At 50.1% G+C, this 123,646-nt stretch overlaps 3 protein-coding genes across 9 annotated transcripts; 2 read left to right on the top strand and 1 right to left on the bottom strand.

Moving 5' to 3' along the window:
* Positions 1-25,426: 25,426 nt before the first annotated feature.
* On the top strand, positions 25,427-26,668 carry ID1 (inhibitor of DNA binding 1, HLH protein). Its single transcript, XM_011223744.3, has 2 exons — positions 25,427-25,961; positions 26,208-26,668. Exons 1-2 carry the CDS (start codon positions 25,539-25,541, stop codon positions 26,247-26,249), a joined length of 465 nt encoding a protein of 154 aa, XP_011222046.2. The 5' UTR covers positions 25,427-25,538; the 3' UTR covers positions 26,250-26,668.
* A 23,398-nt stretch (positions 26,669-50,066) lies between these two features.
* On the top strand, positions 50,067-56,545 carry LOC100470176. The gene is made up of 5 exons (XM_019798638.2): positions 50,067-50,186; positions 51,271-51,354; positions 52,700-52,864; positions 54,085-54,216; positions 56,307-56,545. Exons 2-5 carry the CDS (start codon positions 51,273-51,275, stop codon positions 56,441-56,443), a joined length of 516 nt encoding a protein of 171 aa, XP_019654197.1. The 5' UTR covers positions 50,067-50,186; positions 51,271-51,272; the 3' UTR covers positions 56,444-56,545.
* A 14,958-nt stretch (positions 56,546-71,503) lies between these two features.
* On the bottom strand, positions 71,504-121,896 carry BCL2L1 (BCL2 like 1). 7 transcript variants are annotated; one of them, XM_034639735.1, is made up of 3 exons: positions 121,760-121,896; positions 119,536-120,229; positions 71,504-73,699 (listed from the first exon to the last, which is right to left on the bottom strand). In XM_034639735.1, exons 2-3 carry the CDS (start codon positions 120,097-120,099, stop codon positions 73,562-73,564), a joined length of 702 nt encoding a protein of 233 aa, XP_034495626.1. In that variant the 5' UTR covers positions 120,100-120,229; positions 121,760-121,896; the 3' UTR covers positions 71,504-73,561. The 7 variants fall into 7 exon arrangements, with proteins under 7 accessions (XP_034495626.1, XP_034495628.1, XP_034495625.1 ...); XM_034639737.1 differs by having other exon boundaries at positions 119,536-120,211; positions 121,760-121,835; XM_034639734.1 differs by having other exon boundaries at positions 121,646-121,784.
* Between the last annotated feature and the right edge of the window lie 1,750 nt (positions 121,897-123,646).

Genomic DNA, 123,646 nt, shown 5'->3' with positions numbered 1-123,646 from the left:
GGTATTAAATTGTTCCCAAGCACCTCTATAGAGGATTTCACCTCACTTCAGTCTTCGGCTCCAGTGCTAGTATGAGCCCCATTGTGCAGATGAGGCAATTGAGGTGGGTTGCCACAGGTGTGGATTTGACCTCAAGCAATCCACGTTGAATTCCCAAGTTACGAAGGACTGTGCAGCTCCCTTCTAGACCCCTGGGCCTGAGTCACTGGCTGGTGTTCTGGACACCTTTGAGATAACCACCCAACTTCTCTGGGCCTATAGAGAAGGAAAGGAAGGGTAGGAAATCTCAAAGGTTTCTCCCAGCCAGGGGGTCCCTTTCAGGGGCTTCTCGGATCTCCGCTGACTGCCGCCTCCGGAGGGGAGGCCGTGTGGTCCTGGAACAAGGCCCCTCTGAGGGCAGCAGATGGGGCAGGCAGCCCAGGCACACAGCATGGTTGGCTCTGCGGCCCAGGGCCCACAAAGGCCTCATTGAGTCACCGCCGGCCCCCGGCGGAGGCTGAGGTGGCAGTGGCGCCGGGCGCCTGCCACCTAATGACCGTCCTGGCCCGGCCAGATGTTCCACAGACCTCGGCAGCGGCCATCCAGGGCCCGCCCGGCCAGCCGGCACCACAGAGGCCACTCTAATTCCAATTAACCAGCTTCAGCTGAGCAAACAGCGGGCAGCGGTGGCCCAGCCCGGGCGGTAGGCCCGGCCCGCAGAGCCTCGGAGTCTAGACTCCAGATGTGAACCGCCACCGCCAGAGTCCCATGGAAAAATGGCACCAGGCCGGGCACGGATTGGGCCTGCACGCTGGAGAGGTGGGGGTGGGTGACTGGGCAGGGCTCTGGGTGGGCCTAGTGCCAGCCTCACCCCGGGGTGGGGGTGGATTCTTGGGAAACTGCTCCAGATTCCCAAGTTCTGCCCCTGATTTGTTAGGTGTTCCTCTCTGGGCTCACTCTCCCCAGACTACAGGAGGTGGAAGGGGGCTCCAAGGGGGAAGACCAGCCGCGGAGAGCCCTAATACTATTTCATCTGTATTTAACATGTTTTGAGCAATATGTATTTTAGAAATATTTATTTAGTCGTTGTAACCACCCCATAAGGTAGTACCATCGTTTTTATAGATAAAAGAAACTGCAGCAGAGAGAATTAAGTGCCCAGGGGGGGATTTGAACCCAGGATGCCTGGCTTCCAAGACCGTGCTGTTCACCGTAGGTGCTGTTTGACATAAATCAGGCTGCTGGATTCTGGGTTCCCTTTCTTGGGAGCAGCGCTGGAGAAGAGGGTCAGCGTCTGGCGGAGCAGGGCTGGCTTGCCACACTGGAGAGGCCTGCCCACTCTGTCCTGTTTCCTCAGCTGTGAAATGGGTAAGACCCTCCCAGCGCGGCTCCAACTTCCGGGGGTAAAGCCTCCAGGTACCCTTTCAGGCCTCAACACCAGGAATGGGTTGGGCACCAGTCAAGTCGCTGGGCACAGCAGGGGGCACAGCAGGGAACACAGGTCAAGCAACCTCTCCCGAGCTGAAACAGTGAGGGGGAAAGACTTGAAATGGCTGAGTAAGTGAAAAATGTCAACACTTGGGGCAGGAGTGGTGCCTCCGGTTTCCACAATCTTGTCTGGGGTCCCCGAGAGGCAAGGCCAAAGCTTGCGAGATCCAGGAGGTCAGACCTCATCTGTCCTTGTACAAATGGGAAGACTGAGCACCCCCCCCCAAAAAAAAAAGGGCGAGCCTTGCCCGGGGTCCCAAAAGGAGTGGATACCCGGGACTGCTCCGACCCATCAGGCTTTCCCACCGCTGGGATTCCCTCCGCGACTCCAGGCCGGGTCTTGGGAGGCGGAGGCTGCATCCTGCCCGGGTGCGTCAGGAAGGGCCGAGCGGGAAGGAAGGCACCACCCCCACCCCCGCCGCGGCCACACCTGGGCTCTCCGGGCGGGCGGGGGGCGCGGGCCGGCGCCTGGCTCCAGCGAGTCTGGGCCGCCTCCCCGCGCCGCCCCGTGGGGGCCGCCAGATGGGCCGGCCGCCCGCCCAGCGACGCAGGCAGGAAACGGCCGCCGGGGCTGCCAGGGACGCGGCCGCGAGCTCCGGGGGCGGGGACCGCCCTGGGACCACCCCCTGAAGGGAGGGGCCAAGCCGAGCCTGCGAGGACGTCCAGCCTGCGAGAGCCCTGACTCCCAGATCCGCTCCCGCTAGCTGGGTTCCCTTGGGCAAGGCCCTCCCCTTCTCTATGCCCCAGCTTCCCCACCAGTGAAACGGGTGTGCTTATCCTGGCTCTTTTTGTTTTTTAAGACATTTATTTTAGAGTGAGCAGGGAGAGGGGCAGAGGGAGACTAGCAGACTCCCCAGTGGGCAGGGAACCCATATGGGGCTCCATCCCAGGACTCTAAGATCATGACCTGAGCCAAAACTAAGAGTCACATGCCTAACTTACTGAGCCAAGCAGACACCCCTCCTACGTTCTTACCACCCTGTGACTCTGAGCAGTTTCTTGCCCTTCTGTTCCTTGGTTTCCTTAGCCAGCAAGTGGGGTGACAGTGACGAGCCATCTCCACGCAAATACCAGCTCTTGGAGGGCTGAGCCGTCCTCCCCACTGTGGTAACCCAGCATCTGGCCCAGTGACCAAAAGATGAGGGCACTCAGTATTTGTTGACTGCCTCAGGTCTGGGACAATCCTGGCGCCTGCCATATAGCAGGCACTTCATAGACGGACACACATCTTGAGTCTACAGCTCACAAGAGGTGTAGCTTCCGGCAAGTGTCTTCTTGTCTCTGAGCCTGTTTCCCGTCCACCTCGTGGGTGGCTGTGAGGGTTAAGTGAAATAATCATGGGAAGCACACATAGCAGGGCCTCAATAGATGATATTTACTGAAGCATCTACCAGATGTGTAAAAATAGATACTATTTGGGTAAATTTGAGGGCAAGAAAGGTAAAAAGGAATCAGCTTGGGAGGAAATTTCTGTTGTATATGTATTCTTTTGTATATTTTATATATTTTTTAAGATTTTATTTATTTGACAGAGAGAGCATAAGCAGGGGAAGAGGGAAAGGGAGAAGCAGGCTCCCCGATGAGCAGGGAGCCCGACAAAGGACTCAATCCCAGGACCCTGGGATCATGACCTGAGCCAGAAGCAGACACTTAATGGACTGAGCCACCCAGGCACCCCTGTATGTTTTGTATTTTTAAAACTTTGAGCCAGGTAAACATATTTTTCAAAAACAAATACAATTGAAATAATGCAGATACAACTGAGAATAAAAAGAAATCTAGCCCCAGCAGAAAAAAATACTATTACTTCCATGTGGCAAAGGAGGCATCTAAAACTCAGAGAGGGTCTGAAACTGCACAGGGTTGCAAAGAGCTAAGAAATGGCAAAGATGCAAATAAATGGCAATTTGTTGGACTCCAAATTAAAAACACAGAGGAGGGATCCCTGCTTCCAGGAGGGCTCCTAGGCTGAGTAGAGGGTAAAAGCCAGCAGAGTGAGAAAGAGAGACAGAAGAGGAAAGGTGAGCAGGTCCAACAGGCCAGGCCAAGGAGTGTAGGCTTTATCTTGGAGGTGGTGGGGAGCCAAGGAAGGATTCTAAGCACGGTGACATAGTCCTTTCTAAACATTAGAAATGGAAGTCAGGAAGCCAGGAGTGGAGCTACAAGGCCCTAGATGGTGATGTTCTGAGTGATAAAAGGGCAAGGGCTGTGGACGTGAATGGACAAGAGAGACTGGGAACTCAGAGCCAGCCAGAGACAGACTCATGGCCATCCAGATATCCCTCTGCAGCATGGCACGGCCGCAACCCCAGGTGTCCCAACTCTCCTTATCAATGTCCTTTTCCCTGGAGGTTATTCAACCCACACCAGTCTCTCACCCTTAAAAATGTCCTAAGACCCTTGAAGGAGCCCTGGGCCTGGTGAGGTGCCAGGAAAATCCTAGGTTTCTAGGCACCTGGGTGGCTCAGTCAGTTAAGCGTCTGCCTTCAGCTCAGGTTGTGATCCCAGGGTCCTGGGATCGAGGCCCATGTGGCCTCGTGTGAGGCCCATGTCGGCCTCAGCGAGGAGTCTGCTTCTCCCTCTGCTCCTCCTCCCACTCATTCTCTCAATCTCTCTCTGTCCCTTGCTCTCAAATGATAAATAAATAAAATCATTTTTTAAAAAATGCCTAGATTTCCAGCAGCTTTGAGCTGAAGGGACCCAGGACCAGAGTGCTGGGCAGGGTGGAGAGCTGAGATGGTGTCAGCATCTCCCACCAAGAGGCCCTGGGTTAAAGGCCTGGCCCCTGTTTGCATGAGCCTGTGCATGGAGCTGATGCTCCATGCTTTGGAGGGACCTTTATGCCAGTGAACCTGCACGTGTGGTCAGCCTAGGGGACCCGGGCACACCCTGCCCTGCAGGCACCCAGGAGGTGGCCAGTCCCTACTGGGCAGTGGGACAGAAGCCTGCACTGGAAGAAGAGCAGCTACCTTGGCGCCCCTGGGTGGCTCAGTGGGTTAAGTGTCTGCTTGGGCTCAGGTCACGATCCTGGAGTCCTGGGATGAAGCCCCCAGTTGGGCTCCCAGCTCAGCGAGGAGCCTGCTTCTCCCTCTCCCTCTGCCCCTCTGCTGCTCATGCTCCTGCTCTCTCAGATAAATAAATAAAATCTTTAAAAAAAAAGGGGGGGGAAGGCAGCTACCTTTGTTGAGCTCTTACTGTGTGCCAGGCACCCCCCAAGTGTTTACATGCATTACACCCCTAAAGCTCACGTCACCTTCCACGGAGCAATTCTCCATTATGCGGATGAGGGAATAAAGGCCCAGAGGAGAAGGGACCTGCTCACCCAGCCATCGAGAACCTGCCCAAGCTCCGGACTTACCTGAGGCAGCCACCCCCTTGTCGTTTTTTATGTCATTAAATAATCATTTACAAAAACCTTTTATTATCCAGAAGCTGTAGCCATGCCTTGGAGAAAATCAGAATATGTGTAAAAAAAAAAAAAAAAGAAAGAAAAATGGGAAAATAAAGCAGCATCTTCCCGCCACCCAGAGATTATTGCTGTTGACGCTTTAACATGGATTTCAGATTTTTTTAAATGCTTATTATGTCTTTTTTTGTAACGCAAATTATATCTACTGCGCATCTATTTTGACATCTATTTTGTTTCCACAGTTAACAACCTTCCCCTTCCCATTTTGGTCAGTGGTCCTCTCATCTAATACCCTGCCTGCCTCCCACCTTTTTGTCATTTAAAGGCGGACCAGGTGAGACAAACAGGCGATCTGCATGTGAAGGCAGAGCCCCGCGCGGCGGATGAGGCCCGCTGCGCTCTGCGGAGAGCCCTTCCTCCCCTCTGCGCAGAGCCCTTCCTCCCCTCTGCGCAGAGCCCTTCCTCCCCTCTGCGCCCTGCCCGCCCCGGAGCTGTGGAGTGGGGGGCCCGACCCTGTGCCCGCCTGGGAGCAGCCCTGCGGGGTGTGGGGGGGAAGGGGGCCCAGAGAAGCACGAGCCCCTGGGCTCTGCATTCAAGGCCTCCACGCGCCTGTCCCTCGCAGGCAAGGTGCCCACCCTTGCTGCTAAGAGCTGGGTGTCCACGGCTTCTCCGGCTCCCCCAGGGTCCAGCGAGGGCCCTGGAATGGGGGAGGGGAGGTGGAGGCACACGAGACACTCGCGTCAGATGTTGGGGGGGGAGGAGAAAACCCCGGGGGCCAAGGCTGGGAAGCCACCTGCCAAAGTGTGGAGTTGGGGGAGGGGCCGAGCCCCTGTCTGCTTGACCTGGATCGTTTCTGCTGGAGAGCTCCTCTGAGCTTCTCTGTGCTTCTATGGGTGTGTGCGCTCGAGGGAGAAGCAGAATGTGTTCTTCGGAGAATGTGTGCCCGGGTGTGGACAACTGTGCAGGAAGCGTGACAGTGCTGACATCTTCTGTGGGACAGTGTTGTGGATGTGCCTGTGCCTGGCTGCGTGGACGTGTACTTTTGTGTTTAAGAGTGTGTGTCTGTGAGGACATCTGTGAGCAAATGACTACATTGGTGTGAGTGTGAGAGAGAGAGAGCAAGATCGTGCGTGACTGGGACAGTGGGCTTGTAAAAGGGTTTGGGGAAGGGCTCCGCGCGGAGGAGCTGCTACAAACATCTCCCTGCCCACGCATGTGTGTGTCCGTGTTCCAGGTCTCATTCCCTGTCCCTGCTCCCATCTGCGCGGGTCACTCTGCAGCCTCGGTTCTCATCCGTGAGATGCGGATACGTCATCACTGGACATCGTTTTGTTCTGATCACCCCTTCTCTGGCCACCGCCTGCCTCCTTTCCAAACACTGGCCAGTCCTTTCTGCTCTGGCCAAACTGATGACATCTTTGTTTCTTACGCCTAAAACCTGCTTTCCCCAATTTGCTCACTGGCTATTGGCTGATGCCCCTGGATTTACCTAGATGAGATTTTACAGGAATGAAAGAGCCATTCAGGGAACAGCCTGGAAACCGCCCTCACAGAGCTGCTGACCGGTGCCTTGCACCTTGCAAGGCTTGGACTTCAACCGTTCAGGCCCAAATGTGCACGCAATCCACTGAGAGAAGGAAAAAGGGGGCTTTTTGTCCTTTAAAAAAAAATCTTTTTGTTTTCAGTCTGTGTCTCTCAAGCCCCACAGGATGGGGGTGCACCTTGTCCTAAAATAAGAAATTAAACGAGAGGAAATCCCATTATCTAGGTTTTTTTAATGGGTCCCTTAGGATTCCACGGGGACCCCCTTCCCAGCTGCTGTGTGGTCCAGGCCTGAGAACGCCAAGCCCCCCGCCCTGGGGCCCACGCCCACCCACCACCCAGCCCCTGGCAGCAGTTTCCCAGGATTCACATGGTAATGAAGGCATCCATCTTCTCCCAGACACACACTGGGCCCTCCGACCCTCCCAGGCCCCCCCGCACAATGGCCCCCAGCGCCTCGGCCTGCCACCTGTTGGACTTTCCCAGGGAAGGGAGGGAGAGGGTGGAGGAGAAGAGCCCCTTCCTCCCAGCTTCCAGGTCCATTTGCCCCTGGTCCGGGGAGTCAGATAGGGAGCACGCCCATGTCCTCGACTGCCCATCCCGCTCAGCAGTCTACACTCTGTTTCCTCATCTGCAAAACGGAGGTGATGATACCTGAGTCCCAGTGTGGCTGGAAGGATTCTCTGGGGAATGGCACTAAGAGCCAAGCTCCAGGAAGCATGGACTGCGGACAACGGAGAGCCCAGTGGATGACAAACTATCAGTAATCACGGCACCCTTGTCACGGTGTGCCCCACCACAGCCCTTCGGAGTGGCACCGTTCAGATCCCATTTGCAGAAGACACAGAGGCCCAGGGAAGATGGACAGAGGGCCGCAAGCACCACAGTCCCCCAAAGCAGCAGAGCCACGACTGGAATTCACTTTTGCCTCACCCCAGAGCCTGATGTCTTAACCACATGAGATCAGCACCATCATTATTACCATCACAATTACTGAGTTAGATAATGATCTTGGAAAAGGTCACAGAAAGTCCTTACTTAAAGAAGCTGGGCAGGGAAGCAGTCCTACCTGTTACTCGTCTCTGTCTCCACCGGACTTGGCCAGAGAGCCTGGCACACAGTAGGTGCCTAATAACTGAGGACTGAACGGGGGAGGTCACTGAGAAATGAAAGGCACGTCTTTATTCTCCGCGTAGTGGAGTCGGCTTCCTCATCTCTAACGCTCTGCCGAGCATCGAGTGCGGGCCCTGCGCCCTGCCTGCTTCCCAACTCTCTCGGCCTCGCTTACTCTTTGAGCGAGGCTGGCGGTGTTGTCCCTATTTGGTTCACACCCCCCAGGAACCCCAATGTTCCTGAATAAATGATTCCCCAAATGGATGCATAGTTCGGTCTTGCGACAAGTAACAGGGACGAGGGTGGCAGTGCAGGGGGAGATCATTCCCAGCAGGTCTCGGGGAGGAGGGACAGTTTACTAGTTACAGCAAGCAACAGAAAATCAAAATCACTGCCTCTTTACCTGGAGTCTTGGGGGCCCCTGGCTGGCTCAGGGGCCCTGGATCTCTGGATCCTGAGTTCAAGCCCCACATTGGGCATAGAGCTGACTTTAAAAAAATTAATACATAAAGGTATTACCTATTCAAATACATAAATAATAAATAAACGGAGCCTTGGAAATCGACAGATTCTGCCCCCACCACCCCTGCTGCTCCCTGGCGCAGAAAGTGCCTTCCTACAACTTGCCCAGATCCGGCAGCCCACGCACACATTTGAATATTCAGAGGTTTTCTTTCTGCATTTATGGGTGCAGGGATAGGATTAAGGATGATTTTAATTTTGTTTAGAGTTGATCTATATTTCCAAATTCTCTATAAGGAGTATATGCTATCATTTTAATCAGCTTCTATACAAAGAATACATTGTTATGAGAAAGGAGACCATACAGAAGTACATACAATGAAAAGGGAAGGTCCACCTTCAATTTGAGTCCCCTGCTTATATGAAGTATCCAGAATGGGCAAACCTAGAGACAGAAGGTAGATACTTGTAGGTTAGTGGCTGCCAGGGGCTGAGAGGTCGGGACAGATGGAGCGTGATTGTTAATACGAGTAGTATTTCTTTTTCTTTAGAACATTTTGATGAAAATGTCCTACAGTTAATTGTCATGAAGGCTGTACAAGTCCACGATGGACTGAGAACCACCGAGTTGTCCACTTTATTTATTTATTTATCAAAGATTTTATTTACTTTACTTGAGAGAACAAAAGTGAGAGAGATGACAGAGGGAGAGGGAGAAGCAGGCTCCCCACTAAGCCTGATGTGGGGCTCGATCCCAGCACCCTGAGATCAGGACCCGGGCCGAAGTCAGACGCTTAACCAACTGAGGCACCCAGGCGCCCCGAGTTGTACACTTTAAATGGGTGCATTGTATGATATGTGAATTGTAACTCGATAAAGCTGTTAAAGAAAAAAAAAAAAGGAAATTCTAGAGAGGCCCTTGTCTCTGAGCCTCTAGCCTAGAGACGGGGCGGGGCGTTCACCACCTCCAAATGCCACCCCCTTCTGGGTCCCACCTCCAGGTGGTTCTGATTCTCAAGTGCAAGTGTGTTTCTCAGACTCATCGTTCACAGGTGTCTCCAAACCACACAGTCCCTCCTGGGATACAGCACTCTGCCTTCATCTTGTCTGGGTCTAGACCTCTCCCCTTGACATTTTCATTTCAGTTTTGAATAGATAATACATGGTCACAGTACAGCATTTTGAAAGTGTAAACATCTCCCTTTTCCTCCTCAGAGGCAGAGCCGATCGGTCTTGAAGGGAGATACAAGCAAATGCAAAACACGTATGTGATCTTGTTTCTTTTCTTTTTCTTCTTTCAATTTTTAATTTTTTTATTTATTTTTTTAAAGATTTTATTTATTTATTTGAGAGAGAGAGCTCGCACAGGAGCAGGGGGAGGGGCAGAGGAAGAGGGAGAAGCAGGCTCCCCACCAAGCAAGGAGCCCAATGTGATCCCAGCCCCCCCACCGCACCCCCACCGCCGGGGTCATGACCTGAGCCGAAGGCAGACGCTTAACTAACCGACTGAGCCACCCAGGTGCCCTTTTAATTTAAAATTTTTTTAATTTTTAAAATATAAATGGTGGCAGTCTATGCATACTACTGTCAACTCATTTCATTTGGGGTTTATTTCCACGTAATAATGAACCTTGGAGATCTTCGCAGATCCGGAGAGCAGGCAGCGGCCTCCTCCTTTTACAGCTGCTTGTATTCCATTATATGGAGAGAACATCCTTAATTAAGCAGCCCCCTAGCGATGAACATATGGGTTTTTTCCAGTTGCCTGTTCTTCCTGCACATACATCATTTCCCACATCGGAGTGTGTCCTTAGTATAAATTCCTGAAAGTGGAAGTGCTGTCTCATGATTTCCCAGGGCCACATGGCATTTCATAGTTTATTTAACCATTCTCTTTTTGATGAACACTCAGATTGTTTCCAATTGGTTGCTCTTATGAACAAATCTGCTATGAACACTTTATGCATCCCTCCCAGACCCCTTTGGCAATGTGTTAGAAGCTGTGGGTCCTTCCCTGCTACTGAAAAAAAAATGCATTAAATTCACCCAACTTTGAAGCCTACCCAGAAGCATCAGAGTGAAGAAACTCTGATCTAAACCGTGGGCTGTCGTCGTTCAAATGGAGAAACACAAGGCCCCGGGTGGGCAGTTGCTGAAGCTGAGATTTAGCACAGAGTGAGGTCAAAGTCCTCTCTGCTCAAAACCTTCCCGTGGCTCCTGCCTCACCCAGCATAAAAGCCGGAGTCCTCGCACGGCCTACAGATGCAGCTCTGCCCTCCACCCACTCCCACACTTCTCCCCGACCTCACTTCGTAGCACGCACTTCCTTGCTCGTTCAGCTGAAGTCACACTGGTTTCTTGAGCACAGCAGGCACACTTCTTACTGTTAGCCTCAGGACCTTTGCACTGGTTGTGGCTTCTGCCTGGAACGTTTTTCCTCTGATAGCTGAAGGATGTGAGAGAACAAGTTCCTTACTGAAATATCTCCTTCTCAGAGAGGACTTTGCCGACACCCCCCCCCAAATCCCAGCCTTCCCGATCCCCTCCTTTCCTGACTTATTTTTCTCCATAATATTTATCACCAGATAAGCTCATATATATTGCACTGACCCTGTCCACTGTGTGCCTCCCTCTCCCAAATACAAACTCCACAGGACAGGGACTTCTGTCTGTTGTGTTCACGACAATGTCCCTGCGCTGGCTTAGAGCCAAGCATGCAGTAGGTGCCCTGCAGATACTGGTCTATTCAGTGAAAGAAGGAGGTTCCTAAAGCACTGAGCCCAGGAGAAGAGAAGAGAGGTGTGGTATCCAGGAACCCACATGCTCTGAGAATCCTGAACTCACACCCTAGCCAGGCCACAGAATTGCTGTGCCCTTCCACAAGTCACTTATCCCCAAGTCCATATTCATCCTCCCTCAGCTGGAAGCGATAGTTAGCGCAACTTCTGCACAGGTGGGGGGGGAGGCTGTGACATCTTAAGTAAGGAAATTATTTAAAGCCCGATAAATGCTGAATAAATGTCCGCCAGCATTGCTGTTATGATGACGGAGGGGGCGGCGGCGGTGGTGGCGCAGCCCCGGGGGTGCGCCCTGACACCTCCACCCGTCCACCTGCAGGCTGCCGCAGGAATACCGGAGGCTGGCGGGGGGAGAGCGGAGGGGCAGGGCGCTTAGCTCGGATTCCTCTCTGGCCCTTTACAGCCGGACAGTGGGACGGCGGGGGGCGGAGCTAGAAGTAAACTACTTGCCCCAGAGAAGCCCTCAGACCGCACCCCGTCTCCCCCCTTCCCGGTCGCTCCCGGCAGTGGACACCGCAGCCGCACCTTGCTCGCGGCACGCCCTCGGCCGCCGCAGGAGGAAGGCGGCAGGAGAGCAAGTTGGGTTTTCCCAGGCTCCCCCCCTCCCGCGAACATCTGGACGCGAACATCTGCCCCGAGCCTTTGTCGTCCGGCCCCAGGCCGGCCTCGCACCCATCTGCCGGCGCCCGCGGCCCCCGCCCCATCTGCACGCGCCCCCCCCGCCGGGGCGGTTCCCGGCGCCCTCGCCCCCGCCCTCCAGGCTTGGTTCCCACGGGTCGAGCGCGGGAAGCCGGACGGCCCATCTGTCCGGCGCGGCGGGTCCAGCCGCCAGGCGTCCCCAAGGGGCGGGGCGCCGTGCCCAGGAATGCCTTTCAGGAGGGTGCGCGCCCCGAACAAAGCCCGGGGCGCGGGACCTCTCCTGCCGGGCTGGGCCCGCAGTCCCCGCCCCAGGCTGCCCGGCCAAAGGGCGGCCGGCGCTCCTCCCCGCCTCCTGCCCTTCCCGCCCCGCCCATTTGCCAACCTGCCAGCCGGCCGCCCCCACCACCTCTCCCGCCCGCACCTGACCGCCCGTGTGCCCCTGCACGCCCCTCCGTCTCCAGCTCCCAGACCCGTAACTGCGGGGCCCGCTGCCAGGAGATGCCCAGGTCTCTCATTGCTCATCTAACTCGTTTTGTGTGTGTTACCGACACCATGTTCCCAGCACCCAGAGCTGGCGACTGTGGGCCCTTCGCTGTATTTGTTCCCCTTTCGTCTTCTTTACAAAATAAAACTTTACAGATCGTGCTGACCGTGTAACCAGGGCCCCTACCCTTCTCTCCGAGACATTTTGCCACCTCCTCCCCAGCTAGCACCATGACTGGGCATGTTTCCTTATACTTTGACTACACATAAATGTGTTAGTGTTGCGTGTGTGTGTTTCTGTGTTTATGCTCGTTAAAGAATCATTCTGCGTGTTCCCTAAGCAACATCAGATTTGGGGGCTCATTCATTTCCACGCACTGCTGTGGACGGTGCCGCCGCCGTTTTATTTGCCCATTCTTGGTGGGACACGTAGGGAGTCTACCGTTTGCCTCGGTTCTAGACACACCTGCCAAGTTCTTGCCCGTGTCTTTGGTGTCTTGTACGCAGGATTTGGAGGGGAATGCACGTGGGAGTGAATTGCTGGGTCATAGGGTGTTCCAGTGTTCACTTTTACTCAATATTGCCAAACTGAGCTCCGACGTGATCATACCAGTTTACACACTCATGAGATGGGGATGAGAGTAGTTTTCCCACATCCTCACCACATTTTATATGATCAGACTCCAAAGCTTTTGCAGTTGGACGAGGCAGCTGTGTCCCTTGCACATCCCAGATGTGCAAATGCTGGGACTCAGGGCCATCCACCTGGACCTTCCTCCCCTTTTTTCTTCTCAGCCGGGATAGGGATACTGCCTCCTTCTCCAAGAAGGCCCTCCCTGACCTCCCTCGGCCGGCGAACTGAGGTCTCTCCCCGGCCAGGCTTCCCCAGCCCCTTGTGCGTCCCCATCACAGCACTGGAAATTGGCAAGTGACCGTCTCCCCCACCAGACTGGGCGCTCTCCTGGCAGGCCCAGGGTTGCAGGGCCCCTGCGCAGGCTGCGTGCGAGAAGCACGAAGGAGCTACAGAGAGCGCCCTCAGGAAGGCTTCATCTGCTCCAAATAAAGGGCTTCTCTTTGTAATTCCTACAAAGTGCCCCCTCGGGATGGTAGCAGCCCACGTTCCGGCGTCATCCGCGTCCCCAGCATGTGGACACAGAAGCCAGGAACCAACCACCTGGCCAGTGCTGTTTATTTTCACTGGGTCACTCCCAGCCGAACACAGCTCCCTGAAAAGCATGAACCCACATCTTGTTCTCTCACTGCCGGGCCTCGCACGAGTAGTGTGCGCTAATGGTTTATGGCATGAATGGTTGGCACTTAATGATTCTCCAGTTTTGTAATTCCGTGGTGGAGCATATATCCAATTGCTTAACAGGGGTTACCTGGAGGAGAGGTGGAAACGTCACAGCACTAATAACAGCCGGAGTCGGGCCACCTGGCGGGCACAGTCGGTGGAGCACGTGACTCTTAATCTCAGGGTCATGAGTTCAAGCCCCACACTGGGCAAGGATCCTACTTTAAAAATGGGGGGGGGGCAATAATAACAACTAGAATCTAATGAGTCTGGACTTTGCCAGGCACTGTTTAAGCTCTTTGCGTGACTTAACTCACTTAAGCCTCATAGATATGGGAGCGCATAGCACCCTCACGTTCACAGATAGGGACCCTGAGACAGGTGGGCATGACTTGGGGTCCCACAGCTCAGCAGCGGTGGGCAGGATGTCACCCCAGGCTCTCTGGCTCTCTGAGAGACCTCACACTGCAGTCTTCCAGGAAAAGTGTGCCTTTCTTCCCTTGAGTGTTTCTGAAATGTCACTTCCTTTTCACCGGGACGGTTCTGCTTTTGCATCAGCAAAAAATAAGCCTTTTTAAAGACTTATGAGATCGTCCTGAGTCATAGTATTTGAGGAGTATAGCCACTCCTGCGACCTGAGGCAAGGGTGCAGCTGGAGGTGCCACCCCCTAGTGACAGGGTACTTAGGGTTGGGGTGAGCCGGGAGGGTGGGGACTGCTCCAGGCTCTTCTGGGTGGGCAGGGAACAGGGCTGGTCGGGAGAGGTGCACCCTCTGCGGGTTCCAGGTTCCGGGCCCCCAGGCAGGAGGAGGAGCCAGGGGCGAGGAAGGCAGGTGAGTCAGGGGAGGGCTTGGCTGGGCACCAAGCAGGAGAGGTAAGAGAGGCGCTGCTTCCGGGAGGGGGGCTTCAGGGGGCCTCCTGGCCATCCCCAGAGGGCATATGGGGAAAGCCACTGAAAGCCCCTGCAGGCCTCTTGCCCAGTTTCCCCCATTCCACCCCCTAGCCCTGCACAGCCCTGCAGCAGGGGCAGTGATCTCCACCAGGCTCCGCAGAGGGCCCCGACTTGGGGCGCTTCTGGCTGGTGGTGTCAGCCTCTGGCTGCCGGGGTCAGACCCGGTCCCACACCGCTGGCCTGGGCAGGGCTCAGGCCTGCATTCCAGGCCCGAGTTCCCGGGGTCTGGGTGGGTATGCTTGAATGGTGTGTGTCCTGGGGACTTTGCAGGGTTCTGAATTGTGTATGTGTATGTGTGCGTATGGGGGTGGTGGTGACGTCTACACCCAAAAAGCCTGCGGTGGGAGGAGGCAGTGTGGGGGCTTGAGCTGGAGAGGGTGAGTGTCGGGCTGTGTGTGTGATGAAGGCACATTGCAGGGCAGGGTGTGTGCGTCTGTGTGCTGTGTGTGTTGGGGGTATTGTGGTGTGTTGCTTTAGTGTGCCTCTGTTAGGTGTGGTCATCGGGCGTTTTGATGTGTTACCCCCTTGGTCCCCATACGTTCGTCGGTGTGTTGGATGTGCACATTTTGATGCTGACTTCGAGGTCAGCGTGGGGGTTGTGCGCAGGGGTGTAGCTAGGTCGTTGGTTGTGCGCAGGGGTGTAGCTGCTCGTTGGTTGTGCGCAGGGGGTGTAGCTGCGTCATTGGTTGTGCGCAGGGGTGTAGCTGCGTCATTGGTTGTGCGCAGGGATGTAGCTGCTCGTTGGTTGTGCGCAGGGATGTAGCTAGGTCGTTGGTTGTGCGCAGGGGTGTAGCTACGTCGCTGGTTGTGCGCAGGGGTGTAGCTACGTCGTTAGTTGTGCGCAGGGGTATAGCTGCTTGTTGGTTGTGCACAGGGGTGTAGCTGCATCGTTGGTTGTGCGCAGGGGTGTAGCTAGGTCGTTGGTTGTGCGCAGGGGTGTAGCTGCTCGTTGGTTGTGCGCAGGGATGTAGCTAGGTCGTTGGTTGTGCGCAGGGATGTAGGTAGGTCGCTGGTTGTGTGCAGGGGTGTAGCTGCTTGTTGGTTGTGCGCAGGGGTGTAGCTAGGTCGTTGGTTGTGTGCAGGGGTGTAGCTGCTCATTGGTTGTGCACAGGGATGTAGGTAGGTCGCTGGTTGTGCGCAGGGGTGTAGCTGCATCGTTGGTTGTGTGCAGGGGTGTAGCTGCTCGTTGGTTGTGCACAGGGATGTAGGTAGGTCGCTGGTTGTGCACAGGGGTGTAGCTGCATCGTTGGTTTTTGCGCAGGGGTGTAGCTGCATCGTTGGTTGTGTGCAGGGGTGTAGCTGCTCATTGGTTGTGCATAGGGATGTAGGTAGGTCGCTGGTTGTGTGCAGGGGTGTAGCTGCATCGTTGGTTTTTGCGCAGGGGTGTAGCTGCATCGTTGGTTGTGCGCAGGGGTGTAGCTAGGTCGTTGGTGTGAGCAGGGGTGTAGCTAGGTCGTTGGTTGTGTGCAGGGGTGTAGCTGCTTGTTGGTTGTGTGCAGGGGTGTAGCTAAGTCATTGGTTGTGCACAGGGGTGTAGCTAGGTCGTTGGTTGTGCGCAGGGGTGTAGCTAGGTCGTTGGTTGTGCGCAGGGGTGTAGCTACCTCGTTGGTTGTGCGCAGGGGTGTAGCTACGTCGTTGGTTGTGCGCAGGGGTGTAGCTAGGTCGTTGGTTGTGTGCAGGGGTGTAGCTGCTCATTGGTTGTGCACAGGGATGTAGGTAGGTCGCTGGTTGTGCGCAGGGTTGTAGCTGCATCGTTAGTTGTGTGCAGGGGTGTAGCTGCTCGTTGGTTGTGTGCAGGGGTGTAGCTAGGTCGTTGGTTGTGCGCAGTTGTGTAGCTGCGTCGTTGGTTGTGCGCAGGGGTGTAGCTGCGTCGTTGGTTGTGCGCAGGGGTGTAGCTGCGTCGTTGGTTGTGCGCAGGGGTGTAGCTGCGTCGTTGGTTGTGCGCAGGGGTGTAGCTGCGTCGTTGGTTGTGCGCAGGGGTGTAGCTGCGTCGTTGGTTGTGCGCAGGGGTGTAGCTGCGTCGTTGGTTGTGCGCAGGGGTGTAGCTGCGTCGTTGGTTGTGCGCAGGGGTGTAGCTGCGTCGTTGGTTGTGCGCAGGGGTGTAGCTGCGTCGTTGGTTGTGCGCAGGGGTGTAGCTGCGTCGTTGGTTGTGCGCAGGGGTGTAGCTGCGTCGTTGGTTGTGCGCAGGGGTGTAGCTGCGTCGTTGGTTGTGCGCAGGGGTGTAGCTGCGTCGTTGGTTGTGCGCAGGGGTGTAGCTGCGTCGTTGGTTGTGCGCAGGGGTGTAGCTGCGTCGTTGGTTGTGCGCAGGGGTGTAGCTGCGTCGTTGGTTGTGCGCAGGGGTGTAGCTGCGTCGTTGGTTGTGCGCAGGGGTGTAGCTGCGTCGTTGGTTGTGCGCAGGGGTGTAGCTGCGTCGTTGGTTGTGCGCAGGGGTGTAGCTGCGTCGTTGGTTGTGCGCAGGGGTGTAGCTGCGTCGTTGGTTGTGCGCAGGGGTGTAGCTGCGTCGTTGGTTGTGCGCAGGGGTGTAGCTGCGTCGTTGGTTGTGCGCAGGGGTGTAGCTGCGTCGTTGGTTGTGCGCAGGGGTGTAGCTGCGTCGTTGGTTGTGCGCAGGGGTGTAGCTGCGTCGTTGGTTGTGCGCAGGGGTGTAGCTGCGTCGTTGGTTGTGCGCAGGGTTGTAGCTAGGTCGTTGGTTGTGTGCAGGGGTGTAGCTGCGTCGTTGGTTGTACGCAAGGGGTGTAGCTAGGTCGTTGGTTGTGCGCAGGGGTGTAGCTACGTCATGTGCGTTGGGAGGCTGCTCTGGTGGTTGTTTGCAGTGAGGTGTTGCTGCCGATGGACATGGCAGTTGACACACATACGCTGTGCAGGTTGTGTAGATGTGTGCCTCTCTGTCGCCCTGTGCATGTGGGTGGGGGTAGCATGTGTTTGTGCAGCCCTGCAGGTTTGGCCTGTGCTGAGTGACCTAAGATGGGAGCTCCCTGGGCCCTGACTGCCCTTCCTCTTGGCCCCTGAGACCCCAGGACAGCAGTGGTCCTTTGTCAGGCCACAGGAAGGCCCCACCTCCCTCCATCTGCAGGGGACCCAGGGAGGGGCCCAGACTGGCAGGCTCCAGCCTCCCTGTCCATTGTTCTGGGGCTTCTCTGGAAAACAGGATGAGAGGCAAAAGGTGGACCTAAGCCTGGACCCCTGTCCTCCCTGACATGTCCCAGGAGTCCAGCAAAGAACCCCTAGTGCGGAGGGTCAGCAGCAGTCCCCATATTGCAGATGGGGAAACTGAGGTCCAGCATGAGAAAGGGACTTGGCAGAAGTTTCACAGCTGTTAAGGACAGAGAACTTGAAGCCACCACACCCTCATGTGCCCATCCGTGGCCCCTGCTGGGTTTGGGGCACAGAGAAATGAAACCCCTGGAAGGACACACAACTGTGTTCTGGTTCTCATTTCTGAGCACTTACCATGTGCAGAGGATTGAGATTTCATAACTCTAGGTTAAGTTGAAATTTTGTCTGCATTTTGTACATGAGGAAACCGAAGGCCATCAGGTAACAATTCATTGATTAAACAGATATTACTCTAAATATTACTCTAAGTACCATGCTTTGTGACCTTGACATCACTGATAATTAGTGCAATTTCACAACTGTTTTTTTTTTTTTTAAGTAGTCTCTCTGCCCAACACGGGGCTCAAACTCACAACCCTGAGATCAAGAATTGCATGCTCTACCGACGGAGCCAGCCAGGTGCCCCCCCCCCCGGTGCTGTGTGACTTTGAGCAAGTCACTTACCCTCTCTGGGCCAGGCCCTATGCTTAGCTCTAGGGACATAGTGGTGACCAAGAGAGCCACGGTTCCTGCCCTCCTAGAGCTCACAAGCCAGGGAGAGCAGGGGGTGGAGGAAGATGGACAATATCCAAGAAAACAATGATCATTTCAAGTGGAGATAAATTCTATGAATAATTAAGACCAGGAGAACGTGCAAGAAAGTGAATACCCAAGGCAGGTTGTAAGAAGGCCTCTGAGGAGGTGACATTTAACCTGAGACTTGAAGAAGGGGAAGTCTTGTGAAGTTCGGGGTGAGTGTGCTAGGGAGAGGGAACAGCAAGGGCAAAGGCCCTGAGGCAGGATGTGCTCAGTAGTAGCACAGGCCCGGGAGAGAAAGGGCGGGGCAGGCAGTGAGGGCTGAGCGGTGGGCAGGGGCTGCAGGCTGGAGAGGGGTTTGGATTATATTCTCAGTGTGATGGGCAGAGAGGCAGTGTTGGCGGAGGCATGGTTCTGGGGGTAGAGTGTGTGGGGGGGTTGTCCTCTCCTGTTACAAGGGAGGGGGCGGGGACAGTCAGAGCCAAAGGTCTCTCCCCCGCAGCTCCGGCAGTCCCAGCCCAGAGGCGCCGGCCTGGCGGCTGGAAGACCATGCTGTGGGCACATCTGGGGAACAGCTGCCGGGCCAGGGCCAGAGCAGGTCACGTGGCACAGGCAGGCCCGCCCCGAAGCCTACAAGGCCAAGACTCCAGGAGGGGCAGTGGTGAACATGCCGGACATGAACCCGCGTCAGAAAGGATGTACTCTGCAGTGTAGACACACACGCACACAAGTCCCTCAGCCCCACACAGCCACTGCCTCTGGAGCCAGACTCCTTAGACTCAATGCCACATCCCAGCTGTGTGATCTGAAGCAAACCACTCAACTTCTCTAGGCCTCGTGGCCTCAGTGGTAAAGGGAGCATTAACATTACTACTTAGGTCATGGGTTGTTTTTTCTTCGTTCGACAGATATTCCCCTGGGTGCCTCCTGTGTGCCAGGCACTGCACTAAACCCTGGGGTACGGCAGGGAAGAAGACCGTGTGGTCCCTGCCCTCCTGAGCTCACTGTCTCTGGTTAAAACTTGTAACCATGCCTGATGCAGAATGAGTGCCTAAAAAATGGGAGTCCCTGAGCCCTGGAGGCCACAGGAGGCAGACAGGGAGATGCGGGGCAGAGAAATAATGTCACCTCTCGCATAGCTTATTCACTCCCCCAGCCACTGTACCAAAAGGACTAAGCATTATCTCTACTTTGCAGATGAGGAAACAGGCACAGCTTGCTCCTGGTAGAGGAGCCAGGATTTGAAGGTGTAGAGGGCCGGGGGTCCCACTTCTCTCTGGCCCCAGTATTCCCATCTGTGAAATGGCACGTGACGGAATACGACTGCTGCCTGCCCCAGGGACGAGCTGGGGAAATTAGATGGTGCCAGGAATATGCAAAGTGCTTCCACAGAGACCACTGGCACGAACCCTGGGTTGGGACCACGGGGGTTCTTTTAATGAGTCCTCCAAATTTCCTGGCCACCAAAAGAGGCGTCTATTTTCCTCAGCTGACCTGGTACATAGGACTAGGAGAGAATGCCCCCCAGGGCACACCCCCAGGGAGAGGGTGTGAAAAATGCCCATTTGGCAACCAGATAAACAGGCAGTCTTTATTTAAACTTCTTGTCAGCCCTTAAAAATGTTAAGAGATGATAACCAATGTCTGGGAGTACCGAACATTTTCTGGAAAGGAATGAAGCCAACTTTCCCCCTGAGCCTGGGGTGGGTGTGAGTATAGCAGGGCGTCACTATTTCAGTTGGGAAGTCTGAAGGGAGCACAGTGAAGAGGAACGTTTCAGGGGGTCTGGAAGCCCATTTCATAGAGCTCCTGAAAAACTGCTGGAAGTAACCAAATGGGTCCCAGCGACCTGGCCTGGAATTGGTCAGTTGCTATTCCCACCCACTGTTCAGTGAGCGTCTACTCTGTACCAAGACCACGGCAGGCACTTTACCAGCCTAACCTCAATGACTCCTCACAGTAACCTAGGGAGCTGGGAACGAACGTCCATCAGTTTGCCAGTGGGGAAGCAGAGGCTCAGAGAGGTGAAGGCTGTTCCTCCAGGTCACACAGTATAATAAGGATTTGAAGCCTGAGCTTTTGGACCCTGAGCGCCAGCCCTTTCCACTTCCCCACAGCTGGCTGTTTCTCTTCAAATTGTGAAAGTTTGTCCAGACACTAATGCCCCTACCTGTCTTCATTTGGGGCATTTCTCCTTGTGACTATCCTACATAGAATGCCCAGAGGATAAGTCACCTCCTCTAGGGAGCCTCCCTGATTTCCTCCAAGATAGAACTCTTCCTTTCTTTGTGTTTTTAAGGCACCTAGCAGGAAATTTTCATAATATAGTCTTGATGTGAGGATAATTCGTTTCTAAGGCCCTGCAGGCAGCACAGGACCTGGCAGGAGGTGGGTGTTCATGAATGTTAAGTGCACTTAAGTATCAGGGGTCCTAATTGTCCCTTAACTTTCTTTCTCTCCCGTTTGTCTGCAAAGTGTCATTGACATTGGATCTCATCCTGACCAGCAGTCAGGCCAGAGGGAGGGACACTAAACATTTGTAGCTGGCTCTTTATTACACAAGCAGTACATGGATACATTTTTGTTTAAAAATATATTCAAGAGGGGCCCCTGGGTGGCTCAGTTGGTGAAGTGTCTGCCTTTGTCTCAGGTCATGATCCCAGGGTCCTGGGATCGAGTCCGCATCGGGCTCCCTGCTCAGTGGGGAGTGTGCTTCTCCCTCTCCCTCTGACCCTGCTCATGCTTGCTCGCTCTCTCAAATAAATAAATAAAATTAAAAAATATATATGTATGTTCAAGAAATACCCGCGTGTAATGAATCATAGACTGAAATGTACAACCCAACACTATGAAACGTCTGGAAAATAAAGGAGAAAATCTTCGTGATCTCGAGTGAGGCAGCAACTTCTTAGGTAGGACAAGAAAAGCGTGATCTATAAAATAAAAAATGGATACACTGGATTTCACCAAATATAAAACTTCTGTTCTTCAAATACACTGTTAAGAGGATGCAAAGAACAGATAGAGACTGGCGAAAATAGTTGCAAATCATATGTCTGGGGATTTGTGTTCAAAATTGTAAAGAACTCTTACAAGTCAGTAAGAAAACAGACAAACAAATGAAACGGGCAAAAGATTGACAGGTCGCACGAGGGACCTGTGATGGAACTGGTCTGTCTTCATGTGGATCTGCACGTGTGATACCCACATAGAACTAAACACACACACACGCACACAGATGAGTGTGCATAGCGGGTGGAATGCAGTTGGGATGTCGTACTGTCAGATGCTACCATCAGGGAAACTGGGTGAAGGCTCTAAGGGATCTCTCTGAATTACTTCTTACGACTACATGTGAGTCCACAATTATCTAAAGTAATGTTTTTTAATGAGCAAGCGAATGACCCTTCAGCTAAGAAGATATATGGATGACGTATAAACACAGGAAAAGATGCTCAACATCTCTAGTCATTAGGAAAATGCAAATTAAAGCCACAGTGAGATACCTCAACCCATCTATTAGAATGGCTGAAAAAGACTGAGCGCACCAACTCTTAGGATGCGGAGGGACGGGACTCTCAGCGCTGCTGATAGGCATGGACGTGGAGGGACGCCTGGCTGGCTCAGTCGGTTCAGCGTCTGCCTTCTCAGGTCATGATTCCTGGGATGAGCCCCACATCAGGCTCCTTGCTCAGCGGGGAGTCTGCTTTTCCCTCCCCTTGCTTGTGCTCTCTCTCTCTTTCCCTCTTTCTTCCTGACAAATAAATAAAATCTTAAAAAAAGAAAAAGAAAAAAAAAAGGAATGTACATGGAATACCTGCTTAGGAAAACAGGTTAGCAGTTTCTTATAAAGTTACATAAATACTTTGTGACCCAGTCATTTCACTACTAAGTATTTGTCTAAGAGAAACAAAAGCATAGATTCATAGAAACACTTGTAGCAGCTTCATTTGTAGTACCCCAAACCACAAACAACCCAATGTCCAAGACAGGTGAATGGATAAGCAAATGGTGGCATATCCACATACCACTGTTGTTCAGCAATAAGAAGGAATGAACGTGGATGAATCTCAAAATAATCATGTGGAGTTAAAGAAACGAGGCTGAAAAGACTTTTTTTTTTGTAGGAAAAAGTATATATACAGTATATACTGCAATCCATATAAAATTCTAGAAAATGCAAGCTAATCTATAGAGAAAGATGAGTGGTTGCGTGGACACTGGGTGTAAGAGGGGGAGGGAGGGATTAGGAGGTAGGAAGGAAAACTTAGAGCTAAGGAAGTATGCGTTAACGTTCCTGATTGTGGTGATGGTTCATGAGTACGTACGCATGTCAAAAGCTATCAAATTGTACATCTTAAATATATGCAGTTAGCATGTGTCAATTACACTTCAATAACACTTTCAGGAAAAAATGTAAGAATGAAATACCTATGTGAAGATAAGAGTAAAGGTCCTACCTGGTATTGTTCTCCTTCCCTCAGTCTTCACAGTGGTGAGTGACATCAGGAATTTGATGTTTGTTTATCCTATTTTTTTTTTTTTGCTTTCTAATATATTTTGTTGAATGCAATTTATTTATTTATGTATTTTAATTTGTTTAAAAATACTCTCTACCCCCAATGTGGGGCTTGAATTCACAACCCCCAGATCAAGAGTCCCATGCTCCACCGACTAAGCCAGCCAGGCGCCCCTGTTGAGATACAATTTAAATACAATGAAATGTGCAAAAGTATACAGTCCAGTGTGTTTTGACTAATGCATGCACTGTGTACCACACACATCATCATCATCTAGAACATTTCCATCATTCCAGAAAGTTCCCTCATGCCCCTTCCGTGGAAACTCCCACCCTCCACTCCCAGAAGCAGCCACCATTCTCATTTCTTTCACCAAGGATTAGTTGTGCTTATTCTAGAACTTCATATAGGAGACATTACCCAGTACTGTGTTTGAAATTTTTCCCACAGCTTGATTGCCTCTCTTTTTAAAAATTCACTTCCAGGTACACTTGTCCTTGGGAGCAGTATGTTGGCTTTTTTACATGCAAGAGGTCCTACCTTGACCCCCAGTCTAACACTCGGTCTCTCCACCAACAGTAGAATCTAGATCTCTCTCGGCCCCACTTCCCACCTGCTGCATAGACATTCCACAGCATTGATGTTTCATTCGTAGTGTATATGTTTTATTCATAGTTCAGATAATGCCCCTGTTGATGGACATTTAGGTTACTTCAACTTCCCCTCTTGAAAATAGCACCTCAGTGAACATCCTTGGGCAGACATCTTTGCGTCCATGTGTGTAGGTTTCTCTGGAATTGTTGCCAGCAAGTAGAATTGCTGGGTCAATTAATAAACACTGGGTAATGAATTAATATTCTAATTTTCTCTGGCTGGTCATTGTCTTTCCAATTCTTTAGCAATTGTTTTGTACAGCAAAATGTTCTCTCCAGTCATTAGAAGATTGCTAAACAAGGCTTAGGGAGTTTGGAGAGTTTGGGGGGGGTGGTAAAGGGGATGAGGAGTCCAGTTAATTAATTAATAACGTCTCTCTCCTTTGAAGCTGGTCTCACTGATCAGTTTTCCTGGTTCCCCCATGTGGAGGCAGAGCCCGGGTTTACTGGCCCGTCCCCCAGACTTCTGTGGGAAAAGGAAACCTGCTGATACCCATGAATTAATTGCTGGGAGATGGAGAGGAGGAGGAGGGACCATAAACATAGTATCAACTCTCTCCTTGGTAGGCACAGTATTTTAGTTCTGCTAAAGCTGTGTGCCCTTGGGTGGCTATTCTAAACTTAGGTGTCCCCTGCTTGCTTCTGGCCCATCTAGGACTCAGGAGGCAGACTGCCTACCCTGGCAGGAAGGGATTGCATTACAATTCAGTGCCCCTGTTATAATAATGCAGCCATTACAATAGCTATGGCTCTTGGGAGGCTTTTTGAGCCTCAGTTTCCTCCTTTGCATAAAGAAACCAAAGAGCTACCCTCTAGAGTTGTGGCCAGGATTACAGATGAAAAAGGCGAAGGCTTCACACACAGGGAAGTATGCTATGCAGTGCCTTGCACGAACTAAGAATTCAATAAACCACTTCTGTCATTATTATCAAAATACCAGTCAAATACTGCACTGGGAACCAAAAAGGGCCGGAGACAACTAACTTCACCCAGCAGCAGAGTTGGGATCACAACTCTCCCCTGGCGGGAGGGGGAAGCTAGGGGTGCGGAGGAGGAGGTGAAGAAACGTCCCAGTCTTCTGAGGTGGGGGCCTGGCGGGGCGATTCCCAGGTGTGGAGCCTGGGAGGTAAGGTGACCCTTGCCCAGCGACCGCGCCCGCGAGGAGCACATTCCCAGCTTCCCGCCAGAGGTCCGCAGGTGACTGGCCGAGCGCGGCGCAGTGGGGGAGCGCTCTAGCCGGGTTTGCCGTCTCCATGGCGACCGCCCGCGCGGCGCCAGCCTGACAGCCCGTCCCGGTTTTATGAATGGGTGACGTCACGGGCCTGGCGTCTAACGGTCTGAGCCGCTTGTTCAGACGCTGACACAGACCCGCCCGGGAGGTGGGGGGGGGGAGACTGGAGCTCCGCAGCTGCCGCGCCGTGGGAGGGAGACCCTGATCGGAGGTCTTCGGGGGGAGGAGGGGGAGGAGGGGACAGGAAACAGCCAAAAAAGGGAGAAAAATTCTAAAATCACTAGTTGATGCAGATTTGGAGAATTTTTTGCAGGGAATGCAAATTTAGGATAGAATCAGGGGATGCAGCCCCTCTCTGGGCGCCTTCTATCCAGTTCGTGTCCCAGAGGATCCGTCCCCAGTCCCAGAGAAGGGCTTTCCCGAATTAGTTGCTCCCACCCCGAGGGGCCTGGGTAAAGCCTCCCTGGTTCCAGGAACATTAACCAACTTTCTCTGGGAATTGGGTAAGGGAGACCAGCTCTGGGGAGCAGAGTGTACAGGAGGGCCCCCTTTAAGTTTCGGCCCAAAGAGCCGGGAGGTCAGGCTCCCAGAAGCCCAGGCTCTAGTCCTGGGCTCTCTAGATAACCCAGAGCTAGCGGCTTCCCCATCCGGGCCTCAGTTTCTCTCATCTGTAAAATGGAGCTGGAGAGGTGAGAAAATGAACCTGAGAAAAGTGATTCTTGACGTCTTTTCGTTGTCGGCAGTGCCTCCTTTGCATGAAGCCCAAGGTAGCCTTCGCCTCCACTAGCCACCCCGCCCCGTGCCCTCCCACTCTCTGTTCTTGAGACTCGGGTTCCCCTTCCAAGGCCGCGAGGGTGCACTAGTAGAGCAGGAGGCGGGACCCAAAGGCACTGGAGGCCACGCCTCTAGGCCGCCCATTGGCTGCTTTTGAACCTCTGAGCCCGCCTCCGGCGGTGGGGCAGCGGGAGGCGGGGGGGGAAGCCGCGGCGTCTCTATAAGAACGGCTGCGGGGTCCGGCCCTCGTATTCTACAACCGTCTTTTTTCCGCTCCGAGGTTCTTGCTCTCGCCTAGCGTCCGCCTCCTCTGTGCACTAAGCCTCCCCCCTCTTACTCCGACTGCCAGAATTATGAAGGTCGCCAGTGGCAGTGCCGCGGCCGCCGCGGGCCCCAGCTGCGCGCTGAAGGCCGGCAAGACGGCAGGCGGTGCGGGCGAAGTGGTGCGCTGTCTGTCGGAGCAGAGCGTAGCCATCTCGCGCTGCGCGGGGGGCGCCGGGGCGCGCCTGCCGGCCCTGCTCGACGAGCAGCAGGTGAACGTGCTACTCTACGACATGAACGGCTGCTACTCGCGCCTCAAGGAGCTGGTCCCCACCCTGCCCCAAAACCGCAAGGTGAGCCGGGTGGAGATCCTCCAGCACGTCATCGACTACATCTGGGACCTGGAGTTGGAGCTGAACTCGGAATCCCAAGTCGGGACCCCCGGAGGCCGGGGGCTCCCTGCCCGGGCTCCGCTCAGCACCCTCAACGGCGAGATCAGCGCCCTGGCGGCCGAGGTGAGATCCGAACTGGAGCACGGGAGCATTTTCTTTCTACAGATGGGTAAACTAAGGCCCAGGGGGAGGTGGGGGGGTGGTAGGTATTTGGCTCTACGTCCGTCCCATCTCTTTTTCGGGCACCTGGCTGTGCAAGGGTGCCCAAGGAGATCGGAAAAAGCGCGCTCTCAAAGTATCCCCTGGGGAAGGGCTTGCAGCCTTGTCTCCTCCGACCCCCCTGTCTCACCGCTCCTCTCTCTTTCACAGGCAGCATGTGTTCCGGCGGACGATCGCATCTTGTGTCGCTGAAGTGCCTCTCTCAGGGACTGGCGGACCCCAGCCCTCCAGGGGGCGGGAAGAATTCCTGCTCTCTGATCCTGCCGAGCGCCTTGCCGGAGCTGGGGAGGAACAAGATTGAGATCAGCGACCGTGGGACTCTGGCTGGATCCAGCCCAGGGCCGGGGGACTGACACGAGGGCAGGCCGACCCTCCCTCCACACCTACCAGCCACCGAGACTTGGGGGACCCCCAGTGTGTTTCTATTTTTTGAAAAGCAGACATTTTAAAAAATGGTCACGTTTGGTGCTTCTCAGATTTCTGAGGAAATTAATTGCTTTGTATTGTATATTACAATGATCACCGAGAATATTGTTTTACAATAGTTCTGTGGGGTGGTTTGTTTTTGTTTTTGTTTTTGTTATTAAACAAACACTTTAGACTGCGGTAAAGTTGCAGTGATTTCTTGGATTGAGGGGAGGGCCTTGGGATGCGGGTGACCCCTGACCCTTTTCACAGCTGGTGCTGGGGGGGAGGGGGACTAGAAGGCCACATCTGGACTGTCGCTTTTACCGACCTGAACTGAGTGTTTTCCGGTGTCTTTAAAGTCTATTCTTTCCCCATCACTAGCCATTTCCCTGCTCCCCGGTGTCATAAAATTAAATCCCCTAGACCTCTAGGGTTTCTCGAAGTGGTCTTGGGCCATCTGGGTCACCTGGGGAGGTTGTTAAAATGCAGATCAACCTGCCAAGTCCCCCTCTCGGTTGAGCGTTCAACAGGCCATTGAAGTTGGAGAACAGGTCACTGGGCCACCTCCCATCTTTGCCAAGTTAGGGGAAGGGGAGACCTAGGGGAAAGACTTGCCCGGAGCCTGTCTGAGGCAGGACTTCTGTCGCCCCATTCCCCAGTAGGAGGTGCCTCCCCTGTTGGGCTGCCTAGCCCTGGATTGTAGCAGGCTGCCCTGGGGCTCCCGGCTTGTCCAAGTGGGTGAGCAAGTTGGCAGGGCCAGCCTGGGCACAGCTGCTGAGCCACCTGCTCTGGGTATACACTCAGCCCCCTCACTCTGGCCTGGGTATGCCAACAGCTCACACAGACCTCTCTCCCCCAGGGTTCCCGTGTGGGCTGAGGAGGAATGGGAGAGTCAGTCCCCAGCTCTTGAGCAGGAAAAAGATGTCATTGGCAAGGGGACTATCTGCCTGGACATGTGTGAGTTTGTATACAGGGGGAGTGCATATTAGCGTCTGGGCCTGTGTTTGTGACATGAGTGAACTGGTAGACCCCCCCCCCCGTGGGGCTGGGTCATCTGCTGATGTGCAGGCCTAGGGGTGCGGATGCGGATAAGCCTGGGGGTGTACGCAGCAGAAGGGCAAAGGCGAGCACATGCGTTCTGCACAGAAGTGTGCGACCTCCAGCTGTTCGGGCTTGTGTGTTCTGCCTAAATGCATTATGGGCATCTCTGCATGGGTCCCGCTGATGGATGCGTTTGTGTGTCCGGGAGCTTCAGAACCACACTGTGGGTTTCTAAGTGTGTAATTGTTCTGTAAGTTGGCTGGCATTCCCAGGTCTCTGCTGGTCTGGGTGGAGGTGGGGGCAGCTGTGTTCAGGCAAACCCTACCTCAGAAGTTCAAGGACCAACCCTCTGAGCAGTTGTTAGGCCCTAGGGACAGCACCCCTCAAGGATCCCTACCACCCCGGTTCCCACGGAGCACACAGGGAAAACCGAGCCCGGCAAGGGCAGAGGACTTACCCCGGAGAGGGCAAGGACTATTAATACATTTTGTCGATAAACAGAATAAAATAAATAGCCCCTAGCACCACCAGCCGATCCCTGCTCAACTCTACACAGGGGATCCCATGGATCCCTGTGGGGCTAAACCGGGTTCTCATCCCAGGTTTACAACAGGAAACTGAGGCTCCGAAGAGATGAACGGCATCAAGGACAGATGCAAGATCAGATCGTCCCCCGCTGAACACTAACACGGAGCCAGGTGCCACCCCGCCCCAAGCACGTTATGGACTTAAAGAACGCAGTGGAGGTAATGATGCCCTTTGCTACTCCCCACTCCACACCCCACCCCGCTGCGTTCACGGCTCCGAATTGTAGAGAATAAATACATGGACTAGAGCACTGAGCACGCAGCTTTTGATAGTTACAAATGATCATTATTAACTGTCGCCTGTGTGTCCTTGGAGTGTCCTCAGAGGCACACGTGTGCACCCACTCCCTCCCTGGGCGGCCCCCCGGCGAGCCCACCCACGGGCACCTGGGCGTGTCCCCCGCGCGTCCTCCCACACGCGCAGGGCCTCCTTCCAGCGGAATAAGGGGCTGCGGCGGGGGCCTCGGCCACTTCCCCCCCAGCCCCCTGCCGTTCAGGCGCACTCTGGCTTCCACGTTTCCCTCTTTTCCCCTTTGGCCGGGGCCCAGCCCATCTGGAGGCCGGCTCGGCGGCGGCCTGGGACCGTTTCCATCAGCTGGGCCCGAGGAATGCGGAGCTATTTAACCTGAGCATCCCCAGGTGTACGGAGGCGCCTGGCTGTCTGGGGCCCGCCGCCTTTGGCACGGCCGCGCTAGACAAACAGCGCCGCCCCCGCCCTGCCCCTCCGCCCGCAGCTGCAGCCGGGCCTGGGAACGCGCGGGCGCTGCGCTTGCATCAGGCTCGCCTCGCGGCGGGGCGGGGGGGGGGGCACCAGGGGCCGGCGTGACAGTGTGTGTGTGTACGTGCGTGTGTAGTATGCAAGACTCGCGTGTGTGCAGCACCCAGACCTCTGCTGTGTGTGCGTGTGTATATCATGCAAAGCTCAGCTCTGTGTGTGTGTGTGTAGCACACAAAACCCGGCTCTGTGGGGTGTGTGTGTGTGTGTGTGTGTGTGTGTGTGTGTGTGTGTGATGCAAAGCCCTGCTCCTTTCAGCGCTGCTTGGGAAATCATTAACTCCTTAGCCCCTCCTGGACAGGGTGCGGGCGGAGCCGGGGCAGAGACCACGGGAAACGCCCGGACAGCGTTCTTGGGTATGGATCCTGCCTGCCCAGGGCTGTGGGCCTGAAACCTGAAATACTTTATTTTATTTTATTTAACATTTATCGAGCACTTACTATGTGCCAGGTATCATACTAGGCTCTTTGAAAAATTAATTCACTTAATCCTCCTCACAGCTGTATGAGAGCGATGCTATCATGCTCATTTCAATAAAAATAACCAGAGCAACAACAGTGATCACAGGCTCACGTTTCAGTCGGGAGGCGGCCGGAGCCCAGCCCCTGGATCAGCCTTGATGCTATCACTTCACCTGTTTCTGCCTCCGTTTTCCCATCTGAGAAATGGGAGCCAGAACCGTGGCTCCAAGGATCCGTTAGTTGAATCAGCAGTACGCATAAGAAGTTTAGCACCACGGGGCGCCTCTGTGGCTCTGTGGTTGGACTTCCAGCTCTTGATTTCGGCTCAGGTCATGGTCTCCAGGTTGTGGGATCGAGCCCTGCCTCCGTCTGGCTCCATGACAAGCAGAGCCTGCTTGGGATTCTCAATCTCCCTCTCCCCTTCCCCCCAACTCTAAAAAAAAGAAAGAAAAAAAAAATAACTTCGCACCGTGACTGGCTCATAGTGAACAGTGTACGTTGGTGTAAAATGTTCTAAGCCTTAGTAAGGGGACTGACTCGTCAGGCCTGTAGGCTAGATGGGCCCAGGGCTATTTCTGCTTTTCAGCTGTTCTTCAGAGAGGTGAGGTGACCCCCCCCCCCAATGCCACACTGGGACACTGACTTTGAAGGCTTTCCAGAAATCAGTTAAGGCTTATCAGGGGCTTCAGTTTCTCCTAGAATGCCCGATGGAGCTGTTTCATCATATTTCCAATTGAAATCATACCTGGTCAGTCTATGTGTTTGTTTTAAGTGTGTAAGCTGGAGAAACACAAGACACATAATACATATCACAATTTTTGCAACCCACGTTTTGGTCTTTTTTAATTAAAAAAAAAATCAGCTGGACATGAGTCTTGAGCCGGGTAGCGACTGACCAAATGGTGGACATGTCTGCTTCTGTCCCAGAGGCCGAGGGGTCACCGGGCGCCCACTTCTCCATGCATCCCCTCCCCTCCCCTTCCCTCCCCTCCCTTCCATAGGGTTAAGGGTGCTTCACATACAACCGAACTTACACCTGCCTTTTTGAGTCACTCAGACCTCAGAGTGGGCTTAATAAGGAGGTGCCCTGGCTCCCCCCCACATTTGGTCTTCTGAGACTAAGTCTCAGCCTTATAACCTTTATCCGTGCCAGCTACTCCTACTGAGCTCCAGGAACTGCTGGCCAGATAGGGCTTTCCTCTGCCCAGGGTCACACAGAGCAAGGCTTTCCTGGGACAGGCAGGCCTATGATCCCAGCCGGGCTGCCAGAGGGAAAGGAGGTGAGTCATGGCCAGGCCAGGGTCCGGGAAAGGGAAGGGAAGGGAAGAGAGGAAACCAGAAGGCCTGGAGGCGCACATGGTTGGAGGGGGAGCCCTTATCTTCCCAGACCCGCCCTGGCTGGTGCTTCCTGCCCCAGCTCTTGCAAAATCTTTTTTCCAGTGCTGCCCCCAAGGTGGGCGCCTTGGGCTAATACAGAGTTCCATCAGGGGTTTGTGCAAGGGGCAGCTGGAGAGTGGGGGGTGGGGAGACAGTAGCTTCCCGGCCCAGTGCCACTTCTCCTTGGGCACTTGCTTCACCTTCCAGGCCCTTGGCATCCTCGGCTTTAACATGGGCGCCATAGGGGCACCTGGGTGGCACAGCGGTTAAGCGTCTGCCTTCAGCTCAGGGCGTGATCCCGGTGTTATGGGATCGAGCCCCACATCAGGCTCCTCTGCAATGAGCCTGCTTCTTCCTCTCCCACTCCCCCTGCTTGTGTTCCCTCTCTCGCTGGCTGTCTCTACCTCTGTCGAATAAATAAATAAAATCTTTAAAATAAAATAAAATGGGCGTTATAGTCACGGCTCTGAGGCTTCAATGAGATCATCCTGATCCCATCCCTCCTCAAAAGGCTCAGTCGGTTGAACGTCTGCCTTTGGCTCAGGTCATGATGGCAGGGGCCTGGGATTGGTCTAGTGTGAGGCTCCTTGCTCAGCAGGGAACCTGCGTCTCCCTCTGCCTGCAGCTCCCCCTGCTTGTGCGCTCCACACGCCCGTGCGCTCTGACAAGTAAATGAATCTTAAAAAAAAAAAAAAAAAGCCCCAGGCTTGGCCATTGTCATCTCTACCCGGGAAACTGTGCCAGCCCCAAGTGGTTTATTCAACAAATACTTACAAATCTTCTCCGATGTGCTAGGAACTAATGGGGTTGCAGGAGCTTGCAATTTAGGTAAAAATCCTTGCCCTCTTGAAACTTACATTCAAGCGGAAGAAGACAAACACTAAATAAACATGCGCACGTGTAATCATAGGCGGATTTACCCTGAAATAACTGAAGCTTAAACTTTAAGTCTTCTTGTCTGCAAGAAGTCCTAGCAACTTGTTCGTGTTTTTCTATGTGATTTTGTAAAATTTTGTAAAATTTGCAAACCGTTGCGTCCAGGTTGCAAAACTCTAGTTTCCACAAAACCTAGATTCTCCCTTATATATCCAAAGGATCCAAGCTTGAAGGCTACAGGAGGCGCAGCAGAATCAAGTCTACGGGTGTTATTCGTTTCTTCAGCCGAAACTCCAAATTCTCCGAGCGGCAGGGAAAGCTGGGTAGATTAAAGCACTCCGCGCACCGCTGAACTCGCTCAAGCACCCGCAAACGTGGGCGCCCTGGCCGCTTCGGTCTTCTTCGGGTCACTGGCGCCCTCTCCTGGAAAGAGCCAGAAGTGCGCCAGCGCGGGCGAAAAACGCAGCCAGGGGCCTGCGGGCGGCGAAAGCTGGTGCCTTGGCGCCCTCTCGCGGACTCTCTGAGAACTGCAACTGGAGCTGTGCGCGCGTTGGAAGAGCACTTCCGTGTCCTGTATGTGGATGTGTGTCTTGTGTTCTCCTACACAGCAGGCGACCAATCCAGAAATCTCCGCCCTCAGCACTTGCTCTTATCAGGGCTTTATTTATTTTTTTTAAGATTTTATTTATTTATTTGACAGAGATAGAGACAGCCAGCGAGAGAGGGAACACAAGCAGGGAGTGGGAGAGGAAGAAGCAGGCTCATAGCAGAGGAGCCTGATGTGGGGCTCGATCCCATAACACCGGGATCACGCCCTGAGCCAAAGGCAGACGCCTAACCGCCGTGCCACCCAGGTGCCCCTTATCAGGGCTTTAGCTACCCTTTCCTCCACTGTCTCATCCTCTCTTTTTCCTTGTGTGACACCCCCCTCTGAGACCTCATTACCTCATCCATAAGAGCAGGAGCTCTTAAGGACACTTGGGTGGCTCAGTTGGTTAAGCTCTGTATTTGGCTCAGGCCAGATCCCAGGGTGCCGGGATCGAGCCCCCATCGGGCTCCCTGCTTCTCCCTCAGCCTCTGCTGCTCCCCTTGCTTGTCCTCTCTCACTCTCTGTGTCAAATAAATAAAACATTTTAAAAAAAGAAAGATTAATTCTTTCGAGGTCCCTATGTGCCCCTCTGGATAAAATCCCCACCCTCCCTGCAACACATTGCCACACTCTTCAACTTTGTGATAATCCATCATTTGTTCTTTTTATCTTTTTTTTCCACATCTGTACCAGTATGCATTCTTAAATACACTATTGCTTAATTTTACCTGCTTTTGCCTTTTGTATAAATAGAATCATACTCTGTGCAATTTTCTGTCCCTTGCTTTTGCTGTGTGATATGAATTACACGACGGTCATCCATGGTGAGGTGTGTAGCCTTAGTTCACTCACTTCCACTGCTGTATCATATTCCACAACGTGATTTATTTACCCAGTCTCCCGTTGGTGAACCTTTGGGTTGTTGCACGCGTTTTGCTGTTATTGGTGGAGCCTCTCTGAATGTCCTTGTTCACGTCCCCTGGTGAATGTACCTGAGAAGGATGGGCATGCGGAGTTTAAATGTTGCCAGGTTGGACTGGAGTCTATTTTAATTAAAGTAAAAAGTCAGAACCAGGAGGTCCCTAAGGCATCCCTTTACCCAACACACTTATTGTAGAGGTAAAGAAAGGGAAACCCAGAGAGGTGAAGTGACTTGCCCAAAGTCCCACAGCCTTGGTCTCCTGGGCTAAAGTCATGCCCCAGACATGATTTGGGGGACATTTCTCTCCCATTTGGAGGATTAGCAAGATTATTGTGCATTTATTTGTTTGTTTGTTTGTTTTAAAGTTTATTTATTTAAGTAATCTCTATACCCCACATGGGACTCAAACTCATGACCCCGAGAACAAGAGTCATGTGCTCTTCTGACTGAGCCAGCCAGGCGCCCCTATTTTACCTTTAAAATTGTCCTCTAGGCTGGTTTTAGAATACTGGAGAAAGTAGAAACACAGACTGCTCCTGGAACACTGTCCCACAGACAAACACACACTCACACTCATCCAGTCTCCAAGTCCTGCCAATTTATTTTTATCTTTAAAGATTTTATTTATTCATTTGAGACAGACAGAGAGATTCAGAAAGAGACAGAGCATGAGCAGGGGGAGAGGCAGAAGGAGAGGGCAAAGCAGACTCCCAAATGAGCTGGGAGCCCAACGTGGGGCTCAAACCCAGGACCCAGAGATCATGACCCGAGCTGGAGGCAGACACCTAACCACCTGAGCCACCCAGGCGCCCCTCTTCGTGGCATTTTAAAAAATAACCACACACACACACACACACACACACACACCGCACAAATTCTTTGACACTCCCTCCCATCAAAAGTGGCTCTATATCCCCTGCCCATGAACCTGGATGGGCTTTTGTGACTGCTTGGACCAACTGATCACAGCAAAGGTAATGCTACCTGTCTTCCAAGACTAGATCATGAGAAGTCATTCAGCTTCGGCCTGGCTTTCCCCGGGGCGCTGTCTCTGGATGAGACAGTCACGCTGGCAAGGCCCTGTGTAGGCGCTCCTGGGGACACTTCTGGCCGAGACCAGCCTTCCGGCCACTGGTGTCTGAGTGAAGCCATACTGGCTCCTCCAGACTAGCCTGTTCGTCCGCGGAGTCCCACTGAGAGAGCCCAGTTGATGCTACAGGGAAGAGAAGAATCACCCCACCAACCCCGGCCAGAATTCCCAACCCACAGAATCTCTGAGATGTAATAACACGGCTGTTGTTTTAAGCCACCAAGTTCGGGGACAGTTGGTTGCAGAACAGAATATAACCAGAACAATCCTGTTTGTTTCCTTGTTTATCTGTCTCCTTTCTCGAGATCAGGTGCTCCATGAGATGCTTTGTTCTCTGCTGTATGCCCACCGTCCAGCACAGAGCCTGGCACACAGCTGGTGCTCAATAAGTACTCGTGGAATAAATGAGACAATGAGTGAATAGATGTATGCCCACCACACTCGGGTCCAGCGCCATTCACCCTGCTAGGTAGGGTTTCTGGGACAGGCCCGCAGATTCCCTGGCATTGGGAAGACTTCTAGCTTCTGCCATCCCCTGGCAGTCCCGGCCCTAGCCCTGGAAGGGGGTGCTGAGAGTGGTTTGCACGAAAGTTCACTGTGGCATCAGTGCCCCCCACGAAGCGCCACCTGCCATGGCCGCTCTTTGGTGTTCCAGCCTCCAGTCTTCACCTTGGAGGCCTCCTTTATCTGAGGTCACCTCCTCCAGAAAGCTGCTCCAGTTTGGGAACTCTCCCAGGCTCCTTCTGGCCTCTAGAAACCCCACTCCCCCTGCCCAGCTTCTCGATCGCAGACAATTGCAGGGATTCGACTAAGATGGTCCTCACCCAGGGCCTTCAGAGCTCCTCCTTGCCCCACGTTGCCACCTCCCAACCTGCGTGTAGAGGCCTCTCTCCCGCACTTCCGTCCTCCAACAGTGACAGCCCCATCCCAAGATACCTACTGTGTGTCATGCCCTGTGCTGGTTATTTTGCTGCCAGTACCCCCATCTCCACATCTCCACAGCCCAGTGGGAACAGATCCATCATTACCTCATTTTATTTATTTATTTTTTATTTTTTAAGTAATCCCTACACCCAATGCAGGGCTTGAACTCACAATCCCAAAATCAAGAATCGCAGGCTCCACTGACTGACTGAGCCAGCCAGGCACCCCAACCCCATTTTATGAATGAGAAAGCTGAGGCTCCACGAGGAAAAACTAGTTCCAGGTCATGTCATGACCGGCAGCTGCTCTTCTGGGATCCAGCTCATCTTCATCATCCTCATCATCATTATCATGACTGAAGCTTTTTTTTGGCTAAATTCTACACCCAACATGGGGCTTGAACTCACAGCCCCAAGATCAAGAGCCACGTGCTCTTCCCCTGAGCCAGCCAGGCCCACGTGACTGTAAAGAGAATGACCCACTACAGGATGCTAAATCGAAGCCGACACAGGGTATTTTCATAATTTCAAAGTACCTCCCTTAATACATTTAATAATTATAAAGAGTAAAACAGTAATTTTATAGTAGAGAAATCCAGCAGATCACACCGCAGCCAAGTGACCAAGGTGAACCTCACCCGTTAAACACATCAACCTCGCGGACCCCCAGTAGGACGCACTGAGAAAAGCATGACATCGTGTCTGTGGTATTTTCCCCAGCGGTGCATAATCTCAACTGATCATGGGAAAAACCTCAGACAAACCCAAACTGACAGACATTCTACAAAACAGCTGGCTGGTACTCTTCAAAAGTGTCAAGGTCATGAAAAAGTAGGAAAAACTAAGGAACTGTCACAGACTGAGGGAGCCTAAGGGGACACGAGGACTAAAGGTAATATGAGATCCTGGATTGAATCCCAAAACAGAAAAAGGACGCACGCTGATAAAATGCAAATTACTTTGGTGCTTTCGTTAGTAGTAATGTACCAAGGTTAATTTCTTCGTTTTGATAAGCGTTCTCTCATGTGAGACGTTGACAAGAGGAAAAGCTGGGTGAAGGGCATACAGGAAGAACTCTCGGCGACCTTACAGAAGGTAAAGTAAAAAAGTAAAGACTTTTGTAACTGCTGTAAATTTAAAAACTATCTCAAAGGGAGTGGCGTCTGGCTGGCTTGGTCGGTGGGGCACACAACCCTTGATCTCGGGGTGGTGAGTTCGAGCCCCACCTTGGGGGTAGAGATTACTTTAAAAAAATCTTTTTTTTTCTTTTTTTTTTTTAAAGATTTTATTTATTTGACAGAGATTGAGACAGCCAGCGAGAGAGGGAACACAAGCAGGGGGAGTGGGAGAGGAAGAAGCAGGCTCATAGCGGAGGAGCCTGATGTGGGGCTCGATTTCATAACGCCGGGATCACGCCCTGAGCCGAAGGCAGACGCTTAACCGCTGTGCCACCCAGGCGCCCCTAAAAAAAAAATCTTAAATAAATAAATACATACACACATACATAAATTTATCTCGAAGGGGGAAAAAGACATTAAAATTAAGAAAGAGGGGGAGATAACAAAGACGAGGCAGGAGCAAGCCTGCTACAGCCAATCTCTCCACCGATCACAGCTGAAAACTCAACAAATACAAAAAGCAGTTACTTCAAGAACTCTAAATAATAGCAGATTGGGGTGAAAGGTCAAAATGTGAAGAACAACTGGTGTGGCAACAGTGAGTTTCCTGGTAAATTTCCTTCTCGTTTCTTCTCGCTTTAACCCAGGGTGCTCTGAATCAGGAAACCGCGGTTAAGCAGGGCAGCAAAAATGCCGATAGAAAAGCCGGGAGCCGGAGGGTGAAGGGAGTCCTAGTGACGATTTGTATTTAATCTTTGTTTCCACCTGGTCTTGCCCCAGGGCAGCCCCGGTCTGCTCAGTTGACAGGAAAGGCTGGACAGAAAACCCACCCTCTAGAGGAAAGCGCAGGGAACTGGGTTCCCTGGAGCGTAAATAGCGTGGGAATCCTCCAAACCTCCTTTCTTCTCTATTTTCTCTTGCTGCTTGGCAGTGACAGCTGACCCAGGGGCTAGGAATTGGGAGACAGCTAGCAGTTACAAGTCCAAGAGAACTTCATTTTTTTTTAAAGTTTTTTTTTAAGGGGTGGGAGGGGCAGAGGGCTAGGGAGAGAGAATCTTAAGCAGGTTCCACCCCCAGTGCGGAGCCTGACGGGGACGCGGGGGGGCGGGGGGGCTTGATCCCACAACCCTCGGATCCTGACCTGAGCCAAAATTAAGACTCAGATGCTCAACCGACGAGCCACCAGGCACCCCAAAGTTTTTATTTTTAAGTAAACTCCACACCCAGCATGGGGCTCAAACTCACACCCCAAGATCAAGAGTTGTGTGTGTGCTCCACCAGCTGAATCAGCCAGGTGCCCAGGAAACTTCATATTTTTGACCAGAGGACCAGAAAAAGGGGCCCCCGGGAGCAGAGAATGTACAGAAAATCCTGGAAAGGAGAGAGTGGATAAAGGGAACCCTGTAACTCTCTGTACAAACCAACGCAAGTCCTGGGCTCAACCCCAAGCTATGCCTGTGTGGAACGTACCCCAAGAAGGATGACAAGGCTTTGAGTACTGAGCCACCATCGAAACCACTGCCCAAGTCCCAGACTAAGCCCTGCACCAGGGCTTTGAAAATAAAATGGGTATTAGAGGGCTCCTGGGTGGCTCAGTCGGTTAAGCATCTGCCTTTGGCTCAGGTCATGATCCCTGGGTCCTGGGATTGAGTCCTGCATGGGGCTCTCTGCTCAGCAGGGAGCCTGCTTCTCCCTCTGCCAGCCACTCCCCCTGCTTGTGTGTGCTCTCTCTCTCTGACAAATAAATAAATAAATAAAATCTTTAAAGAAAAGAAAATGGATATTAGAATCACTGCCCCCACAAGGTGACATAGAACATGCAGTCTGAATCTAACCAGGTTTGCCTGCTAAGAAAAAAAAAAATTCTTCAGAGGCTTTTCACAGTACCCAAAGTCACCCAAGATAATATTTAAAATATCTAAGGTACAATGCAAGGTTACTCAATAAGGAACACCCAACTGATTCTCGAAGGAAAAGATAATCCATAGATGCCAACCTTGAAGAGACCTGGATGTTGGAATTGTCAGACAAAGACATTCGTGATCATTCTCCATGAGAGAAAGATGAGTGCTTGAGAAATGAATGAAAGAACAGGCATTCTCAGCGGAGAAATAGAAATTATTTTTTAAAGGAATCAAAATATAAGGAGGCGTTGGTCAAAAGGGACAAAGTCTCAGTGATACAAGGCAAATAAGTTCTAGAAATCCAGTCCATCACACAGGGCCTGTAGTTAACATTGTAACTCAAAAACTTGCCAGGAGGGAAGATCTTATGTTATATGCTCTTACAGCAAAAGAGAAATAAATACTGAAAGAAGGATAAGGCAGGAGGAAACGTTTGGAGGTGATGGATTAATTCAGGGCCTCAACTATGGTGAGGGTTTCACAAGTGTGTACTTATTTCTAAACTCGTCAGCTTTTATACATTAAATATGTACAGCTTTTTGTATGCCTATTACACCTTAATAAAATGATTTTTAAAAAGATCACTGTTACACAGGGCAACCCTCTCGGGTCCCCTCCCTCTTTGGGAGTTTTGTATTATCACTTAATAAACTTTGCTTTGCTGCCCACTAAAAAAAAAAAAAAAAAGAGAGAGAGAGAGAGAAAGAAAGAAAAAGAAAGATCACTGTTACACTAAGAAAAAAGAACCAAATGAAGATTTTATTTTTTATTTTTTTTAGTTTTTTAAAGATTTTATTTGTTTATTTGACACAGAGAGAGAGAGAGACAGTGAGAGAGGGAACACAAGTGGGAGAGGGAGAAGCAGGCTTCCCACCAAGCAGGGAGCCTGACATGGGGCTCCATCCCAGGACCCTGGGATCCTGACTTGAGCCGAAGGCAGACGCCCAACTGACTGAGCCACCCAGGTGCCGAAGAAAAACATTTTTTTAAAGATTTTATTTATTTGTTTATCTATCTATCTATCTATTATTTATTTATTTATTTATTTTTATTTTGGGGGGCAGAGGGAGAGGGAGAGAATTTTTTTTTAATATTTTATTTATTAGAGAGCGAGCGAGAACAGTGGGGAAGGGCACAGGGAGAAGGAGAAGCAGGTTCCCCGCTAAGCAGGGAACCAGACATGAGGCTCAATCCCAGGACCCCAGGATCATGACCTGAGCCCAAGGCAGCCGCCTAACTGACTCAGCCACCCAGGTGCCCCAGGAGAGAGGGAATCTTAAGCAGGTTGCATGCCCAGTGCAGAGTCCAAGGAGGGGCTCGATTTCATGACCCTGAGATCACGACCTGAGCCAAAATTAAGAGTTGGATGCTCAACCGACTGAGCCAGCCAGGCGCCCCTAAAGATCTTAAGTAATCTCTACATCCAACATAGGGCTTGGACCCACAACCCTGAGATCAAGAGGCACGTGCTCCACGAAATGAGCCTGCCAGGTGCCCTGAAAAAAAATTTTTTTTTAAATTGAACAGAGACTGGGGTGCCTGGGTGGCTCAGTTGGTTGGGCGACTGCCTTCGGCTCAGGAGTCCCAGGATCAAGTCCCACACCTGGCTCCCCGCTCAGTGGGGAGTCTGCTTATCCCTCAGACCCTCTCCCCTCTCATGTGCTCGCTCACTCTCAATCTCTCTAATGGATGAACAAAATCTTTAAAAATAAATTGAACAGAGACTTAGGGACATATAGGACAATATCAAAAGATCTAATATTCATGTCACTGGAGACACTTATTGGTGCAGGAAACAATTATTTTTATTTTATTTTAATTTTTTAAAAGATTTTATTTTGTAAGTAATCTCTATACCCAATGTAGGACTCGAACTCACAACTGGAAGATCAAGCATCACATGCTCCACCAAAGAAGCTAGCCAGGTGCCCCCAGGGGGAAAAAAAACTTTAAATGATGACTTGAATTTTCCCAAATTTGATGAAAAATATAAATTTACAGATTGAAGAAGCTCAGCGAATTCCAAATAGGATAAGCTCAGACCACCATGCCCAGATACCCCATAACCAAACTGCTGAAAAGCAACAGAAAGGGAAAAAAAACCCTTGAAAGCAGCCGGAAAAAAAGAGAACACTTTATGGGCAGCTGGCTGGCTCAGTTGGAAGAGCATGTGATTCTTGATCTCAGGGTTGTAAGTTCGAGCCCCAAGTTGGGTATAGAGATTACTTAAAAATAAAATCTTTAGAGAGAGAGAGAGGGGGGAAAAAACCACTTTACGAATAGGTTAACAATCATTCAAATTACTATAGATTTCTCATCAGAAACCATGGAGGCCATGGGGTCTGCTCAGGTCCTGCAGGATCTCAGGGTCCTGAGATTAAACGCTGCTTCCAGCTCTGAGCCCTGTACTCTGAGCTCAGCTCAGAATATGCTTGTCCCTCTCCCTGCTCCTTCCCCCTCATGCTTGTATGTTCTCTCTCTCTCAAACAAATTAAAACAAAAAAACCTCAAAAATAAAAAAATTAAAAAAAAAAAAAGGAAGAAAGAAACCACAGAGGCCAGAAGACAGTGAAACAGCCTCTTTAAAGTGGTGAAAGGAAAAGAAGGGTCAACCCACAAGTCTACATCTGGTAAAAACATTCATTCGGGAATGAGAGCAAAATAAAGACCTTGTCAATGAAGGAAACTAAGAGAATTTATCATCAGTGAATTTTCTCTAAAAGAATGCTAAAGGAAATTCCTCAGGCCAAAAGGATATGATTTCTGAGGGAAACTTGGAACTTTAGGAATAACGAAACAAAACAAAACAAAAAGCAACAAAGACATAAAGAGACGAGTAAATATAATAGATTCTATTTCTCCTGTCAAATTCTTTCTTTCTTTCTTTTTTTAATTATTGTATTTTTAAGTAGGCTCCACACTCAGTGTGGAGCCCAGTGGGGGGCTTGAACTCAAGACCCTGAGATCAAGACCTCAGCTGAGATCAAGAGTCTGATGTTTAATTGAGACTGAGCCACCCAGGCACCCATCCTGTCAGATTCCTTAAAATATATAGGCCTTGGGGCTCCTGGGTGGCTCAGATGGTTAAGCATCTGCCTTCAGCTCAGGCCGTGATCCCAGGGTCCTAGGATTGAGCCCCGCGTAGAGTCCTGCACTGGGCTCCCTGCTGCTCCCCCTGCTTGTTCTCTCTCGCTCTCTCTGTCAAATAAATAAATAAAACCTCAAAATATATATATATATATATGACTTAAAAATATATATATATATATATGCCTTGCAAGCACAAATCAGCATTTTCTGGGGTGTTTCAGTGAATGTAGATGTAATACATATGACAGCTAAAACATGAAGGGAGACGGTAAAGGCACCCACACAGTTGTACAGCTTCTATGTTTTACTTGAAGTGGTTAATTATTAGCACTAAATAGACTGTCAAAAGTTAAGTAGGTAGGGGCGCCTGGCTGGCTCAGCCAGTGAAGTGTGGGACTTTTGATCTCGGGGTTGTGAGTTCGAGCTCCACACTGGGTGTAGAGATTACTTAAAAATAAAATCTTAAAAAAAAAAGAATAATAACCCAGCAGACCTAAATTTGCACTTCAATAATTCCATAAACATACCAATTATTACATAAGTGCACCAATTAAAAGACAGCAATCATTGGATAAAGTTAAAAAAAAAAAAAAAGCAAGACCCAACTATATTCTGCCTACACAAGGCCCACTTTAAATATAATTGTATGGGTAGATTAAAAGAAGGCTGGAGAAAATATACCATGGAACCACAAATTAAAAAAACAGTTGAAATGGCTATGTTAATAACAGACAAAGCAGAATTCAAAACAAGAAAACCACCAGGGATAAAGAGGGACATTATATAATGATTAAAGGGTTAATTTACCAAGAGGACATGACAATCCTGAGTGTGTCTGTACTCATCAACAAAACTCCTAAACATGTAAGGCAAAAACCGATAGATCTGGAAAAAGAGGGGCACCTGTGTGACTCAGTTGGTTAAGCGTCTGACTTCAGCTCAGGTCGTGATCCCGGGACCTTGGGATCAAGGGCTCCCCGCTCAGCGGGGGGTCTATTTTACCCCCCTCGCCCTCTGCCCTCCTCCCTGCTTGTGCTCTCTCTCTCTCAAATAAATAAAATCTTTTAAAAAAATCTGAAAAAGAAATAAAGTCACAGTTATACTTATGGATATCAACACTTTGTTCAGTAACTGATAAAACAGTAATTTAGCAAAAATATGAAAGATCTGAACAACACTTTCAGTGAACTCGACCTAATTGAAATTTATAGAAAACTCAACCTAATAGTAGAACAGAACACATTCTTTTCAAGTACACATGGAACATTTACCAAGATAGACCATATTCTGGGCCTTTTATTATTTTTTAAAGATTTTATTTATTTATTTGAGAGGGAGAGAGAGAGAGAACACGACAGGAGCAGGGAAGGGCAGAGGGAGAGGGAACAGCTCTGGGTCTTTTATATTGAACAAATGTTTAAAAATTTAAATGATACAAAGTATATTCTCTGATCGTAGATCAATTAAATTAGGAATCAGGAACTGAAAGATATCTGGAAAAAAACCCAAATATTTGGAAACTGAACAACACACTTCTAAGATTTTTTTTTTTTCCAACAGAGATAGAGACAGCCAGCGAGAGAGGGAACACAAGCAGGGGGAGTGGGAGAGGAAGAAGCAGGCTCATAGCAGGAGCCTGATGTGGGGGCTCGATCCCATAACGCCGGGATCACACCCTGAGCCGAAGGCAGACGCTTAACCGCTGTGCCACCCAGGTGCCCCTAATGGCCTGTCTTAGTCCAATCAGGCTGCTCTCACAAAATACCATAGATTGAATGGCTTACATACAACGGACATTTATTTCTCACAGTGCTGGAAGCTGCAAGTCCAAGATCAAGGTGCTGGCAGATACTGTATCTGATGAGCGCCAGCTTCCCTGCGCATAGAGAGGGGGCTTCTTAATTGCAACCTCACAGGGCAGAAGGGAAGAGGAAACTCTCTGGGATCTCTTTTGTAAGCGTCCTAATCCCTTTCATGAGGGCTCCACCCTCATGACTAATCACCTCCCAAAGGCTTCACCTCCAAATGCCATCACACTGGGGATAAGGTTGAACATATGAATTTGGAGGGGCCCCAAGCATTCAGTCATGGCATCACCAGATCCCACTTCATTCCCATCCTGGAAGTGGAGGGACGTGAGGCAACAGGCCTGGTGTGTAGGGCAGGCCACAAAGGCTGTGAGTTTCTGTGTATACTTTCGGGAAACAAAAAGTGCTGGGAAGAAAATAGATGGAGACTGACGAGGAAGAGCACTTTCGGTAATGTCAGGGACAGCCTCTCGGAGGTGGTGTTTGAGCTGAAACCTAGAAGATAATGGTTGGGTTTGGGGTGTCAATACTTGGCATTCTCTTTCTTGCCAAAGTTCTGAAACAACCGCATCACATGAGGCGTCAGGTACATGGAAATCAAAATAACATTCGCTTACTGTTGCATCCCTATTGCACATAAGAAACCACCTGAGGGGCGCCTGGATGGCTCAGTCAGAACAGTGTGCAACTCTTGATCTCAGGGTCGTGAGTTCCAGCCCCATGTTGGGTACGGAGATTACTTGAATAAATAAGTATTTTTATAAAACAAAAAAACCCCTGAAAACTCAGTCCGTAAAGCAGTGTCTGATGATGTTGGATCCTGTGGGCAGGAACTAGAAAGGTCACAGCAGAGATGACTTGTCTCTGTGTCACAGTGTTTGGGGCTTCAGCTGGGAAGACTTGGTGGCTGATGGAGCCCGGGATGGCGGGGGGCTGGCGTCATCTGGAGACACACATGACATAAGGCTGGCTGTGGCTTGGCACCTAAGTTGGTCTGCCAGCCAGAACACCTACCGATGACCTCTCCATATGTTCTCTCCATGTGGGCTAATTCGGCTTCTTCACAGCATGGCTGGGTCTGAAAATGGTGTCCCAAATCAGTCCATGGCACTAGATCTGATCTATCTTTGGAGGTCACAGAGCATCATTTTTACCATGTTCTATGTTTAAGGTCATTGCAAAAGTACACCCAGGCTCAAGGAATGGGGACATAGATCCCACTGTCTGACAGCAGGAGTGTCAAGGTCACATGGTAAAAAGAGCCATGTGGAACTGGAGCTGTTGTTGAGGCCACAAGTACCAACGAACTTGTTTGTGGAGCAAAGCCTAGGTCTGTGGTTGTTGGGCCAGTAAAGCTTTCCACCTGGAAACACGGGAGTGGGAATAAATGCGTCTTGTTCTTGAGAGAAGAGCATGTCGGCAGCGGAGAGAGCAGTGACAAAGGCCCTGCTGCGGGCCAGAGCAGAGTGTGTCCCAAGAGCTAAGGGGCAGCACGGCAGGGGAGAGGAGAGGTTGACAGGGGAGATGTGTTTGGAGAGCGTGGCAGGGCGACCTTGAACATCAGGCTAAGGAGCTTATTGGGAGCCCAGTGGATGCTAATGAAGGTTCAAGGAGGCCATGAGACTGTCCCCACAAATTCCTGGGCCACATCAGGGGGCCATATGGCCATGCCCATGAGCCAGCTGTGTCCCAGAGAAGACAAGGGCCCAGGTCTTGGGATTTGGCCAGGTCCCTGCCCCTGCTCTGTGCACCCTGTTTGGCCTGTGGTGCGGAAGGCGCTGGAAGACCTGGAGCAGGAGCTGCAAACCGTTCTAGGTTAGCGTGGAGCCCCAGAGCAGGATCTGCAGGGATGTGTGCCTACCCCAGGGCTGGTCGGACCGCCGAAACGCGCCGGGTCCCAGCGCCTTAGCCCTTTGCCAGGTTGGACTATTTCCGGGTGGTGGTGCTGCTGCTCTGTTCTAAGGTAGTGCCCACCCCACCCATAGCTCCATCCATAGCTTGGCTGATACGTCACTGGTGTGGGTGCCTCTGGGAGAATCCCCCCTCAGACCGTGGCATTCGCCCTCACAGCCCAACGTGACGGACCTTGTGAAGATGTGGAAACCGAGGTCCTGGAGGGTGGGGGGAGCAGGGAAGACGGACTGAAACCAACAGAGGATGGAGCTGGGACTAGAATCCTAGACGGGGGCCTTCTGGGCGCCCAGCTTCACCGCCCCTGATATCAGCTAGGGGGTCGTATGCCTGGCATTTGCATATATCTGCCCAGGTGAGGGGGCGGTGACGAGGACCCAGGCCCCGGGGTTTCATCGCGGCAGGTTCTGACGAACCCTCACCTCCTTCTCCCGCTGGCGGCGACGGGCCAGTGCCATACCCCCGCCCGGGACCGCCTCCGCCTCCTTCGGCGCGGGGCTCCGCCCTGCTTCCCTACCTACAGCCACGCAGGACCCGGAGCGGGCCGGGGGCGGGGCCCGGGCGGGGCTGGAGCGCGCAGGCCAGAGAGGTGAGAGGAGTGACGGTCGGGGCCGGCCTCGGGGGCGGGGCGAGGGGCGTGGTTGTGCCCTGCGGGCGGGGCCTCGGTGACGGACAGGGAGGGGGCGCGGCTGGGGCGTGAGACGACGAGCAGGATGACAGCCGGGGCAGGGCCAGGGAGTGGAGTCGGTCGCCGTGCGGGAGGGCACAGAAGACTGGAAGCGCAGGGCTGAGGCCAAGGCAAGGGTTTAGCGTGACTAGTGAAGGCAGAGCAGGACGCACTGACAGGGCCCGGGCGGCCCGCGGCTGAGTGGTGGAGGAGGAGCCTCTCAGGGTAGGGGCGAGGCCGGCGACCCGGTAAGCCCTGAAGGCCCGCCGCGCTGGGCGGGGCCGGCAGTGACTGGCAGGTCAGGGTCGGGCTGGAGATGGCGGCGCGCTGGGCCGCCAGGTGGAGCCCAGCCGGAAGGGGGCACAAAGATTGTCCGAGGGGCTGGGTGGGGATGACCCGCAGCTCGAGGCCGGGAAGGGAGGGAAGAGACGCGGGACGTAGGTGGCGTAGTGAGTGACAAGACAGGTGGCGAGAGCAGGAAGAAGGACCGTTTGTGGGCGGGGCGGGAGGACCGACGCCTCCGGGGCGCGGCTAAGGGGCCATGAGTGACAGGCAGAGGGGTCGGCCCCAACATCGCTCCTGCAACTCGGCAAAAAAAATTCCCCTTCCGCTGAACGCTGCGAGCGTCGCGCTTTTCGTGGGCCAGGTGGGGGACCAGTCGCCGTCGTGCTTAGCTGCCACCAGCCGGACCCCACCCTCAGCACCGCCCCCTCCTCGGGGGGCTTCGGCCCTGAGGCGGGAGCGGTGCAGAGAGGTCAGAGCCGCCTGAAGGAGGTTTCCTCCGCCTGCCAGACCCACGGTCCCTTCCCGTTCCCGCGAAATCCACGCCAGGCGTCGTTCCCAGGGTCGACATACCCGCCATTAGTGGCCTCAGTGGCAGCCCTGGTTCGGCGTTGGTTATGACCCGGCCCGCCTGCCCGCAGTTGCGGAAGCGCTTTCTGGACTGGCCCCTGGAGCTGTGGGTGTTCTCGTGACATTTCCCGAGCCTGCGCTGCCGCCTGGGCATCCTCATGCTGGCGCAGCCCGTCTCCCCGCAGGCCACAGGGTTCGGGAATCCCGGACCCTTGCACCTAGCTCGCCTTCCTGCAGGAGCCCAGGATAGGCCTCGCCCTCCAACCCTGACCATGCCTTCTCTGCTCACCCGGCCCGCCCAACCAGCCCCAACGGCTTTGTGCCTCCGTTTCCTCGCTGTTCCCGGGCCCGGTTCTTACACTGCCGTCCCCGTCCCTAAGGATAAGTCTCGCTCACCCTCGCTTTCCCCCGCCCCTCTGTCCTAGACTCCGACTACCTTACCTCTCTGGCCCCGCCCCTCCTGTCCCAGACCTCCCCTCATTCAACAGGCTCCCAGGGCTCCCGAGAGGTGGGGGTAGGGGTCCCCGACGTTTTGTCCAACACCTTTTCTACTTTCGCCTTCCGGTCCTGCGTGAGGCCTAGGTCTTCCTAAGTATTCCCTCTGGGCCGGGGGCCTGGAGGTGGATCCTGTCCGAAGCCTGAATAGGCTGGGAAGAAATGGGGGTCCAGGGTCTTACCAGCAGGATGTTGAGGCCGTGGCTCAGGTCTTTGTCTCGGCAGAATCTCGGGGGCTCCCTGGATCTGATAAAACGAGTGAGAGCTGCGTCTTTCTTGTAGCTCCCGCTGAAGGGTCAGAGCCGCGGGGCCAGTGGGAAAGGGGCAGATTCCTCTCACCTCCCATCCCTGCTGTTTACGCAACCTCAACCTGCATTCCCATGTAGGGTTCATCGCAGTAACTAGCCTGTCATGTGCCATCGGGAGCCCCTCCCTTCTAGTGCCCTCCAAGGTTCCCAGGGGAGTCTCCTGCTCCTCCGCCAGGGCCCCCTGAGTGACCTGCCTTATGGGGGAGCCTGACTGTTCCCAGGTTCAGGACTATCGCCCTGCAGGCGGCTGTGCTGCTCTGTAATCAATCTTGAGCCGCCTGAGGCCTGCCTCCACCTCCTTACGCTCAGCCCTGGGACCAGCTTCTCCTACAGATGTTCCTTATCATAGCATCACCCCGCATCCCGGGCCTAGAGTTCCGATGGGGTAGGGGGCGGGAAGTGGGGAAAGGGCGGTGGTGGGAGAGGGCAGGGCAGAACAGAGGGTCACATTCCCCAAATGCCTTGCCTTGCAAAGCCCTGAGAGGGATGGGGAAACTGAGGTCCAGAAATGGCTCAGCTTGGCCACCAGCATGGCCGCACAGAGCCTACACATCAACCAGTCGCTAACTCCAGGGCAGTCAATGCCCACCCGCCCCTGGAAAGGTCTGGCAAGACCTAGGGTGTGCTCTCTTCGGGCTGCCTGAAGGATGGGCTTCCCTTTTCCTTTGTCCTTAGGGCTACTCTTCAGGACAACCCTGGTCAGCATCCAAGAGGTAAGGTGGTCCTCCTGGGGGGTCTCCTTGGTCATGGGAAGGAGGGAGGAGCAGCTCCTGGGAGTAAGGACGGCCAGTTCCTGGGAGCTGAGGGCTTCATGTGGTGGAGATCCAGGAGACTCCCACACTGCCTTCTCATGGCTTCGCGTCTGTTGCTGCTGCAGTTCAGAGTGGAGATGTGCAGCCTGCCCACCCTAGGGTCTCTGGCACCTTTCCTGAGTGCTGCCCTCCCAGGCTCATCTACCCCCTGGGGATTAAGCCCCTCCATCCAGACACTGGCTAGAGTGGGTCCCTGTGGCCTCACTGGCTACAGGAACCCTGATGGATGGGTGGGCACTGACACATCTCATAGGCCCAGAGCTGGCAGACATAGAAAGCTCTGGACCCAGGCCACAGAAGGGACCCTCAGCCTTCACTCATCAGTCCACCATTGGTATTCTAACAATCCCACACCACATTTCCTAAACTCACGCTCTGTTCCATTTAACCATATCACGCCCGTACTTACCTCTGGTGGCCTCCCATCTTTAAAATAAAATCTAAGGGATGCTTGGGTGACTCAGTTGGTTAAGTGTCTGCCTTCAGCTCAGGTCATGGTCCTGGGGTCCTGGGATTGAGTCCCATGTTGGGCTCCTTGCTCCAGGCTCCCTCTGCCTGCCTCTCCCCCTGCTCTGACAAATTAAATAAATAAACAAATAAATAAATAAAATCCTTAAAAAAATAAATAAAATGAAATCTAAAATCCATACCATGGCCTGAGGTCTAGCCCCTCTCCAACTCTCTTCTTTGCCTATCACAGGCCAAGATGGCCTCTCTCTGTTCTTTGAACACACCTGTGTTTTTCTGCCTCTGGGCCTTTGCACAGGCCTCTCTCTGTTTGGAATTGGATTGTGAGCCTAAAAGGTCAGGGGCTGTTTTTGGTTTTGTTTGGTTCTATGTCCCCAAGCACTTAACTTGGTAAACAACAGACACTCAGTAAATGCCAGCTGTAGAAGGTCTTAATAAATAATTCTTGGGGCGCCTGGGTGGCACAGCGGTTAAGCGTCTGCCTTCAGCTCAGGGCGTGATCCCGGCGTTATGGGATCCAGTCCCACATCAGGCTCTTCCGCTATGAGCCTGCTTCTTCCTCTCTCACTCCCCTGCTTGTGTTCCCTCTCTCTCTGGCTGACTCTATCTCTGTCAAATAAATAAATAAAAAAGAAAGTACAAAATACCAATTTCCACTATTTAAAAAATAAATAAATAAATAATTCTTGAGTGAATGTGCCTGATGCTTTTCTGTTGACTTACTTAATCTTTACAACAGCTATGTCAGGTAGGTACTACCATTAGCGAGCTCCCTTTTCTACAAAATAAAACAGGAACTCAGAAGTTAGGCCATTTGGGACACCTGGGTGGCTCAGTCGGTTAAGCATCTGCCTTTGGCTCCAGTCATGATCCCAGGGTTCTGGGATAGAGTCCCGCATCTGGCTCCATGCTCAGCAGAGAGCCTGCTTCTCTCTCTGCCTGCAGCTCTCCCTGCTTGCGCTCTCCGTCTCTGACAAATAAATAAAATCTTAGAAAAGAAGGAGAAGAGGGAGAAGGAGAAGGAGAAGTAGTTAGCAGTAGTAGTAGTTAGGCTATTTGTTGAGGGCCACACAGCTAAGATTTGCAGAGGGAGGCTTTTTTCACCTCCCCTGGTATATGGAGCAAGGTGGTACACCAAAGACCCGCTCCCAGATTCTAGATGCTGGTGGGCTTCCTGGAGCAGGAGGCATTGAGCCTGGGCTGGAAAGTCGGCCACGCTTGGGTCTGCAAAGTCCCTAAGAGAGCATTGCAAGTGCAAAGAACAGCAATGGACAAAGGTGTGGCGGCAGGATGATCCAGCTCCGACTCAGAGGGCCCCACCAGACTCAGAGGGCCGGGCCGGCCCAGGACACACCGCCAGCTTCGTCCTAGGCGCTGCCGGTGCGGGTGGACCCCCGTGGGCCGAGAGATTGAGGCGGGGAGTCACTCTGCTGTGCCCCTCCCCAGGCTGCGGGCCGGGGCGCCCCCAGGGACGCGGGCTGGGCGCTCCCACGCCGGCCGAGGCAGGACGTTCCCACGCGGGGGTTGGCCTTGGGAGAGGCTGTGGGGCGGGCCCGGGGGCGGGCGCCCGGCGCTCTGGTCCCTCTGCGGCCCGTTCTCCGTTACTCGCTCTGCAGACCTAAGTTGTCCTGGGCGCTGAGCCGCGAGGTGAGTGAATGGGTGGGAGAGCCTGGCTGCCCGAGCCCGAGCCCCAGCCCGGCGGGTGAGGGATGCAGCTTAGACCAGAACATTCGTCACCGGTCGGGGCCGGTGTGGTTCCTGCCATCGAGGAGGGTGAGGGGGCTTCTGGCAGCTCAGAGTGGAGGACTCCTCGGGAATTTTCCTCTGCATGTGGGGCACCATCTCTTTCCCCAAATGTGGATTACTCTTGCCCTTTCCCTATATGTGGGGCTCCCTCACCCACTTATCACTGACAGGGAGCCCTTCCTTCCCAGATGTGGGCCCCCCCTACCACATATGGTGGTGCTCTAATGATTGAGTGCCCCTCTCTCTCCCCAGATATGGGGGGCCCTTTTCTTTCCAGAAGTGGGATACTCCCTTCCTCTCCCCAGATGTGCTCCTCTTCCTCCCTGTGACCCAGTTTGGTCCTTATCCTCCTCTAAATCCTCTCCCCACCCCCAACCCTCCTGGGATGCCAAACCCTGAGACTTCCCTGGGGGTAGGGGGTTGGGCGCAGCCTGTCCCCTTCCCCCACCAGATTGAGCAGAGCGGGCTCTGTGAGCACGTAGGCAGCCAATTAGGGGGGAAGGGGTGGGGGCCAGCTGGTCTGTGCAGAGACCTTGGCAGATGGCCCTGTGAGCAAGAGAGGTAGCCCTGGGACCTGCTCCCTCCCTGCCTGGACTCCCACCCAGCTTCCTCTGGGAGGGGAGTAAACGGAGGGTTTGAGGGAAGGTCCCCAGCTTGGCCTGGCTGAGCTGGGGCTGGAACAGAACCCAGGCCCCAGCCCCAAACTGTTGAGACTCTGCCTCAGGAGCTAGGCCTCCTCCCACTTCTCAGAAGGTTAATTGAAGTCCCAGGAGGGGGGCTCCACATGTCTAGGACCCCCATCCACCTCCATTGGGATAGCAGACAAGAGTAGAAGCGGCAGGGGGATGAGGGTGACCTTGAAATCCTGGGACCCCACCAGCATAGCCCCTGTGAAAAAGGGTTTCTCTGGGCTCCGTGGGTAGGGGCAGAGGGCAAGTGGGGGCATGACTCTCTCTTACACACACACACACACACACACACACAGAGATGTTCTTCAGAGCTGCCTGGAGCTTGGTGCTGAGGAAAACAGGACCTGGGATTCGGGGGATGCACAGCCCAGGAAGCGCCGGTAAGACCTGCTCGCCTCACCCCTGCCCTACTCCAAGTCTAGGGGTGGGCTCCTGCCCGAAGGTGGCCCTGGGCCTGCCCCAGACCATTTCCCACAATCCTACTCCTTGGTCCTGGGCCACAGGCCTCCAGGACATGGAGCGTGCGTTTGCCAGTACCCCTTCCATTCCAAGCTTCCTCAGGGCCTGACCCCCAAACCTCAGGCCCCGAAGGCCTTTGTGTCCTGAAGTGGAGGGTGCCGACGGAACCTTGCACCTCCTTTCCAGACCCTAGTCAGGAGAAAGAGGCCTAAAGCGGGAGAGACTTCAGCCACAGAGCGGAAGGGCCTTCTGGACCCTCGGGAGAATAACAGATAACATTTCTTGAGCCCTTACTAGGTACCCCACGCTGCGACAACATTTCACGCAGATTAACACATTCAGTCTTCACGATGGCCACGTGAGGTAGAGGCTGGGCTATTATCTCCATTTCTCAGATGAACACACGGAGGCCTGGAGACCTAGATATTGAAAGGGTCAAAGCAGTCCCGTGCCATCCTAGCAAGGTAGTACCAGTGACTTCCATGTGGGCATCCCTGGTATCAACAAACAGAAGCTTTATCGAGAACCTCCGAGTGCCCAGCCTTGCTCTGGACCCCTGGACACCCACGCGGAGCCCTCGAGGGCTTAGCCATCAGGGAAAGCTTGCCAGCAAGGAAGCCAGTAGTAAAACCAGCCTCTAGCCTGTAACTTACAGAGCATCTTCCGCGAGGCCCTTCTGAGTATAGGATCTTGAACCTCCCCACAACAGGGTGAAGCAGGTTCTCATACTATCCCTGCTTTTTAGAGGAGGACATTGAAGCCCATGGAGGTCGAGGGGCTTGCTGGAGCTGGGGTGGGTGGAATTGGGGCTCAAACCCAGGCGACTCCACAGGCGTGCCCTTGACCGGTGGACAAAGGCGTGCGGTGTGCGCGCCACGGTTTGCGGAGCAGCTGCACGTCTGCCGTCTCAGGTTCATCTCGCTCAGCCTTTGTCCACCCCTTGCCTTTGCCCGACATGCCCTCCTCCCCCACACCTTCCCAGAGAGCATGAGATTTGGAGCCAAAGGGGCTGAAATACAGCCTTGGCCGTGCCCATGTACTGCTCACAGTCCCTGAGCTGTTCAGTTTCTCCATCTGTAAAATGGAGAGATAAGAGTCTCACCTGGCTCAGAATGATGCGGAGTAAATGAGTCAACTCACCTGAAGGCCCTAGAATGGCTCTTGGCACACAGTAAGTGCTCAATAAATGCAGCCCTCTTTTTAAATATTATAGAGCAGGGATGTCCCAGGGGTAGGCTGAACTCAGCTCTTCCGTTGTGCCCGCAGCCCACAGCGAGGGGAAGATGCCCCCCTACACCAGCTACCATGCCCAGCGCACCTACCCCATGCCCGATGAGCCCTTCTGCACAGAGCTCAACGCTGAGCAGCGGGCCCTGAAGGAGAAGGAGAAGGGCAGCTGGACCCAGCTGAGCCATGCCGAGAAGGTGGCCTGTAGGTGTCGGGGTGGGGCTGGCTGGGGAGAGTGGGCTGGGGGGTGACTTTGAAAAGAAGGGCCCCCCCACCCAGGGCACCTGGGTGGCTCAGTCAGTTAAGCGTCTGACTCCTGGTTTTGGCTCAGGTCATGACCTCTCATGCTGAGGTCATGATCTTAGGGTTGTGAGATCGAGCCCTGTATCTGCTTGAGATTCTCTCTCCCTCTCCCTTCACCCCTCCTCCACCTCTCTCTAAAATAAAAATAGGGGCACCTGGGTGGCACAGCGGTTAAGCGTCTGTCTTCGGCTCGGGGCGTGATCCCGGTGTTATGGGATTGAGCCCCACATCAGGCTCCTCCGCTGGGAGCCTGCTTCATCCTCTCCCACTCCCCCTGCTTGTGTTCCCTCTCTCTCTGGCTGTCTCTATCTCTGTCGAATAAATAAATAAAATCTTTAAAAAAAATTAAAAATTAATTAATAATAAAATTTAAAAAAAAAGAAGAAAGAAGGGCCCCCACCCAAGATAGCCAGAAATCCCCAAACACCTGAATGCATACCCGAGGAGGAGTGAAGTTCATCATTTGTTCATGTATTCTTTTATTCAGTCAGCTGTTTGTGCACAGCCAGATGCTAGGTGATGCTGGGGACACAGGAGTGAATCACCTTGGTGGTTCTTGCCATGGGCCTGGTGCTCCTGGGTCAACGGGGGAGCTAACACAAACCCGGATAACTGTAATACAGGCTTTGTGGTAGGGTGAGGTGTGTCCAAGGGGTCGTGAGGACCAGAAGGAGAGAGAGATGGAATCCTGGTGGGCCTCCCAGAGGAAGGCATGTTCTGGGTGGCCTTGAATGGTGAGGAGGAGGGTGTTGCCTGGCAGTGGGAACAGTGTGGAGAGGGATATGGAAGCAGGAAAGCATGGACTGTCCTGGGTATCACTGAGTGGTGTGGGGAGATGGAGCAGAGAGGCAGGTAAGGTGGGTGGGAGGGCAGGGACCTGACCCTAGGAAACAGGAGGGATGTGCCCTGCCCACCAGAAGTGCCCCTAAATGACTCTGATATTTGGAGCCTGCTCCTGGCCATGCTTTGCATACAATAGATGCTCAATAAGAATGTGCTGAACAGACAGCATCTGCTGCTGGAGTGGGGAGGCTGGGGATGCCTGAGGCCAAGACTTGGCCCAGGGTCCTTGGAATGGATACAGCAAGGCCTGTCCTTCCCCACCCCTCCTCTGCCTCCAGTGTACCGCCTCCAGTTCCACGAGACCTTCGCAGAGATGAACCGTCGCTCCAACGAGTGGAAGACAGTGATGGGCTGTGTCTTCTTCTTTTTTGGATTCACAGCTCTGCTGATTTGGTGGCAGCGGGTCTATGGTGAGTGGCAGCCCCTCACCTTGAGGCAGCCCTGGGTCGTGCCCTTGTGGTCAGAGCCAGCAGCCCAGCTCTTCTCGGGCAACTATGCTGGCACTCATCTGCAGAGTTTTGAAAAGTCCCTCAAAGAGGTGTAGGGTGAAGGGCAGAACATGGCCGCCTGGGTTGGGATGTAGGAACTCTACCTCTCTGGGCCTCAATTCCTTCATCTGTAAAGTGAAAATAACAGTGCCCACATCACAGGGTTCTTGTGAGGATTCAGTGGCGGTAAGCCAGTGCCTGGCACGTAATCATGAACGGTGCTGTTACTGATTGCTGTTATTAACCATTGATTTTTCTCTAACAGACAGTCCCCAACATACAAGAGCTTAAACAGGACACAGGTTTTGTTCCTCTCACAAAAAAGGCCAGGGAGAGAGTATGGAGGCTCTGCAACATCAGGCTCCTTCTGGTGTTGCGGTGCGGTCCTCCCCATGCAGCTTCCCTCCTGCCGCGTAGGATGCCCGCCCCAGCTCCAGCCAGGAAAGCCCACATTCCAGCCAAGAACAGGGAAAGGGACGCACTGACCCTTAAGGTCCAGAAGCTGCACACACATCCCTTCTGCTCTCCTCCTGTTGGCTAGGAATGATCACATGATTGTGTCTAGCCACAAGGGAAGTTGGGAAATGTAGTTTTTTGATAGCTAACTGCTTATTACTACAGAACAATGATTCTCCAAGTGTGTGGTCCCTGGAGGAACACCACCATTTGGGAACTTTTAGAAATGCAAATTCTCAGCCACAGTCTGGATCTACCAAGTCAGACACTTGCAGGGGGGAGCCCAGCCATCTGTGTTTTAACAAGCTCTCCAAGTCATTCTGGGGCCCACTCAGCTTTAAGAAGCACTGTTCTGGAAGAAGGGGAGGGGATGTCAGGGAAGAGCTGGTAGTCTGTGCCCCAGCTCTTCACCTCCAATGGCCTCGCCTTTCTTCTGTAACAGTGTGATGGGAATTCCTGCCTTGCATGAGGATGAAATGAGGGAGACTTTGGGAAGAACTCTGGTCTAGCCCAGTGTTCGGTGCTGACGGGTGCCATAAAGATCTTTTTCTTCTTTCCCACCCACTGGGATGGAAAGTACCCGTGAGGAGGTAGGACAGGCTGGGTCAGCCTCAGGGGCAGATGGACCAGGAAGTAAGGTCTGAACAGTGTAGGGAGCTCCCCCTTCTCTGATGCACACGTCAAGGCACCTAGAATGCCTCTTGAGAGCTTCAGACTTTTGGTTAAGGACTGCTTTTCCCAGATTTGTAAAGTGAACACCCCTTCCTCTCCTCCTACCTCCAACCTCCTTAGGAAGCAAAAGAAACCATCTCATCCTGGGCCCTTCCCAGTCAGTGGGATCAACCTTAGTAATTGTAATCGCTACCGTATATTAGGTACTTAATATCTGTCCCACATTGTACCAGTTGCTTTATTTATTTATTTATTTTTAAAGATTTTATTTATTTATTCAACAGAGATAGAGACAGCCAGTGAGAGAGGGAACACAAGCAGGGGGAGTGGGAGAGGAAGAAGCAGGCTCATAGCAGAGGAGCCTGATGTGGGGCTCGATCCCATAACGCCGGGATCACGCCCTGAGCCGAAGGCAGACGCTTAACCACTGAGCCACCCAGGTGCCCCTACCAGTTGCTTTATACATGTAACTCATTCCATCCGCACAGCTGTGGTAGATAGGACCTGTTCTTGACAGGGAAGGAAACTGAGGCTCAGAGAGATGAAGTGACTTGTTCAAGGTCACACAGCAAGGGAGGGTGGAGCTGGGATTTGGATTCCGACACCTTTGAATCAGTGCTCCTATTCTATTGGGCCATAAAGTAAGGAAGCAGGCTCAGAAAGGGGAAGGAGTTTGGCCCAATTCCCAGGAAGTCTAAGGCAGAGCTGGGACCAGAACCCAGAGGTCCCTGGAATGAAGCTTTAGCAGGGAGTCTGATGGGGGGATGGACAGGGTGGAAGGGGCTCCACCGTGCCAGTGCCTGGAGAGCCTGGCTTAAGGGGACAGGGCGCAAGACTTGCAGGGTCCTGAGCCACTCTTGCCCCCACCCCGTGCTTCCCGGCAGTGTTCCCAGAGAAGCCCATCACCCTGACGGATGAGTGGAAGGCCCAGCAGCTCCAGCGCATCCTGGATATGAAGGGCAACCCTGTGCAAGGCCTGGCCTCCCGGTGGGACTATGAGAAGAAGGAGTGGAAGAAGTGACCCGGCATCCGGCCGCCCTCCCTGCAGCTCCACCCTGGCCTAGAGCCTATGGAGGGCCCTTTCCTCTTCTTAACCCCAATAAAGCCGGCCTGTTCTCTTTTGTCTTCAGTCTCCACCTCAGTCTTCACCTGCCACAAACCCCACAGTATACCTAAAATTGAGCAAGGTGGTGAAGGAAGGGCAAGAATAAGCTGCTTTCCAGGGACCCAGAGCCCCACCAGTCACGGAGGGCTTCCTGGAGGAGTAAGGGCTAGAGCTTACTCTTAACAGATATGCGGCAATAGGAAAGGGAGGAAGGAGAAGGGCAGGTATTCCAGGTGGAGGGAGCGGCTTGAGCAAAGGCAAGGACACTCCTTTATTCAGTCAATGATTAACAAATATTTGTTGAGCACCTACTGTATGCCAAATACTAATCCAGGCCATGGGGATGCAGCAGTGAATAAGACAGTCTCTGGCCGCGTAGATGCAGCATTGTTTCATGGAGGGAGACAGAAAAATGAGTACGAGTACGAAAGTACAACATATAGTATGCACATGGTAATGAGTGCTGGAGAGAAACAAAACAAAGCAGGATAAAGGGACAGAGTTAAGGGGCATCTGGGTGTGTCAGCCGGTTAAGTGTCTGACTCTTGGTTTCGGTTCAGGTCATGCCCTCAGGGTCATGGGATCGAAACCTGTGTTGGGCTCCATGCTCAGTGCCGAGTCTGCTTGAGATTCTCTCCATCCCCCTGCTCATGCTCTCTCTAAATAAATAAATAAACAAACAAATAGCTCTTTCAAAAAAGGGGTGGGCAGAGCTAAAAGGAGATGGGGAGGTGGTAGGCGGAGGTGGCATTCTGAGAAGAGGTCTGAATAATACGAGGGACAGGCTTGTATCAAAGAAAGAAGAGCAAATGCAAAGACCCCAAGGTGGGATTCTGGCCCGTCTGTGTGGGGGACTTCCAGAACGCCACAGTGGCTGCTGTAGAATGACTTGGAGAGTGGCACGAAGATGTGTGCTGGGGGACAGCGTTGATCTTGGGGCAGAAGGCAGATTATATGGGGCCTTGTGGGGTTTCATGCTAAGTGCGATGAGAAGTTCTATCCGTTTGGATCCTCCGAGAAGCAAACGCCAAGAAAGAATTAAACGTGGAGAGTAATGGGGGTGATGTCTGTGAAGGATAAAGAGGAGAGGGAACAGGAGAGGTGGTGAGGACCTTCAGACTGTGTTGCAGGTCTGAGCACTGTGGGAGTAGGGAGGGAAGGAAGGAGGACGGGGTAGGAGAGTCTCAGACTTCAGTGTGCTGTTTCCTTCTGAATCCAACCAGGAGACAGAAACCACGCAGGAATTTAAACAGGGCCGTGTAACATAAAGAAGTAGTGGGCCTACACGAGGAAGTAACTATAAAGATACAAAGAGAACAGTAAAAGCTACCCTAAAGAGAACAGCCAGGGAAGGATAAACTTGGAGGAGGAGCGCCTTCCCTAAGCTGGAGTTTAGACCTCATTGGAGAAGGTGTGGTTGAAGCCCACTGCAGGGCCAGGAACTTTGCTGGGTTGCCTGGACCAGCGCTTGTCCATGTCACTGGCCAAGCAGGAAGCTGCACTCAGAGGCCCAGGAGAGCTGAGGCTGGAGAGCAGGTGGGGTTGGGGCGCCTTTGCAGATGTGAGGCTTGAAGTGGGTGATATCTGCACTAGGACTGTTGCGAGAAGAGGGTCGCCAGGCCTGAGGGCTGTGAACACTGAGCTCGGGGTTGCGGCCGATCACCACCAAACATCCTCACACGCTGCTGACCACACGCACAGCCCAGAACCAGAAAGGGACGCCGCCTTTCCTCCTGAAATGTCCCCTCTAGCACCCTCTACTGGCAAAGGCTAGCATCTCCCTGTAAAGAAGGCAACGCTCGGAGTCCGTGATGGTAGAGCAGGCTCTGAAGGGTCAATCCAGAGCAGAGGAGCGAGCAGTTGCCGGCTAGTGCGGCATCTTTGTGAAAGTCTTGGCCAGGCCAGTGCAGAGCCCCAGAGCACAAGATGCCCGTGAGAGAGATCCTGTGTTGGCCAAAATGGACTCATCCCTAATAACCCCACTGTGCTCTGTCCTGAGCAGGGAGCAGCCCAGCGGGACTGTGGCCTCCGCGTGAGTACTGTGGCAGATCTGAAGGAAGAGTGGCCAGAAGGGGTCATACCGCTCCGCTCCTTACAGCGGGTTGTCTCAAGGAGAGACCTGAGCAGCCATCTCCACCGCATCCTAGATGCCATTGGAGGGATTTAGCCCGGCTGTCAGGACAGCAGTGTTCATTCGATGAACAAATAGTGATTTGCATCCACTATGTACGAGGCTCTGGAGATAGAGTGAATGGGACCTCATTCAAGGGTCACGAATTCCAGTCCTTATGAATCTGTGGCACGCCTTAGCTTCTATACGCATAATTTTGTGTGGGTTGTTTCTACACCATCAGTGATAAGTATTTGCTCACAAGGAAAGGCACGGAGTTGCCATGTCCTGTCCAGGCACTGCTCTCCCCCAATCTCCACATGTTCACCAACCCGGCTGCCCGCCCAAAAAAACCTGTCCTTTTGGGGTTTTATGGAGGCTTCATTCAGAGCCGTGATTGGTTAAATCATTGGCCACTGGGGAATGATTCAACCTCCAGCCCCTCTCCCTCTCCCTCCCCTGGGGTGGGGGTAGGTGGTGTGGGGGTTACAGGATTAAAAGTTCAACCCTCTAATCACATGGTTTGTTCTCTGGGCAATCCTTAGGTGGGGTCCAAAAGTCACCTTGTTAACATAAGAAGAGACACCTTCCTTGCTCTCATTACTTAGGAAATTCCAAGGATTTTAGGAGCTCTGTACCAGAAACCAGACTAAGACCAAATTTATATATACATATATATATATATATATATTTTTTTTAAAGATTTTATTTATTTATTTGACAGAGAGACACAGCCAGCGAGAGAGGGAACACAGGCAGGGGGAGTGGGAGAGGAGAAAGCAGGCTCCCAGCGTAGGAGCCTGATGTGGGACTGGATCCCAGAATGCCGGGATCACGCCCTGAGCCAAAGGCAGATGCTTAACGACTAAGCCACCCAGGCGCCCCACAAATTTATATATTTCTTATAATAAATCACACTAGCATAAGCTGCTATAACAAAATACCATAGGCTGAGTGGTTTAAACAACAGAAATGTATTTTCTCATAGTTCTGGAGGCTCGAAGTCCAAGATCAGGGTGTTGGCAAGATTGGTTTCTTCCGATGTCTCTGTCTTTGGCTTGCAAATGCCACCGTCTTGCTGTGTCCTCACACGGACTTTCCTCTGTGCATGCGCGTTCCCGGTGTCTCTTGATATGTCCAGATTTCCTCTGCTTATAAACACACCAGTCCGATGGGGTTAGGGCCTTTCCCAATGACTTCATTCTCACTTCATCGCCTCTTCAAAGACCCCACCCCCAAACACCACTACATGCTGAGCTATTAGAGGTTAGGACTTCAATGTGGGAATTTGCAGGAGACATGACTCAGCCCATAACCGTTGGGTTCAAAGTTATTCCACGTGTCTCCTTGTTCTGGGAGCAGTGGGCACCTAGGGCATTATCTTCTCTTGGCAGAAGTCAGAGACTCCTGAGGGGGCAAGGGGGTGATTAGGACACAGGATGCTCTTAGAGCCCAGGCTCAGGACGAGCCCACGTAGAATGAGCACGGCATTCCACCGGTCAAAGCAAGTCCTGTGGTGTTCCAGTAACCATTGCTACATTACAAACCACCCCAACACGCAGTGGCATAAAAGAGCCATTTTATTCCGCTCGCCAATTCTGTAGGTCAGGAATTCAGGAAGGGCACAGTCGTTACTGATGCCTCTGTTCTAGAATGTTTGAGGTCTCAGCTGGAAATACTCAAAAGGCAGTGGCCAGAATCTTCTGGAGGGTTTTCGCTCTGGTGGTTGACGCTGGCTGTCAGCGGGCTGAGCCGGACAGCTCACTTGGAGCTGTCCACCGGATATCCTTCTTTGGTGGCATCCCCAGGTGGTCTCTCTGTGTGGGCCAGTTTGCGCTCCCTCAAAACATGGTGGGTGGGTTCCAAGAGTGAGAATTCCAAGAGAACAAGAAGAAAGGGTATTGCATTTTTATGATCGACCCTCAGAAGACACTTAGCATCGCTTCTGCTGAACCCTGTTGGTCAAGGCACTCGCAAAGTTCCACCTGCGTTCAAGAGGGAGAGGACATAGACCCTCCAGCTCCATGGTCACAATCCAAGATGTAAGATGCATATGAGATGGGAGATGCTGTTGTGCTCATCTTTGGAAAATACAGTCTGGCTGCCCACAGCCAAGCCCAACCTCAATTTCATCAGAGCACACATGGTGGGTGGGGGGAAGGGCAGAGTTGTGAGCAAGGACTACATCGTATCACTGACGGTGTAGAAACAACCCACGCAAAATTACGTGGATAGAAGCTAACGCTGACCAAGTTTAGTTAGGTAGCAACTGAAATTCAAACAGACAATAACATGTTGACATTTAGATAATCAAATTTGACCTGACAGATCGGACCAAATGGAAATAACGGACAATAGCAGATAATGCGCAAGGGCAGAAAACCGGTGAACGCAGATGTGGATAAATGCGACTGAGAGAACAATCACCTCCTCATGGTGGCATTCACTCCATGAAGTCAGGCTGATTGCAATGAAAAAATAATTTTGTAAAATTAAATTTATAATAGCAAACATTCGAAAGAATTTAACTTTGGTCATAAAACAACAGGAATAAAATCGACTTCATGCACCTTACTCAAGAAAGCGCTTTCTTAAAAAAAAAAAAAAAGCACTTTATTGCTGTATTAGAATCAGTGGAATTCTGAGGCACCTGGCCCAGTCAGTAGAGTGTGTGACTCTTGATCTCAGAGTTTGAGTTTGAGCCCCATGTTGGGTATAGAGATTACTTAAAAATAAAATTTTTTTTTTAGATTGATTTATTTTAGAGAGAGAGTGCATGGGTGTGGGGAGGAGCAGAGGGAGAGAGAGAATCCCAAGCAGACTCCTCACTGAGCACGGAGCCCAACTTGGGTCTCAGTCTCACAGCCCTGAGATCATGACCTGAGCCGAAATCAAGAGTTGGATGCTTGGGGTGCCTGGGTGGCATAGTGGTTGAGCGTCTGCCTTCAGCTCAGGGAGTGATCCCAGCGTTATGGGATCGAGCCCCACATCAGGCTCCTCCGCTATGAGCCTGCTTCTTCCTCTCCCACTCCCCCTGCTTGTGTTCCCTCTCTCGCTGGTTGTCTCTATCTCTGTCAAATAAATAAATAAAATCTTTAAAAAAAAAAAAGAGTTGGATGCTTAACCAAGTGAGCCACCCAGGCGCCCCTAAAAAGAAAAAAAGAAAAAAAAAAGAAAAAGAATTAGTGTAATTCTGATAAAAATATTTGGATTCAAAACTCACAGTCAAAATAGCCTTGGGATAAACACATCCATGAGGTCAAAACATTTGGGTCAAAATGTCCTATAATAGTAAAATTCTCTGTAAAAAAAAAAAAAGAGAGAGAAACTGAAAAGGAACTAAAAAGGTGAAAAATGACTGGTTTCCTTAATATGCTAAAAACCAAACCAAACCAACAGCCTAACAAACGAGTAAGAAAAAGATAAATGCTCTATGAAGTGTTGCAAACATCATGACCAGGAAGATTACAGAAAAAGAAAAAAGTGTCCTGGGATGCTTGGGTGGTTCAGTTGATTAAGTGTCTGCCTTCNCCCGCTGCCTCTCCCCCTGCTCACACTTTCTATCTCTCTCTCAAGAGAATAAATAAAATCTTAAAAAAAAGAAAAGAAAGAAAAAAGTGTCCTCCACAGTTCTTACGGGAAAATTTCAAACATACAGAAAGGTCTCATCTAGCAACTTCCACGTGCCTCCCCAGCAGCCACAATTACCACAATTACCTGTTTTATCTGTTCATGGCCCACTCACTTCCCCATCCCCACCCCTGAATTATTTATTTTTAATTTATATTTATTTATTTATTTGTATCTTTTGAAGTTTTGTTTTTGTTTTTTGTTTTTTTATAGGGGAGAGAGAGAGAGAGAAAGCGTGCATGCACATGGGGTGGGGGCAGAGGGAAAGGGAGAATCTTAAGCAGGCTCCATGCCCAGCGTGGAGCTGGACGTAGGGCTCAATCTCACAGCCCTGGGATCACAACCCATGCTGAAATCAAGAGTTGGACGCTTAACCGACTGAGCCCCCCAGGCGCTCCAGGAGTGAGGATCCACCTTGAAGCTAAAGACTGGAGTTGGTTCATGTGCATCTTTGGTTTTGATATCAAGGTAATTCTTCACACATTCGGTAGAACTCTCTAGTGAAATCATTGTGGGTGGTGGGGTGGGTGGGTGTTTACTGAATCAGGGGCGCCTGTGTGGCTCAGTCGTTAAGCGTCTGCCTTCGGCTCAGGTCATGATCCCAGAGTCCTGGGATCGAGCCCTGAGTCAGGCTCCCTGCTCGGCAGGAAGCCTGCTTCTCCCCCACCCCCACCCCTTGTGTTCCCTCTCTCATTGTCTCTCTCTCTCTCTCTCTGTCAAATAAAATCTTTTTTAAAAAAAATTACTGAATCAACATCCTTGATTGTTACAGGGTTATTCAAATGACCTATTTTACCTTGGGGGAATATGGTAGCTTGAACTCTTCAAGTAGTAGACTGCATTTACCGCAAAAAATTTCCCTCTCAGCACCACTTTTACTGTATCGTGTAACTTTTGGTATTTTGTGTTTTCATTTGTCTCTAAGTTTTTTCTAATTTCCTTTGTGATATATTCTTTGATTTACTGGTTATTTAACAGTGTGTTAATTTCCACATGCTTGGGAATTTCCTAGTTTTCTGTTATTGATGTCTAGCTTTGTTCCACTGTGGTTGGAGAAGATACATTACAGGATTTCAATCTTTAAAGTTTATTGAGGGGTGCCTGGTTGGCTCAGTCCTAAGAGCATGTGACTCATGATTTCAGGGTCATGACTTCAAGCCTCACGTTGGGTGTGGATCCTATTTAAAAATAAATAAATAAAATAAATCAAATGTGTTTTGTGATTTAACATACAGCCAGCCTATCCTGGAGAATGTTTCATGTGCACCAAAGAATGTGTATTCTGCTGTTGTTGGGTGGGTGTTTTACAGATATCTGGTAGGGCTAGTTGATTTTTTAAAAAAATTTTTATTTATGTATTTGACAGAGATAGAGAGAGCCAGAGAGCACAAGTGGGAGGAATGGCAGAGGGAGAGGGAGAAACAGGCTCCCTGCTGAGCAGGGAGCCCAGTGTGGGTGGGGCTCGATCCTGGGACCCCAGGATCATCACCTGAGCCACAGGCAGATGCTTAACCAATTGAGCCCCGCAGGAATCCCACAAATAACATCTTAAATTGACAACAATCTTGCACTGATATCAATTTAAGTTGAGTAACATAAAAACTCTCCTAGCGGCGCCTGGGTGGCTCAGTTGTTAAGCATCTGCCTTAGGCTCGGGTCATGATCCTGGGGTCCTGGGAGCCCCACATCGGGCTCCCTGCTCAGCGGGGAGCCTGCTTCTCCCTCTCCCACTTGACCTGCTTGTGTTCTTTCTCTTGCTGTCTGTCAAACAAATATATAAAATCTTAAAAAAAAACCCAAAACCTGCTCCTATATCACTCCACACTCCCCCTTTCTATTATTTTTGTCACAAATTGTGTCTTTATACATTATGTGCCCATTAATATAGATTTCTAATTTTTTTATGCGTTTGCATTAAAATATTTAAGTAATCTCTGCACCCAATGTGGGGCTCGAACTCATGACCCCGAGATCATGCGTCACCTGCTCTCCCAACAGAGCCAGCCAGGTGCCCCTTTAATGCATTTATTTTAAATCATGTAGGAAACAGAGTTACAACCCCAAAATACAAGAACGCTTCTTTTATATTTTTCTATGCAGTTACCTTTATCAGAGTTCTTTATTTCTTTGTATGTCCTCAAATTTCACTGACTTCCATCCACTCTTTTCCTTATTATTTCCTTCCCTCTGCTTGCTTCGAGTTTACTTTGCTCTTCTTTTTCTAGTTTCTTGAGGTGGGAACTTAGATGATTGAATTGACCTCTCTTTTTGTTGTATGCATTTATTGTACACACCTCTCTCTCAGAACTGCTCTGTGTCCTGCGAATTTTGATATGTTGTGTTTTCATCTCATTCAATTAAATATATATATATTTTTTATTTCCCTAGAGTCTTCCTCTTTGACTCATGAATTATTTAGAAATGTGTCATTTAGTTTCCAAGTGCTTGGAGATTTTCAGATTATTGTTCTGTTGTTGATTTCGCCTTTGTTTCCACTGAGAACATATTGTGTGATTTCAATTCTTTTAAGTTTGTTGAGGTGTGTCTTATGGTCCAGAACATGGTCTGTGTTGGGATATGGTCAGTGGGCACTTGGAGGGATTGTGTATTCTGCTGTTGGTGAATTCAGCATTCTGTAAATGTCCATTGGATTCCACTGTTGATGGTGCTGTTGAGTTCTTCTGTATTGTTGGTGATTTCCTGTCTAGTTGTTCCATCAGTTGTTGAGAGAAGTGTATTATTAATTGTGGATTTGTCTGTTTCTCTTTTTAGACCCATCACTTTTTGCTGCTTGTGTGATATATCTTTTTTATCCTCCCCCCTATCTGCTTCTATATTTGAAGTGAGTTTCTTATAGGCAGCATATAATTGGTTTTTAAATTTTTAAAAAAATTTTTAAAATTTTTTATTGAGAGAGAGAGAGGGGGAGAGAGAGAACAAGCGGGGAGGAGGGTCAGAGAGAGAGGGAGAAGCAGACTGTCTGCTGAGAGGGGAGCCCGATGTGGGGCTCGATCCCAGGACCCTGAGATCAGGACCTGTGCCGAAGGCAGGCGCTTAACTGACTGAACCATCCAGGCGCCCCAATAGTTGGTTTTTAAAATTCACTCTGCCAATATCTTTTTATTTTTTAAGTAGGCTCTACACCCAATGTGGGGCTTGAACTCACAACCCGATATCGAGAGTCGCACGCTTCACAGACTGAGCCAGCCAGGCGCGCCTCTGCCAGTATCTTTTCATTGGTATATTTAGACCATTACACTTAATATAATTATTGCTATGCTAAGGCGTATTCCCCCCTCTTTTTCCCCCCCGGTGCGTTCCGTTATTCATTTCCCTGTTTTATTTTTCTGGCTTTCTGTAGAAAAATGTGAACATTTTTTTTACAGTTCCATTTTATTTTATCCACAGTGTTTTTGAGTGTCTTTTTTGCATAGCTTTTTAGCGGTGTAGGTATTCCGTTATGTGCACATACCTTACCACAGTCTACTGGAGCCATCATTTCCCAATTTGAGTGAAGTGTAGAAACTTTACCCTCTTTACATCCATTTACCCACTTTCATTGTTGCCAGGTGGGGAGTGGAGTTGTGGGCTCCCAGTGTGGCCTCCATCTACATCTACCTTGACTCATGAGGGTGAATGGAAGTCACCAAATCCCTGCGTGGCCTTTGCTGATGTGGTTAGGGCCATAGTTTTTCCAGTGGTGTTTGGCTGGAGTAGAGCTCTTACCGTCTGGAAGTTCTGTCCTGCGGGGTGGTTCCTTCCTAATCCTTTGGCCAGAGAAAGCAGGCTTTGCGGGCTGTTTTGTCTTTTCTGTGCCCATTGGCTTTTTTGGGTAGCCAGCTGCATCTTCTTTGGCTCCAAGTCTGGGATCTCTGAGGCAGAAAGATAACCCATGGAACTCGTCACTGGGGTCCTGAGGTCCCTGGCCGGTTTGCCTTCTCATCACCTTTCAGAGTTTTCTTGTGCTTGTTTTATATACAGTGTCCAGGGTTTTTAGTTAGCAGGAGAAAGAGGGACAAGCAGATCTGCTCTAGCTTCCTGAAAGAGAGAGTATAGAAGCAGGGTCACTTTCCTGACCAGTCCCCACCAGTCTGCATTTTACTGATTCCGTCCCCATGACTGATTGTGCCCCTCCATCCCCTGCATTTTCCCTCTCTGGTGGTTCTGTTTAGAGGCTTTGGTTACATTTAGATCTGACTTTTTGACAAGAGTATTTCCTGGGTGTGCTGTGTTCCTTGGCCAGGAGGCACACACTCTCAGCGTCTTCGTGTGCCTTTGCAGCCTTCATCGGTCATTGCGTGGATTCATTAAATTATCAGGGATACAGATGGCTTTTAAATTATTAAAAGATGCCAACCTCAATTAGAGTTTTGCAAATGAAATTTAAAAGTATGGGATACTATTTTTTCATCAACCAGATTGACACAGATCAAAGAGCGTGAACACGGCTGTTGGCAAGTGTGCAGGAGACACACAGTCCCACCGGATGACAGCTTTGGCTATCTCCGTCAAAACGATGAATGCATATAACCTCTGGCCCAGAGATTCTGCTTCTGGGACTTTCCCGTGGGGGTGCATGTGTGTGGGCAAAATGATGGCTACACAGGTTGGTGACTGCAGAGCCGTTTGGATTAGCAAAAGTCAAGAACTGGGAAATCGTTCCTCCCTCAAGGCGAGTTTCCCAGCTGGTGTGCTACACAGTTTCACAGGTTGTGGCAGACGTGTTGTTGCCCCAGCCATGTACCCTCGGCCCATCCTCAGAAGTCCCGTGCAACTTTGGTGCACAGTTCTCATTCAAGGGAACAGTCCCCTTGTCTTTTAGACCATAGATTTATTGGCGCTTGGCCCAAGCATGGGGCAGGCAGGAAATGTCAAATGCCGAGAACCAATGACAGGAGAGGACTCTGCCAATGAGGGATGGGAGTTGGTGGAGAAATACCTTGAGGTTCTTATCCCTAGGCTGTTCCACAGGTCTTTGAAAGGATCCCCTGGGAAGGAGTCCTATTGTCTGAGGTGGCAACTTACGTTTCATTGCACCCAGTCTTGGCTTCCTGCTCTTCCCTACCTCACTATCCCCACTGTCCTGGGATCACCCCTTAAAACTACTTACACCTGAATCCTTACTTTTAGACTTTGCTTTCAGGGGATATGCATACTATGACACAGAGCTCAGGCAGTTGGAGCCCCAAGACTAGTCCCCTCAGGGCTCTGTAGAACAGTGGTAGCTGGTGTGGGAATGGTCTGACAGAGTAGCCTGATAATGTACTTACAGTGTTGGATCCCATTCTTAAGCATCTAAGATAAAACCTGCATTAAATCTGCATAACCACCCATTACTATCATCTCCGTTGTACAGAAACTCTGGCACAGAGATGTCAAGACACTTGTCCAAGGGTATGCAGCTATCCCAGGAAGAATGTTTTAGAGCCCTGCTCCTAACCACTACACGGCCTCTCTCCCCTCTGGCCCTCATCGCTCTACCAGGATGAGCGGAGCACAGCCGAGTTTGGGCGCTTCCTCGACATGTACTACAGGGGTCAGCCACAGAGCATGGAGCCATCCATTTCCATCTGCAAGGACCCTCCACGAAGTCTCTGCAGACACTGCAGGAATTTGTTTTCCAGGTGCCCAAGGAGCTTGGCATGAAGCCCAGGTGAGATTAATATGCCTAAAAGGGATGTCCTGCCACATAAATGGTTTGCAAATAAGGGCTTTGTCATTATTTTCATTTATTGCTATTATTTTTACAAGGCAACAGGATGGGGAACAGTTTGTTTTTTTTGTTGTTGTTGTTTTGTTTTGTTTTGCAGGGGGTGGGGGACACTGTTTTTTACATCAGGTCAATTTGAGCCAAGCCTTCCTGATGTGAGGACTGGTCATTTCCCTGCTCAGCAACAAATTTACAAACTATCTTTTTGGCTAGCTAATACATTATTTATATTCCTTTTTATTTAAGTACTGTCTATACCTAAAGTGGGGCTCAAACTCACAACCCCAAGATCAAAGTCCCATGCTCTACTGACAGCCAGCCAGGCGCCCTTTGGTACCTCGTGTTTTAAGAGTGACTTCCTCAGCACCTTGCTGGCTGTTAGTAGAGCATGCAACTCTCAACCTCAGAGTTAGGAGTTCGAGCCTCGCGCTGGGTATGGAACTTACTTAAAAAAAAGAATGACTTCAAACTTTAAGATTGACAAATAGGATCTCTATAAATTTTTGTCTTATTTGATTTTTTTTAAAGATTTTATTTATTTATTTGATAGAGACAGCCAGCGAGAGAGAGAACACGAGCAGGGGGAGTGGGGGAGGAAGAAGCAGGCTCACAGCGGAGGAGCCTGATGTGGGGCTCGATCCCATAACGCCAGGATCACGCCCTGAGCCGAAGGCAGACGCCCAACGACTGCGCCACCCAGGTGCCCCTGTCTTATTTGATTTTTAATAAATGTCCATGTGCTAATGTTAGAATTCTGGTCATATGAAGTATTAATTCCCTCCTAAATTATTTAAACCACCTCATTTCAGTAGGTTCACACATGATTAGCTTGAATAACTTCATGTAAAAGGTCTTGTGAATTCTTATGAAATGTAAACCGTCCTACTACACAGTCTGTCCCTTTCTTCTTTCCTTCTTTCACGGTCTTTCTCTCCCTCCTTTCCTCTCTTCCTGTGTGCTATATGGCCTTGGCCAGGTTTAATAGCAGTTACAATTTTCTCGGAAAAAAAAAAGGACTTGGAAACTTTACATCATTTCCTGTGTTCTGTAATTTATCATTAATTTAAAATACCTGAAATGAAAAAGTTCTTTGGATTTGAAATCCACTTGAATACAGCATTACACTCATCAATTAAATAAAGGGAAGAACTGTTGGAATATTTAAATGTAATTTCAATTGTAAGCTTTGGGATGGTTAAAATTTTTCTTTTATCACCTACTTCTGGCTATGAAATCTCTTGTTGATGCTATCAAGAATTTGAAGAGATCATCATTAATTAAGCTTGATCAGAAATTGTGTGAACCATTTTGATTATAAAAGTTCATATAAAATAAATAAAATACTTGTTTCTATCAAAGTTAATACTTAACTATGAAATGTATTTCATTTTTCTCCTCGTAAAAATTATAGAAATGGAATAGATCTTCCCCTAGGACCCACATAGGCAGTCTGAAACCCCTCCCAATTTTCCCTCAGTGTGCAATTCCAGTATTTTGTGCATGTGCCATGGCATGTATAAGGTTGGAAATCACTGAGTTAGAGGTCTGGTTAAAACACTACACAGCTAAAAAAAAAAAATAATGAAGCTGCCATGAGTGTCGATAACTTGAAGCTGCACGATGAGTACACAGGGATTCATGTATGAATATGAAAACTTCTATAAGATTATTTAGGGGGAAAAGGCAAGCCAGTGTGTGTGTGTTACCATTTGCGTAAAAAAAGGCGGGGGGTGGTGGTGGTGCGGTGAAGATCAAAGTATATTTATATCTATGTATTTGCCTGTATGTGAAAATATGTTTCCGGAAGGATCAAAGATCTGGAGAGGGGGCCTGAACAGCTAAGATAAAAGGGCAGGGGCAAGGGACGCATTGTGGGGGTAGGGGTGGGGGGAAAGACTGAAGACTTTGGTGTTAACTAAGGAGAATGATGACCCTGAGTCCCAGGAGAGCCGTGGCAAGCTGAGTACGGTATCCCAAGATTGGAAGGGTAGAGGTCCCTATGGGCAGCAGGACGAAGGACAGACACTAGGGAAAGCTGGCCCACGGGAGACAGAGGTCTGGGGCGCCGCCAAAGGGCAGCTGCAGTGGGCGTGGCTTCAGGTCTCACCCCCCCATCCTCGGCCACCAGAGGGCAGTCAAGGCTGCTCCCGAAGGCGGGTGGGGCGGAGCGTTCGCGGCAGGCTCCCTCCTCCAACCCCACCCCCGGCCGGAGAGCCCGCCCCTGACGTCCTCGCTCGCTTTCCCAGACCCTCCGAGACCACCGGCTGCTTGCTCTAAGTGGAAGGGCTCTTCTCTGTAGGGACCCCGTCTGATGGCGGGGTCATAGCTGTCGCGCCTCTCCATCCAGTCCTCCTCCAAGCTCTGTTGGGTTATTTCATTCAATCTTGACCACAGTCGCGTGAGATGGGTACTGCCTGCCATCAATGCCATTTATAGAGGGGAAAGTTGGAGCACAGAGAGGGTCGGTAACTTGCACAAAGTCACAAGCCCAGGAATGGTGACCTAGGAGACACACCTGGCTTGCCCACCCTGAGAACCAGAGCCTTAACCAAACCATGGCTTCTTCACTGGTCTCCAGGTTCCCACTCTGCTCCCTTCCAGAAACTTCTCCACACAGGGTCTTTTGTTTTGGGGACTCTAAGGGGGCATACCACTCCCTGACTTACAACTTCCCTTTGGCTCTCACTGCCCTCAGGATCAAGTTCACTCCCCTCACCCCACCTCTCTGGCGCAGTCTTGACCCAGGGGCCTCTTCTCAACTCCACACACCAACTTTCCTTCTGCCTGAAGAAAACTCTTACTCATCCTGTGCACTTGCTGCTTCTTGACCAGGACCACTCTTCTTGCTTCCCCCATTCTTTTAGTTAACTCATACATTCTTCCGGCCCTAGCTCTCATTACCACTTCTAGGGAGCTTACACAAGCCAAGGTCCCCATATTAAATACTGTTGGGCACTCACTATGAGCCTCTTGGGTTGCACTGGCCTTAGACATGTACTTCACTTTTGTAATTGTAATGGTGTCACCACTCCAAAAACTCCAGTCACCTGTGATTCCTCTTTCTTTCTTGAACTATCTCTAATACATCAGTAAATCTTGTGGGATCTACCTCTAAAATATTACCTCAAGCCTGGAGGTGCCTGGGCTGCACAATCAGTTGAGTGGCAACTCTTGGTTGCAGCTCAGGTAAAGATCTCAGTCGTGAGATCGAGCCCCACATCAGGCTCCCCATTCAGCGCAGAGTCTGTTTGAGATTCTCTCGCCCCCTCTGCCCCTCCTGCACATGCTCTCTTAAATAAATCAATCTTTTTTTTTTTTTTTAAGATTTTATTTGAGAGACAGAGAGTGAGCAAGAGAGAGCCTGAGTGGGGTAAGGGGCAGAGGGAAGGAGAGAAGCAGACTCTACCACTGAGCAGGGAGCCCAATGCGGGGCTCCATCCCAGGACCCTGAAATCATGACCTAAGCCAAAGGCAGGCGCTTAACCAACTGAGCCACCCAGGCGCCGCAATAAATACATCTTTAAAAAAAAATGTTACCTCAAGACTAACTCCTTCCTACCTCCTCCCCCATTAGGTCCTTCGTAAGTCTTGCCATTCTTCCTCATGGTCACCCAGCTTCCGCCTTTGCCTTCCAACTGCCAGACTCATTGTTCTATTTGTCTGTCTCCCCAAGAATGGGAGTTCCATAAAGGAAGAGATTTGTTCACTGCAGAATCCCCGGTGTCTAGGACTGTGCCTGGGCAGATCAGGGCTCAGTAAATGCTTGCCGAGTGGCTGGCTGTTACCCTAGAATGTCAGTTCCTGAGGGCAGAGACTGTGTCCATCCTGTTCACACACACCCCAGTGCTCAGCACACAGCAGGTGCTCAATAAAAACCCCATCAATGAGCAGGTGGGGAAATTCAGGCCCAGAGGGAAGAAGGGACTTGTCCAAGGCCATCTCCTGAGGGCAGCAGAGCCAGGAGTGCTGCCCAGCTCCCCTGCAGAACCTGCTGCCAGCCGCATGGCCCCTCCTTCCCCAGCCCGGGGCACACAAGAGCCCAGGCCCTTTGCTCACTGAGTCAACACAGTTTATTACTGAACTGCACTTTCACCTTCACACAGACTATTTCAAAGAGCTGGAACAAGTGTGGGGTGGGGGCTGGGGGGGACAGGTGCCCCTCAGGAGCCAGGACCCCCAGCTGGCTTCCCCAGACCAGGGCAGGGGAGGGAGCATCAGGCCGTTCAGTCTCCGGGCACCAGCTCTCCACGTGCACACGCACAGCAAGCCAGCAGCTCCTCACACATAAATACAGACACGCTTAACAAAAATAGTATATCATCTTCACAAGGAATAAAAACTAGTCTCGAATATGTACAGCAGAGAGCCCGGGATGGCCAGGGGTAGGCCGGGACCCCCAGGGATGAGACAGGCCATAGGTGGAGTAGAGGAGAGGGAGGTCTGATGGACTCCTGGCCAGGCCACTCTGACCTTGCCAGCCCTGCAGCCCAGGCTGAATGGGGGTGGAGCACACTTCTGTTCGGCCAGGTAGGACTGGCCCCTCCTGCCACCCCCGCTTTCCCCCGTGCATCAGGGTCTCCCTCCTGCCCTTCCTGCCTGAGGTAGGGAAGACTCTAGGGCTCCCATAGCTGCTCCCTGTAGCTCCCCTTCACCTCTGGGCCGAGGCCCCCGAGTCCCCCGAGTCCCTGGACTCCATGGGCGGCAGCCCAAGGCAAAGATGCCACAGGCTGATCTTCTTGCAGGAAATGAGGCAGCTGAGCCCATCAACAGCTCTGGGGCACCTGCCCTGGGCCCAGTTGGTCCCTCAGTCACGGTCATGGGAGCCAAGGGAGGGGAAGGGGAAATGAACTGGGGTGGTGCTAAACTGCAAGGACCACCCCAGCTTTGGCATGGGATGCTTCCTGCAGCTACAGCTCTCTCCTTCCCGGGCGGGGCTGGCCTCTAGCCAGAGGCTTCTGGAGGACACTGGGATTGGAGTCAGGGACTTTGGCCAGGCCAGAAGTGGGGAGGGGGTCCTGGTCCTTGTTTCTTTATTCCAAGCAGCTTGAATCCCTAATTAGTCAGAAGTGCCCCTAAGTGGCTCTTGGGAAGGTGGGGATGAAAGGAAGGGGAGCCTAGGTCCTGGAAGGGGAAGGGAATGATCAATTCTGAGGCCACAAACATCAAAACGAAGGCAATCTAGTCTCTCCTTCTGGGGAAAAAGGTCAGAAAACTCTCCAGCTCTCTAGCAGGAAAGCATTCTTGGGGAGGCTAAGGGGTTGGGGTGTTCCACCAATCAAACAGGGCCCTCTAGCTCCCAGCTACAAATACCCCCCATACCTGCCAGCTTCCATGGGGCAGATTTTGGGGGAACCCTGTGGGTTCTGAGGCCAGAAGAACTGAGGTGTAGGGAAGGTGGCTTTCACAGAAGCGTGGAAGATTCTAGAAAACTAACTGCAGGGGACCAGGTCTAGGCCCAACCCTGTGATGGGTAGGTGGCCATAGGCTGCATGTAGTGGTTCTCCTGGTGGCAATGGTGGCTGGACAAAGGGATGTGATGGGAGCAGGACAGGGGTGGGAGGGTAAGTGGGTGGTCAGTGTCTGGTCATTTGCGACTGAAGAGCGAGCCCAGCAGAACCACGCCAGCCACAGTCATGCCTGTCAGGAACCAGCGGTTGAAGCGCTCCTGGCCCTTCCGGCTTTCAGCCGCTGCATTGTTCCCGTAGAGTTCCACGAAAGTGTCCTGCAGGGAGAGAGAACAGAAAGGAGGGTGCTGTTTAAGTGCTACATCAGCAATGTGGATAGGTAGGAAAAGGAGGCCACCTGCATGGAACAGTGATTTGGAGATTTTTATTTTTTTAAATTCATTTATTTGTCAGAGAGAGAGCACAAGCAGGGGGAACAGCAGGCAGGAAGCATCATGACCTGAGTCAAAGGCAGACGCTTAACGACTGAGCCACCCAAGCATCCCTGCAATAGTGATTTGAAAAACTATAGCCATCCATGCCCACTCTGGGCCAGATAAAGGGTTCACGGCTGCCCTCCTTCCTGCCGCCCTGCTACGGATGATGACCAATGCACTTCATTGATGAGATAACGGTGCAAAGCTGGCAAGGGCTTTGTCCAAGGTGAGCTGGCTAAAAAGTGGTACTAGAGAATCTGCAGCGGGAAAGAGACGGGGCAGGAGCAGGAAGTGAAGGGAGGCTAGGCGGCTGGAGCAGAAGGCAGGAAAGAAGGGCATGGGGAGATGAGGGTGAAGTGGTGAGCAAGAGCCGGCCCATGTGTGGTCTGGAAGCCGAGGAGGAGCATGCAGCTGAGGCTGTGCGTAGTGCAGAACCACTAGGCCTTAGCCTCCCCACTGATGTGACTAAGGCAGGGAGGGAGAGGGGACAGGCTAAATTCCCAGTGATTTAGGGGTAGGCCAGGTCTGGGGACTATTGGCCTGAGTCTCCTTCTCTCTCTGGAGAAGGGAGGGACCGGCTGATGGGTAGACAGAGGGCAAGCAGAGGGACAGCTACTCCATTACAGGACTGGGATGGGGTCTGCGAGGCCCTGTCCCTGTCCCCCACCCCCTGGGGGTGTGACTCAGGGCCCAGGAGGCAGCGAGCAACAGCCCTCACCCCCAGGGCAGTCAGGAGGGAAGCACATGATATGGGAAGGTGGGGCTGTGGGTTAAATTACCCAGCCCAGGGTGGAGCCAGACTGTGGGGCAGGGAGAGGGGGCTGTAGCGCTCTTTAATGAGTAAGCTTTGCACCCCGTTTGTCCTTTAGTCCTCCAACGATGCTGCAGTGCAGGCTGTCTCTCCCCATTTACAGACCAGGAGCCTGTGGGCCTAGGGAGTGTGTGTGTCTAGAGTGAATGGATCACAGATGAATGAACACAGAGCCCATGGGCCCTCATTTCCACCTGGTCCCACCTGGCTGAGCAGTGGCTGCTCCCTCAGACAACACCTGCCATCTCCAGTTGGTTCCAAGTCCCACCAGGCCAGTCTGCTCACTGTGAGACCTGCCTGGCCCTACTTCTGGTCTTGATAATCCCACTCAGTTCATGCTCCACATGGAGGATTTTTAAAAACCATAGATCAGGGGCGCCTGGGTGGCGCAGTTGTTAAGCGTCTGCCTTCCGCTCAGGGCGTGATCCCGGCATTCCGGGATGGAGCCCCACATCAGGCTTCTCCACTAGGAACCTGCTTCTTCCTCTCCCACTCCCCCTGCTTGTGTTTCCTCTCTCACTGGCTGTCTCTGTCAAATAAATAAATAAAATCTTAAAAAACAAAAACAAAAACCCATAGATCAGATCATGGCACGCCTGAGCTTAAAGTCCTCTAACAGCTTTGCCTTGCACTTAGAAAGGCTGTGTCATTTCTGCTCACATCCTTGTACCTAGCGGAAGGCCATGCGCACCGAACTGCCAAGATGACTCAAAGACTCCTCAATATTTATTAAGCCACTAGGGAGGTAGGAGTGACACATAAGCTAGAGCCCTTACCAGAACGTTTACCAGGTATTGGGGGGAAAAATACCAGAAAAAGCCGCTCCATTCAGACCATGTCACTCCTTCCCATCTCATCCCAAGCTCTCAGCCTTCCCAAGGCTTCCTTCCCATCACACCCGAACACCCGGAATAAAGTCCCCACTCCTTACCACGCTCCACGAGGTCTAGTGGCACCTGCCCCCTCCCCACTGCACACTCATCAAACCGGCCTCCTTGCTTTTCCTCGAACACCTGGCTCAGGAGCTTGCTGTTCTCGCTGCCCAGAGCACTGCACCCCAGATCACCACCTCACCACCTCCCTCCCTCCCTCCCTCCCTCCCTCCCTCATTTCACTCCTGAATCTACTCAGATGTCATCTCCTCAGGGAGGCCTGCCTTGGTCACCTCTTCTAAAATGGTACCCATCCTCATCTTTCTCTACCTTGCTTTGTTTTTCTTCCCGGCACTCTTCAAAACCAGATTCGACACTTTGTTTTTGTTTTGTCTCCTGCACTAGGTGTGGCTTGACACAGGCAGAGACCCTGGCTTGTCTCTACATACTCAATGCCTCGAACAGTGTCTGGCACATGCAGAGGGAAGGTATTACAAGTCTACTAAATGCCAGGCAGTTATAGCCATTTCACCTTCATCAGGTAGATCTGAGCCCCATTTCAATGGATAGGAAGACCGTGCCTGGGGTCACCCAGCTAAAAGGCAGCACAGGCAGGATCAGAACCCAGGGCCGCTCAGCTCCAAAGGAAGTACGGCTCTAGCAGGACACTTCCCTGTGGGGGGGGGGGGCTGGGACGATCTGTCCTGTCAGTAGGGCTGAAATGGATTCTAGGAAGAGGGGGGTGGGGTGGGATTGAGAGGGAACCTTGGGTCTGGGGAGAGAAGGGCAGGGGTGTGGCAGCCAGCCAGACTCCTAATTCTTTGGCCTTGTTGCTGCCCAGGCATCACTGGTGTGGATATGCTTCCCTATCTTTCCCCCTTCATCCTGGTTGGCCTCATGAGTGTTGGTGGACGAGAAAATTCTTATAAGAGTTACAGTTTTTTCTGGTCCTAAGTAAAGTATGCCCAAATGGAGTCACAAAAAAGATGGACCCATAATGGGGGAGAGTCCTGGACTGTTGGGAGCATGGGAGAAGTGAGACCAAGGCCAGAAGGACCTGGCTATCCCAAGGGGCCCAATGTCTCACAAGAAACCAGGGACACTGGGGTTGCAGCCAAAGTGGGAGAGGCCTGGCTCCCTCGATGGGAACTTTCCTAAACTGGAGGGCTGGCAGCCACAGAAAACTTTCCTCTCTGGGGCTGGGTTGGAGTAAACAGGCCCTGTCCCTGCAAGGGCACAAAGCACTCACTGTCCAGGAACAGTCATTCCAGGGTGGAGGGAACATTTTCATTTCGGTGTTATAGAGAACAAGACTCTGACCTGCCCAGCCCCCAACTCATGCATTCCTGGCCAGGACAACCTTCATCTCCTTTTCAGGAGCTCCTTCTCCTGGGGAAGGGGGAATATGATTCCAGGGGCTGTGGATTCTGGGGACTGCTTCTGCAGACAGAACATTAGCAAAATGGGGTGTGCTATTCCGGGGCGGGTGCTGGGGAGGCAGTGGTGTGGGTATATTTAGCTCAAGGTTCACACGACACACTTGGAAACAAACACAGCCATTTTCTCAGTGGGCGGTTGCCCTGGATAAATAAACAGCATTGCAGGGCAGCCCTGTTCTGGAATAGCAGAGATAAGCCCCAGTGCTCTTCAATGGTTCCCACTAGTTTCAGCCAGAGCTGGCATGGTGGGTAGGGGGGTGAGATTGTAAGGGTGGGTTGCAGGGAAGTCTCTGATGTCACAGAGGCTTTCAGGAGACCCAGGCCTGAGGCTGTCTGCATCCTCAACTTGGGTGAAAGCAAAGTGGAAGTTTCTTTTTTTTTTTTTTTTTAAAGATTTTATTTATTTATTTGACAGAGATAGAGACAGCGCGAGAGAGGGAACACAAGCAGGGGGAGTGGGAGAGGAAGAAGCAGGCTCATAGCAGAGGAGCCTGATGTGGGGCTCGAACCCATAACGCCGGGATCACGCCCTGAGCTGAAGGCAGACGCCCAACCACTGTGCCACCCAGGCGCCCCAAAGTGGAAGTTTCTCTTTGCAGCTGTTGACCGCTGACATGGGATCCATGCAGGGGTTTTCAGGGCCACTGTGGACAGGCAATGGCTAATGACCCCTATGGCAGAATCATGGACTCCCAGCCAGGCAGACCCCACAAGTCAGTTAGGCCAACCCACCTGCCCATTCTATAGTTTCACACAGCTGGTTTGTGGTAGAGCTTGGACTAGGAATTGGTGTCTTCTGACTTGGCATCAGGGCCCCTCACAGGAGTGAGCCAAGAACCAGGGTCCCCAGGAGAAGCCCACTGCTGGGACCGCTTTCAAGGTCCTGCCTCCAACAGTCCTGGCCATGTACGTGGAATGGCCCAACCTGACATACTCCAGAGTGTTTCTCACCCCGTGTGTCCTCTAACTGGTCACCCTCCCTATATCATCTTCCTCAGTAAACCAACCCCTACTCAGCTTATAAGACTCCACAATGAGTGTCTCCTTTGGGCTTCCAGGGTTTTGGACTCTCATTCACACCAGAAATATTTCTTGAGTGCAAACCATGCTCCAAGCCCAGCACTAAGACACAGCAGTGAACAAGACAAACAAGATCTGGGGGCGCCTGGGTGGCACAGCGGTTAGGCGTCTGCCTTCGGCTCAGGGCGTGATCCCGGCGTTATGGGATCGAGTCCCACGTCAGGCTCTTCTGCTATGGGCCTGCTTCTTCCTCTCCCACTCCCCCTGCTTGTGTTCCCTCTCTCACTGGCTGTCTCTATCTCTGTCAAATAAATAAATAAAATCTTAAAAAAAAAAAAAAAAAGACAAACAAGATCTGCTTTTATGGCGCTTACGTTCTAGTCCGCACGCTCTCAACGGGAAGGCAATCACCTCCAGTGGGGCAAAGCAAAAATTTCTTGGCAACTACAGTGGTTTGTGGCTTTCCATGGGGCCACAGCATACAAAGAGATACAGAGTACAGCTGTGGTATTCAAATGTCATGGGAAGGCAATTAGGACAAGAATGTAGAAAAAGATGCCTTGGGTGGGGGGTTGCGATAAGGGAAAGAGGTTGAGAAACGCTGTCCTAGTGGGAAGCAGAGAGGATAAAAAGAAACAAGACAATTTCAGAGCTGATGGGGCTTTGAAGACAATGAAGTCATGGGGAGGTGATAGAGAACACCTGGGGGACTGATATAGGTGGAGTGGTCAGAGAAGGTCCCCCTGGGGAAGTGAGGTTTGAGTTGACAGCTGAAAGACAAGGTGGCAGTGGCCATGGGAGGATCAAAAATCTTGGGTAAAAAAGAGCATGTTCCAGGAGTAGCAACAAGTGCAAAGGCCCTGAGGTAAGAATGGGAGGCAGGCTGTCCCTAAACTGAGGCCCATTTGTGTGTCAGTCTTTCTCCCCACAGTCTGGGGGATTGTGTAGGTAGGGACCAAGTGTGACCCATGTCTGAAGCCAGGCCCATCCAGACAGGCACAGATTGACTACAGCTAGATCTCTGCCCAGAGGCCAACTGAACAACGCAGGCCACGGCACTTCCCCTAAGGCAGCGGCCCATCCACCCTGCCAGGGGCTGAAGCTCAGTGCCTACTTGAGTTTGATCAGTCCTCTAATGGCCCGCCCTTCTCTCTCACCTCCCACGTTTCCATGCCACTTCCTGGTGTGAACTTGAACAGCCCAGTGTCCTTACTTGTTAAATAATAAAATAATAACAAATGCTATTATGGCAGCTGATCTTTATTAACACATCTGAATGTTTTAATTGTGCTGAGCACCGACCTAAAGCACTTTACCTTGATGAGGCCATATTCCCCGATTCCATGTATAATCACATTCATTTGAGTGATTATTTTTTGTCCTGTCTCCCCCACTAGACTGTGTCTGATTTTGTCCCTTGTATCTCCAAAACCTGACGCTGTACCGCGAGCACAGAAGGTGCCATTCTTAATGAATCTATTTTATAATTTTTAAAAAAGATTTTATTTTTAAGTAATCTCACATCCAACATAACAAACTCACAACCCTGAAATCAGGAGTCACCCGCTCCACCTGCTGAGCCAGCCAGGTGCCCCTATAATTTTTTTTTAAGTAAGCTCTATGCCCAACCTGGGGCCTGAACTCACAGCCCCAAGATCAAGAGTTACATGCTCCACTGACTAAGCCAGCCAGGTGCCCCTAAATAAATTTAATTTATTTTTAAAAATTTATTTATTTATTTTAAAGATTTTATTTATTTACTAGAGAGAGAGAGGGCGGGCAATAGTGGGGTGAAGGGAAGAGGGAGCAGCAGACTCCCTGCTTAGCAGGGAGCCCTATGTGGACTGATCCCGGGTTCCCGGGATCATGACCTGAGCCAAAGGCAGACGCTTAAGCAACTGAGCCACCCAGGTGTCCCTAAAATTTTTTTTTTAAAGATTTACTTGAGAGAGAGAGAGAGAAAGCATGCGTGCCAGTGCGTGTGTGCGTGCAATGAGGGTGAGCAGGGGAGGGGCAGAGGGAGAGAATCTCCAGCTGAGTCCCTACGGAGCACGGACTGATGCAGGGCTGCAGAGCTCCCTCCATCTCACAACCCAGGAGATCATGACCTGAACTGAAATCAAGAGTCAGACGCTCAACCAAATGAGCCACCCAGGCATCTCTAAATGAATCTATTTTAGATGAACATTTAAATGAAGGACTATCTTAATTTAATCCTCATAATATTTATCAATGGTCTTGTTCTACAGATGTGAAAATGGTGGCTTCAGAGTTCACCCACCTTCTATCTAGGAAGTGGTGGGACTGGGATTTGTCTGAGTTCTGACTTCTTGCTCATTCTGATGTCTGATCCTGCCACCTCAGTCCCTGCTGTCCCTATCAGAGAGAACCAGTGGCAGCGGCAGCAGATGCTTCCCGAGCACTTACCCTGCAAGGAAAGCACTCTTTTCAGTCCTTTTTGTAGATGAAGTTCACTGAACTGTCTCCACACCGCCGGGCAGTGGGTACTATTGTTAACCCATCATACAGCTGATGGACCTGCAGCTCTCAGATAACCTGTGACTTGCCCAGGGTCACACAGTGGCTGGGTTGCCTGCACCAACAGTCTGGCTCCAGTGTCTTTGCTTCCAACCTCCATACAGGACTGTGTTCACTTTCAAGGGGACGATACTTTGCAAGGCCTCATCGTGGGCCAGGTGCATGCACTTCATTACTGAAGAAGGACCTTGATCTATACCCAGGCAAACTGAGACTCAGAGATACTAAGAGACCTGCCCAAAGAGGCTATGTGGGGGAAGTCAGCTGCAAGGTCCCGTATATGCAGCAGCAAACCCCATATTCCCGGCCAGGGGTATAGTCCTGAGTCCCTCTAGAAGGGGGAAGGTTGCCCGAGGCCACCAGCTCAATGAATGAGCTCTGGCCCCCAGCCAGCTGAGGGGAACTGGGTGCCACAGGAAAAGGATGTGACGAAGACCAGGAGGGAAAGTGAAACCCTTCCGTCCTGGCTTCAGTGGGGGGAACAAGTGCTTGTGCCAGACGGGCCCTTCCTTCCTCTAGGGTGACTCTGGATGGCCCAGGCCCACCACTTCCTTCCTGCTTGGTTATTTTGGGAAAGAGGTAGGTGGAGAAGAGGAAGGGGCTCCTAGCAGCCCAGAGAAAGTGCCAGAGACATCAATGCTGTACCTTGCCCTGGCCTCGTCATGGCCCTGCATGAGCAGGCCATGAGTCACCTGCAGAGTCACTTTCTGCTGCTAGCCTCAGTTTCCCTGAGGGAGAGGCTGATACAGGCCTGCTGAATAGATAAATGAGGCGTTGTTAAGAGATCCCTGAGAGATGGCAGGAAGGGGGGATGGGGCAAGCGGAGAGGCCTTATCACTCTCTTGGCAGGGAGGTGCAGGCGGAGACTCGGAAGAAATGAGGTCTGTGGTTGGAATCCACTTCCCTTGGCTTTCCCAGGGGAACTGTTGGCCTCAGCAATGTGAAAGGAACACAGCCTCTCTCCTCCATCAGGGGTGGGGTTGGATTTGGATGTGGGCAATTTAGAGAGGCAGCTCAGTTGGGGCAGAGGCAGAGATGAGTGACCACACTGTGCTAGGGCAACACCAGTCTAGCCAGCCCAGCTGTGGGCGCCATTGCAAGCCTCTCTACTTTGGAGCCTCAGTTTCTCCTACTCTGACCTCCCAAGACAGTGGTGCTAAGAAGAGGGGATGAAAGCACTTAGTAAAGCAAGGTGACCTCGGTGTTACTGGCTGAAGTGGGTGTCATGGGGGGGCTCAAGCCATCTGGGCTTTAAGGAATATTTGGAGACATCCTCGCAGCAAACTTCATGTTACTCTTTCTCCAGCTCTGCCCCTGTCAGCTGCCAGCTTCTCCTCCCCCGCCTCCTCCCTCACCATTAGTTCTCAGAAGCCTGACAGATGTGTTCATTTCTCAGAAAAGGAAGTGGTTGTGCCGGGAGGAGATAACACCTCCGCTGGGGAATTGAGAAAGCTATCAGGCCCAGCAGTGCGAGTGTGGGCTCTCCACCTCGTCAGCTCAGAACCAGGGTGCTAGTCTTACAGGCAGAGACAGACAATTCAAAAAAGCATTTACTGGGGGCACAGATGCTCATTTAGGGGCTCACAACCTCCTTCCCTGGGAATGTGACTGATATTTACTGGGCACTTACCATGTACCAGGCATGATGCTAAGAGCTTAGTCCTGGATACAAAATTTTTTTTTTTAAAGATTTTATTTATTTATTTGACAGAGATAGAGACAGCCAGCGAGAGAGGGAACACAGGCAGGGAGAGTGGGAGAGGAAGAAGCAGGCTCCCAGCAGAGGAGCCCGATGTGGGGCTTGATCCCAGAATGCCGGGATCACGCCCTGAGCTGAAGGCAGACGCTTAACGACTGTGCCACCCAGGCGCCCCATGGATACGAATTTTCTTAATCCTTGCAATAACCCCATGAAGTGTTATTGTTACTTTCCATGTTACAGATGAGGAAACAAGGGCAGAGAGGTCAAGGGACCCTCCCAAGGTCATTATAGTTCATAAATGGCAGAGTTGGGATTTGTACGCGGCAGTCTGTATCTAGAGCCCAGCACTTAATGGCTCCTGAAAGGCTGCTACATGCTCATATGCATTCATTCTCTGGAATTCCAAGCCTCCTCATCTCAACCCTCTCTCATCCCATCCCTGGGGACACCCTATTTTCTCATGAGTAGATAGCCACAGCCTTTCACTCTTCTCCCAGTGTTCTGGGTGACAACCAAGGTTCACCCTTAAAAAAAAGTCAGAGACTCAAAAGTGATCTTGTAACATAATCATCCAACTTCCCATGTGATGCACAAGCTCACCCCTAACATCCTCATTTCTTAGACAGGGTTCAGAAAGGTGGAGAGCCAAGGTCACGTAGTAGGTCTGTTTCACTCCAGAGGGTCCACACTCGTGGGAGTTCACAGTCATCTCTAGGGCATCTCTGCTTACACACTCAGAGGGCTTCACTTTTGGACAGCTCTCTGGGAAAACATTTGCCTCTTTCCCTCTACCTCCCCCCACTGGCTGGCGTCAAGTTTGGTCCTCTTCCTTCTGCTGCTTTCCTCCAACTCTGTCCCAAGGGCTGCCCAATTTGTCACCACAGGCTGGCAGAGGGAGCTTTGCCGGCCTTGTTCTGGGCGCTGGACCAGGTTGTGCTCCTCTCCGAGTAGAATTTCCTCACTGGTAAAGTGGCAGCACTATGTGGATAAGGCCAAGGCTGGTGACAAATTAACTTCTATTTCTCTACCGAGCTGGGCTGCCATAGCAAAGAGTAGGGAGGTACCCAGTAAGTCTTGCAACTAGACTTAAGACTTGGCTTTGGACATCATCTATAAAATGGAGATTAAAGATGTGCTTATTTCACAAGAACACCGTTAAGTTGGGAGGCTCTTACAACTCTGCACGGCACAGCGCAGACTTTGAATAAATGTCAGCTATTATTACTGTTCTTATTATTAGACCAGGGCTCAGCTTGTGTCTTACAGCCTTCTCTGGGGTCTGTAAGACCCTGCAGGATTTCCTCAGCTTTGTCTAGGTCCAGGCTGCTTCATTCCTCACATACCATGTTCTCTTCAGCCTCAGGACCTTGGCCCATGCTGATCCCTCTGCCAAGGTCTCTCAATTTATCTCTTAAGTCTTCACTTCCAGGTTACTTCTTCAAGGAGGACCCCTGCTTTCTGCCTCCAAGTCTCCTTCAGTTTTCTTGCCAGTTTGTTGAGCTGTTCATTTTTCAAAAGTTTTTGTTTAAATTCCAGTTAACATACAGTGTAATATTAGTTTCGGGTGTACAATATAGTGCTTCAGCACTTCCATACATCACCCTGCTTTCCTCAGGACAAGAGTACTCCTTAACACCTCACCACTTTCACCCAGCCCCTCCCCCCACCCAACCTTCAGTTCCTATAGTTAAGAATCTGTTTCTTGGTCTGCCTCTATTTTTCCTCTATGATCGTTTGTTTCTTAAATTCCATATATGAGTGAAATCATATGCTATTTGTCTTTCTCTGACTGATTTATTTTGCTTTGACCTGCTCATTTTTGTCCATGAGCTCTGTCTCTCAGGCCTAGCCCAATGCTGGGCCTAGACAAGGTTCTGACAAGTATAGCTGATTGGTGGACAATGAGGAGGGTAGGGAAGAAAGGCCAGTTCTCTCTCTCTTCGTCCCCATCCTCACTGCCTGACAAAACTAGGAGGAGGCCCCGAAACATGAGGTAATTGGGGAGGGTGACCAGGACTCCCCAGATACCAAGTTCTCTCAGGCTCAGGGAGGGTGACAGGAAATTTATAGGAAGGTTCTGGAAAAGGCATCTTCCACACTGTGTTGAGGCAACAGGCAGAAGGAACTGAGGTTAGCAACCTACAATGAATAGGGACTTCGGTCTCTACAGCCAACCCTCTCCTTAAAACTCTGTTTCCTTTTGGGGTCTATGCCTCCAAGTACTCCATGGTCCAAAGCAGCTGTTCCCTTCTCATTTCTACCCAAAGCTATACCGCCTCATCTGGTGCTGATCAATGCTGCATGCTGTTAAGAAGAGAACGCCGGGCAGAGAGTCAGCAGATGTGGCTTTTGTGTCCCAGCACTATCACTGTCTTGCTTAGGTTGAGTCTGTTCCCCTATCTGGGATACTGGGAAAGTCTGGGACTTTCCCCATCTGTAAAATGAAGGGGATCATCCCAAGAACTCCTACTAGTGCTGCAGCTTGAAGAGGATGAACGTAGCTCACACATGGATGGCTGAGTGACTACCTGAGTTCTGTCTCTGAAGGGATTCAGAAGACCCAGTAACTAGTGTGGAAGATAAGAGGCAACATTCTGGAATAGAAGGACATGTTGCCATAAAGAGTCTGATCCCGCTCCACCTCAAAGCCTGCTGAATCTTGCCCTCAGACCTGTAGGATTCGAGGGCAATGGGATTTGAGACTTGTAGGAAAAGGGCAATGGGCACATTTGTGATGCAGGGCAAGCTCCTCAGAGAGGCCCGATCTTGGCGGGTTCTGCCCCTGTGGCCTCAACCTCTTCACCCTAGCACCACCTCCAACTAGTCCAAACAAGTCCCGGGTATTTTCAGCCACCTTTATCTGATCGGAAATGTTTGGAATTCCACAGCAGAAGGCAACAGCTCTGGAGGATTTGAGGATGGGAACAAATCCCTGTAACACCCTTCCCTCCCCCCTATACATATGAATGCTCACATATACACCACCTTGTAACCAAAAACTCAGAGCCGAAAGCTCCTGCTGGGTTGCATTTCCTATATTCTGGTTCCTTCTAGTCTTCTCAATTCATCCCCAACCTAGTCCATCAGTTGCCTCACGTACAAAACAGCAAGATGCCTGGGATGGTACCAGGACAGCTGGACTGCTGTCCCAGCAGGGTGACGCAGGGGGTTTGCTGTTCAGTCAACACCCAGAGCACCAAAAAACTGCAGAAGATCACCACCACCAGGAGGCCCCAAAGCAATTTGCTGGCCCACCTGATGTGACATGTGGGTCACTCAAGAATTCATGTGTCATGATCCTGGGGTTCAGAGATGTCTGGTTCAACTCCCTCCTTAAACAGATGGGAAACTGAGACCCACAGGACGTAAAGGGATTCCTCTGCAAGGCCTGCTGACTCCTGGAGTCTGACAGTATGGGTTTTGGCCTCAGCTCTATGACTGCCTATTTTGATGGACCTGAGGCAAGACCCTTTACCTCCCCAGGCCAGGGTTCCTGCCCATAAAGTGACAGCACTGTGGGGTACCTGAGTGGCTCAGTCCGTTGAGCGCTGGACTCTTGATTTTGGTTCTGGTCATGATCTCAGGGTCATGAGATGGAGCCCGCATCAAGCTCTGTACTCAGCAGGGATTTTGCCTGAGATTCTGTCTCTCCCTCTCCCTCCGCCACACCCCCCTCCACTTCCGCGCAAATGTGCACACGCTTGCTCTCTCTCTCAAAAAAATAAAATAAAAAAATAAAAAAATAAAAATAAATAAATAAATAAATAAAATCTTAAAAAAAATAAAGTGAGAGCACTGTGCTTACATCACAGGCTTGGCAGCAAGAAGTAAATGGTTCACAGAACTCAATAAATGTTATTAGCTGTTATTTTACAGCTAAAGGAGTGGCCTCATTTGTGCTTTCAATGGTGCATCTCAATTTTTACAGCTACAAACACACACACACACAAAACAGCTAATATTTACCGAACACCTGCTTGAATTCTCAGAATCTTGCAAGTAAGCGTTGTCCCATTTTACTAATGAGGAAGCTAAGACTCAGAGAGGTGATGAGATTTTGCCTAAGATGACCAGCTACTCAGTGAGGGGGTCTGACTCCAGAACATGTTACATTTGCCAGTGCAACAGGACAGATGCAGACGGATGTTACTAAGCTCTTCCTTCCTTCCCCCTTTCACCTGCCCGCTATTTCATGAACATCTGCTATTTTGGGCCCTGGAAGTCATAACTTTGAGGACAGGGAAGAGAAGAGGCATGCTCCCTAGGTCCCTGGGTGCTTTGTGGGTGGGAAAGGGAGAGGTGTGCTGTGGCTGCTCAGAGCTGCCCCCCAACCCAGTCTCTGTAAGGCCAGTCCCTCCCTTTATCTGCCATGATCTTGGAAATAAAAGTGATGCCAAGTAGCTCTGGTGGAGCTCTTATCTGAGTTTTCTAAGACAGATCATGACCCCTTTGTGGGTTGAGCTGTGAGGTTGCAGGAAGGACCAGACAAGATGTCCTGCAAGCTCTGGACACTCATTCATTCCATAAATCTTTATTAGAGTACCCACTAAATGCTAGGTACTATGCTAAGTACTGGGGATAAAGCACTGACTAAATCAGATGAAAACTCCTACCTGCATGGGTTTACAATTTAATGGGAGGAGAAAGGCAATAAATAAATGTGTCAGATGGTGATAAGCACTAAAAAGAAAAATAAATAAGAGAAAAGGGTTAGACAAAAATATGGAAGACAGGAGGATGAGAACTCACAGTCAGGGAAAGCTCTTGAGGAGGTGACATTTGATCAGAGCCCTGAATGAAGTGAGGGTAACAGGCATCATAAGGAGCTGAGGAAACCAGTGCAAAGAACAACTGCAAAGGCCGAGGTAGAAACACAGGCACTCCAGGAATGCCAGTGTGACTACAGTGAAGTGAATGGTGGGAGAATGGTAGCAATGGGGTCTGGCAGTAGCCAAGGGGCAGACTATGCACGGCCTTGAATGCCATTTAAGAATTTGGCTTTGTCCTTTGAGTGACATGGGAATACTGCAGGGACATGATCTAACTTTGGTTTGTTTTTTGTTTTTTTAAAGATTTTATTTATTTATTTGTCAGAGAGAGAGCCTGACCACAAGCAGGGGGAGGGGCAGGCAGAGGGAGAAGCAGGCTCCCTGCTGAGCAAGGAGCCCAACACAGGACTCAATCTCAGGACCCTGGGATCATGACCTGAGCCAAAGGCAGACGCTTAACCAACTGAGCCACCAAGGCGTCCCCCTTTGGTTTTTGACAGGTTCCCTCTGGCTGTTGGGTGGAGACCTCCAGGGTCAAGGGTGTAAGGAAGCAGAAGTCTGGTGAGAAGGTGATGTAGTTATCCAAGAGAAATACGATAGCAATTTAGCCAGGATGGTGCCAGGGAAGCTGGTGAGAAGCAGTCAGATTCAGAATTTATTTTTAAAAGTAGAGGGGCACCTGGGTGGCTCAGCTGGTTAAACGTCTGCCTTCAGCTCAGGTCATGATCTCAGAGTCCTGGGATGGAGCACCCTGAATCAAGCTGCCAGCTCAGCAGGGAGTCTGCTTCTCCCTCTCCCTCTGCCTCTCCCTCTTTCATGCTCTCTCTCTCTCAAATAAGTAAATAAATAAAATCTTTAAAAAAATAGAAAATAAAAGTAGAGCTGAAGTTGGTAAAGCATATGGTTCTTGATCTCATGGTCATGAGTTCAAGGACCAGGTTGGGTATATAGCTTACTTAAAAAAAAAAAAGTAGTAGTAGAGCTGAAAGGATTTGCTGATGGATTGGTTGTGGGCTAGGGGAGTTGCTAGTCTCTCTGGTCTTGTTTCTCACCTACACAAGGCAGGCGCAAAGGCCCTTGAGGATTTTTTTTTCCAGCTTGATAACCATGGGAACTCTATGGGATGAAGAAAGAGACAAAATCATTTCTCCCATGGAAGCAAAGCCATTTGCTCCCCAGGCCCCGAGGGTGGATGGCAATGAAAGGAAGAAGGCAGGGGCTGGGCTGGGCAGAGACAAAGGAAGGGCAGGGTCTGCCTATACTGTGGCTGCCCACTGCAGGGCCACTCAGTAGCCGGTGGGGGTGGAGGTAAAGGTATTAGGAGGGCAGCGGCATCAGGGCTGTGCCGTGTCCAGACACTGTGAGGCAGAAAGTGCCCAGTGGGTGAGCGAGTGAATGAGGCAGTGCCTGCTCGCCAGGATGTGTGCAAGAACTTCCCAAGTTGTTCCAAGGGGTAAGCCTGACCCAAAGGATTCATCTCCTGTCATTCCTTCTGCATTGATTACATTCTAGGCTGAGTCTCAAGTTCCCATTCTTCATGAATGGATGACTGCGCTGTCTGAAATCACCACAGCAGCCTTTTAGAGCTGAAAGGAAGCACAGACACATCTGCTCCACTCTATCCACAATTTCAGCCATCACTGTTTTGGCCTTATCCATATATCATTGTTCTTATTAACATTTTCCTATCAATTGATTCAATTAAAAAAATAAATAAACGTATTGAGAGTTCTCAACCCCTTGTCCCCACTCCCCAAAAAGAACCCTGTTCTTTCTGCTGCAATCTTTTCCCTTTTTATTCATGTATTATTAATTTTATTAAAAAAAAGATTAAAAAAAATCTCTACACCCAATGTGGGGCTCAAACTCACAACCCTGAGATCAAGAGCCGCATGCTCCACCGACTGGGGCCAGCCAGGTGCCCCTGCAATGTTTCCCCTTTTTAGTAAATGGTGGTAGTTTCACCCTTCCAGGTGCTGAAGCCTGGAACACCTTGGAGTGGTCATTAAATCTACCCTAGTTCTGATCTGTTAGCAAATTCCTTTGAATTTATATTTTGAATTTATCCCGAATCCCACCACTTCTCACCACCTTCACCGCTATCATTTGGTTCAAGTCAACACCATTCTCTGCCTGCACTATTCTAACAGCCTCCCAGCTTCTCACCTCCCCCTATGGTCCTTCACCAGAGCAACCACATTCTGTCTAGTCAAAACACTCCACCTCCTTCCCATCTCACCCAGAGGAGGAGCCAGTGTCCCATCATGGCTCACATAAACCTTCACCTTCTACCACTTTCTCCTCTGCTCACTCTGCTAGCCACACTCACCTCCTCTTCTCTTCCTCAAACATGCCAAGCACATCCTTCTCAACTTGGGGCCTCTGTACTTGTTCCCTCTGTCTGGAATGTTCTACTACAGACTGACACATTGTTTATTCCTTCAGATCCTGTAGATCTCTGTACACATACCTCCTCAGAAAAGCCCTTCCTAATCACTCTTTATTTAAAACAAGTAACAAAAGGGACGCCTGAGTGGCTTAGTCTGTTGAGTGTCTGCCTTCGGCTCAGGTTATGATTGAGGGGTCCTGGGATTGAGTCCCACTTTGGGCTCCTTGCTCGCCGGGGAGCCTGCTTCTCCCTCTGCCTGCTGCTACCCCTGCTTGTGCTGTGACAAAATCTTTTAAAAAATAGGGGTGCCTGGGTATCTCAGCCATTAAGCGTCTGCCTACGGCTCAGATCATGATCCTAGAGTCCTGGGATGGAGCCCCACATCAGGCTCCCTGCTTGGCGGGAAGCCTGCTTCTCCCTCTCACACTCCCCTTGCTTATGTTCCCTCTCTAGCTGTCTGTCAAATAAATAAATAACATCTTTGAAAAAATTAAAATAAGAAAAAAATTAAAAAAAAAAACAAACAAGAAACAACCCTCCCCCTCCCAAAATGCTGCCTTGCCACCCTCCATTCCCTATGATCATTCTATCTTTTTAGAATATAAACTTCCCGAAGGCAAGATATTCCCAGTAAGCTAGAATGGTGCTTGGCATGAAGTAAGATACTTAGTAAGTATTTGCTAAATGAATAAATGAAATGAAAAGGCAACATATGTTACTGCTACTGTAACTAGAACATCAGTATCATTTGCCACATATGGAAATCAACATAAAATAAAAACAGTGACTATTAGAAAAATGTCTATTTGCATATCACCTGTAAGTTACCTTAAAGGTCAATGGAACATGTATTGATCTTGGTCCCACACCTTTACAAAAGAGACACATGAGGTCCAGGGCAGGAGAAAGCTGAGGACAGAAGCAGCCAGCCAGTTTGGAGGTCAGTCCAAAGCAGCCACACATAGTAACCCCTCAGTGCCTTGAAACCACAGCCCCACCCCCCAGAGCGTACACAAAGTGACTAAGTCTCGGGAAGGGTACAGCTAGGCTGAACCAACAGAGCCTGTCTGAGGGGCCAGGAAAGCTCTCCTCTGGGCCAGGCACAGAACGGGAGGCTCTGCTGGAGAGAACAAAGGCCAAAAAGGAGTCTGCCAGGCTGGAGGAGTCTCATGGGGCTGCTCTGCGGAGGACAGGCACTCACAAACCTGTAGGTGAGGTCCGTGGAGACCAGACAGCTGAGAGCAGAAATGAAAACAGGCTGGGTCCCAAAGGGTAACAGCTTCAATCCTGTAAACACCAGACAGGCATGGGGGTTCAGATGCCGGTCTGGGGCCCAGCTGAGCTCAGGGGGTTAGATGGGACCTTCCCAGCCTCCTCTGTCAGTAATGACAACTCTAAGCTGAGTGGAGCAGAGACTACCCATCATGCCACTAGTCACAGCAGACGTTCAGGGGGAAAGAGACAGAGAGCTACCCTTCTAGTCCCCACATTCCAGATGGTCTCCAGCACCCTCCTAAATCCCAGCCAGCTCCATCCACATGGGCCCTTGAGGATTCAATCTCTGTTTGGAGGGGAACATCCTTTTCCCATCCCCATGAGGCTTAGCATACATGGCTGCAGGTGCAGGGAGTAAAGCTATTGCTGTTGTAACTGCCAGGCCAGCAATGCCTGACCTACATCTCCATGGTTGGTTGCATGCAAAGAAAAATACCAGGGATTTCCGTTGGTGTTCACCAGATGCAGCTGCCAAGGGAAGGTGGGCCTTCTGAAGGCCTGCTGTGAGTAGGGCAGGACAAATGGCGAGCTGGCTGGGACAGATGAGGCGGCTGGCCTCTGTATTACTTTCTGGCTTTGAGGACCTCCCTAGATTTTAGAGACTCTATCAAATGTTTATCTTTTTTCTACCAAGGTCTTCCACTGAAGCTTTTATCCCCTCCTCTTCTGGTATATTACCCTAAGAATTGAGAAAAAGAGAGACAGAGGGAGAGGGAGAGAGAGAGAGAGGACGAGATTCTTTTTGGGGGAAAAAACTCCCCAAACTTACAGTTGTTCCAGCTGTAAATTATTGGCAACGGAGTGAGGCTTTTTTTTTTTTTTTAGATTTTTTTACTTTATTTATTTATTTGACAGAGATAGAGACAGCCAGTGAGAGAGGGAACACAAGCAGGGGGAGTGGGAGAGGAAAGCAGGCTCATAGCGGAGGAGCCTGAATGTGGGGCTCGATCCCATAACGCCGGGATCACGCCCTGAGCCGAAAGCAGATGCTTAACCGCTGTGCCACCCAGGCGCCCCACGGAGTGAGGCTTTTTAGATCTGCACAGAAAATAAGCAACCTGGAAGTTCTGCATGGCAGCATAAAAAGGCCTTGGGACTTTAGAGTCAGGACACATGGGTTTACTCCTGCTCTGTGGTGGTTCCATCTAGCTGCAGACATGTCAACTGAGGACCCGCGGCCTCACTCCCCTCATCTGTCAAGTGTGGATGAAGGACCAGATGATCTCTCTGGCTCCTAAGTGCTGTGATCCTATCCCTAGCCCTTCCCCCTGAGCCTTCTCAGGGGTACAGAGTTGTGTAAGGAAAAAGCTCTCTTAGGAGACGAGAGACTCAAGTTCTAATCCCAGGGTTGCCTTTTATTAACTCACTGTGTGATCTTGGGCAAGTCACTTCACTTTCTTCACGTAAGCCAAAGACTTGAAAGTGCACTGAAAAAAAGCACTATAGGAACTTTGGTGTTATGATGTCCCCCTCACGTCATTCATCCCTTAGCATACGCTTGTTTTCCAAAGGGCTTGTTCTTTACTTGGAATCGCCCCAGTCTGCAAACCTTAAGACCCTAGAGACACAAAATGGAGGAGGTAGGGAGTTCAAACCCAGGTCTGTCTGATTGCAGAGACTGTTCTCCCACTACAGAAATGTGGAGGGTGACATGGATGGTGGAAAGGACTTGGGATTTAAAGTCAGAAGGCTCCAGTTCCTTCCACGGTAAGAAGACGACGTTCTCTGCTTCCTAGCATTGTCGCAGCCTCAATGAGATTATGTATGGACACAAAGAAGGACTAGACAGACCTGAACGATCCTGTGCTATTACTTTATGACCCCTGGGTTTCCCCACATTCAAAAGAAGAGCTTAAGGTGCAAGCCATATTAGGAATATTATATACAGCACCACATCTCAGCCTTTCATCCTACATCTTGACCTCCTTTCTTGTCTGTGTGAGGCCCATCCTTCCAGACTCCCCTTACTTGGAGCCCCCAGGCCACTCAGCACAGAGCACACAGTGCTCTCCCCTGAGAGGCTGTGGAGGGTTCAGAGTCCTCACTCTGACACTTATTTGGTGTACAACTCTGAGCTTATCACTCAAACCCCGAGTCTCAGGGTCCATGTTTATAAAATGAGCAGAAGACCTACCCTATAGTGTCCACGACTGCTACTATTACAATCATGTTATACTTCCTCCCACCTATGAACTCTTCTGATCCTTTTAGTGTTTTCCATTTACTTTGGTATTTGCAGTCTCATAATCTAAATTATTGAAAGCTAGGCCTGTACTTTATACTCCTCTCCCATTGGAGCAGTGAGCACACACAGGTGTTCTTTGAACACCTGTTACACAATTGGGAGATGAATTTTCTGAGGCAGTATCAGTGGGGGCCATCACCAACCCTCAAGTGTCACGTGGCAGCCTGCTCTTTGGCTACCCTGTGCTAAGCACTGGGGGTAGGGGTGGGGGATATGAGGTAAATGGAAGCTAAAGGGCCTTTCCTCTAAAACATTCAGCGTGAACTGGAGAAGCCAGACACACTCTCTGGAGAGAGCACCAAACAATATGGACAATTAGAAGAGGTAGAGAGAGCCAAGGGAAACCCATGGACACCAGAGTGAGTGAGTGAGGGCTTCTAACAGATTGGATTTGGATTCTGTTATTAGCATTTGACCTTGGGACTATTATTTAACTTGGTTTATTCTCAGTTTTCTAATCTGGACAATGGGAACAATGATGTTTCCCTGGCCTTTTATATAGCATCTTACACATGGTAGGTACTCAATAAATAGCAGCACCTATATTGTCATTAGTATTATTTATCATAGATGAGTTTTGTCTGTGGGCACCTCTAACCAGTCAATAGATGCACACTGAAAACCAGTGACTTATGGCTCTGTATAGCAACTGGAACTCTGGATGGAGAAAGTTCTTTTAACAGAATCCTAATGAGATCTGAGACATTCTTTCCATGGAAGGAAGGGAGGCAGCTCAGTACAGATCATAGGCCGTAAATGGACGAATGTGGGTCTCCCCTGGGGACTCCACAGCTTCCTGGCTGTGTGTTCTTTTGGTAGTTTTTCTCTCTGAGCCTGATTAGACTCTGAGACCCTATATTATTTCTCCTGAGAGGCAGTCAAGGGTGTTCTTTAAGGGCACAGATGTTAGAGGATTCTTAAAGTCTGCTCTGTCACTAACTAACTTGGGTCAGTGGCCATGGCACACTATTTAACCTTTCCGAGCTTTAGTTTTCTCATCTAAAACCTTCCTTGTTGGCTTCCTTGTGCTATTACCAGATAATGTGCCTGTGTTTGCTTGGCATACAGTAACAATTTTACTTGATACATTAAAGTGTTATCTTTGTATCCAGGACTGGCACTGGAAGGGATTCAATAAATGTGCTGAATCAAACCCAGCCCCAGTGGAAGGGGTAAGTAGAGAAAGATGCTCCTGGAAACTGGCAACACTGCCACATGCCCAGGTTGACAATATCTATTAAAATCATAACTGCACACATCTTTTGGCCTTGAATTCCACTTCTAGTAATTTATCCCCCACAGACACCCTGTATTCACACACGGGCCAAATAACAAATATGACAGGGCTAGTCATTGAATATCACTTTTATAACTGCAAGAGACTGCAAAAAAGTTCCCTACCAATGGGAACTGGTTAAACAGGGAATAGTACCATGTATGGTACACTATGCAGCTATCAAAAAGAATGAGAAACCTCTTGATGAACTGATACTGAATGATCTCTAAGACACTGTTAAGTGAGAAAAATCAAGGCACCAAACTGTGCATTAGTACACCACTATCTGTGTAAAAACTGGGTGAAACAAATAGGTGTTTGCTTGTGTCTACCAAGTCTATTTTCCCAGGAAGGGAACTGTAGCTAGGAGACACAGGTAGGGGAGAGACATTTGTTCCTTCTGAATTTTGAACCATGAATATAGTACCTATTCTAAGAAAATACATCAAAATTAAAGAGCAGGAGAGAAAGAATTTGATTCTTCCATGAGAAGCATTTGGGACTCCCAGAGACTGACTCTTTGGCCAGTTATTACACTACGAGAAGAAAAATGACTACTCTGGTATTTGCACGCTGTGATGCCAAAACAACACCACTACTATGTGATTAACTGCACTGGGGTGGCCACCATCTCTAACCCTTTGTCCCAGGATTCTGTTAAGATGGGGGAAGACGAGAATCCATGATGAGGCTCCATGATCCTCTGGGTTAAGGCTGTTCAGGTACAATAACAGGGAAAGGTGGCTCTGGTTAAAATAAAAAGGATCCCTAATAGCTCTGGAAGAAAAAAAGGAAGGGTGGGAATGAACCTAGTCCTGGAAGGAGTGGGGTGACCTGATGATGATGGCACATCCCATCTTTCTTCCCCTGAGCCCCTCCTGTTTTCTTTAACAATTACTCTCCTGCTTGCCTGCTGAGAACACTCTACTGGGGACTCCTGGAAGTATATGGAGACTTAACCAGCTTTGAAAGAATTACAAATGTCTAATAAAGTATAAGAAAAGATGCTTTATAGGGCACCTAGGTGGCTCAGTTTGTTGAGCACTGGACTCTTGGTTTTGGCTCAGGTCTTGATCTCAAGATCAGACTGAGCCCCATGTCGGGCTCTGCACTCAGTGGGGAGTCTGCTCTAGATTCTTTCTCCATCTCCCTCTGCTCCTTCCCCGGCTCCCATGCATGTGTGCACACTCTCTCTCTCTCAAAATAAATAAATAAATCTTAAAAAAAAAAAAAAAGAACAAAAGAAAGAAAAGATGCTTTATCTCACAAGTAACTCTGGAAATAGTCTCTGGATATTTTACATTTATTTAAGAATATTTAAACATAACAAAAGTAGACAGAATGATAAAATGAACCACCATGTACCCATCATTCAGCTTCAATAATGATCAACTCAGTACCAATCTGATTTCATCTGTTCCCACACTCTCTCATCTCTGTATTATTTTGCAGCAAATTCCAGATATAGTTCAGTATATGTATCTAAAAATAAGGAATATTAAAGAGAAAACAAAACATAACCACAATACCATTATCATATCTAAAATCCGAAAAAATCTAAAAAAATCTTAGAAGGGCTTTAAATGTGATCAAAACTCTTTCCCGAAGAGGACACCTTTGTTCAATATGAAATTTTAATGCAGTGTACATAATAAGCTCTAGCTACAACTCAAGGTATTAAATAATTCAGATTTGTAGACATTTAAAACCTACTGAAATAAAGGTATCCCACCAACAAAGATATTAAGGTGATATGAGAGTCAATTTCAGATCTATTAAGGACTTAAATGTGAAAAGTAAAACCTTAAAACTTTGAAGCAAATATAGGCAAATGTCTTTAGGACCTCAGGTTCAGGGAAGATTTCTTCAACAAAACATAAAAGGTATAAATCAGGGGCGCCTGGGTGGCTCGGTCAGTTAAGCGTCTGTCTGCCTTTGGCTCAGAGGTCATGATCCTGGGGTCCTGGGACTGAGCCCCGCATCCGGCTCCCTGCTTAGCGGGGAGCCTGCTTCTCCCTCTCCCTGCCACTCCCTCTGCTTGTATTCCACCCCCCTCAAATAAATAAATAAAATCTTTAATAAAAAAGTTGTAAATCATAGAAGAAAACACTAAACTACATTAAACTAAGAAATCGTAGTTGTGAAAAGACACATTTAGAAAATGAAAAGACAATCTACAAACTCAGAGCCTGTATTTGTAACACATGTAGACAAAATATTAGTATTCAGAATATATAAAGAACTTCTACAAATCCCTAAGAAAAAGCCAATCAAAAGAAACAGAGCAAAGACCTGAACAAGTATTTCACAAATGAGGAAACATGAATGGTCAACAGAAGTAAGGAAAGATTCTCTACCCCACTTGTAATCTGAGAAATGCAAATTAAAACCACAAGATACCATCTCACACCTACCAGCTCTATAAAAATTTTAAAGTCTGACCTTATCAAGTATTATCAAAGATGTAAAGCAATGGAAACTCATATGCTGCTGGTGGCAGCGTAAACTCTTGCAAACACATAGGAAAGCAATCCAGGCAAGCAATTCCACTCCTGGGTATACACCCTACAGCGATGACACTCATGGGGCGCCTGGCGGGCTCAGTCAGTAAAGCATGCGACTCTTGATCGCCGGGCTGTAAGTTTGAGGCCCATGTTGGATGTAGAGATTAACTAAAAATAAAAACAAAAACAAAAACACACACAAAAAAACAAGCCCTCCAGGTTGATTCTGATGGGCAATCTAGTCTCTGAACCACTGCGCTAGACAACATGTGCATGTGGAAGAGACATACACAGAATGTTCAAAACCACATTTGAAATAGCAAAAACAGGGGTGCATGGTTGGCTCAGTCAGTTGAGCATCTGCCTTTGGCTTAGGTCATGATCCCAGGGTCCTGGGATCGAGTCCCCCATCGGGCTCCTTGCTTAGTGGGGAGCCTGCTTCTCCCTCTCCCTCTGCCTGCCACTGCCCCCATTTGTGCTCTTTCTGACCAAAAAAAAAAAAAAAAAAAAAAAAAAAAAAAAAAAAAAAAAAAAGGCAAAAACAAGGGAACAACCCAAATAACCACTGACAGAGGGATGGATGTATAAATTGAAACATAATCATACAAGGGGATATGAAAACGAACAAACTATAGTGATATGCTTAACACTGATGAATAAAAAAAGGAAACTGCAGATGAAAGCACACACTATGTACACACACAGTATGATATTTAAATGAAACTGAAAGGCATGCAGAATACTCTTTATATATCGTAAAACTATTTTTTTAAAAGGCAAGGGAGGGGCGCCTGGGTGGCTCAGATGTTTGAGTGTCTGCCTCTTGATTTTGGCTCAGGTCATGATCTCGGGTTGTGGGATCGAGCCCTGCATGGGGCTCCATGCTCAGGGGGGAGTCTGCTTGGGATTCTCTCTCTCTCTAAATGAATAAAAAAAATCTTTAAAAAAAATAAAAAAATAAATTAAAAGTCAAGGGAGCAATAAATACAAATCACAGGAGAATAGGTAGGGGATGGCTGTGACCAGAGAAGGGCACAAAGGAGTTCGAAGGTGTCCGTAAACGTTTGATTTCTTAAACCGGGTGGTAAGTTTACAGGTGATCATTTTTCACATTCCTGAAACTTTATACATGTATTACATGTTCTATTGTATTTACAATAATTTTCTTAAAAACGGTGTGCTGGAACAGTGCAATACTCAGAGTCAGAACTGCAACCACTAACTCTGGCTATATGTGTGGTATCCAAAGGGTTAAGCCTGTTTTTCTGCTTGTGGGTGGGAGGGCAGGCAGCAGCTGGGGCACAATGGGAGTCCCAGGCTCCAGCTGGCTCCAGCCTGGATCCGCCTGGATCAAGCGCCACGCCCAGGAACTGGCACCTGGGGGGTGGGGGTGGGGCTCTGGACAGGTGGCACCTGAAGCCCTTGGTGACCTGATACATGCGAGGGACTCGGCTCAGTCAGATAGATGGCAGCTTCCTCCTTTTGGAGGCTCTCCATCTGGTAAGGAAGTGTGCTGGTGACAGTTGGAGCTGGTGAGAAGGGGAAGAGGGTCTGGGACTCACAGTAGGGGTGGAAAAGGAACTGGGTGGGCTGGGCTCGGATACCAAGGGAGGCTGCTGGGATTAGCACCTGCTGAGAATGAGATTAAGTTTCTTGGGAAGGGCTCATCTATCTAATGCCCCCTGAAAGCTGTCTCCCTGTGGCTTTTCTCTGCTGGACAGATGGTGTCTGAGCTGCCTCTTGGAGGGTGGGCTCCTCAAGGGGGTGGTGGAAGTGGGGTGGGACCTACTTGCCTGCTTGGTCACGGGATTGCCTGCCCTCCACAGTAAGAAGAGCTAACTCTTACTGAGGACTTAGTACATACCAGGCAATGTCCAAAGCCCTTCAGAAAAATTACCCCATTTAATTTTCACAACACCCAACTGCCGGTGGCCTGGACAACAGGTTTACATTTGAGGAAACTCAGGCTTGGTGAAATCAAACACCTGCCAAAAGTCAAACAGCAACCAAACTTGGACTTGAATGCAGGCAGTCTGACTCCACGGTCCTTTCAGGAAACTATTACTGGTCATGAGATATTCCCCTTCTCATTAAATGGCAACAAGCTCCTTCCAGTTGCTTAGGCCAAAAACTTGGGAGATTCCTGTCTCACACTTCTTATCCAATCATCAGCAAATCCAGTTGGCCCCACCATTAAATTACATCGAAGCTCTGACCACTGCTCACCACTTCTGCCACACCTCCACCCTGGTACAAACCAGCCTTGTCACCTGCCCAGCTTCTTTTTAGTCTCCTGCCTCTGCCCTTGCTTGTATAGTGAAAGCAGGGGCTTTGGTTTGTTCACCTTGTATGCCCAAACTATAGCTCAGTGCCTAATGCATGGCAGGCACTCAATAAATATTTGTTAATGAACTAATGAATGAATGACCAACATCTCTCAGGAAATGACTCAGATACAGAGAGGTGGAAGGCCTTCCTGAGTGCCCTTGGCTTCCTCAGCCTTGATGACCTTCAGAGCCCCAAGGCAGTGGTCAATGTCCTTCCTTATTGTGAAATGTCCTGAGTGCACAGCATCATCACTGTGTCATCCACTTGTGCCTGCACACAAGCACACACACACACACAGGGACATGGGAGCAGGGCTGCTTCTGAGGACGAGTAAGCCTAGGGCACTTATTTCTAGGGAATTGTCCTCCATCTGTCTCTGCACTGTATACACTTTTATTCTTGTGAATGACGAGTCATTGGAGGGTCTTGAACTGAAGAATGACAGGATCTAACTTCTATTTTAAAAAGATCACTGGCTGCTGTGTGAACAACAGATCAGAGGGGGGCAAGGGCAGAAAGAAGCAGAGAGATAGCCGATTGAGTCGCCCAGGTGAGAGAAGGAATGAGCAATAGCTAGGCCTTTCCACACATCCCACTTCTAGGGTTTACCCAGGCTAGTTCCCCTGCCAAATTAAGAAACAGCAATAGCACATGCTGGAGAGGGACTCATACAGTGGTTTCCATTATTAATACAGCACCTTATTAACCCCCTCAGTAGCCCTGTGAGGTGTTCTAGCAGGACCTACATTTTACAGAGAAAACCGAGGCTCTGAGAGGTAAAGTCAACTGTCAAAGATTACACAGCAGACTATCAGCATCTACCCACAATGTATCCAGGCTCTGAAGTCCAGTTCCAAGCCCGCCTTTCCCAGGAAGCCCTCCCTGACCTCACTCAGTGGCCTGGTCCTCTTTTGAGAACCTATCTACAGGGCCACCATTTATTGAACACTCCCTGGGTGCTGTGTGCACTGCTGAATGCTCTACATGTGGTATGTAATATTCTAATGACCCAAGGAGCCATCACCCTGGTGAAACCCGTTTTACACGTGGAAAGAGTAAAGCTGAGAGACGCAAAGTCACAGAGCAAATAAGCCATCTGTTGTCCTACTCACCTGGCACTGAGCCATCTTTTCAATACTTTCTTCTGATTTTTTCTTTTTTAAATTTATTTCACTTATTTTTTTCCTTTACGGTCACTGGGTCAAAGGGTGGAGGCTGGTATCCAATAAAGCATAGTGTGGTGGATGCTCTGTATAGAAATCGAAGTTTGTTTTTTTTTTTTTTTTTGAAATCGAATCGAAGTTTTTTGTCCCCTTGACCAGACTCTAAATGCTATAAGGCCCAAGTCCACAAATAACATTTTTGTTTACCCATTCTATAGTGCTGGGCCTGGGCCTTGGGCTTCAGCAAAAGAGATCAGAAGGGTCAGGAGTTCTTACCAAGGTCACAGGGCTAAATGAGGGTGGAAGAGAGGCACAGGGGCTCTCCTCTGAATCCCTCTATCCCTCAAGGACACTCTGATCCTTTAGCTTGAGAAGCTTTCAGGACAGCTTTCTCCAAGAAAATGAGCCTTCCAGCTCTCTAGAAGTGGGGAGCACCGTTCCAGTCAACCCGCAGCGGACAGGTGGAATACCTGTGTTCCAGGCTCGTTATGAGGAGACTTGCAGAGCCCAAAGGAAGGGGCAATGACTTTCAGTTCCTGTTAATGTGTCTAGAAGCGGCAGCTGATTCAGCTAGATGATGTCACCTTCCCAAACCTCCTGACCAGCAGCTGAGATGGTAAAAGCAGGAAACTGGGGGATACTCAGCTGGTTAAGTCCGAACATGCCTCTGGCAAAGGCCAACAGTAACCCCAGGCTCTGGGGGCACCCTCCTGAAGATGAGCAAAGAGAGTCCTCTCAGTTGGCAAGGATAGGCAGTATCTTTCAAGACCTTATCCCAAGACGCTTCCCCAACTCTCCTTTTGCCAAGCAGCTTTCTGTACATCCTGAACTAACAATGCTTCATTTATTCCCAAGGTGGGGCAATGGAAAGAATTCTGGTTTTAGAGCCAGACCAATCTGGATGTGAATCCAGGTTCTCCCGTGTACAGGCTGCAGGATCCTGGGCATGGAACTTCACCACTCCAAACTTGTTTCCTCACTAGAAAAGAAACTGGGGCCAACAGGCCACTTACCACACATGCTGGGTAGGACAGTGAAATGAGAAAATGCATAGGGTACCTGACATGGGCTAAGTGTTCCAGTAAATGGCAGTTACCATTATTCCCTTTGGATCTCCGTAAGGGAAGTGTAAAGATCATCTTCATCTCTAACATTTCCAAGGGAAACAAAGGCCCAGACTGGCTTGCCAGTGTCAGAGCTGAGTGTCTGTTTTGGCCCAAAGCTTGGACAAGCCAAGTTCAACCCTGCCTTGCTTTTCGGTCTGTAAAATCTTTCCTTCAAATCTTCCCAGGCTGGCTCTTTCTCCTTAATCTACTCTCAGGTCAAATGTCACCTCCTTGGAGAGGCTTTCCTTGACCTCCCTATATAAAGTTGCTTCCCTAGATACTCCATTACTCAGTTCCATTTTCTTTACATTGTTTAACCTTCTATTTGAAATCATCTTGTTTGTTTTTCAGGCTAGCCTTCTCCCCCAGCAATATAAGAGTTCTATGACATCAGTGTCCTTAACTGTCTTGTTCATCACAGCACCCCCAGCACTTAGCACAAGGCCTTGGCATGTAAATGGTGCCCAATAAACATTTGCTGAATCACCAAAATGAATGAATGCATGTGGGATGGCCAAAGTCTGAACTGACAAATGCTCCACACTTACTCTTCTGCTCACTGTCAGTTCAAGGTCCTGGCTCCCATTTCAGATGCTGGCACTGCTACCTAGGAATCAGTGGAACGACAGGCGGGTCAGGATGGGCATCCATGCTGGAATGACTCATCTACTGGGATACCAGGGCTGCCGAGGAGGGCCTCAGAATCTTTCCTCGGCACCTTTCCATGGCACCTTCCCACAGATCTGGCTCCAGCTGATCTTTCTGGCTTTATCACCCAAGAGGTGCCCCTCCAAACATACTCCAAACTGGACTACTACTGCTTATGGGTCTCTTTTTGAAACTCCATCCCAGCTGGCACATCTTAGCTAACATGGACCCCTTGGTGGGGACACCAGCCCTCCTTTTCCCTGATTGTGCTAAGCTCTAGCTCTAATGGCCCCTCTGCTGTGATGTGCTTCTCTTACTTGGCATTTAGCATTTATTGGTGGGTTTCACAAGATCTCTTTTCATGCGCATTATGTCATCTCTCTCAAAATCATTTCAAAGTGTCTTGAGAGAAGAACTGGGTCTTCGGTGGCAGTATCTCAGGCAGTATCTTCTGGGGAAAAAGCTCTTTGAAACAAAGTTGGTTGGGTCCATTAAGGGGCTGGGGCAAGAGCCAGGCTCCTCCTTACTGGACTAGCTCTTTTGGTAAATGAGAAAGAAGAGATCATGCTGCCTTAGTCTAGGAACCCAGCTGATGAGGTGGTCAGGGAGCCAACAAATCCTGGACTATTATATGTAGTCTCGGACAATCCCAAGGTCATGTGTATGCTCAGATTTTATTTTATTACTATTATTATTTTAAGTAGGCTCCACCCCCAAAGTGGGGCTCGAACTCACAACCCCGAGATCAAGAGCTGCATGCTCCACCAACTGAGCCAGCCAAGCACCCTGTGGTTGGATTTAAAAGAAACAAAATACATTTTCAAGAATCTGGGCATAATTTAGTTATCAATCATAACAACAGTAGAAAAATTTCGCTCAGTTCACAGTGACTCATGTATCCATTTCTGTGAACTTATTTTAGCTCTGGCTCGTTTTCTTACCCGTACTTTTCCTTCACCTGACGCCCCTAGCTAAATCCTTCTAGTTACATGAATTTTCCTAAGTTGCCTCCAACTCTTTGTAGAACAGAATGAGGTTCCAATAAAAAATAAGAGTCGATCTAGTTTCCTTTTAAATGCTACGATGGTATACAAAAAATGGTGTTCCAAACAACTCATTATAATAGTTAAAGATAAGTGACAAAAATAATGCATGCATATCACTGAATATAGTGCTTGGAACTTAGTGACCATTCAAAAAGTGAGTTGAAACAACACTCTCAATTCTTAATGGCGCCACTTCTCTGGGCCTCAGTTTTTTCAAGTGTAAAATGAAAACAGTATCTCAGGTTTGTTCATTTATTCATTCATTCCAAAACCATTCACTGAATGTTTACTACCTGCAAGGAACAATTTTAGGAACTACAGATAAAATGATAAACAAACCAAAGTCCTTATAATCATGAGGCTTGTATTCCAGTAGAAGAGACAGACAAAAACCAAGTAACACACAAAAGGAAAATGTCATATAGAGGTCAGTGCTATAGCAAAAACTATAAGCAGGTAAAAGACTACAGAATGATTTAAAAGTAGCTCAGCTACTTGAGACCAAAAGTCAGAGAACTTCTCGGAGGAGGTGACCTGGGAGTTGAGTCAAGGGAAAGAACCAGCAAGGCATACACCTGGGCAGAGTGTTCTAGGTAGTGGAAACAGCAACTACAAAAGGCCCTTAGGCAGAGACAAGTGTCACAGGAACCCGGAACAGCAGAAGCCCCTGTGGCCAGAGTACAGAGAGGGAGTGGTGGAATACATGGAGGATGGAGAGGCAGCCAGGACCAGATCATGCAAGCCGTAGAGGATTTGGTAAGGACTCTGGGTTTTATTCCAAGTGGGTGGAGGGTTGTAAGCAAGGATGTGGTAAGATTTGACCCTGGTTTTTAATTTTTTAAAAAAGATTTATTTATTTATTTATTTGAGAGAGACACAGAGATAGCGACAGCGATAGTGAGAGAAAGAACAAGTGGGGAGGAGAGGGAGAAGCAGGCTCCCCACAAAGCAGGGAGCCCAATGCAGGGTTCAATCCCAGGACCCTGGGATCATGACGGCAGCCAATTAAGTGACTGAGCCACCCAGGTGCCCCATGAACCTGGTTTTTAAAAGACCACTCTGGCTGCAGTGCTGGGGCAGTAGTGATTTTTTTAAGGTCCCTTCCCAGCTCCAAACTTCTGATTCTTTCCTTGTCATTCTAGGCTCCCACAAACTGGTTGCAAGAGCAAGAAAGATGCGCCCTCCTCACTCAAGAGGGCCCAAAGAGGAGTGGTTTCTGCCTAGGGCAGGAATAGGGAATCTGTGCCACCTTGTTCTGCAGGAGATGGAGGGAGTGGCCCAGTGAGGGAGGGGTGGGAATCCCAGCTCCGAAAACATCCCCAAGCCACCTGTATTGTTTCTGCCTCCTGTGTGGAAGTTTCTGCCAATGACACAGAGCTCTGGAATGCCTCCCCCCCACCATACACACACCCAGTCTTCCGTTTACATAGGCACAGTTGTACTTTGCATTCCTCCCAGGATTTAGCTCAAATCTACCCTACAGGAAATGGTCAATAAAGAGCTACTGATTGATTAATGAAGACAAGGAATATTCTCAGCCATTAAGCAAATATTAATGAGTACTACGTTGGTCTTTGGGGATGCAAGGTGATTAAGATGGGTTTCTTGCCTTCACTGAGTTCAGAATTCAGTAGATAAACCAAAAACCACAGACAGCTACAATGTTGGATACAAGAGTAACAGCAGCAACATTTTCTGGGCCCTCATGCAGCGGTAGAATATGGGGGCTTTGGAGCCAGCAGGCCTGGGTTCAAATCATGACTTCACCACTTAGTAGCTGTGCGTCTTTCTGCAAATCCCTTTAAGTTCCCAATACCTTACTTTTCTCCTCTGTAAAATGAGAATAATAAGAGTACCTACCTTAATAGTACTGTTTTGAGAATTCGAAGAATACATATGAAACACTAATTGCACAAGAAATGTTAACTATTGTTGAAGCTACTCTAACATCTGTGCTGAGTCTCACATGTATGAGAAAATCCTATGAGGCACGTATTACTGTTTTCATTTTTCAGAGGCTCAGAGAAGGGGGGAAGGTGCCCAAGATCAAACAGCTGGTACATGATGGAGCCCAAATTCAACCTCAGCTCTGTTTGACTCCACAGCCCATACTTCTAATAACAGAACGATCTCATTTTCTTAAAAAGCCCCCACCATAGTGCTCAACCCACAGCAGGAGCCCCATAAAGGGAGCTATGACTATTATTTCATTGTCCCTGGAAATTTTCCAGTAGGAGTGCTGTGGAGCCCAGAGTAAGGGCTTCTTTCAACCCGAAGGGGTCTGCTAAGGGTTCAAAGGTACTGACCTGGGTGCCACCTACAGGCTTTGCTCTGGAGTTCCATGGGTTTCCCTCACTGAGGCTTGCGGTACTAATTTGGAATGCCAACTTCCACCACTAAATCAAACCAGAAACTGCCCCCAGGTGCCCAGACACCTGCGTGGACAGGCAGGCAGTTTCCTCTGGGTTGACTTCTTGTCTGGCCCTATACATCTCTCAGTTTCGTCACTTAGCCATCAGCCTGGGGCCTCACGCCTGCACCTGCTTCTTGACCTGGTCCCAGGAGACCCTGAGCCTTAGACTCGGGCTCCCTCCCTTGAACCTGCCACAAAGGGCCATTTCTGATGATTTCCTGAAGACGTCTTTGATATGGTAACCCCTAGAGTTCCATATGAATGTGGGTGCTGTGAGCAAAGGGAAATTTTTCTAGCTGAGTAGCAGACGGAGAGTGGGAAGAACAAGGGATGGCTGTTCTTGTTCTGAATCAGAGGTAGCGTGGGGTGAGGCCTGCTGTGCCTCACAGTTTTATTTAAAGGCAGTATTGATCCTGGCTGGGTTAGAGTTCCTACTCAGCAGTCCAGCCAAGGCGGGCGAGGACATCCTGAGGTTAGGAGTTAATACTCATTTCTACTTCCCATTTGAATCACACTCAGACTTCTGGCCTTGTCTGGTAAACTTGACTACAGAAGGCAACCAATGGCTTAACGTCACTAAACACTCAGCCACCAAGTGCTAGGCCTAATAGTAGTTGGTACAGTGAAATGAGACGGTTTTCAGCCTCAATAAGCTCAGAGTACTTTACTTTAGTCTTTCTCCCAACAACCCTGTGAAAAGAATATTACTTCCATTTGATAGATGTTCAGACTTAAAAAACTCAAGTAGGGGTGCCTGGGTGGCACAGCGGTTAGGCATCTGCCTTCGGCTCAGGGCATGATCCCGGCGTTATGAGATTGAGCCCCACATCAGGCTCCTCTGCTATGAGCCTGCTTCTTCCTCTCCCACGCCCCCTGCCTGTGTTCCCTCTCTCGTTGGCTGTCTCTATCTCTGTTGAATAAATAAATAAAATCTTAAAAAAAAAAAAAAACAAAAAAAAAAACCCTCAAGTAACTGTCCAAATTCATGAAGCCAGGTAAGTGAGAGAGCTACCTATTGCTTCCACTCAAAAAATGTTGGTTGAATGAAGGAATAAACGAATGCATGACACAGCTATGGCTGTGACCTTGGTCAAGGAGCAGCAACAAGACCAAATATTTATAGTTCTCAAAGTGCTTTTTCATCTATCATCTCTCTGGGTCTCACAGCTGGCCCATGAAGGAGGCAAGGCGGGTGTTATCTTTCTACAACAGATGAGGCAACAGGCAGAGCTTGGGCAAGAGGCTTATGGCCACACAGCCAACAAGGAGTGGAGCCATCCTGGAAAAACTCAGAGTCCTCACAATACCTTCTTTAATCACTCAAACACGTGTCATGCACCTACTACGTGCTAGGTGTGCTCCTATGTACTTTATTTATTTTTATTATTTTTTTTAAAGATTTTGTTTATTTGAGAGAGAGAGAGAGAGACTGAGTAGGGGAAGGAGTTAGGGGGAGGGAGAAGGAATCTCAAGTAGACCCCGAACTGAACTCACAGCCCGATGCGGGGCTCCACCTCACCACCATGAGATCATGACCTGAGCCGAAACCAACAGTCGGACGCTTAACTGACTGAGCCACCCAGGCACCCCTAAAGATTTTATTTTTAAGTAATCTCTACATCCAACAAGGGCTTGAATTTACAATCCCGAGATTTAAGAGTCGCATGCTCTACCGACTAAGCCGGCCAGGCACCCTGAGTCCTATGTATTTTAACATTCAACTCACTAAGCCTTCCACTCAGTTGACAATAATGACTGAGTGCTTTCTATGTTCCAGGTTCTGTGGCAGGTTCTAGGGACACAGCAGTAAATAAAGCAGAGGAGGAGGACCCTGCCTTGTTGGAGGCACTTGGCAAAGATTGAAGAAAATATACCCTACTGCCAGATGCCAGGTCAGCAACACTTACTGTGTACAAAGCATGACTTGGGGCACTTGTGGAGGAAGGAGGTGGAGAACAAGGTTATGGGCCATAGTCCTCAGCTTCAGGAACCCTAAAATCTCCAAGCTCTTAGTTCAAAGGATATTCACATACTCTCTTAGCCTAAAAGTTTGCTCTTGGACAGTAGCTCCAGTAGTGATCACAGCAACTTGATCACCTGTAAAGACACTGATAACAACAGCAGTAACAATAGCTGTCATACTGAGTAATTACTATATGCCAGGCTCCATGCTAAGTGTTCCATGTATCTTACCAGTTATTTTCATGCTTCCAAGAGTCTTTGAAGAAAAGCATTATAGGCAGCTTTTTCTGCCCATGGGTCCTGTTCCCGTGCTTTAATAAAACCACCTTTTTATACCCCCCCAAAAAAAAAGAAAAGAAAAAAAAAGCACTATATATTATTATCTTCTTTTTAGAGATGAGGAAACTAAGGCTGGGAGAGACTTAAGTAATTTGTCCAAGGATAACTACAGAGCAAGTAGCATTCAGTAATTGATTCTGCAAATTCTGTACCTAACTCTTAACTGATGGAATTTGTCCTAGAGAGGCCATGGAGAGGCAGACACCAGGAATACCAGGCGTAGCTACTGCCTGGAAGGGCTGGAGCCTCCAGAGCCCCGAGAAGATTCTTCCTCACCCCCTTCCATCAAATCTGAACCTCACACAGATGAGAAGGTAAGGAGGAAATGGGTAGGTATGCTCAACCTATTTCCAGGGCAATAGGAGTCTCACCCTCTCTGCTAAACCTCCAGGGAAGAAGTTTGTGACCTCTATTTGCCACCCACCAACCCCCCAGAGAGAGAAGTAGGCAGGGATAGGGGCAGAGCAGGCTTTTCTCCCTGGGATTGGGTAGGTGGGAGGGCACATCAGGAAAGAAAGGAGAAGCCTGACTGGACAAGAAGTCTGTACATGTGATATGGTGCATGTCCTTCAAATGGAACCCTCCTGGGGTAATGCCAGGACACCTTTTGGACCCAAGAAGCCTCAGAGAGGAGAGACTGGTACAGCCTGAAACTGCAAGCCAAGCTAACAATTTCTAAGCATTGTAACTAGGTCATCAGGCTCCTAGAGAAGCCAGCTGTGGCTGGGGGATGGGGAGGGAAATTTTGTCGTCTACCAAGATCCCTACTTCCCTTCAGGCCCCGCCCTCCCTGAAATCTGCACCTGCTCCCAAACTGACCCCTTCCCCCAGCTGGGCCCAGCTGTCAACGGCTCCCAAAGCCCTGCCCCTGCCTTCCATGGGCCAGAACCACGGGGGCCTCTTGGGCAGAAGGTATCTTATTGCCACCTGAGCCCTTCAGAAAGGGAGCTGTAGGACAGGAAAGGAGTGGCCTCTCCTGGTGGGTATTTCTTGCTCCATGAGGGCAGCAAGAAAGTTGGGCCCCTTTGGGCCTGCCTAGGGGTACCTTCCTGGCATTGTTGCCACAGGTGGCAAGAGACAGGTGATGTTTACCCTGCTGAGACAAGAGTTGCCAAAAGGCTTCAATCAAGCCTTTGAATCTGCACCTGGCCCAGAGCCCCAAAATAACAACCAGGGCAGTCTACCTGATCCACAGGTCGCAGGTGCCTCTGGCTTTTATCTCCCTGCAGTTCTGCCTGCTGTGCCCCAGCTGGCAAGGGATTCTCTTTCCCAGGGGTTACTGGAGACCTGGCTGCATCCCTCTAGTGTTGGGCCTCTCCTCATTGGCCGCACCTGTACTGTCAACCATCCCCATCCCTCTGCCCTGAAGCCTCCACCATTAGTCACTGCTCCCTTTTCCCTGACCAGCTTTACTGACACCCCAGACCCTTTTCAGCCAGTCTGCCTTCTCACTGCCTCCCAAATGCATCATACACTTTCTACCCTCCAGATCTGCCTGGGTGGTTCTTACCTACCAAGGCCGCCCTCGTTACATTCTTTCCACCTACTGAAAGCCTTCAAATGGTCCACATCTTCCTAATAGGTAATAACGATGCCTAACATTGACTGAGCACACTATGTCAGGCACTGTGCTAGGTGGGCTACAGGGTCACTCACTCATTCAACAAATATTTGCTGACTGTCTCCTATGTGCCAAACACTCGGCTAGATGCTGGGGATGAAGGGAAAAAATGAGACAAAACCCCTATGCTCTGGGGGCTTAGATTTTACTGGAGGAGACAGACAGTAAACATGTAAACATGGGTGGCCTCTTGATAGGTGATACTTAAGTTGAGACCTAAATGGTAAGATGACAGCCCTGATCAGATCTAGAGAAGAGGGATCCAGGCTGAAGAACCACAGTACACCTATGAGAAAGAGACTGCTATTATCTTCATTAAGGGATGAAGATGGGGAAACTGAGGACTCAGTGTGAACTGAGCACAAAGCTACACTGCTGAGAAAGCTATTATTCAAGACTTTAGTGGTCTTTCCCCTTCCTGACACTTTCCACTACTGGCACAGAAGAGCAGGTCTGGGTTGGCGATGCAGTTGGCAAGGGAGAAGGTGCATATTGATGATGCAGCCTGAGAGTAGAGGCCTTGGGACCGAGTCATCAACTGAATAGCTGATGGTGGAAGTAGGCCGGTTTGGCAGAGGTCCAGGGCACCTGTGGGATGCAGCCAGTGGGTCTATCCTCTTCTACTTCTGGAAACTACACCACAGACTTGGCACAGTTTGCCTGGAGTGTTTTGGTCTATTCCTCCTGTTGCAAATGAGTTTGCTTCCTTAGGGACAGAGACATTTTTGTCACCTAACCTGCATCTAATAATAACCCTTCATGTTCATTGAGCAGATGCTAGCTGAGCCCTTACCCTACCTCAGGCCCCGTGCCAGGAACTCAGGGTAAAATAAGCCAGTCCGGACCTGCAAAGCAGTAGTGACACTTGAGGCTTGAGGGTAGGCTTTGGCACCAGATACATCTGAGTGCAAGACCCAGATCTGCCTCTTGTTAGTGTGGACATGTTATAGAGCCTCTGGAAGCTCTGGATTCTCTGTCTTGACACAGTTGTGAGGATTTGTCAAGGGCATAAACATAGCATTTGGCACAGAACAAACACTCAACACACAGTATCTGTTGTTATTATTAAAAAACACTTTTGCATTTCACTTTCTTGCTTACTCTGATGGGTTGGTATTATTCTCTCAGATTTAAGGGTGAGAATTTGAAGCTGATATGCCTAGTACTACAGCACAAGCAAGAACTCAAGCTAAACTTCAAATCTCAAGACTTCTACCTGTGGGTGTATGCACGGTGATCAATACACACCAACCATCATGAAACTTGCCTGGTGTGTCTAGCAAAGGAGGAGGTGGATGGGTGATACACATAGCCTGATTCAGATGGCAGAAGGATACCAGCAAGGCCCAAGGAATGGGGCATGGAAACAGACTACTGAGGGATGGGACCCAGATCCATTCACCACAGTATCCATAGTATCCCCAGCACTTAGCACATATAAAGCATTCATCAGTATTTACTGATTTAACAAATGAAACAAAACTCAGAGGACAGCTCCAAGCAATGAACAGCCTTAGGGAAGGCAGGCATGGTCAATAACACTGTGTTAAAAGTCAGAACATGGATTCTAAGTCTGACTCTGCCATTTACTGTGGGACAAGCCCCCTTGCCTTAGTTTCCTCCCTGAAATGGGACTGAACATACCCCACCTCACCTACCTCACTATGAAATGATGTATACAAAGGAGTCTGGTAAATTATAAAAAAGTGTTCAGACGCACATAATAGCTACTATCATCATGCTACAGACTACTAACACAGTAAAGTGATGAAGGTGTCATGTTGAGTCTGAATCCCAGATCACCCTGGTATTTATTAGCTTATGAGGCCCTGAGCACATGTCATTTTTCTCTGAGCCTCAGTTTTCTCAACCATAGAATGACGATAACCTTGTAGGGTTTTAAAGGAGGGTAGAGATAAAGAACATGGGCTTTGGAGTAAGGCAATCTTGGTTTCAAATCCTGACTCTGCCTTCTGTTAACTAAGCCCTCTAAATCTCAGTGTCCTGTAATAATCAAGTTGTTGGGATAGTAACACAGAGATGATGTTGGTAAAAGGCCTGTCACGTAAGTGGCACTGGATAAACACCCACCATCATCTAGCTGGTACAGTGAGGGGGTGGGGGCAGAAATGAAGTATTTAAAAGTGGGAGCTTGGAAGGGGTTCTGCTGCTTACTAACCATGCTACCTTGCATAAGTTGTTTAACCTCTCTCTACCTCAGTTTCCTCATTTGTAAAATGGGGATAATAGTAGTACCAACTTCAAAGTGCTGCTAGGCAAATGGAATAAATATATACATGTAAAGCACTTTGAACAATGCCCAGCATAGAATAAGCACTTGATAAATGTTAGGTACTATTAATAGTAACATTAACAATAATATTAATCACCAAGTGGAATAAGAGGGAGGGACTGTTTAATCCTGGGATGTGGGCATCCCGTGGAATAATTCCAGGGAAGTCCCTGGACAGCTGTTCGTAGGCAAGTTTTCAGCTTCTGAGAGAAAGGCTCTTCCATGGAAAGGATGGGAGACGGCGGGGGACGGGGAGGGGGGGTAGTTCCTGAGCTAAAATCCCAGTCCTGCTGACCAGGAGGCCAGCCTCTGGGGAGGCAAGTCAGGCTCCTTGGAAGGGGACACTGTGTTCCTGGCTCCGCCTGACGGGGGGAACAAAGGCACGTGTGTGTGGCCAGGGAGGAGGGAGGGGAATGTTTCCCTTTCAAGAGCGGAACAAAGGATCTGAGGCATAGTTGAGTGCGTTCCAATCCCCTCCCAAGCTAGCTCCCATTCCTCAGATGATTGTCCAACAAGGTTTTCAACCTTTCCAGCTTCCTCCTGAAAGGTGGAGGGGGGAGGGCCCAGCTCCACTTCACTCTATCCTCTCTCATCAATCTCCAAGAGGCAGGATTTACATGTGCCAAACCTCTAAGATCTCAGGAGTTTCCAACCTGTGCGAGGGTGGGGTGGGGACCTCTGAGGGAACTCAGGGTTAACGGATGATACAAGGCACTGCAAGTGACAGGCTTAATGTCCCTCTAGGGGGAGTCCCAGACTGAAACTGCTACTGAGTGATGGAGCCATGGAGAAGAGCTCAAGAGTTCTGACCAGCCCCCCAGCATGGGGGGGGGATGCCTGACAGAACTAAGTGTAAGTGCGTTTTCAAATCTTAAAGGGATGAACAAGGGCTGGAGGGAGAAGCTAGGTGAAGGGTGAATGGGGAGGGAGCAAAGAAAGTAACTGACAAGAGGAAAGGGAGGGACATGTCCAAAAAAAGGGGTTTGTGGGGAGGGGGGAGCCTTTAGGGACATGACTTTCCAGTTTCTACACTCTCGCCAGCAGGAATCGGCTGCAGGGCTGGGACAGGAAGCAGTCCATGGAAGTCATTGCAATGGCATTTCCTGAAGAGCGAGAGAAAAACCTCTAGTTCCGAGGGGAGCTCTGGAGTCTGCCCAAAAAGCCCTGTAGCTTGAAGCTAGCTGTAAGGCTCCAGCTTGGACTAGAGTCTCAGCAAGGATGAAACCATGTACCAGAAGGTCCCAAAGGTGGTTTCTTTCTGCAAAAACACTACTTGCAAAAATCAATATGTAATAAACGGGAAGCCAGAAGGAGGCCTAGGATGCGGCTGCTGTTTACTGCTGATACGAACAGTCACTGTTCTAAGGGCCTTAAGATATGGATTAACTCACTGAGTCTTCACAAGGCGCAAGTTAAAAGACTTGCCCAAGGTCACACTGCAAAGAAGTGGTCACATGCAGATCCAAAAATCCAAACCCTGCTCTTCCTTTTGATGTGTGACCTTGGCAAGCCATTTCACCTTTCTGAGCCTGACTCACGTCGCTGGGTGGCTATAAGCATGGAACAGGCATGGTGGATATGAGAGCGCTTTCTGAGCTGTGAAGTGCTACATAAATGTGGCTTATTATTATTGCGGGGTCAGTGAGAAACTACCCTACACTGACACTGGGATTACTTAATTTTTGTAGTTAAAGTGTTCTAGCTGTTGATAAAGAGCCATCCTCAAATATAACTAACATGAAATAGGGCCTTAATGGTGGAACTGGCCACAAGGCTTAAGACCAGTGACAACGGATTCCTAGACTGTCCACTTCAACCCTCCATCCTACAGATGTGGTGGAAACTAGAGCCAGAGGGTGAAGTGAGTTGGCTAAGGCAAGACAGTGAGTCAGAGCAGGCTGACAGCAGAACAGGGATCCTGACTCTTAAGACCCGTGCTTGTACCACCATGCTACAGGAACACCAAGAGCTGCTGCCGCGACAGAACACTGCTAGGACCCGTCTGCCTTGAAGATGTGTTGGAGGGGCATGCAGTCCAAAAAAAGGAGAATGGATGCTGAATGAGTTTCTGATGTGAGTTCTGTGGTGAAGATGATAAGAATTATGATACCAACATGTGCCAGGCTCTACACATCTCAGGCATGCCTCATCAGGTCTTTGCCATGACCTGATGAAGCAGGTATTATTTGCCCCAAGGTTCAGAGAACTGAAGGAGCTTGCCCAAGGTCACACAGCTAGATCTGGGTGAGCTGGGACTGAGGCCCAGACATGCTGCAGTTACTCAGACCAAAATATTGCTAGAATGGAGGAGGACCATTCAGGATACCACATTTGAAGAGAACTATCCCTAAAGAACATCTAGCTTACTTAGCCTTGATTTCATGACCTCCAAGTGGTTAAAAATGTGGCTTCCATCAATACACTATGTGTAAGCCTGGCCGTAATCTCTAGTCATTTCTCACTCACTTCCACCTCAGCCTCCTGATGCAAACCACTCTTCTTTCTCACCTGGCAGTTGCAACCAGCCTCATCACTGGTTCCTGGCTGCCGCCCTTCCAGAATTCAGATCACTTCACCCCTGCTACAAACTCTCTCCTGGCCTCTCTCACATTAATCCACAGCCAAGTCCTCATCATGGCCTGTAATGCCCTGTGCGATCTGGCCTTTGGCCACCTCTCCCCTCTCAATCTCAACCACTTTCCCTCTAGCTATTTCTTCTCTAGCCACATTCTTCAGGTCTTGGCTCAAACATTTCCTTTTGGTGATGCCCTCCCTAACCTCTCTTAAAACTGCAGCCCAGGCAAACTGAGGACTTCAGAGGGGAGGGGGTGNCAAAAAAAAAAAAAAAAACAAAAAACACTGCAGCCCCACCTCCCTTGGGAGGCATGCCCTTGACCTGCTTTATTTTCTTCATAGTGTTTACTATCACCTGATATGTTTTACATATGTAATTACATGCTTATTGTCTGTTTCTCCCCACTGGAATGTGAGCTTCACGAGGACACAAACTTAATTTTATTTAAGGCAGTAGTACCCTGAATGCCCAGGACAGCCTGGACGTAGGAGCTCAATAAATATCGTCTGAATCAATGACTGAATGATCAGGTCTGTTAAAATTCCCATTACTATTATTCTAGTTTGATAAATGTCTGTTTCTTCAGAAATTTGGTGGGCATCTCTTTCACTAGGTACCTGCTATGCCCAAGACCTCTGCTCAGTGCTAAGGAAACAAGTGTGTACAAGATGTGGACGCCACTTCAGGAAACTCCTAAATCTGGCAGAGATATAATAGTGTGAGAAATGTCTTCTTTACACTAAGTTCATGCTACCACTGTTATTTTCCTCTCATTTATCCAACAAGTTCTGTTGGGTACTCTACCAATAAAAAAGGCGTAGCTCCTCTTCCTCCAGATATTTGAAACTGGTGATCATATTCTCTTGAGTCTTCTCTTCCCCAGGCTACACAAAAAGACCCAGTGGATTGTCTGACTCAGGTCTGCCAACTGGGAATGGGGAAGACAGGCTGTTGGCTGGAGGGACAGAAGAGAAGCTGCTCCAGGAGCAGAGTGACTCCTTCAAAGAAAGGAGAAGGAGTCCCTAGGGAGGACTCTGGATTAGGTTGGGGGTAGAGACAGGGCCCTGCTAATTAAGGTAGTAGGAGATTATACCTCTGTTGAAGAGCAGCTCACTGAGAATTACCCCTAAATCTATCCATACCAAACCCAGACAAGACCACAGTTGCTCAAAGAAAGCCCCATGATAAAAGGCTGAGGAGCTGGAAAATGCTGAAGCCTACTAGCATCAGGACAGATACCTGGTGGGGAAAGGACAGCTGACAACTGCTGCTTCCTGCAGCCCAAACAAATCTGGTGACTGCCCACACAAAAGTCAAGAAAACCCTCTGGGTTCTGTTGGGACCCCCTGAAAAAACACCTGGGTAATTTTCTACCAGAAGCGGAGGGCTCTATGGGGCCACTGGGAAAATTAGTCCCAGGAAGTCTGGAAAATCCTGTGATGGTGACAGAGTTTCAAGAGCAACCTCAAATCTACATCCAGAAGACTTGGGTGTTTTGAGGTGGAGTCCCTGAGACATTTCTACCTCACTTTGGGACCTGAATGAGATTACTAAAAATTTCCACGTTTGGGGTTTCTAATGGGGTTTCCCCAAGAAAACCACAGAATTGCCAACAGCTGCTGAGATCTGCAAAGGTCACTGAGGTGCTTCAGCTAGCATATACCCACCCATGCCAAAGAAGCCAGAATAGGCAAGAAGAAACTACAGAAACTAGAAGACCACAGAACCATGCAGCCTGGGAAAGGCCAAATTATGTTTCCTCTCTCCACACACTGTTCACTGCTCTTGACAATGGCTGTCCATCGAGCTAAGGGGTTTCCCAGGGACTACAATCCCAAAATGGCTTGCCCACCTGGGTCCTCACCCTAAAATTGTCCACATTCCCACTGGAAAGCCCCCAAAACGCTCTGTCCCTACATGGAAGGTCATGTCATACTCCATTCTAGATGAATATCTCAGGAGTTGGCTTTGTTTCTTGAGAAACTCTGGGGCCAAAGTTCAGTTTTCTGAGGCAGATGGTCCACTCATTAAAAGAAGTGCTTCCACCCTACAATTAAGGCCCAGGAAGAGCTTTTGTTCTAGATTCTTTACTAGGGTCAAGCTATGGGAGGTGGCTGTCATTATTCTATTTTACAGGTAGGAGAGATGGACGGACAAGAGAGACAAACAGGTTCAGCATCTTGCCAGGTGACTCCAGGCAGGCAGTGGTGTGGCTACATGTGGAATTCCAGTCCTTGGAGCTCACCCACAATTAAGTAGATATATCTAAAGCAGGCCACCTTCTCCCCACACGCACATCATTCTTATCTACTGGCAGGGCCTGAGAGGGTTTAACAATGAAAGAATTAACAAGGCGGCCACTCTGACTGGGCAAAACCCTGATGCCTACTCAAGTTTTACCAATGCCAGAATCTGAGGCTACTACACACATGCCTTTGGGAACCTGCTACTGCCAACAAAGGCACTGTTCTACCTGCGGCTTCCTGAACAATGTCAGGATCACAGACGAGAGTGAGCACCTCCACGGGCATGTTTTATTTGGCCCAACAGCATTTCTGCTTTTCTGTGCCAGAATGTCTGGGTCACTTTATTACTCCTAGGACAACTTGATGCGAATGGAAAAGACTTTAGGCTTCAGAGTCAAGCCAACCTAGGTGCAAATTCTCACTCGGTCACTTAACTGGTTGAGGGATACCTGGAGCCAGTCACTGAGCTATCAGGGGCTTCACATGTAAACTGGGAATAAACCCACCTACCTTGAAAAGTTATTGTGTGGGATATATGAAACAGCACATCATTTCCACGAGGGAAGGTTTCATGTGGGGCTTATTGCCAGCACCTAGCACAATGTCTGCTTCATAGTAGATGCTCAGTAAATTTTGGTTGCCTAAGTAAAAGACCCAACACAATGTCTCATACACAGAATATACTCCATAAAGGCTCATTTCCTTCCCCTTTTCTGTAGGGATGCTAAATTTAAAGCATATCCCAGGGTAGTTATGGCCCATAAGTCCTACACTCCTGGTCCGCTGCAGCCTCCAGGAAGGTTTTGAGATGACACTGCAGTAGCCAGTCTGCAGCTCAAACAGGATGGTGCTTGACAGGGAAGTGTGTGGGTAGCATCCATAGGACCTCTACTCAAATGTTCTTTACCTCCTGGTCTCAGGGAGCATGTGTGCCCAGAAATGGTGCTGACATAACTGGCTTCTGCACACATCCCCTCCGTTCACCAAGAGGAAGTAACATATGGTATGTTGTCTAACGGGCTCTGAAAATAATCTTGAGCAAAGAGACAGAAGATGGAATTTCAATTGAGGGGTGATCTAATGAACTTGCCCTGTGTTGCTGTGTCTAAAACCTCTTTCTGTATACAATACGGGGTGAGTGGCAATTCTCTGATCCTGGTAGCCCTCTGCAGAGGCTGGCTGACGGAACAGGCACCTCTCCCAGACTGCCTTTTGTTAATAGCTGGCAACAACCCACCTGGTTAGCACCCCTGGCCAAAGACAATAGTCAGGCAAGGTGGGCACAAGGCCCACGTCTCTGCTAGGAGATGCCTCAGTGCCTGTGTCTAAAGTGCTGGAATCCTGTTCCTCCTGTAATCAGCTGAACAAATATTTGCCCCCAAAGAGAATCAAAGCAGGAGGGAACCGGCGAGGTCATCACACAAACCAACAGGAACTATTTAATCATTTATCCCCCCAGGGAGTTCATTTACAGAATGGCTTTCAAGTCCGGTCAGCCTTAGCTCAAGAGCTCTCCACCTTTACCTCCCCCAACCCCACCCCAGTCATCTGACCTCTATTGACTTGACCTCTTTGTATTTTACAAGAACTAGCAGCAGGAAGAGTTAATGAAGTTGCAAAGAAATAGGAAATAAAAGACAGGGGGAAGGGCAAACTAGGCGGTCTCTCGCGCAGAGGTAAACTGAAGTGCCACGCCCTAGGCCCAGCCTATGGATAATTTGCATTCTTGACATTCCTGAGTCCGTGGTGCAAAGGCCCCTTCCACCTCAGCTCCCTCAATAGATGACTTATTTTCCACAGCCTGCTCAATTTTCTGGGTATTCTGAGGGGACCGAATACCTCTCATAAGCCCTGCATCTCCCCTAGACAGGGAGATAAGCAAGGATATTAGGACTGAGTTCGCTGTAGAAGAGCAAAAATTGCCTACAATGACCATTGGTAGAGAACCTCTCAACACTATCTGCTCCTAAGTTGGTGATGGGCAAGAGAATTCTCCCTCCCTGGGAAAGGAATGAGAGCACGACTCCTGCGTCTGGGACCAATAATAACTACTACAGAAACTTGCTGGTGCCAGTCACTGCTCACATAAGCTCCAAGATTTACAATATTCTGCAAGGCAAAGAGGGCTCGCCGCCTTTCTGGTTAGTGGAAGAAACTGAGGCTCAAGGTAAACTGGCCTGTCCAAGGTCACACAGCTGGTTGAGTGACAGGGCTAACCCTCACACCTATGTCAGTTTGTTTCTGAAGTCTTTCCCTGAATCTCCATATCCCAGACAGCCCCACAGACCAGGTTCTTGCTTTGCCAGCCAACAGCGCTCCGTGAAGAGGCCCCAGGGCCCTGGTTGTGTTGAATGCAGCAGGCAGAACAGCTGGAGCTCCCCAACCAACCCCAGGCAGTGAGGTGCAAAGTCCCCGGGCTTAATGCGTGACACAGCAAGAGCTCCGCAAACAGGCCAACCATGCAGAAAGTTGCACACTTTAGCGCAAATGAACAGAGGGGTGCAGCACAAACACAACCGGCCCACTGGCACAGCTTACACTGCCCTAAAATCTGACAGTCTGCAGCCGCCCAAGCCAGCGGGAACTTCTGCCTTGGCTGTGCCCTGAGAGGAGAGGAACATGTATGCACACTCTGAAATAAAGGGAACTTGATTTGTGGGAGGGAAGCCCAGGACAAGACTGACATCCCTGGAGGAATAAGAATGGAGGGGCTCGGAGGCATTACACTCATCAGCCCTTTCTGTGGTGAGCCATTTTGTCAGGGTGAGGGGGAACACTGGAATAACTTTCCACTCGCAAAGATTTAGGGCCAAATAAACACACAGGCTATGTTTCCTTCTGCTGAGAAACTGGAACGCAAGTATGAAAGAGTGGGGTCATGAGGGTGACCAGAATGAAAGATGCCTGGTCCTTCAAGAAGTAGGTCATCTGTATTTGAGAACAGTTAACCTCTTGTGGTGCAACAAGGCCGGTCACATCTCCTTAACAGTCCCCAGTAATCACCCAGCACAACAGAAAGAGATATGGGGAGAGGCTATTAGACATCCCTCTGAGCAGAGGCCAAGGGAGAGATACATACAAGGGGCGTGGTCCTTACCCAGCCGCCGTTCTCCTGGATCCAAGGCTCTAGGTGGTCGTTCAGGTAAGTGGCCATCCAAGTTGCGATCCGACTCACCAATACCTGCATCTCCTTGTCTACGCTCTCCACGCACAATGCCCCACCGAAGGAGAAAAAGGCCACAATGCGACCCCAGTTCACCCCATCCCGGAAGAGTTCATTCACTACCTGCTCGAAGCTCTGATACGCTGTCCCTGGGGTGATGTGAAGCTGGGATGTCAGGTCGCTGAATGCCCGCCGGTACCTCAGTTCGAACTCATCCCCAGCCTCCCTCAGCGCTTGCTTCACTGCTGCCATGGGGATCACCTCCCGGGCATCCAAGCTGCTGCTGTGGCCGGTGGCTCCATTCACCGCAGGGCTGTCCGCCAAGTGCCAGGATGGGTTGCCATTGATGGCACTGGGGGTCTCCACCTCTGATTCAGTCCCTTCTGGGGCCTCAGTTCTGTTCTCTTCCACATCACTAAACTGACTCCAGCTGTATCCTTTCTGGGAAAGCTTGTAGGAGAGAAAGTCAACCACCAGCTCCCGGTTGCTCTGAGACATCTTTATAATAGGGATGGGCTCGACCAGTCCATTGTCCAAAACACCTGCTCACTCACTGAGTCTGGTCTCTGCTTAGTGGTTCTCTTCTGAGCTCCAAAGCCAAGACAGGGTTCTGATGGGAGAGAAAGAGCTTCAGGAAAAAAAAAAAATTAATATGCATGCCATTTACCCTACAATATCCCATTCCCCTTCGAGGTACCAGAACTGGTTTCTTTGTGGCTCTTAGAAAGGTCTGGGTCTAGCTTCCAAAAGACTTCAATGAAGTCAAATTGAAAGCACCCGTGGGCTCTTTCTGAATCACCACACCGGTGTTGTTGTTTTTTTTTTTTTACCCCAGCCACCCCCTTTTCTCCGAAATGCCTTCCTCAGAAAGACACCCCCACGGGCAGTCTGCTCCCTACCCCCACCTCCGCACCACCTACATTCAAATCCGTTTCAGGCAACCGCAGGCAGGTGCAACCCCCGGAAGATCTTTTGTAACATAGGTCGGGAGAAGAGGTGGCAGCCGGGATGCCGGCAACTCAGCCGGCCTCACGGCCGCTGGTAAAAAAAGGAGCTCCGGCTGGAGGGATCATGCGACCCGGCAGGCTGGGAGCCCAGAAGGCGACACAGGAATTACGAAGCTCAGGAACCGGCCCCCTCGCTTGCTTCCTCCTCCATCGCCCGGATCGAGGGCGGCCACTCGGCAGCGGCCTCCTGCCACCCGGGAGCCCAGCCCCCTCGCTCTTGCACGCCCCTTGGCTCTCCGCCTCCTACTGGGAGCCAGGAGAACTCTCCCGGAGGTGGCTGTGTGGGGTTTAGGTTTTTTTTTGTTGTTGTTTCTATTTAAGTACCAGCTCAGGGTAAGGCTTCTGAAACCCTGAAGGGACTTCTCAATGGGGCTCAAGGTTTCGAGAAGGGACAGAGGAAGGGGGAAACTGCCTCGGATCTGCGGTCTGACTTCGGAAAGGCCATCCCCGGGCCTCTCCGGGAGGCTGACGGCCGGGGACCCCCCAGAAACACCGCTGGTTTTCTTTGAATTCCCCAAAGGCCCTGGACGTGGCGGCGGTGGTGGTGGGGGATTGCCGGGTCCTCCATTCCCCGCACGGACACAATGGCCGCCGGCGCCCTGTACAAAGACGGGGTGAGGGTGAGGCGCCGGGCCTCTCCTCGGGTCAGGGAGAAGGACTGAGGCCTACTCGAGCCTCCCCCCACCACAACAGCTAAGACCACGTTTTCCTGAGGACAGGCCCAAGGCGGCTTCCTGGCGCCCCCGGGAGGGCTTGGGGGCCGGGGACTGCACCTCTCCGGAGACCGGGCCGGGTGGGCTGCGGCCTGGCGGCTTCTCCCGCGCGCTAGGCCGGGTACCCGGCGGGCCACCGCCCCGTTGCCAGGCAACCGCTCTCCCTCAGGGGCGCCCCCTAGCCCTTTCAGGGAGGAGGGGTCTCGCCCCCGGCGGCCCGCCCCGGCGTAGCCAATCAGAGAGCCCACTCAGCACAGAAGCGGGACGGCGAGGGCTCCTATTGGGCGCAGCGCCTGCCACGCACAGGGGAGGCGGCGCTCTCACCTGTGAGCCCCGCGAGCCGTGGGGGGCCACATCCCCCCTTCATTGGCTAGGTCGTTTCCAGACGCGAGGGCTCTTCGTGGCCAAGTTCCGCGCCGCGGACCCGGGCCGGCCTACCTGGCTGACGACTCGCGCTGTCTCTTCCGAACGAGCCGGCCTCAGTTTCCCCTGAAGAGACCGGGGGAACTTGCGAGCTCAGTCACTTCCGGTGCCGCGGCAGCGCGCGCGAGCCCGAGACGCAAAGGGAGTGCGCGCCTTGAGGACTGGCGTCAAGAGCTGGGAGAGAGCGCCCCCTTGAGGCAGATCTGGGGAATCTGGAGACGCAAAAAAAAAATCAACGTTTATATTCATATTTTCATGAGTTCGTTCATTTAATCAGTCAGTTTCATCCATTTGTGAGTTTATATATCTAAAAAGCTTTGGGGGCGCCTGGGTGGCTCAGTCGTTAGGCGTCTGCCTTCGCCTCAGGGCGTGATCCCAGGATTCTGGGATCTAGCCCCCGCATGGGGCTCCCTACTCCGTTAGGAAGCCGGCTTCCTCCTCTCCCACTCCCCCTGCTTGTGTTCCCTATCTCGCTGGGTGTCTCTCTCCGTCAAATAAATAAATGAAATCTTTTTTAAAAAATAAATAAAAATAAAATAAAAAGCATCGTTGTAGCTAAGAACCTTGTGTCTGGGATTCCAGCTCTGTCAGTTGGGCAAGTTCTTAAACCGCTCCTTGTCTCTTTTTCCTTAACTGTAACTTAGGTAAAAAACCAATCTCCCTCATTGAGTTATTGTGAGGATTGAAAGAGTTGTTATCTATAAAATCTGTAGCACAGTGTGTGGTCTATAATATATGTTGCATAAATTTACTCGACAAATGTTTATTATTTGGGTAGCTGAAGATAGAAACAAGACAAGACATGGCCCCTGCTTTCATGGAGATAAACCGGTGAGGTGGAGAGAGACAGTAAACAACTAAGAAAATACACAAACAAGGTAATTTCAAATAGTGACTAGTGCTATGAAAGAAGTGAATCAGGGTATTGTCATAAAGAGAGTGAACCCTGCCCTGCCTGCCCACTGAGAGAGAGAGAGAGGCATTTATTCAACAAATTGTTTATGTAGGGTGGCCAGGAATGGTCTCTTTGAAGAGATGACCCAGAACCCAAGACTTGAAATATAAGAAAATGCTGACCCATGGTACGAACCTAGAGAACAGCAACTTGGGAAGAGGGAACAGCTTATGTAGAGTGTCCTGAGGCAGGAAGATCTTGGCATGTTCCAGAAACTGAAGGAGAAGCAAGTTAACTGGCAGGTGGTGAGGGAGGGGAAATGTGGCATGGAAGGAGGTTGGAAAGTTGACCATGGAAGTGCATTAGACTTGATCCTAAACATTGAGAGGTGTTTTATGTTAATTTAATTGATTAAAAATAGGTATATACGAACACCGAATATTAAAAATACGCAAAGAGTGTAGGATGAAAAGTTAAGTCCTCTTCTTGCCTCTGCTTTCCAATCCACAGGTCCCACCACCGCGATCATCACTTTGTTCTGAGGTCTTTTAGAGACGGTCGCTGTATTCACAGGCAAATTACACGTACAGATTTTTTACACAAATGATAGCTTGCTATAAACACTTCTACATCTTGCTCTTATGACTCAGCTCCACATTTTCGGTCTGCCTCAGTTTTTTAAATTAACACATAGCTTTATAAAGACAGCCATAATTTACTTGCCTGATGTTCTATTTGCGAACACTTAGCTTCCATTCCTTTCCTATTAAAAATAATGCTATAACTTGTTCATTTGTTATTTTGCAGATGTGGGAGTTTTTCTGTTAGGTAAATTCCTGGAAGTGAAATACCAGTAAATGAGTATATGAACTTGTTTTTGTTTTGTTTTAATGGATATTGGCAAAGTACTCTCCATAGTTGTACCAGTTTGCCCTTCCATCAATAAAATATGAGAGTGCCTCTTCGCTTACATCCTGAACTGCAGTGTGTTATTAAACTTTATTTTT

Source organism: Ailuropoda melanoleuca, chromosome 13 (genome assembly GCF_002007445.2).
Source record: "Ailuropoda melanoleuca isolate Jingjing chromosome 13, ASM200744v2, whole genome shotgun sequence".
NCBI lineage: Eukaryota > Metazoa > Chordata > Mammalia > Carnivora > Ursidae > Ailuropoda > Ailuropoda melanoleuca.
Note: the sequence above shows the minus strand (reverse complement) of the source record. Positions and strands in the feature narration are given on the sequence as shown.

What these genes read in the sequence shown, in the direction of transcription:
- ID1 (XM_011223744.3), top strand. Translation starts at nt 25,539, where the DNA reads ATGAAGGTCGCCAGTGGCAGTGCCGCGGCCGCCGCGGGCCCCAGCTGC. An exon ending in TCAGCGCCCTGGCGGCCGAG is followed by an intron (nt 25,962 to 26,207) that starts GTGAGATCCGAA and finishes TCTCTTTCACAG; the next exon opens with GCAGCATGTGTTCCGGCGGA.
- LOC100470176 (XM_019798638.2), top strand. Translation starts at nt 51,273, where the DNA reads ATGTTCTTCAGAGCTGCCTGGAGCTTGGTGCTGAGGAAAACAGGACCT. An exon ending in CCATGCCGAGAAGGTGGCCT is followed by an intron (nt 52,865 to 54,084) that starts GTAGGTGTCGGG and finishes CTCTGCCTCCAG; the next exon opens with TGTACCGCCTCCAGTTCCAC. An exon ending in TTGGTGGCAGCGGGTCTATG is followed by an intron (nt 54,217 to 56,306) that starts GTGAGTGGCAGC and finishes GCTTCCCGGCAG; the next exon opens with TGTTCCCAGAGAAGCCCATC.
- BCL2L1 (XM_034639735.1), bottom strand. Translation starts at nt 120,099, where the DNA reads ATGTCTCAGAGCAACCGGGAGCTGGTGGTTGACTTTCTCTCCTACAAG. An exon ending in TCCAGGAGAACGGCGGCTGG is followed by an intron (nt 73,700 to 119,535) that starts GTAAGGACCACG and finishes CTCTCCCTGCAG; the next exon opens with GACACTTTCGTGGAACTCTA.